Source organism: Sprattus sprattus, assembly GCF_963457725.1.
Source record: "Sprattus sprattus genome assembly, chromosome: 20".
Taxonomy (NCBI): domain Eukaryota; kingdom Metazoa; phylum Chordata; class Actinopteri; order Clupeiformes; family Clupeidae; genus Sprattus; species Sprattus sprattus.
In genome coordinates, this window is record NC_137918.1 from 2,218,403 (window position 1) to 2,362,581 (window position 144,179).

Sequence of the window (144,179 nt, forward strand, 5' to 3'; positions counted from 1 at the left end):
GTGCTTCCACAGGGGGCAGTGATATCCCCACGGAAACAATGCGGGGGGGGGGGGTGATTAACATGTGTGGCTTTACAGTGGGCGTCTGAAGGGATAGTCTTGTACAGGCGCAGTATTTATATCTGCATGGCGATGAAACACAACTTTGCCAAACCTGTCAATCATTCCAGACTCTCTTCTGAGGAAGAGCCAAGGCTGGTTGCTACCTGGCTTTAGCGCCAAACTCCTTCAGGTCAGAGGTCAGGGTGTTGGAAAGGAAGGGAAGACGACACCCCACTTCAGTGAAGTCTGGCAAATTGTGTTGCGTCCAACTTCTGAATATGTCCAGTTACCGTGTGTGTGTGTGTCTCTGAGTGTGTGTGTGTGTGTGTGTGTGTGTGTAAAGGAGTGTGTATGTGGTCCATTCCATTTGGTACCCCATCTATTTTTAGCTCATTCTGACCATTTTGTCTTTTCTCGTTTCCTCCTGTATCCCTCGTTCTTTCTTCCTCTCTCTCTCAGCATGAGGATGAGTTGCTTCAGACGACCAAGAAGCTGAAGGGGACTGAGGATGAGTTGGATAAGTACACAGAGGCACTCAAGGACGCTCAGGAGAAACTGGATATCTCAGAGAAGAAGGCTGCAGATGTGAGTCCACACAGACACACACCCTGTTTCAGGCCCCCTCCAATGCTCCCTGTATCCGTTCTTTCTGGACATGATGTCATCTGGACATCACACAATCCCTCTGTATCCATCTCTTTTTCTCATTGAACCCCCCCCCCCCCCCCCCACACACACACACCCCTCTCTCTCTTTCTCTCTTACACACACACACACACACACTCACATAGTATCCCCACTATCAGATGAAATCAGGCACCATCGTGATGTCCTCACTCCCAGAGGGGCCTGCAGCCTATTTTAGAGTGCGGGGCTTAAGGCCATCACAGAGACCCTTCTCACCACCAGGCCACCGTAGTTGTTAAATGCCGCAAATGATTAATGATTAGGGGTTCTTAGAGCCAACATATCGAACATTCTCAGAGCTTGGGCACAAAACCTCACATCAGCTCTCACAAGCAAGGTCGCAGTCGGCATAAATCACAAATCACGCTCTCCTGCTGCTGCTCCGGCTCACACCTCAGGTGAAAGGTCAAGGGGGACGGGAGATCTGCCCACTCAAAGTACCAAGCCACTGACCCAGGGTCAGATCCGGCCTTGATCTGGTTAAGATCTAGTTCAATACATTAAGATCTAGTTCAATACATTAAATATTCGAATGGGAAACAAAACTCTGAAAATCGCTTTAAAAGCATAAAGGTTTTCTGGCACACACTCATGTTACAGAGTGGTCCGCAATGTCTCCTAAAGGGAGAAAATGGCATCAGCGCCAGAGTGTTCTAGCCGCCGTATGACTTTACCATATGTTAGATACCATTTAGACAGCACAGCTTACATCTTTCTTTTGTTCTGTCCATCTCTTCGCCTCTCCTGTCTCATCCTGCTGTTGTTGCCTTGTTGTTGCGGCTGATTTACTGTGTAGTCAGGTACCTGGAAATAGCAAGAGGAACACCTGTCACCATCCTGTCTGTTGCACTAATGCCTGGCCTTCGAATGGACACGCTAAGCATGGACTGCATGCCAAAGGGCTTTAATAGTGAGAGAGAATGTGTGTGTGTGTGTGTGTGTGTGTGTGTGTGTGTGTGTGTGTGTGTGTGTGTGTGTGTGTGTGTGTGTGTGTGTGTGTGTGTGTGTGTGTGTGTGAGAGAGAGAGAAAAGGGAAGGGGGGAGAGAAAGAGAGAGAGAGAGGGACAGCATTTGTCTCATAGACAGAGAGGGAGGTTAAGTACATGAATCTTTGTGTGTCTATATATGGATGTGAGAATGAGAGAGAGGGTTGATGGTTCATGTGGGAGATGGAGAGATAGAATGAAAGTAAAGAAAGATATTTATATGGCTCTCTATGCAGCATCCTGCAATATCTACTGAAGCCCATGTCTTAAAAGGCCAGGTCTGGGTCATGGTCATCAGGCTATTTTCGCTGTCTGACAGAGACAGAGGTTTACCGAAGCTCACAGACACCGAGACATCCATCCTAGCCGTGCTTGGGAAGATCCAAAACATGGTCTTAATCACCAGGAGCATTTGTTCCAGTGAGCGTTCCCCTGTTGGGTTGGTCAAGTATGAAGTTAGCCATGGATGTTTTAGTGTCACCCCATCTGCCAGGGCTTCTGCACAGCAGCAGCCTCCACCCATCTAGTCCACGGACAGCCGCAGGCCAAAGCCTGTGTCCGCCTCTCCCTCGACTGTCTCAGAAAAGCAAACAGGCTAAATTTAAGTGTCGTCTGAGGTGGCCTGCGGACCTCAGTTATGTGGGGAAGTGGAGCAGCTGGTGTCCTTCGTTCTGATTTCATTTGCTGTGCATTTCCTGCTCAAGTGTGCTGTACCTTTGTAGCCACATGTCAAACACACACGCGCACACACACACACACACACACACACACACACACACACACACACACACACACACACACACACACACACATATGCACACATGCAGACAGACAGACACACACACACACACACACACACACACACACACACACACACACACACACACACACAGCTCTGTGTTGATCCGTCCAGCAGTAAATGCCTGAAACATATCCGACAGTCTTGAGTAATTGGCCCTGAAAGGACGCTGTATCAGTGCCCAATTATGAGAAGCATTGGGCGGGTGAAGGGCACACACGCCACATGCTGCATGCAACATATGGTACTGCCTTTTGTGTGTGTGTGTGTGTGGGTGTGTGTGTGTGTGTGTGTGTGTGTGTGTGTGTGTGTGTGTGTGTGTGTGTGTGTGTATTAGCTGAACATGCGCGCGCACACAGACACACACACAACCATACATACATACACACACACACACACACCCACACACAGGCGTAAAGAAGGGACTACCTTAACACATTAGAGAGTGAAATTAAAGACTTGTTGATTTTCTTCTCAGCCTTAGGTGTGAGAATGTAATAAGTCAGGACCTGTACAGAAGCCTCTCAGCACAAGATGAAACAAGGTGATATTTACAGGTAAATCCTACAGACAAACAGAAGGTCGTATGGTACAGAAATCATGGCAATTCATTTAAAGATTTGAAAATCTTTAAAATTGTATTTGCTGACAATTTCATCTTTCAGTTAATTCAAGTTATAAGTTTGTGTAAATGTGACAGTCATACATTCATGAACATTTTAAGTGACGTAGGCCTACTTACCCCTGCCGCTATTTTGTGTCAACGTCTATTCAACACCGCTACCTGCTGGTAACATTATAATAGTGCAAGTGAAGAGATCACATCACATGATCACACAACCAAACTGACACACAGTAAATGAAATATAACCAAGCCTGAGAATGTAGACAGATTTATTTTTGATGTTGACCCTCTGCATTTACATACTAAGTTCTAAATTAAAAAATGATTTATTCCATTGGTATACTGACTAGGCGATCTAGTTTAGCAATACTCATATGTTTCTGTGTGTAATTTTTCACACCACATTGATTACTCAGCTTTATATGTGTGTGTTGTCCAACCTTGTCCAATTTCCTTTTTACCTTCAATACCTCTAGATTAATCTAATCTGGCATTAACATAAACTAGACCTATCAACCAAAACCTAGTTGGACAACTAATCAACAATTATCAAGAATACAATTTGAGAAAGCAAGGCTGAATAATCCAATATTAATTTATTTGAAATACATTATAATTCCAAATTTTTGTAATGTACTTATGTTTTAATGACACTGCATCATCGGCAGAATAGATGATGGCGAGACCTGTATTATAAGATGCAGGGTTCACAGACAGGGAGCATAACACTTAGGCTTGAAGGGTTTTCATTGGGATGGTTTGAACAGCATGGCACATGGCCACTAGAGGAAGATACAACCACAGCCATGAAGCCACAGTGAGACAGATGACAGAGAGAGAGAGAAAGAGGAAGAGAGATAGAGAGCGTGAGAGAGAGAGAGAGGAAGAGAGAGAAAGAGAGAGAGAGGGAGAGAGAGAGATAGATACAGTGCCCTCCACAAATATTGGCACCCCTAGTGAATATGAGCTAAACAGTCTATAAAAAAATATGTCTGCTGTTTATCCTCTCAGTCTTTCACTCGAAATATACACAAAAATCTTACCTTTTCATTGAAGTAAAATTATTAAAAGAAAAAAAAAACATTGACATTAAATAAATATTTTTCCCCAAAACATGTGTGCCACAATTATTGGCACCCCTTAATGTAATGTTTTGTGCAACCTCCATTTACCAAGATAATAGCTCCGAGTCTCCTCCTATAATGCGTGATGAGGTTAGTGAACACATGGCACGGGATCTGAGACCATTCCTACATGCAGTATCTCTTCAGATCCTTCAGAATCTGAGGTCAACGTTTGTAGACTTGGCTACAGCTCATCCCACAGATTTTCTATGGGGTTTAGGTGAGGGGACTGTGATGGCCATGGCAAAACCTTTATTCTGTGGTCGGTGAACCATTTTTGTTTTGATTTTGAGGTTTGCCTAGAATCATTGACCTGCTGAAAGGTCCAACCACGGCCCGTTTTAAGGCTTACTGGAGGGGGCTGTTAGGTTTTCATTTAATATCTGCTGGTATTTGATGGAGTCCATGATACCATGTATCCTAACAAGATGTCAGGGCCTTTGGAAGAAAAACAGCCCCAAAACATCAAAGATCCGCCACCATACTTCACATTGGGTATGGGGTGCTTTTCTGTATGGCTATCTGTCTGTCTACGCCAAACCCACCTTTGATGTTTGTTGCCAAAAAGCTTTATTTTGGTCTCATCTGACCATATAACTCGGTCCCATTGAAAGTCTGACTTTCAACTAACCTCAACAATTCTCCAGCTGTGATCCTTGGAGATTATTTTGCCAGTAGAACCATCCCCCTCACGGTGCGTAGGGTCAATGTACATACACGTCCTCTTCCAGGCTGATTCTTAACATCTCCTGTCGCTTTAAACTTCTTAATTATTTCCATGATAGTGGAAATGGGTATTGTCAACTGTTTAGAGATTTTCTTGTGTCCATTGCTTGATTTGTGCAGCTCAACAACTTTTCGTCGCACATCATCACTGTGTTATTTGGGTCTTTCCCATAGTGATGAATGACTAATGGAATTTGGCCTGTGTCACCTCATATTTGTACGCCAGTGGAACTGGAAGTCATGGTTGACCTCATAAGAGTTCCTTATCAAAAAGGTGAACTTAAAAGTGTAAAATATGACTGGAAATATACTTCAGTTAGATTTTAATTCAAGATTTTTCTAGGGGTGCCAATAATTCTGGCACACATGTTTTGGGGGAAAATATGTATTTAATGCCAACAGTTTTTGTTTTTTTTCAATAATTTTACTTCAATGAAAAGGTAAGATTTTTGTGAATATTTTGAGTGAAAAACCAAGAGGATTAACAGCAAAGACATATTTTTTATAGCCTGTTTAGCTCATATTCACTAGGGGTGCCAATATTTGTGGAGGGCACTGTATATAGAGCGAGAGAGAGGGAGAGAGATAGAGAGAGAGAGAGAGAGAGAGAGAGAGAGAGAGAGAGAGGAAGAGAGAGAGGAAGAGAGAGAGGAAGAGAGAGAGGATGAGAGATAGAGAGAGAGGGAGAGAGAGAGAGAGAGAGCGAGAGAGAGGAAGAGAGAGGAAGAGAGCGAGAGAGAGCGAGATAGAGTGAGAGAGGCCATGACTATGCAGCTAGTATCAGCCTTCATCATGTTTCCTACATGGCGAAAAAACTCTGAAGGGTTCTGTGACTAAATGAGATGTGTGTGTGTGTGTGTGTGTATGTGTGTGTGAGTGTATTATGGATGCTAGAAAGTAGTGGACAGGCTACTTAACTGTGGTGACACTGAAGAATGATGCTGAAGTTAATGATGAGTGAGGGATATCAGCATTCTGGTCCCAAAGAGGATCCAAAGCAATGACAAACAGTTTTGCAATTTGTGTGCAGCAATGTTAGAATGTTGTTTACTGAAATGCTCAGTTTTAAATAAAAGCATAAAAACAAGCACAAACACTTGCTTACAAGTAACATCTCAGCACTTTTGAGTAATTCCACCTAAATGAATTACATTTTATATATGTAAAGGTGTGTCATCCTTGATAAATATATACTTTCTTTTAGACTAGGCACTGTCTGCTTTTAAAAGTCAGCACTCTGTTTAATATATGAAGTGGCTTAGAGTCATCAAATGTTTTCTACCAAATAGGCCTATATTTGAATAAATCAGAGGAAATATTAGTGTGCGGACATAACGCCTTGTCTGAATTACCCTAAGTTACCTGGGAGTGGCGTGAAGTGTCAAAATGATTGATCTTTTTTTTTTTGCTTACGCAAGTTACCTGGCCATGACACGTGTAATAAACCTGTGGGTGTCCCCTGGGACTCTAACACTGACGACAGGTCAGAGCCATTGTTTGCGCCGAGAATTCAAGAGGATGAAACAGCGTGTATTTGGGCTGTTCCTGGATCAGCATTCCATTCATTGTCTTTCCTGGCCGTCGGAGACAGGGTGGAGTGAGGCGGAAGTGGTTGAAAAAGGAAGACTTGAGGCAAAGAGCAAAGTGAGACGATAGAAGAGAAGGGAAGGGAAAGTATCGACCGCACTGCAGCTGCACGAACTAACTTTTTATCCGTTTAGTTTTAATGAAAAAACTGTTGCATCGTGGTCTCGATCAAAGTCGACAGGATTTTCACAACGGAAGCGAATGAATAAAAAGCGCTTGCCACGTCTGAGAAAAAACAACTAACTAGCGCTTCTTCAACTTTGGGTGCTTCCTGGCTAACACTAGCGACCAAACTATTTAATTCTTTAAACCCGAGTTTACATTTGAATCGGAGTGTTGTCAGTTTTTTGTCAGTCAGCCTGGCAGTCTTAAAACTTCATAGAATTAGTTGATCTGCGAGTGGGGACGGGTGTTCTGGACAAACGGCCATCCTATACTCCCATCACTGTCTGCGTTTGACTTGTTGGCGGGGCGTTGGTGCCGTAATTTTTCTCCCCCCATTCTCTTGGTCCACCCTTCTGCCCCATTCAGCTCGATAGGAAACCATTCTCGACCACTACAAAAGGCTACTAATAAGAGCATAGAAATGGCTGGAATGGGTAGCATCGATGCAGTTAAGCGAAAAATCAAAGTTTTACAGCAACAAGCGGATGAAGCAGAGGAGAAAGCTGAGCTTTTGCAGAGGCAGGTTGAGGAGGAGAAACGCTCAAGAGAACAGGTAAAGTAACTCATTTCGTAGACTCCAAGTCACCGAGATCTGGCTGTTATCTGATTTTCTTCGTCTGTAGCTACATTGTTACGTTTCGAAGGAGTTTTCTCTTATTGAAACACGTGTTTTTTAATGATGGTGGAAATGCTATGGTATCCCCGGAATCGGTGAACGATGTGTGGTAGCCTACCACTGGGATTTGTGGAAAGACCAGAGGAGGAAGAAATCACATTTTAATTCAATTCAGAGTTGATTTTACTATGGTTTTTGTCATCTGACTGCACATAAAACAACCGTTGCACATGACCTACCACTGAAGTTGTCGGTTGTGCTACTTTGTAGCCAAGCCACTGGAACTTTGAAAATTAGATAATTCTTGTGAAGAGGATGACTACTGTTCTGACCTGCTGGAATTAGTTGGCATGAGCCGATCTGACACATCAAAACTGGGCGCGTTCCGGATGGAAGGGCCAAACGCTGATAATGGGTGCCCAGTATGCCTCTTTTTCTGTTAAAATACAAACCTGCCCTTTTCTCGAAAGTGAATTGACTTTTCTCTGCCATGAATTCATCGCTCCCTGTGCACAGAATTCCAAGTCGCCCTATCATTTTACAGACAAAACAATACTCCACAAAGAACACACGGAAAGGTTATTTCTTATTTATGTACAGTGTCATATTAAGAGAGGTTAGAACACACTTAGTCAACATTTAACACATCTGGTGTTGCCTGCACTGGCACCTGTCCAGTGTCTTATAAGCTGTTGTACATACAAGGTCAGGTAGCCTATTTTCACTCTCGCCTCAGAGTTTTTATGTATGCAAGTTTTGTTGTTGTTGATTGCTTTTTCATTTCCAAATCGTCTCGTTTGATAAGCTTAATCTTCATTCAAACATACGAATCAACGTGTTGCGCCAGATAGACTCACCCTAGATTCCTCACCGCCTTATTAGGAGCGAAATTCTCCTTTGTCAGCGATGTCGTAATATCCGGGATTCTGGACAAGTAACTACAGCAACGGCACACGCTCTTGCAGCGCTGACGCGACGCAATGATTAACTGTGTTTCTGAAAGAGCAAGATTGTCTCACAATCAGTCAGTTTATTTGCAGAAATGTTCTTTTTGCGTTTGGGTCTCCAGTTTGTGAACGTAAAGGGGGGAAAGCTCAGAGAAGATATAGAGAATTCATCCATATGTATCTATGCAATTATTTGTCATCTTTCCTAGCCTGGATACCAGCCTGAACTCCGCCCACAAAATTTTTGGTCTGGAGATTCAGTCTGGAGTCGAGTTAGTTGGGAGGGTTTAAACGGCCCCGAAAAGTGATCTGACCATTCAAATTGTAAGGGCGGGCTTTATACGTTGATGGACAGATATTGATAGAATACCGGTATACATCGAACAAAGATGGCGCCGTCTCGGAAGCTTAGTGGGACATATTTTATATGATTTAAGCTATCTACACGACTTTTATATGTCTACATTGACTCGGTTAGTTGTGTATACGCAAAACGAGTGTTGCCCAGGATTATGGGTCTTAACTGAAGCACTCTAGAGCATTATTGATAGGTTATGCTAACGCGTAGAAAAAAAGAACATTCAAACGAATGGTAGCTTCTAGCCTTGAGTGCTAATTAAGTAAATCAACAGATATGACAGCGCATTCATTTTGAAAGAGGAACAGAGAAACGCGATCAAGGCATTTGTCGATTGAAAAGATGTTTTTGCCGTCCTTCCTACGGGATCAGGTAAAAGTTTAATCTATCAGATGGAAATACTACGTTGCTCTGATTGGTTCTAGGTATCCAATTCAGCGAAGAGGAATTTTCTTTCCTGGTTCGTTGAAACACGCCCCATAATCACAGCCCAATAGTCCGGTCTCAGACTCATATTCTGACTAGAATTATGAGTATGACATCGTCAGGCTACATCTTTCCCTCACTCCTTGTGGAATGTGACTCTTGGAATTGCCTTTTGTATGAGGCTTTATTACACATATATCTTTCCGACAGGATGCATTACATCATCTCAGCACGGCAAAGCTTGCCAGAATGAAATGATGTTGTGGTGACCATAGACACCTGCACACACACGAACGTCAGCTTAAGGTTCAAGTAAATCACGTTGTTGTGTGTCGAAAAACATCTACCAAGCACGTGCTTGGCTTTTTCTGGTAGATGAATGCAAGCCCATTCTTCCACTCCTCTGTTTATTAGATATATGTGTTTATGTCTTGTTCTCTTTCTCTCTCTCTCTCTCTTCTTTCCTCCTCTCAGGCTGAGGCAGAGGTGGCCTCTCTGAACAGGCGTATCCAGCTGGTTGAGGAGGAGCTGGATCGCGCTCAGGAGCGCCTGGCCACTGCCCTGCAGAAGCTCGAGGAGGCTGAGAAAGCCGCAGATGAGAGTGAGAGGTACGTGCACCCAACCGCCCAAAACATTGACAAATGCGACAATGCATATACACACAAGCTTACTTATCATCTTGCGTCTTGCAAGGGAGTCCTGGAGCCCCCCCCCCATCTGCCTATCCGTCTCTCGTTACCCCTTTCTCTAATCCCACCCTTCTCTCTTTTCCTTTGTGATAGAGGAATGAAGGTGATTGAGAACAGGGCCCTGAAGGATGAGGAGAAGATGGAGCTGCAGGAGATCCAGCTGAAGGAGGCCAAGCACATTGCGGAGGAGGCCGACCGCAAGTATGAGGAGGTGAGTGTCAACACATACAGTATACACATATACATACTAGGGATGTGCATCTCATCACTGAGGACGATGTGATACACATCTCGATGCACTGCCAACGATCCAATACATTAAAGATACATAAAAGCAGCTGCTAATGCGATACGATACGATTCACCCCTATTGCGATGCAGTGCGATTCGACACGATGCGATTCAACAAGATGTGATGCAAAGTAATACAATTCTATGCAATTTAATATGGTACATAATGATTCATTTATTTGTCAGACAACAAATCATTAACAAGGTTTCTGCCAAAAGAAAACATGTATGTGTACGTGTGTGTAAGTGTGTTCTAAATGTACAAATGTTTCTCTATACCTGCCAGTAACAACACAGTTTGCTTCATCCTAAACATGAGGATCAACTGCCTCACACACGAAATTGAACTCATTTGTCCTATTTTAAGGTTTTTCTTTAGGAATATGAGTTAATCCACATGATCAGGATGAAGCAAACTGCGCTGTACTGTAACTATGTCACATGGCTTTGGTTATTGCCTTTGAACGAGCTGAGTTGGTAGCCAGCGGGGCATGAAAAAAAGTGGAAATACTTTGCTCAGTCTGCTTGCTAGGTGTACTTGTTGAGCTAGCCACTGTAAATTAGTCGTGCTGCCTGTGTACTTTATTGCAGCACGACATATTTTGCATATTGTATGGGTCTTATAAAATTTCCCATCTTTCTTTGTAAAGCCAAAGTGTTGCCAAACCTTAGATTTATTGCGAGATTTAGGGACGTCTAACTCCTCATCAGCCATGGTAACTCTCTCCCGAACACGCCTTCAACTCGCGCTACACTAGTCCGCGAGACTTCACAAGAATCTGCCACTGACAGCAGTGGAGATGAGAGCGTGTTTAGGAAACAGTTTGGAGAGGGGGAATCTATCTAAATATAAAATTATACCGGATTATACCGATGCAACATTTTTAGAAACGATGCATCGCGGTTCATCCCAGATTGTATCCGGTGCACCCTTTTTTGATCCGGGCCATCGCATCGTGAGCTTTTATGCCGATGCATCGATGCGATCTTCCCATCCCTTATACATATACATACACATACACATAAACACACAAACACACAAACACACAAACATACACACATACATATACATACACACATACACATAGACATATTCATACACACATATACATATACATACACTACCGTTGAAAAGTTTGGGGTCACCCGGACAATTTCATGTTTTCCATGAAAACTCACACTTGTATTTATCAAATGAGTTGCAAAATGAATAGAAAATATAGTCAAGACATTGAGAAGGTTGGAAATAATGATTTTTATTTGAAATATTAATTTTGTTCTTCAAACTTTGCTTTGGCCAAAAAAGGGTCCATTTGCAGCAATTACAGAATTGGAGACCTTTGGCATTCTAGCTGTTAATTTGTTGAGGTAATCTGTAGAAATTTCACCCCACGCTTCCTGAAGCACCTCTCACAAGTTGGATTGGCTTGATGGGCACTTCTTGCGTATCATACGGCCAAGCTGCTCCCACAACAGCTCAATGGGGTTGAGATCTGGTGACTGCGCTGGCCACTCCATTACAGACAGCATACAAGCTGCCTGCTTCGTCCCTATAGAGTTCTTGCATAATTTGGAGGTGCGCTTTGGGTCATTGTCCTGTTGTAGGAGGAAATTGGCTCCAATCAAGCGCTGTCCACATGCATGGCGCTGCAAAATGGAGTGATGCCATTCCCTATTTAAAATCCCTTTTACCTTTTACAAATCTCCCACTTTACCAGCACCAAAGCAGCCCCAGACCATCACATTACCTCCACCATGCTTGACAGATGGCTTCAGGCACTCTTCCAGCATCTTTTTACCTGTTCTGCGTCTCACAATTGTTCTTCTGTATGATCCAAACACCTCAAACTTCAACACTTTTTTCCAATCTGTCGGTGTTCTTTTGCCCATATTAATCTTTTCTTTTTATTGGCCAGTCTCAGATATAGCTTTTTTTTTTGCCACTCTGCCTATAAGGCCAGCATCCCAGAGTGGCCTCTTCACTGTAGAAGGTGACACTGGTGTTTTTTTTTAAAAAGCTGCCAGTTAAGGACCTATGAGGTGTCTTTTTCTTAAACTAGACACTCTAATATATTTGTCTTCTTGCTGAGTTGTGCACCGGGGCCTCCCACTTCTCTTTCTACTCTGGTTATAGCCCGTTTCTGCTGTTCTCTGAAGAGAGTAGTATACACTGTTGTAGGAAAAGTTCAGTTTCTTCGCAATTTCTCACATGGAATAGCCTTCATCTCTAAGAACAAGAATAGACTGGTGAGTTTCACATGAAAGTTATCTTTTTCTAGCCATTTTGAGAGTATAACCAAACCCACAAATGTGATGCTCCAGATACTCAACTAGCTCAAATGAAGGCCAGTTTTATAGCTTCGCTCACCAGCAGAACAATTTTCAGCTGTGCTAACATAAATGCACAAGGTTTTTCAAGGGTTTTCTAGTCATCCATGAGTCTTCTAAGGCGATTAGCAAACACAATGTACCATTAGAACACCGGAGTGATAGTTGCTGGAAATGGGCCTCTATACACCTATGCAGATATTTCATTAAAAACCAGATATTTCCACCTAGAATCGTCATTTACCACATTAACAATGTATAGAGTGTATTTCTGAGTAATGTTATGTCATCTTCTTTGAAAAAACAGTGCTTTTCTTAGAAATGTCCTTATTTTTCAAAGTGACCCCAAACTTTTGAACGGTAGTGTATAAAAAAACACATGACTGTACAAGTCTCATTTTGTTGCTCTTTCTGTGTGTGTGTTTGTTTGTGTGTGTAGGTGGCCCGTAAATTGGTGATCGTTGAGGGAGAGCTGGAGCGCACAGAGGAGAGGGCAGAGCTGGCCGAGGCGTGAGTGAATTATCCACACACACACACACACACACACACACACAAACTCATTGTCTCAATACACAAGCCCCTTCATTAGACCGTGGATGGCTCCAAACCTCCATGGCCACACACAGCTGTGAACAGAGCACACATTCCAGCATGAGTGAAGTAATTCCGCACTGGAATCTCTTTCAAAAACATTCAGCCACCATCAGACTCATCTGACGGGCCATCCCATAATAAGCCTGGTCCCTACTGTTCTCCCTTCATGAGAAAAATGCCCTAATTTGCATGACAACAGCCATTCCCGTCATAACCAAATACCTGTGTGTTTGTGTGTGTGTGTGTGTGTGTGTGTGTGTGTGTGTGTGTGTGTGTGTGTGTGTGTGTGACCACGTGTGCTCCTGCATGTGTTTGGGTATGACCCGAATACCATCCGCTCCCTGGTTGGTGGGTTTGTTGGATGTCTGCATGCTGCCCCGCCCCTTTGATGCTGCGTTCCCAAACACTAATAGCAATTCCAAGGGTCTGGAGGAGGAGCTTAGGGGACTGGACCAAACACTGAAGAGCCTGCAGGCCCATGAGGACAAGGTAGTGTGAGTGTGTGTGTGAGAGAGAAAGAAAGGAAGGGTGTGTGTGAGAGAGAGAGAGAGTGTGTGTGTGAGCGCGTGTATGTGCGAGAGAGTGTGTGTATGTGAGCGAGAAAGTGAGTCTGTGTGTGTGTGTGTGTGTGAGAGAGTATGTGTGTGTGAGATAAAGTGTGTGTAGATGTCTTTGTTTAATAATGAAAAAGATGATGTACTTAAAAGGTTTGCACTTCATGCCAGCCAAGGGGTTCATGGATCCCCTCCAAATATGGAGAGATGAATGCAAAGGGAACAGTAATCTTATTGGGAGTGGAGGTATGCCTGTGTGAGTGTGTAGTGGTTGTGTGACGGTAGTGCGTGTGTGTGTGTGTGTGTGAGTGTGTAGTGGTTGTGTGACGGTAGTGCGTGTGTGTGTGTGTGTGTGTGTGTGTGTGTGTGTGTGTGTGTGTGTGTGTGTAGTGTTTGTGGTGGTGTCTGCTGAGGCGCTTGTGGAGATGTAGCCTGGGACGATACAGGACCTGCTCTCCCCGACTTCAGCCATCTTTCTTCACTTCATGTAATGGGTGTGATACTGCACCCTTTACCTCTGGCCTAAGTTTCTTTCTCTTCAACCCTTTACCCCAAAGGTCTTTTTTGGTCGTTTGTTTCTCTGACCTGTCTCCTTCCGAGACTATCCTTCTCTTTCTTTCTTTCTTTCTTTCTCTTTTCTCTTTCTCCTCTCTCTCTCTCTCTCTCTCTCTCTCTCTCTCTCGCATGCGTATTGCCCTCTTGCATGTGTCTTAGGTCTCAGATCCACACATACCCCTTATGAAGTCCTGGGGGTAAAAACCCTGTCCAGCCTGCTCTATCTGCGGGAGTCACTCCTGTTGTCCGCATGGATTGAGTTAACTTGCTTACCTCAACACGTCTGTATGCTCTACATCTGTTCTGCATTGTGTAAGCATGCTTTAAAGCACCTCTGACTTTGTCAGAGCGCCTGTTTAATTCTGCAGACTGCTCGAATCCCAAAGGAACTCACACAACCATTCAACACCATTGTTTCAAAGGAGCACAGTCTCTATAAGACACTGGAAGATCACATAGCTCATATCACTCAAAGCAGTAGACCAGTGTTGGGTTTCTCGAGGACCATAATGCTTTTCTATTGGAGCCCTATTCTGTGTACGCCATGGGCTCCCTCATTTGATCACCCTTGTAAGCCTATGGTAGCAATCTAGCCATTTTTAAGCTTAACTTTGCTTTGTGCTTTTCTTGCTCTTCTAGTGTTTGCTCTCTGTTCCTTAAAGTGTTCACTCTCTTTCCTTGTTCTCTCCTGCTTTTTCCATCACCTTTTCCACTATGCCTTCATCACCTCTTCCCCTATGGCCATTTTGCCCTCTGATCAAAATGGCCGCCCTCGGTGCAGTAAGTGTGCTGAGCTTGAGGAGGAGCTGAAAAATGTCACCAATAATCTTAAGAGCTTGGAGGCCCAAGCCGAAAAGGTACCGCTGGCGTTGGGTGCTTTTACTGCATGCTTGTGCGTGTGTGCATGGATCCAATTATGTGGGCGAGTAGTCGACTGTGTAGTGTGAAGATTTTATGGTCCATTGAGATGCTAGGGTTCCCAGTTTAATAGGGTCAATTCCGTTTTATTGATTTGTGTAGTGCCATTATAAACAATAGACATGGTCTCAGCACTTTACAGGGCCCAAGACCAATGCTAGAAGTGAGAAACCAATCGCTAAACTTGACTAAAGAGTATGGTCTGAGGTCAAGGTCTTAACCTTTAATAGGAGTCTAAAGAGAAAGGGGAAGAAAGAAGACATAATCAGAGAATGAAGTTAGGGATTCAAATAGATTAGATAGTAGTATTTAGCAGCAAGTTGGTCCAAAGTGAAATGTCTTGTCTTGTACGTGTAGATGTAAATGCAGGCTATTATGGTGGCTTTGCAAGCAAGAGAGAGAGAAAAGAGACAATTTAGTTCACAGATAAAAAATGACATGTAAATGTAGCAAGACATCAGAGAGGTGGCATAGAAAGGTTTAGTCCTGTATCAATCACAAGAGTATTTGTCCACGGTCAGTCAGCTGAGCTCTGTCCGTTACAGTTGGGGGCGGTTTCAGATCCATCAGTTCTGTGCAGTCATGCACATCTAACAAGAAAGGGTTTCCTGTACCGCTGGCCTTTACCCAGACTGCATCAGTGCTTTATCATACATACCAAAAGGGCAGAGATGTCATGGCACATGACATACACACTCTGCTGGAGCATTGTGATAGGATAATACCCATCCATACCCATCATTTCAGCGATTGTCTGTGTGGAGTGATGTGGAACATGACGCCTGAAATATTAATTTACACTCAATTAAATTACTTGGAATGGATTTTATTACTGTCAGTATGAGGGGGAAAAATATGAGGTCTATTATAAAGAAACATTTATTTACTAAGGGTCTTGGGAATCAATTGATCGCACAGGTCTGCTGGGAGGTGGGGGCGAGCTGTGTTGCACATTAGAATCCATGACTGACCCGCATGTTCTCTTATCACTTCCCAGAAAATGCTTCAAGGCACATAGTTGGCACACAGTCCAAACATTAGTAGATTTAGACAGATTGTAATAGGAGGATCGGAGGTGGGTTTAAGGTTCAGTGAGATGATACGGTAGCCTCCTGGCGGAAACTCCCTCAGAGATTATATTCTGTTATATTCATGCCTGTAAAAATATACCTGGAAAACCACGATGCTTAAGAAATTACAGGCTGTTTTGGGTAACAGAACATTAAGTTTCCAAGAGAAACAATGCAGTTTGAGGCCTTGACATACTCACTCACTTACACACACACACTGAGACTCATGCCTGTGACTGTTCCGGCCACATTCCAGTGGACAAGCCCTGATGTGCTTTTAGTCACTGGCATCCACACAACACCTAGCCCAGCCTTCTACAAACACACACAGGCATAAAAAAAACACAAAACAAAAAACTTCTACAAACACAGACCAGGCACGCAGAGCTGTGTCAGTCTCCAGCGCACTAAAGCACAGAATGTCCACACAGACCGAGCTCCCAGAAGCGTAACAGACACTCCCACACTCCCATATATACACAGGATTTGGGCATTGGTATCAGCAGGTCCCCTTTCCAAGAGCTTTAGGTTGTTGTTTGATTTCTGATTAGGTTGCTGATATAGTAGTGATGGATGGATGCAGGATATCTGTTAACAGGAAGCAAACCTGTGCTTTACAATACGAACCTGTGTGTGTGTGTGTGTGTGTGTGTGTGTCTCTGTGTGTGTGTGAGTGAAAGAAGGAGAGCTTGAAACTCACTGAGTGTTTATCTTTTCCTGCAGTACTCTCAGAAAGAGGACAAATATGAGGAAGAGATCAAGATCTTGACTGATAAACTGAAAGAGGCAAGGCATATCTCACCACGTCTTCCTCTATTTTTTACCTCCCCATATACACAATAGCTTTGTTGTCTGAAGTATATTAAAATAAATGTGTGTGTGTGTGTTTTTCAGGCTGAGACTCGTGCTGAGTTTGCAGAGAGGTCTGTGGCTAAACTGGAGAAGACCATTGATGACCTGGAAGGTAAAACGTTGTCTTTTTCTCTCTTGCATTCTTTCATCACGTGTCTTCTCTTTCCTTCCTCGTGGCTCCATCCTGCTTTGTGATGTTATACCTTTTCCTGCTTCACAACTGATTTCCTTCCTGTGTTTTCTCCTGTTTTCTGTTTCATTCTTCCTCTCACACTTGTCTCTCACACTTGTCTGTTTCTTTAAAAACACGGCCCTGGTCTCTCTCTCTCTACTCTCTCACACACACACATTCTCTCTCTCTCTCTACTCTCTCACACACATACTCTCTCTCTCTCTCTCTCACACACACACATACTCTCTCTCTCTCTCTCTCTCTCACACACACATACTCTCTCTCTCTCTCTCACACACACATACTCTCTCTCTCTCTCACACATACTCTTTATAACGCACACATACTCTCTCTCTTTCCTGCTCTCTTTGCGTCTCTTGTTTCTCTTTCTCCCCCTCTTTCCCGGATGGACAGATGAGCTTTATGCTCAGAAACTGAAGTATAAGGCCATTAGCGAGGAGCTGGACCATGCTCTCAACGACATGACTTCCATGTAATTACTCCATTTGTATGCCGTCTGTGATTAACACTATCTCTAATGGTGTGTGGGTGTGTGTGTGCGCGTGTGTGTGTGTAAAGGAGATGTAACATGGTGGTATAACAACGTGGTATGAGCTCAGATAAGCCTAATTCTGCAGTCTAACACTGGTGTCATGGCTGACCCTGCTGTGTTGCATGTTGAGAGATTGAGACTCTGTGGATGTTTTCAGAGTTGAGGCATGAAGCATACAGTTCTCTAATACAGTGGCCGTCCCCTTCTCTTTTGGTTACTAGTGATGGAATGGGAATTTGTTGTACTTATACTGGGGGCCTCAAGTAAACTCGTATAATGGTGTGTAGAGTATATAGAGAGTGCCCTCTGCTGGTAAACCGAAGAAGTTCCACTGAACTAAATGGCACACAGACCACTATCTTTTGGCCCAGCTGTAGGTGAACTCCGAATCAGCAACATCTGCTACACCCAATTAAAGACTCCTAATGATAACAATGCCCTTGATGAGTTGAATTCTCGTTTAATTTACTCAGGGTGCTATTGATGAGCTCTGTCAGGTGTGGTAGAGCAGTAATGCAAGAACTCCCTCAGGAGCAGTTATCACACAGTCAGAGTCAGTAGTCAACCACTTAAATAAATATCACCCACAGAGGAGAAGAGTTGATGAGTGAATATGTCAGCCTAGCGTGTGTGTTTGCTAAAGGGCTTTAGAGAGTTGTGGATAACAGGATAATAACCAATGCTGTTGTAACACTGGTAGCACTTACACTGTAGAGATGAAGCTGTGAACTGTGAGTACTCACCGACTAACCGCGATCATTATCTAGTCCTGTGTGTTATTCTCAGAGGTCATAATCTAGTGCTGTGTGTTATTCTCAGTGGTGTATTCCTGCTCTGTATTTGCAGATAAGAGGCACAGGATTCTTTCCTCTCTGGCTGTTTTTTGGCTCCAAACTCAGACACAGGCCTACGCCCCCTTCTCTTCATTTCGGCTGCCTGTTTTTTCCCGCGCTTTCTACCCCCCCACCCCAGGCAATCCCCAATCTTCTCTTCTGTTGTCTTATCTGTCATTATTTATGCTCCAAGTCTACGTTTTCATTTCTTCACCTGTACTGGTCTGTTATTTTCCCTTTCTGCTAGTTGTGTTTTTATTCTTTATCTCTCTCCTCTGCTACTTCCCTCTTTGTCCTTCCAGAAGGGTGGGCTGTTTTTTTTGCCTGGGCTTCCTGTGTTGTTTCTTGTACAGGTTCTGCCTTTTGAGATGCTTTGGCTCTGTTCTTTTTCCTGTTCCATATGTTCTTGAATGAAAGGAGGATAAAAAGAAAAAAATAGTTTTGTTTCCTGTATTCATTATTTGCTCTGTCTCTTCACTGTTTGTTTGGTAGAGAGAGACTGTGCGTGTGCGTGATCGTGTGCGTGTGCGAGAGAGCCTGTATGCTGTATGATCTCTGCGATCATATAGCCTGTCTTTACATGACTCAGCACTGTTAAATGAAATGTCTCATCGAGGCTGGTGGGTAAGGACATGTATGAGAGGAAAATAATCCAGAGACTACATGCACCTCTGTTTGACTAACCATTTAAAAACCCACACACACACACACAACACACACTTGGGGCCCTATCTTGCACCCAGCGCAATTGACATTGTCACCGACGCATGTATCATTCCTATCTTGCACCCGGCGCACAGCGGGATTTTCCCTCCAGAGGCGCTCGTCGAAATGAACTTGCGCCGGCATGGGCGGGCCGGAACAGAGAAGGCGTTTCTCGGGCGCAAGTCTTCCTTTGTGGTATCTTGCAGTTTCAAAATGACAGTAAATAAATCAAATGTCACGCAGCTTCAATTAACCTGAATCATTTGGGTCAATGTGTACGCTAGATGTATGCCTATTTTGAAAATATCTTGGATATGGATATCACAATGATTTCCTCATGTGGTAAATACTTTATTTTCCTTGTAATTATATATGGCTTGCCAAAAAATGTGTGTAAATCTCACGTCGGTCTCCTCAGCTGTGAACTTTTCCGGTCTTCCACCAGGTAATTCCGCCATTTAAAATAACAAGCCGCTTGCGCTCCTCGCTCTTAAAGGGAATGTGAGATGACGCTCGGATTGGTTTATTGCATATTACGCCCAAACCACACCTATGGCTGAGTAACCTCCTTTGGACCAACCCATTTGAGCGCAAGTGTGTTTTTTCCGCCGTTATAATAGCAACTGCGCCATAGAGCCGCCCACACAGCTACTTGCGTTTGCCGCTGTCCTACTTGCGTTTCTGATCGTCTAAATAGGGCCCTTGGTCTTAAATGTTTCCATGCCATTATTATGCAGTTTTACTTAATCTGCATTCATATTTATATCTCAACATAAGAGCTGGATAATAGTGTACTGTCAGTATAGTTGGGGAAAGCCAAGTATCTAATCAAGGAGGGTCATTTTTAGTGTTGATGTTGGCACAATGGCACCAGACAGAAGTAAGAGTTTTATGCTACACCTGTGACAAATTGCCATCAACCTCAGCTCAGTGAAGACATTAGACGTTTAAGAGGAGACAGTGAAGAAAGAGTAAAAGTAATTCATTTTATTTAGTGAAACCAGGGAAGAGTGATACTGGTGCTGTTCTAGCTCTAGAGAAGGTGATGGTGAGAATGAGGGGTAGTGAACAAGTAGGGAGGGAAGGAGCAGATCAACCAGGTGACAGTTTGCATTTGTGTACTTCAGAATAAGCGACAGCCGTAATTGATTTGCCGGTGTTTTCCGTCTTTTCATTTTAACAAGATTTATGATCACCTTGCAACACTCCTTAGTTAGTCTTGAGTCATTCTTATGATCGTGTTCTAAAGTCCGTCTAACACTTGACACCCTGTGTGCCGCAGAGCGAGTGGCCCAAGCGAAGGATGAGAACGTTCAGCTCCATGCCACCCTGGACCAGACCCTCCAGGACCTCAGCAGCGTCTGAGCCGACCGCAGCACAAACATCTCAACATCTCACCCCCTCCCTCTCTTCCTCTCGTGTGTCCTCCTCCCCTCCTTCTTGTAATTGGGTTATGTCTATGTCCAAAGACATCCCCATCAGAAACACTTAACAGTCGTCCTTCTCCTCACCTTGTAACCCCCCACCCCACTCCCCTCCTCCCTGTTCTTCTTCAGTCTTCAGTTTCTTTCAATATCTTAAAACACCCTCACCTGTGTTGGAACCAAAACGGTTTTGGGACCAAAACCATATCTGGTGGTCTACAACCACTTAGTTTTCCAGACCATGTGGAGACCACAGAAGTTGTGTGGGGATTTTTGTTTAGTATCCATGTATCTTATGTGTACGGGCATGATGTGTTTTCATTTTTCCAGTGTTCTTAACACACTGGCCAACTTTGCAAAGAGCCACTCTTATGAATGTGCACAGTTCTTTTTAAACTTTTTTGGGTTGTTTTAAAAAACATGACACCATTGTAGTGTACCTGTGGGAAAGGTGACGAGATGCTCGAGGTGCTCGAGCCAATCACAAGCAATGTTACTTACTGCCAAAACAAGAGGAGCCACTGAGACGTGGAGTAGAGCGATGACACTGGGAGAGATAGTCGTTTTGTGGGGAGTAATTTCAACTGGAACGGAATGTCCACTGCTACATATAATGACTTTATTACATCTTGTGTCTGTGCTCAATGATTAACTAAATCTCTTTGTTTTTTAAAAAATTTAATAAAAATAAAGTCCGTGATTTTTACAACCACTGAATTCTTGGTGTTTCACATTCACTCATAGGAGCACTATATCTCCCGTTCTACCACTTCCCAAAGGTGTTTTATTGGATTTAGATCTGGTGACTAGGAAGGTCACTGAAGAACATTGGACCTCATTCTCGAACATTTTCTTAAGTGTCTTCTTAAATATCTTCTTACGAACTTCGTAAGACCAACCCTAAGAAAGATCCCATGGAATTCATATCCGTCTGGAAAATGTGTTCTTAAACCGCCAAAGTAATCTGAGATGTGCACTGATTCTTAAATTGAACACCCCGCCAGCTCCTTAAAAGGGCATGCACACTCTAAAAAGTAATTCAGGGGACCTTTTACCACCACTTAATTAAATGCATGGTTGCAAGATAAAAATTCTGATTTATTGATTTAGATAAACCTTTTAAGTAGCAAACATTATTTTAATGAGTTGTGTTGACGTAATAAAGTTGGTAATTACATCAACGTAATATTGTTTGTAATTTAAACTCAAATTTCTGCATTCATTGAATTAAAACAAAATTCAAGGTGTACTAACTTAATGAAATTGGCTTGATAACTTAATTTTCAACTTTTAAGGAGTTCAAGTCTCCTCCCCTACCCACTTAACATACCTGGACAAATTCCAGGTGATATGACCAAAAGTGGACTATACGGAGGAACAGTACCTTGCATAAGTATTCACCCCCTTGGATGTTTTTGTTAAATCCATCATCAAGAAATGGATGGATTAATGCACATGTGTAAATCTGCCTAGATCAGGCCGTCCTCACAAACTGAGTGACCGTGCAAGAATGAGACTAGTAAGAGAGGCCACCAATAGACCTATGACTACTCTAAAGGAGTTTTCAAGCTTCAGCAGTTGAGATTGGAGAAACTATGCATACACCAACTGTTGCCTGGGTTCTTCACCAATCAAAGCTTTATGGAAGAGAGCCACTTTTGAAAAAAAGTGTCGACTACAGTTCGCCAAAAGGCATGTGGGAGTCTCAATGGTCAAGTGGAAGAAGGTTCTGTTGTTTGATGAGACCAAAGTGGAGCATTTTTCAACAGTGGCTCTCTTCCATGAAGCTTTGATTGGTGAAGAACCCAGGCAACAGTTGTTGTGCAGATTATCTCCCATACCAGCTGCTGAAGCTTGAAACTTCTTCAGAATAGTTATAGGTGTCTTGGTGGCCTCTCTTACTAGTCTCATTCTTGCACGGTCACTCAGTTTGTAAGGACGGCCTGATCTAGGCAGTTTTACACATGTGCCATATTCCTTCCATTTCTTGATGATGGATTGAACAGAATTTCAGGGGATGGTAAGTGCCTTGGACATTTTTTTGTATCCTTCCCCTGACCTATACTTTTCAATAACCTTTTCTCTGAGTTTCTTAGAGTGATCTTGGGTCTTCATGGTGTAACAGTAGCCAGGAATACTGATTACTGAATACTGACCAGTGAATGGACCTTCCAGACACAAGTGTCATTATACTACAATAACTTGAGACACATTCACTGCACACTGATCCCCATTTCACTTATTGTGAGCCTTCTAGCACCAATTGGCTGGACCTCTGTTGAATTAGGTCAGTCTATTTAAAGGGGGTGAATACTTATGCAATCACTTATTTTCATTACATATTTTTATTTAATTTACATAACTGTGTAGAAATCTGTTTTCACTTTGACATTAAAGAGGGCTATTTTGTGAATTTTTTTGTCCAAAAAGCCAACTTATATTGACCATGATATTTATAAAAGCAACTAGAATGCGTTTCGTGAACGAACTGCGAGAGTGTGCTTGCTCTGTTGCGGCCATGACCGAGAGAACAAGTGCCTTGGAATTGGGGCAGGTGTCAGCTCTCCAGCTCTCCCTGCTGGATGAGCATGCACAAATGAGTATGCATGAGTGAGTAAACATGAGTGAGTATGCATGAGTGAGTAAACATGAGTGAGTATGCATGAGTGAGTATGCATGAGTGAGTGTGCATGAGTGAGTGTGCACGAGTGAGTTAACATGAGTGAGTATGCATGAGTGAGTATGTATGAGTGAGTATGCACGAGTGAGTAAACATGAGTGAGTATGCATGAGTGAGTAAGCATGAGTGAGTATGCATGAGTGAGTAAACATGAGTGAGTATGCATGAGTGAGTAAACATGAGTGAGTATGCATGAGTGAGTATGCATGAGTGAGTATGCACGAGTGAGTATGCACGAGTGAGTAAACATGAGTGAGTATGCATGAGTGAGTAGAGCCCTGGTATGGAAGGTGTCTCTTAATATTCCTAGTTATACAGTTGAATGGAGAGGGACAGAGAGAGAAGAGGAGCCTTGGCCAGTGAGTGTCAGTGAGAGGTGTCAGTGAAGCACAGGTGCAAGCCAGTTTAATGACCCTATTATGATGTCATAATGGCACAGAGTTCTGCCATGCAAGTCTATGGAGGAAAAAGGTGATGGAAAAAGAGGAATAAAAAAGGAGTGGCAAGGAGTACCGCCACGAAAAGTCATAGCAGGTTGCACCGGATCGGGCCGGACGTTTCGGTGTTTGAACGGCGTCTCTATCTCAATCGGGCGAGGAGTAGTTAGCTGCAAGAAAAACGGGGAGAATAAAGAAAGAAAACTTATGAAGAACAATACTGTGCTTCCCTTCGGGCAAGCACACTGATAAAAGGGTAAAACATCCAAGGGGGGTGAATACTTATGCAAGGCACTGTATAGGCTACACCTGATACTACAGTTGATGGACTATGTTGCACTAAGCTAACGCTAACGCTAGTCATATTTGGCAGTGTAATTTGGCTATCCTACCCTTTAGTTTTAGTTTAGCATAGCAGTGGATAAGAATGATTAGGTTTCATTTGACAAATCTGCTCAGCTAGAGAGAGCTTTTCATGTGTGACTTGGGGAGAAAAAGCATGATTTCACTTTAGCTTATTCGTGTAACCGTCAATTACATTGTGTAATCTAACTCATTCACGGACACATTTAAACAAATATTTTGAGTCATTCCAAGTGTGCCAATGGCTCCCACTCGACCGTCTCAGATTTGGCTGAAAAAATTCAAAGTTGTTGATACACTTCTTGATAGGTATAGTCCGTCCAATATATTTATTAAAGAATAGAAAAAGTCAGTATAACTGTAGTGCAAGCGGGTGAACATGTGTCCAAACAAAAGATAAGAAAGCGACGCGTAGAGGAGAGGGAGCCCCTCTGCACCATGGTCTTCCTATAGCAGAGCTCATCAAGCCACCATACAGCACACCTGTGTGCACTTGCAAGGACTCTGCTACCTACATGTGGTAACAGAGAGAGCAATGACAGCAGGGGGTGGGGCAGGCGCATACCAGGCTGGGTCAATGACAGGCCTATCCACAGATGTCCTATGATGTTGGGATCAGGGGTCTGTAAGGGCCATAGCAAAACCTTCAGCTTGCACCTGTTGAGGAAGTCCATTGTAGATTTGTACCCACATGTGACAGAATTACCTGGTATTTAACTGAATGAATTCCTCCCTCACCACCGCTGGACTGGGCATAGGGCATGGCAGGCATTTACCCGGTGGCCTGAAGCCTTTTATAAAAAAATGTATTCATGCCAAACTCGCGTCTAACGTAGCAGGCCACGTTAATTTCAATGCAGGCCACATTAACGTCAATTCAAGTTAATGCAAGTTAAACAGGTGTATCTACCCGCGGGCCTGGCCTTCAAGTACTCTAGCTAAAGTTTTCAGCGCTAACCTCTTTAGTTAAAGAGTTTATAGTCTCGACAACTATTTATACTCCTATAATACCGTACATATCTTCGTCATGGTGGGTATTATTTTTGCAAAAAAATAGTAGCAATTTAGAACAACAGCACATGATTAACCTACATACACTGAAGAAACAATAAAGAAAAACGATTCAATGAAACGAATAAGTTATTTTCTTTGGTATTTTGTCATTCAGAATTTCAGATTTGCAATGGGGATTTCTGGGTAACATGTTTAACACTGTTAATGGACCAGATCATTTAAATATTCGTCTCGCGAGAAAGGTAACAGAGTGACATTAAGGCTGCTAACTGTCAATAGCAAAGGAGCAAGACTGCTATACCCTATTGTGAAGGCTACACGAGTCTGTTGAAAATGTCTTATAAACACAAAAGTGGCAGTAAGAAAAGGCAAGAGAGAAAAGAGCTGCAGGAGAAGGTGGCAAAGCTACCTAAATTAGATTATTTAAATTTTTAACGTTCGCCAGTCCGTGGAGTCTGCTAGTGCTACGACCCTCCTGCTAGCACACAAGGCTCGTCGAATGCCATTCAAATAGGTGAGTAGTACAACAAGGGTATTTGATGGGCTTCCATGCCCCCTTTTACTCATAGTCGCAGTGGAGCACCCGTTTCATTATGTGTTTTTCAGATGTGGGTAAAGCAGGTGTGTCGCTTGTCATCCGTGTTTTAAGAACGCTTTAGCACACTTTGACCCTGTGTTTACGTTACCGCGAGTCGGAGCGCGTCGCTATCCATGTTTCTAATACATTTGTCACTGTCCTGTCTAGTTTCAAAGAGCAAGAGGACTTTGAGTGTGAGAGGTGTCGGGCCATCCGTGACCGCACCATGGCCAGGAGGATGGAAAACAGAACGTGTGTGTCTGTGTTTAATAATTTAGTTAGTTTCATCGTGTCTGCGTTGCTTGTATACACAATTTAAATATCCTATTGAAACTTCTTCTTGTAAATATTGTTAATATATTATATATTATTATATATATATGTTTGCTGTTCCTCTTAATAAATTAGTTAATTACGTTATGTGGGACGTCTGTCATTTTTAAGATCAGGGTTATCGCAAACAGTGCTATCTAGGCTACTTTGTGACCATTTCTAACGAGTTAAACAAGATTTCGTTCTTTGTGTACACACCTGTCACAATCATATCGATTACAAACACCTTTGTTTAGCGTAATAGGGAACGCCAAAGTAACTATAGGGCCGTCAAAATACCGTGCACCGGGGCCCGTCGTAACCACGTTAAGCCACTGTACAGATGTCATCATTGACAGGGTAGCCGAGAAGAGCGATCTGATGAAAAGGCTGATTTTGTGATGAGGTAAAATAATACGCTAACTTGAAACAATCATAGTGGATCAGATTAAGTTAATTAATATTTTTTAATATAATTCCTTTACTTAAATTTAAGTAACAAGGTTGAAAGAAATTACATGTCTAAAAAGTAATGTGACCTACGGTCAAAAGATCATACTTTTGATAAGCCTACGATAACAGTATTTTGGGAGAACATTTCATAATGCTTCTCATAGTGTTAAAATGTTTGTGTCTCCTAATGCACATTGCTCGTTTAAGGCAGTGATTCCCAACAAGGGGTAAGTGGTACATACCACCTGAGGTGCGCAAGCAAACTGCAGGGGGTATGTGGATAAATTAACGAATGTGTGCAGCATAGTCACTGCATGAGTGAAGGGGTACTCATGGTGTGACAAAAAGGCTTAAGGGGTACGCATGTCAAAAGCAGTTGTGGAAAAAACCCACGCTGTCACACAGCGCGCTTACATTTTTCCCCGTCAATGGCCGGTGGTGGCCTGCTCTTGGCCTGCTCTTGGCCCGGCCTGAAAAATTTCCCCAGTCCAGCCCTGTCCCTCACCCAGTAATGTTTCCCATGACACTGGCTGTAACACAAGCCCAAAGCATGACCGATCCTCCCTGGTGTTTAACAGAGAGAGAGAGGTGCCATTTTCATGAAATGATGCACCCTTTTTTCTCCAAACATAGCTTTGATGACTGTGGCAAAAAAAGTTATATTTTAACTTCCTCAGTCCGCAGAATGCAATATGCATCAGGCTTGTTTAGATGTTTCGGTTTGAACTTCTGATGCTGAATTTAGAGGTGAGGACGCAGGAAAGGTTTTCTTCTGATGACTTCAAGGTCATATTTGCATAGTTGTCACTACACAGAAGAACAGTGTTCCACCACTCCCGAATCTGCTAAATCTTCGTGAAGGTCTTTTGCCGTCTACAGGGGTTTTGATGTGCCTCTCTAGCAAACCTTTCCCTCTGAAAGTTTTCATCTTCCAGACCTCAATTTGACCTCCACCACTCCTATTAAAGCAGCACAACGGATCAATAGCTATTCGCTAAAGGTATGCTAGCAGCTAAAACTAACAAAATCTCTTGAAATGTGCTGACTTTGACATTATGACAAACTAGTTACTCAACGACTGTCCTTACACAGTCAATCATCAAGCAAGTGCAACACAAGACCAAGCAAGACGGCAAATAAGCTACTTACTAGATCGGCAGATAGTAAACAAGTCAGAGCGTCGGGACGCCGCAGGCGAAACTACAGAACGGCGCAGTTATATACAGCCGCGAAAAAATTAAGAGACCACTTCAAAATTATCAGTTTCTCTGGTTTTACTATTTATTGGTATGTGTTAAAGTAAAATGTACATTTTTGTTTTATTCTATAACCTACTGGCAACATTCCTACCAAATTTCAAATAAAAATATTGTCATTTAGATCATTTATTTGCAGAAAAATGACAATTGGTCAAAATAGCAAAAAAGATGCAGTGTCTTCAGATCTCGAATAATGCAAAGAAAACAAGCTCATATTCATTTTTAAACTACACAATACTAATGCTTTAACTTAGGAAGAGTTCAGAAATCAATATTTGGTGGAATAACCTTGATTTAAAATCACAACTTTCATGTGTCTTGGCATGCTCTCCACCAGTCTTTCACATTGCAGTTGGGTGACTTTATGCTACTCCTGGCGCAAGAATTCAAGCAGCTCGGCTTCTTTTCATGGCTTGTGACCATCCATCTTCCTCTTGATCACATTTCAGAGGTTTTTTTATGGGATTCAGGTCTCGAAATTGGGCTGGCCATGACAGGGTCCTGATCTGGTGGTACTCCATCCACACCTTTACTGTGGCATGGAGCATTGCCCTGCTGGAAAAAACACTTCTCAGAGTTGGGGAACATTGGGCCTCATTTATAAAACGTACTTACGCACAGAATTGATCTTAGACTGTGCGTGCGATCAAATCCACGTCTAAGTACAGATTTATAAAAACCGTCTTAGACGTAGAAAAGGACGTATCTCTACGTCTGGTTTTAGGTCGTGTAAGTACATTTCCTTGTGGCAATACTGGAGTACTGCAGGAATTTAGAACTCAAAGCGCCGACACGCAGTTTCATTATCATCATCGTGCACCACCGTCACCATTAGGGCGAATGTTTCGCTCAATAAAATCAATTAAACTATTAGAACAATTCACACATGAATGAGATTCACGTCTAATAGGTATTCCGTTTTTATTTCACAAGTGTAAAACATTTCGCTCAATCTATAGCCTATAGAAAGTCTAATAGTGGCTTAGTTTTCATTAGGAGATATAGCTGCATTGGCGTTGTTAGAGGATATTGCCAACTGCGCAATAAGGAGAGAAAGGTTTTTTTCGTGATCGCGCACACTTTTTGACACAGGATGATGTATGGCTGATAAGCAGGTAGGCCTACAGCTTGTCGAGAGCGTTGTGCCCAAATAGCCTCTCGTCTACAGAGGCGCACCAGATGCAAACAGGCCATACACGTTCAGGTTTTGTCTGTTCTTGGATTCCTGGCTACAGGAACGTTCCGAAGAGAAATTGGAATTCATTTAGCAGAATTTTGCCCGATGTTCTTCGCAGTATTATCACTTTATATGCCCGTAATGTATTAGATTTCCATACAGTGCCCAGGAAAAGCAAAATGTGTAAGAGGATTTCCTGCGTAAAACAGGGTTGTATTTTCATCCAGATTGCGCACACTCAAACAGCCTAGGAAGACCACTTTAATACAGCACATGCCCGTGCGCGGTTGGTAGTGGAGCACAGCAAAGGCATGCCTAAGGGAAGGTGGCGATGGCCAGCGAGACTCCGATGCTGGAGCAGCAGTGCGACAGTTGCGGCCGCTGGTGCTTCGGAGACGTGCCTTCTACATGTCAAATACTTTGCTTTTGCCATTACGCCACCAGACAGGCTTTTCTAACGATGTTTTGGCCCGCATCTGCTGTTCCATCAGCAGAACGTCGATGTCAGCCTCACTTTAATTCTTCTGTTTACATGTTTCTTTCTTGTTTGCCACTGTCACAGAGAGTTTGTGCATTGAGGATGCGCTCTGTTTGTGCATTGATAATATGCTGATTAGATTAAATAGGGGCGTTTTGAGGGCGGAGATTCAGTTGCGCACAATTTCACGACCATTTGTGATTTATAACCGAAGGATTGGCGTACACGTGTTTTTTGTGTGTACGTCTGTTTACTGTGGATCTCACTTACGCTCATTTCAGGAAATGTCTTAGACAAAATGTAGGATGGTTTCTACGCAACGTTTTATAAATGAGGCCCATTGTCAGAGCAAAAGGAAGCAAGTTTTTCTTCCGGGACAACGTTGTACTTTGCCTGGCTGAGGTTTGTAAAAGACCATAAGGATTGAAGCAAAGCGGACTGGAGGTCCCAAGTTCGTCTTCTCTGATGAGTCCAATTTTCAGCTTTGCCCAACACATGGTCGTCTGATGGTTAGACTGAGACCTGGAGAGGCCTACAAGCCACAGAGTCTTGCACTGTGAATACAAAGTAGGCTATATAAAGTTTGAATACTAATTTTAGTTGTCGAATAATGTGTGTATCTTTTTTATATTTGTGAAAATGGTGAAAGCGTTATGCAAGACAAGATAATCTCCCTGCAACATCATTGGTTCGTTTCGAGTCATTTTTATTATCATGTTCCAAAGTCCATCTGGGGTACAAATCAAACCTTAACAGCTCATGATCTGGTACAGATGGTCTGATGTAGTGCTCTGACATAAAGAAAAAATGGGATTAACTATAATTGCGGTGTTTTTTGGGGTCATCTTTCCCTCTTTAAACGGTAAGTGCTGCTTTCTGAGGTTCTTGTTTGTGACCGGGCAATCACAGTTTTTACGTGACTCGTTACTGTTGGTACCTGAAGGGCCATCAACCTCAGCTTGGTGAAGACATCAGCCTTCCTCGGAGGGTTAGTAACAGAGATATGAAGGAAGAGTAATGAAGAATAGTTAGTTTTACTTAATGAAACCAGAGAAGAGTGATAATGGTGTTCTAGCTCTAGAGAGGGTAATGGTGAGAATGACACGTAGTGAACAAGGAGCAGATATCAAACAGGTGAGAGTTTGAATTGTCTACTTCAGAATAAGTATTTACAATTAAAGTGTATATTTTACAATTGTCAAAATGGCGACGACAGGTTTGGAGGTGCCGCTGTCTTCCGTCTTTTCATATTAACAAGTTTTATGATCACCCTGCAACATTCATTGGTTAGTTTTTATTATAATGTTCCAAAGTCCGTCTCGGGGTCCAAATCAAACTTTAGCAGCAGATGATCTGGAACGGATGGTTCAATGTAGGGCTCTGAAAAATGGGATTAACTACAATTGCGGTGTTTATTGGGGTCATCCTTCACTCTTTAAACGGTAAGTGCTGTTTTCTGAGGTTCTTGTTTCTGACCGTGAACAAAAGCAAGCTAGCGTCCTACTTTTAGATGTGGGCAGAAAATGAAACCATAGGTCAACCAAATGTGTCGCTTAACTTAAACTTTTCAACCCAAGATAGATAGGCCTTTTCAATGTAGAACTTCATGTAGGCCTAGCTAACTGATTTCTTAAGGGTGAGCGTCCATATAGAGGGTCTTTTCCATAGCTTTCTTTTTTCAGCAATGAGGTGTGAGCGCATGTGGCTGTCTAGAGAAAATGCTTCTTCAGAGCGACCGTTCCGAGCGCTTTTGTTTGTGCGGCCGCGCCGACCTCGTCTAGAGATATTCTATGGTCATTGCCATCAAAATGCAGCATGAAATGACACAGCAATGCTACACTGGCGCTAGACCCACAATTTAGCTAGTGTTATCATCGGACAGTCTACAAACATCAATCTTGATGTCGTTCCCAAGGTTATTAGATTCATGTCGCTCAGTGTGTGACTGAATTTATAAGATTGCTGAAATATCAGTCTGTAGACGCCTTAAAAGAGCATATATTTACAAACTGAAAAGCAACTCACAAAAACTCTTTAGATGGCTTGATTCGAGGGGCAATGCTATTTCTGTGTTCAGCCATTAGTAAATAATAAGCTTTTATTTTCAAGTTATCTCTGGCTGTGTTGTCTATTTTACAATCAGTTGTAAAGTGACATGTGATTCCAGTAACTAAGCAAGACTGAAACATGAGCCATACCTTACTTTGCAAAACATCATAAAATTCATGTGGAGTTGGACTTTGGCTGCTTTCGTGCTGCAGTGTAATGTTATCGGTTGTTACACCTGTCCAATAAATTCAGTCTCTGACTTTCAGTTTCTGTATTTCCCTAAAGGTCTACCAAGTAATCCAGAGAGACATTCCCTCTATTACATATACACAGCCCTATCAAAGCCCATAGCCGCACCCAACATCTATGATTTTACTGCAATGGGCCTTCTGGATGATCGCAAGATTGATTACTACAACAGTGTAGATAAGAAGAAGATCCCTCAGGAGAAATGGATGGGAGAGAAGCTTCCCGCGGACTACTGGACCAAGGGAACCCAGTCGCGCATGAGCAAGGAGCAGTGGTTCAAAGTCAACGTGAACATTCTGATGGAACGCAAGAAGCAGAATGACTCTGGTGAGCAGGTTGTTTTTGACACACTGAGTTAACTCAACTATTGACTGAATTTTTAAACCATGGCTTACATTTGCACAGTCAGCTTTACAGTCTGTTCTCCCTCGTTAAACTTGCCCTTCAGATCTTCACGTACTGAGCTGGAGACATGGCTGTGTGGTTGACAAATACTCTGATGGTCGCGCCCAATTTGTCAGTGGCGTTGATGAGTACAACTATGATGGAGAAAATTTCCTGTCCTTTGATGATGCCAACATGCAGTGGATAGCCGCAACAACTGAAGCAATACCCACTAAAAGGAAGTGGGACGGTGTGCCCGTCCTCAACCAGTACACCAAGGGCTACCTGGAGACAGAGTGTGTGGGGTGGTTGAAGAAATTCATGGCCTACGCTGAAGAAGAACTTAAACAAGCCTGTATGTACTGTCAATCGTGTTTTCTTATGTCAGAGAATAATCTGAAAAGAAGAAAGAAAAAATAGACTAATCTCACATCTGTCTTCTACAGCTCCACCAGAAGTTTATCTTTTTGCTAGGGTAAGCAAGTTCTCCAGTGATAAGCTGAGCATGACCTGCCTGGCTACAGGGTTCCATCCAAAAGACATTGACATGTCTATTCAGAGGGGCCAGTATGCTGTGATTACGGCTGAGTTGAAAGATGTCTTTCCAAATGGTGATGGCACCCACCAGGTGAGGTTGCAGGTTGAGGTGCCAAAGCCTGAGGCCAATGACTATAAGTGCATCATAAACCACAAAACCCTCAAAACACCAGTTGTCAAATTCTGGGAGAAAGGTAATAATCGCATTTTTCACCATATCTGTCCATCTGATTATCTTTGTGTGCGTTTATACTGTATATGTGATGTGTGGTCTTAAGGTGATTAGGCATGGTAAGACTCCAGATGATCTTATTGAGACTCATAGATTTAATTACAGAGCAGTGCTGACTTAGGACATGTTTTGAGGGACATTTCTCAAGTCAGGATTTAAATTGTAGTCAGTCCCCCTGAAGGGCTTCATGTGGATGGATGGATGTTTTTTCCAAGTCTGTGTCTACCTTTTTGAAACTGCACTTTCACTTTCAAACTACACCACACAGGAATAGATTCATTGAGGACTATTTAGATTGCCAAATGAATGTATTAAACTATTTTGACAAAAATGATTTCCTCTTTAGTGTATTTGAAGGCACTTCATAAAGCATGACATATCTTCAGCCTGTTACTAGCATTAATACATGCCCAGCACTGTCCTTTTTCTTTAACTATTCAGCACCAAGGGAAAACAAACTGAATTGAATTACACAGAAAGCGAAAGGTGTTCTGTGTTCCCTGCCAAACATATGAAAAAAGTACAAAACCAGTCACACAGCACAACATCTGTGTCTTCAAATGTGCATTCACCTTGAAGAGCCTTAAAAGTTGGTTTAAAGTTAAAATGTAAAAGTTTACTTAAAGGTTCTGTTTTGCCTTTCTGCCACATGGCCAGGGGAGCCCTCTCACAATGGGGTCCAGTCTTCTGCAGACCCATGAATCATGTAGATAAATAAGCATGCTATGTCTGTATGATTAATCCCAACACAAGCAAAGGTCATTAGCTGTTCTAACACACTATTTTCCTGTGTAAATCTTGTGGTTGAGTGGTGTTCATTTGGCTATGACAGAAACAGTGCTTTGATTAATGTTTTAATCCTTACTGTGTTCAGATGGAGTTAAGTGTGATGATTCTTCACCTATTGTTGCGATTGCTGCTGGAGTTGGAGTTGGAGTCCTCCTCCTTGTTGGTGGTGTAGCCATTCTTGTGGTTGTACTTGTCAAGGGAAAACAAGCTGGTAGGTTTTCCAACACAGGTTCTTAATGATGTGGGATTTGTTGTAAAAATAATGTGTGTGTCTACAGCAGTAATGGCCCTCCAAAACACATAATGAATTACTGACATGTTTTTTATTGATGCAGTTTACAGGACTAATGAGAACCAAGCAGCACCAGCTGAGATGGAGTGGCTTGACAGAGGTGAGCCCATTTATTGTTTCTTATGTTAAAGCAAGTTTTATAAGGTAAAATTAGGCCAGACAAAAGTATATTAAATAAATATATAATTAAAGAGAATATTAAGGTTTTAAGGTTAAGGTTAATGTTAAGGTTTTACCATTGTACACAAAATTGGAGAATGATTTGAAATACTTCAATCCGAGGTTGTTTTGAGTTGAGATGAAGTTGTGTGTCTACAGCAGTAATGGTCGTCCAAATCACATAATGAATTACTGACATGTTTTTTACTGATGCTATAGGGAACAGGACTATTGAGAACCAAGCAGCACCAGCTGAGACAGAGGCGCTAAACACAGGTAAGCCCATGTATTGTACCTTTTCAGTATACTTCAGTATGGATATAGTGTATATGTATCACTATATATAAGGTACATTTATTATGGCTTCCAATGAAGATTGTAAAGAAGAAGTCCATATTCCTTACTGTCTCCCAAATAGGATCTGACGAGTCTATTGACCATCCAGTTGTAATGTCCGAGAGGCTGAAGGGAGTTGAGATTGGTATGTATTTTTTTTAGTGCATGACGGTCCTGTGTTGATTTTGCTGCACTCATGCAGAGAGCAAACTCAGTTCAGGGCATTTTGTGCATCTTGATTCATCTGAGGATTTTGAATTTAAAAATTATTTACATTAATATTATTCTGTTATTTACATTAATTTATTCAGGTGGCAGCGACTCTGGTTTGAGCTCAGGTAAAATGTTTCTTATTTCATTTTGAAAATATGTTTAAAACTCTTAATTAACTGAGAGACTAATTAAATAATTATGGGGTGTAAATGTCCTTTATTCCTAAATTATGTGTGACAGACTATCATGGGCTATTGTCTGTTGTTGTTACAATCACAAATAAATGAAAAATAGTCAGAAGCTCATTTCAACAATTTACTCTGCTAGTTGTCATAAACATTATGGCTCTGTACTTTATAAGAGAATAAACAGTATGTTTTTGCCTGACAGTATTTATTTATTCACATGACTTTTGTTGCTACACAGGCCCTTTGTTTCCCTTGTGTCTGATATGAAAGCCGTAGAAACATTTATATTTATTGTATATATACCATCTTCCTCACAACAGTATCCACTGCCAGCTCAGATAACACCACCAGTGCCACTTCCAGCGTTGGGAGTGCTGATTCCATCTTGTCAAACACAGCGAAGTGATCATCATGTGCTGGATAATGTTGGTGAGTGTCATTCTTCAAACAGAAAAGAGGTCTCTTGTGGGTTCTTCAAAAATGTTCTATAGAGAAGCTTTCTTTGGATAACCTCATATAATGATAGCCAGCACGTACAGAACTGTAGAGTGAGTTAACCTCCTTACCCATCTATGGGTCTCCCATGCCTGAGGTTGTGAGTTTGAGTGTGCTGTCTTCACAACACAGGCTACACTAACTAATAATGATCTGTTGGTGAAAGGTGATTAATCATGGCTCTTCACAGATGAAAATGGCTGTCAAGCTGAATTCTGAAGGTTATAAGAATCAGGTTCTTTGTAGAAATAATGAAAACAGTCCGGTTGTGAGTCCTATTTGAAAATGACAATTCAGTTCAGTACTGAGTTAAAATGACTGTTGTGTTTACTGGGGAGTGCATCTTTACATCACATTTATTGATATTTGTTTCTCTTTTGATTTCAGGGCTAATTATCAGTACAACTGATCAGTGCCACAGTTTCTGGAGTACAACTGAACTGAGTAACTGGGTTAACTGCATGATTCTTGTATGGTTGCTGAACGTAAACATTCAGAGCACATAATGAAATTCATCAATGTAGAACGTGAGACGTTCACGTCAATCATTTTATGTCCATTTGTCGATTTTGATTATGTTTTTATTGTGAATGCTGTCATGTGTTATGAGCATACTGCAGCAGATACAACCTCACCAGTGTGTTTAGAATGTTGCAGAATGATTGTTTATTTGGGTCCAATATAGAGACAATAGTCTTGATGAACACATTTGTAGGTTAATTTGTGTGTTTTACACCGTAAGGTGTACACCTTGCAGTTGATGTTAGATTTCTTTTTGCTGTGTGTAAGTTTGCTATGACTCCTTTGAGTTGCACAGGTCTTATGACTGCAATATGCATTTTGATGTGTGGGTACGTCTGGAATCTGTCCATTTTGTGATTTGATCAGGAAACTTGTTTAAAACATCTGGTCAAAGCCTCTCCTCCAATCAATCTGTAACTGTAGCCTGCTGTCACTTTGCCTGGCGAAGTCGGCATAGACACGTCTTGTCAAATGTCTGTTAGAAAAATGGGGACTATATGTGTGACATGAGTGGAGTCTGTAATAAGTTGGGGCCTTGCCATTCTGATCATTAAATTTTGTGTTTTTTTGTAACTTTCCCAAAAAAATAAAGCTGTAGTCTCACACCTGTATTGCTTGAAGGTTTTTACCACATATTTTATTAGAATGTTCAAAACAAGTTTTGAAGGAGTTAATTGTGGGCACACATTTCAATTGTGTGGGCGTAGTTAAGATAAAGGGCATAAATCAATCTTTTCCAGAATTTTATTGGAGATCGCTCATGTTTTTTACAAGAAAATTCCAACTTTCCAAGTGCCGTTGATGTAACTAAAAGTTAAGTCTCATGAATAGATTCAATTGAATTAATGTTATTCTTAGAAATAAAGTATTTGAAGTAGTTTGAGCTAGCTACATACCTTAAAACACCAACAGCCTAGTTGGCACTGATAAAAGCCTGCTAACATGCCAACTAGGGCATTGTGGCAATATTGTTGGCTATGGTTCTGTGAAGGCTTTTAACATTTTCGCAGTGTTCTGACTCAGACCACATAACTACATAGTCTGGAATCTCTGGATGGCTGGTGGGAATCACAGGTGTGTGTGTCCTTCATACAACCGTATAAGATCCAAATTTGATCTAGATTCTGAGATACTAAAGCAAAGGCATTGGCAACGCCCAAGGACACCATGCAGAGAGATCTCCAGCTCATAAAATAATTATTTACAATTGAATAAAAATAAAATACTGTATGGAAATTCACTGCTAGAGACCAAAGATGTTCATGGCAAATGCGTATAGTACCAACCAGCTGTAATCTCATGGATCAATAAGGATTAAAATGTTAACATTAGTTCTGAAATGAAAACTAAAGTTTATTTCATTCAAATATTTAATTTAATATGCAAAACAAAACATCAAATCATAGTTATGCTACTGGTATATACACATGTACTGTACAGAAAGTGATGTTTTATTGTGATCGTTGATTAAAAACGGTTAAAAATACACACCACGTAAACAACCAAATATGTTAATTCTACCAAATTTACATTTTACAACAGTCTTGTACCACAAACAATTCATCTGACATGTACAACTGACACTGGTTGGTTTTGATGCTCCGCCTCAGTTCATCCATCATGCCCATCTGAGACCCACTCAGAGCTGTAGTTGGCCAAACAGTTTACGTTGGGCGCTCAGGTCCAGCTGCTTGCTGGAGACCTTGTTCGGAGGCGTCTCCTCTCTAGACGGCCCAAAATTTTCTTTCCCACTCTTTGCCACAAGGCCCCCGTAACAGTCACGGCACACGGCGTGGTACATGTCAGCTCCTCCGATCACCTCCACCTGGGACACAGGCAAAGGGACAGATGTTTATAAGAAGCAGTCTCATGTTGATTTCCTGAGTGAAGTGGAACTCACATCACCCCCAGACTATGTTAGTGTTTTCTGTAGTTTTCTGTAGTTTTAAAACCCATTGAGTTTTTTCTTCCATAGAGCGCTCTGCACTAGTTCACAAAGGCTTTGTTTCCAATCAGCTATTATCGTTTGTTTAATTTTAAAGTTTAGTTGTAGTTAATTTCACGCGTTTATTTTTATTTTGAGGAATTCACTAGTTTTAGCATCCGTTTTTCAGGTATTATGAAGTGAGCACATGAAATTTACATCCACTTAATCGCAAGGCTAGGATCAGGACTGGGAACGCAAGTAAACACAGCCTAAATAATTTCAGCAAATGTCGGCTTTGTGTGAATCACCCGGAACTGTAGATAAAATCCCACAGAATGAGCTCTTGTCAAGCTGACCTTACTCTTTGGTCCTCTTACCTCTTTCTCAGCACCAAGCCTCTTTGTGTAGGCTGCCTCTTTGAAGCACTGCATGCAGACAGCATTCAGCTTTACCACACTTTCTGCCAGAGGCACTAGGTTCAGGATGTTGCCAAATGCCTGAGGAGGAGGAGGAGGAGAGTTTAAGGGTCAGTGGGAGGAGGCAGACAAAGGCATAATCACATTTTTCTTTTATAAAAATCTACATTTGATGTAATTCCTTAAAAGGGAAACTTTGGGACTTTTCATCCTGGGATCTTTTTGGGTCCAACGACCGATATCTGTCCAGTATTGAGTTACAATGCTAAAACCGCAACTGCCAAACGGCTATACAATGAAATCCTATGAGGGCAAGCCAGCGCAAACCGCTTGTGTAGCCAACGTCAGGCTTGTACATGCTATGGGGCTCAGACAACTTGGTAACATGAGCTACACCTGTGTCTGTTTACCCCAATAACGGTAGAAAATGACTGTTTGTACGGTCAGTGTTTCACCCAACTCGATCTTCTGGTCTCTGACGTAGCACCCCATTCATTGCCTGTAGACAACTGCCCTACCCTGTGGTGCTGGAGTGGACACTCAAAGGAGAGCATCTCCCTTCAGTAGTCCACTACAGGCACGGAGTGGGGTGCTATTAATCCCCAAGCACGCCATATACACACAAGACCCAACTTCACGTGTATTTCTTAAACAAAACCTATAAAGTATATACTATTGCCAACCGCATAGCTTTACACACTTTTCACAAGTTTCACCCATTTATAATGTACTCCCTTTAAATGTGTTTAATCAGCCACTGTGGGTTTTCATACATGGAAATGTGTAAGTTATTTTTCTATACTACAGGGAAAAAAACAGTTGAAAGCATTTTCATCAGCATTTAATGGCTTGCTACTGCTTAACAATCTCCATCTCTACATGCTCCAAACAGTGCATACCTTCCTCTGAAAGGTTCCATCCAGTGCTGCAACAATGATGATCTTGCCCTTGTTGGCCATTTCCTCACAGAACGCCACGGTGTCTGGAAACTGAAGCATAAAAAAAGTGGAAGGCGTTAGTCAGCCAGTAAAACTCTGTCTGTTAGGTCAATGTATATCATAATAGTTTATTCCCATGGTGACGGTCTTTGTGAGAGACATTCCTAATTCAGTGACTACTCACAAACTGTCCTTCATCTATGCCAATGACACAAGCCTGCAGTGCCAAAGGACGCACATCCTCAAGGCAGTTGGCTGGTACTGCCTCCATTGTATACCTGGGGAGAGACACGGTTTAATGACTTCAAAAATAACCAATCCTGACATCCAAAAGAACATGAAGGCATGGGGGGAAAAAACACGTACTTGTCGTGTGTGGCAACCCCTTGGTCAGAATAGCGAGTGTCCTTGGAATATTTTATCACTAGGCACTTGTACTGTGCAACCTGGAACCTACGCACTCTCCGCATCAATTCAGTGCTGTAAAATATAAACAGATAGGGTTAAAGATGCAGTCTGTGATTGTGGTGCTTGTTGATATTTGAGCTCAACAGCCAATCAAATAACACCCCTCCCTCCATGTTCCAGAGGCCATGTTTGGATTGACTGGAATAAAAATAATGATAATAATAATAGTTGTACTAGATCACATTTATATAGCGCTTTTCAAAGTTCTCAAAGACGCTTCTGTATAGTGTAGTGTTTGGTTCAAGTCGCTATGTTTGTTTCCCATTTACAGAGCCAAGACTGTACAGTGCGAACACACTGCAATGGACAGGCCCTTACAGGAGACTGAAGAGCAATTCGTATTTGACAAAAAGGATTTGGATTTCAAAAGCGGCCTGCACCTTGAAGTGTCAATTCAGAAATGGAAAAAATTTAGGAAACTTTAATCAGTGATCTTCCTCTCAACCTCACCCCACCCTTTCCAAGTGTTAATGAGAGTTACTTTAAATAGGTATTTAGACATTGTATTTACTCTGTAAAACTATAGGTCAGAGCTTCTGGACTACAAATTATGAATATCCCTTTCATTTTTTTTATTATTATTTTCTTTTCTTTATTTATGTGTTGCCCAAACCTGCACTGTCTAAATAGATATCTGTAGGTGGCGGTATGCGTCTGTAGGTTTAACCCGCCATTAACCTAAAGAAGAAGTTTTCCAAACGTTGGCGCGAAAGGCACTAAAATAAAAGTTTGAGGACAATGACAACATTTTGGCTAGACTTTAAGTCTCAGTCGTGAAACACTTCACAGTTTGCAATGCCAACGAATATGAATCTAAAAAAAAAATGCATTCAATTTCAATGCACATTTCTCTTCGCCGCTAACAAGCAGCTTAGATGTAACATTAGTCTTCAAAACCACGCTTTGGTGCAACGTCGGGTAGTAACATTCATGTTATCCTAGCTCAGATGTTAAACAATACTATTTAATTTACGTTACCAAAATCGTTGTCTAACTTACCCAATTACATAGAGAATGTTATATTATGAATTTACCTTCAGTAAACGTTAACATAGCTCAACTTGACGTACACAACTTTGTTGGTTAACATCAGCCAGAGATAGGATAACTTACCTCTTTCCAGAGAACATTGGTCCAAATATAACCTAGTAACACAATAGCTAACATTAGTACGCTTGTAACATCGACGTAGCATTAACGTTTATATGAAATTAAATAAACAAAACAATTCGCTCGAGCTCACGGTACCTGGATTTGTCCTCGCTTTTTCCTTGGTGAGTTTGGCAATATACTAGAAACATTCAGGCAATCCATTTGGGAGGGGTGGTACGAATGTTGCAGTGGTTTGAAATAGCCTACAACTCACCTGTCGTTATAACTTTTCCCTGAAACCGGTTCGAAACATTCACTGTGCTAACCTCTAAGTATGACTTGAACAAAAAAGTCCCGCCACTGTTATCCTCCGTGCAAACAGCCAATAGAGAGAGAGTGCGTGAAGGCTCAAAAAAATGACAGACACATGAACAGATGGTAAGAAGAGGGGGAAAGGGTGTGGAGAGGAAACAAAGCCAAAGTATAAAGAGAGAATGAAAGAGTGAAATGGTGAGGAGAGCTCACATTGAGGAGATTGATTTTAGTCCACAATCTAAAGTGGGAACTAGAGAGTACAGATCAGAAGGAGAGATGAAAAGTAATGATAGTAATGATGAATATTTCATGTGAGCAAGCAAACTAACAAACAAGGATACAGATACACAAAGACAAATATGCTTACATACTCACACTCAAGCTGGCATGCACAGGCCTATATACACAAACCCCAACCCAACTACATAAGGTGCATTTTAAACATTTTGAAATATAATTCATACATTTTAGAAATAGTCTACCTGAATTCCTGGTTTTGTATTTACTCAGCCTGCTATACTGATTGACTGGTGCTAGACACTACAAATCCAGGGTTGCTAATAAAATGTGCAAATTCATTGAACTGTTGATTCTGTGGATGGGTCCCAATACGGAGCACAAAACTCAATTACGAATAACCTGGGTAGCTAGTGTGAACAAGGTGTTTATGCCTCCTTCGTGTGACCACACACCATAAAAATGAATAGGAAGACATTATACAAACTATTTACCTACAAATACCTACATAATGTTGCTTTTAATAATAGGCTATGCTGTCATACAAATACAGCATGTGACTAATTAATCCTTGGAGGGATGACATTGATGTACAGATGGGGTTCTGGCATTGTACAGTCGTGGCCAAAAGTTTTGAGAATGACACAAACATGCATTTTCACAAAGTTTGTTGCTTCAGTGTCTTTAGGTATTTTTGTCAGATGTTACTATGGAAGACTGAAGTATAATTACATTGAGATCCACTTCTCCCATCCATCCAGGAACAGTTTGGTGATGAACAATGCCTTTTCCAGCATGATGGAGCACTTTGCCATAAGGCAAAAGTGATAACTAAGTGGCTCTGGGAGGAACAAAACATTGATATTTTGGGTCCATTGGTCAGGAAACTCCCCAGACCTTAATCCCATTGAGAACTTGTGGTCAAACCTCAAGAGGCGGGTGGACAAACAAAAAAAAAACTATTTAAGATGCAGTCTTTGTCTAAGCCTCATGCAGAGGTATTATATGATTTTCTTCCTTTTCTTTTTTAGATTTGTTTTTGGACTTTTTGCCTTTAATGAGATAGGACAGTGCAGGTTTGGACAGGAAATGAGATGGAGAGAAGAGTTGGGGAGTGGGATCTGGAAATAACAGCGGATCGGTTTTGAACCCATGCCCCCGTGGGCGTTCAATGCCGTATGTGGTCGGGGCTACTGCTTGCGCCACCCTTTTCCTTTTCAATTTAATCTGCTCATCAGATTATTTCATGGATCTTATTTGATCTGTTATAAACAATACGTAGCATATCTATGAATACATATAAAGAATATGAAACAAAAAGACTTACATTTCTTTATTGCAGATATTCAAAACACAGCTTTGTAAAGAGCGTGGCGGGTGTGACTAGCATTCAGACAAGAATAGAGAAAAGCAGAGGATCCGTCCAAACTAATCAAGGTGGGTCATATTATTCTTTAACAGCTAAAACATCTTCAGAGGGTTGTTTTGAATTCACCATAAAACAACCAGCAGGAAGACAGTTATTGTACTTCACACAAACAGCTAAATTGTTACTCTTAAGTCACAGGCCCACCTCATGAAACTGCTGTAGAGCAACAGGGAGGTCTTATTCATGACCAAATTGGACTAAAATGGATGAATCAGAAATAGTTTCAGCCTCAAATTACTAACAAGGTCATTTCCGTGGCATCATGTCATTAATTAACCTCATTAACGTCTTAGTGACCCCTACCTCATTATTCCCATTAATTTATCATCAACACCTCAATAACTTATTACAACAATGTACAACTTAACATTACAACTTAGGAAATTAACAAGCAAGCCTCAGAGTGAGCAGAGCGCTGTCTAAAGGGGAGGACTGCGCCGGTTGTGCTAGGTCAGGTCTCGTCCACAGCTGAGAGTGTGTCGCTAAGCAAGATGTTGTCCACAGAAGACTTTAGCTAGTAGTGATATGTAGTCCACAGGTGAAAGCATTACTATTGTAACTGATGTGTAACTATGTGTGGTTGATGGACCTGACTGACAGCAGTTAAGTGTATGAGGAGAACAGATTTTTCAAGCCATGACCAGTGAAACACATTCAGCACATCTGAAGAAGGGTGCTGAAGCATGGGGCTTTGGAAGATGAAGCCTTCACTGTCCAAGCTGAAGTTTTCCTCTTCCACCCTCTCCTGGACGTCTACCTGCTCGGAAGTTTATAGGTGTCTGGATGGAAAGATGAGACTGGCAGGTAAAGCGGCCAGTGGGATTAGGAGTCCTCAGAGAAAGCCCGGTGTGTGTTGGGGAAGCGCTGGGTGCTGTATTCTGGGTCATCACTAAGGCGCTTCTTGACATCACCCTTTACCTGAGCGACAGAAACACACACATCCACACACACAGATAAGTCACCTATGCATGATACCAGCTCTGATGGAGGAACATTCAGCAGGTGTAACTTGCACTTGCACTTCCTCTCCCTTCCTCTTCCCTACTACCTCTCCTTATCCTTCCTCTAATGCTATCTCCTCTAACTAGTACTTAACTCGCACTTACAGTAGTTACATTCCTGCACCTTAATGTAAAATCTAGGTGTTCTTTAAGTGATGCATCTTTACTACTTTACTTGCTTATTACCAGCTGCAGCCAATAGCTTGTTTACTAACATTGATTTGCGAACGCAGCTTAATCTGCGCCTTTGCCAGGCGCACATTAACGCACGGTGTTTCCCCGCATTTTCCGTGATATTTATCAAGCCAGATCAGCGCTGGGCAATCATTATTTTGCGCACCGTTAAAAGGGTTAAAGCAGAGGGGGGCACATCTGGGACGACAGGTGTTGCCGATTAGCCCTCTGGAGGTGTTGTGGGCCTGTCATCGAAACACCGGAGAAGGAGGGTGCCCACCTGATGACTCCAATGAGGCTTTTGACCCTTTTGTCCCACAGACAGCACCATGACTTTAACGCAGAAACATTTTGCATGTCTACGTCAACCCACTTCAAGTTTCAGGAGTGCAAATCTACCAGGGATTGTAAATCCTAGTCCTAAAACAGAACTGATCATCTGGATTCACCCAGTGACTGCTGTGAAAGAGCAGCTGGCAACTAGGGAAAGACCTAGCGACAGCTTGGAAAGACAGCTGACCGGAGGGAAAGACCCCAACGGGCCTGCCATAGGCTAGCTCCCTATGGTAGGAGGAACATGGCACCACTAGTGTACAGGTTCCACCCACTTACTGGCTACTAAAAATTCAAATAAGAGAACACCCCTAGAGTCTGCGAGAGCGGGGGCGGAAGATGACTCATCGGTAGACAACACGGTAATCGACCCAGGAACGAAACAGACAACGACAAAGATGATCGGCACAATACCTGAGACTGCAACATCTACTCCAGGAATCAAGCTTCAGAGGTGCAGCTGTGGCTGGGCCAAAGTAACCTCCAATGCAGGCCTTAGAATACATCAAGGTCGGAAAAAGTGCTTGAAGGAAGTCGGACAGGGACCTCGCATCGACCCATACTTCTTACGAAGCAAGTCGTGTCAGTCAAGTGAAGTTCAGCAGCAGGACGAAAACCAAAGTCTGCAGGACATCAATCCCCCGGGTCCTGAGGAAGAGGAGCCAAGCACAGCAGAGCCCCTTGAGCCCAGCCTACCACAGCTCACATCTGAAACAAAGATCCCAGGACGAAAGCCACTTATCAAGTGGCCCAAATCCTGTGAGAAAAAGGAGTGGGAAGCGATCAATACAGACATCAGCAAACTCTTTGAACAACTGAGGGGAACTGCGATAAAGAAGCTGGAGAAGATGGGAGAGCTGATCTACAACTATGGTGCTGAGCGCTTTGGAATCAGAGAGAAAAGAAAGAAAACATCAACCATCCCAATAAAGTCCAGAAGACAGCAGGAGATTGAGCGACTGGTCAAGGAGAGAAGACAACTGAAGAAGCAGTGGAGGAAAGCCCCAGAGGAGGAGGAGGGGGGAATAAACCTACTGCAGGCAGAAATCAAGAACAGGCTGTCAACTTTGAGGAGGGCTGAAAATCTTAGAAGGAGGCGTAAAAGGAAGGAGCACGCAAGATCGAGCTTCTTCAAAGACCCCTTCAAGTTTGTAAAAAGTCTTTTCACGAAAGAGAAAAGCGGCAAACTCATAACAACAAGGAAAGATCTTGAAGCTCATTTGAAAATTATCCACACTGACAGCCACCGGTGCGAACAGATCACCCTTCCACCGGATATGCCACCAATACCACCTCCAGAACACCAGCTAGACAAATGTCCTCCCAAGTGGAGTGAAGTGGAAAGAACTGTTCGTCGAGCAAGAGCTGCATCCTCTCCTGGGCCCAACGGAGTCCCTCACCGGCTTTATAAAAACGCACCAGATGTGTTACGCTTTCTCTGGAGGCTAATGAAGGTAGTGTGGCAGAAACAAACCATACCAACAGCTTGGCGAAGGGCCGGAGGCGTCCTTATCCCCAAGGAGAAGGACGCTGCTGACATCAGCCAGTTTCGCCACATCAGCCTCTTAAACGTTGAAGGCAAGATCTTCTTCAGCGTAGTAGCTCACAGGCTGGCTGTGTACCTAGAGAGGAACAAATACATCGACACAACAGTGCAGAAAGCAGGGATTCCAGGCTTTTCTGGTTGCTTGGAGCATGCAAACATGATATGGCATCAAATCCAAACAGCCAAAAAGGAGGGAAGAGATCTCCATGTGGTGTTCTTGGACCTCGCCAACGCCTTTGGTTCTGTTCCTCATAGTCTCTTGTGGACTGCGTTTGACCTATTCAGCATCCCACAGGCTATCACCACTCTTGTCAAATCCTACCTCCAGGACGTTCAGCTATGCCTCACCACTGAGGAGTACACCACAGCATGGCAGCGTTTGGAAATTGGTATTATGGCAGGATGCGCCATCTCCCCTCTGGCCTTCACCATGGCAATGGAGGTCATCATCCGCGCCTCCCGATGGGTCGTAGGAGGTCAGCAGCTCAAAGCTGGTCTTCGTCTACCCCCCATCAGAGCGTACATGGATGACATGACCACACTCACAACAACCATGCCATGCACCAGACGACTGCTGAAAAAGCTCCAGGAGAACATCGAGTGGGCCCGGATGAAGATTAAGCCAAGCAAATCCAGGAGCATATCAGTTGTCAAGGGCAAGCTGTCAGAGCAGCGCTTTTTCATCGGTGAGGAACCCATCCCAACAGTGTCAGAAAAGCCAGTGAAGAGCCTAGGGCGCTGGTACGATGCCAACCTCAAGGACAAAGATCAAGTGGACCAGCTTAGGCAGGACACAATCTGCGGCCTTGAGAGTATTGACAAGTCCCTGCTTCCTGGCAGGTTGAAGCTCTGGTGCCTTCAATTCGGTCCTACCCCGGCTGATGTGGCCTCTTACCATCTATGAGATCCCTATCTCAAAGGTTGAAAAACTGGAGAGGTTGATCAGCTCGTTTGCCAAAAAGTGGCTGGGTCTTCCCAGGTGCTTCAGCAACATAGGGCTGTATGGAAAAGGCATTCTGGAGCTGCCTGTGTCCAGTCTTACAGAGGAATTCAAGTGCTCCAAAGTAAGGCTGCAAATGACACTGACACGTGACCCATGTGTAGCCCAAACAGCTCCCACTCTGGCAACCGGAAGGAAATGGACTGCAAGCGCAGCAACACAGCAGGCAAAAGCAGACCTAAGGCACCGTGACATTGTTGGCCTTGTGCAACACGGTAGAGGAGGCTTTGGCCTTGGAGAGAGCAGACCATCTTGGCACAAGGCAGCTCCATCTCAGCGCAGAGGTCTGGTCGTTGAGGAGGTGCGCCGGCAAGAGCAGGCAACAAGGTGCGCAAAGGCTGTCTCCCAATCGAAACAAGGACAGTGGATGAGGTGGGAGGGAGTTGAGAGAAAGAAGTTCTCTTGGAAGGATCTGTGGAGTATGGAATCATTTAACACCAGTTTCATTTTAAGAGCAACTTATGATGTCCTGCCATCTCCCAGTAACCTTCAACAATGGTACGGAGAAGACCCAACGTGCCCACTCTGCCCGTCTCCAGCAAACCTCAAACACATCCTAGTTGGCTGCAAGACAGGCCTGACTCAAGGCCGTTACACCTGGCGGCACAACCAAGTGCTGAAGTGCCTTGCAGCTATGCTGGAGACCAGACGAACGACCATCAATGCCCTATCTCCATCAGCCCATCCTAAATCTGCAAGAGGTTTCGTCTGTGAAGGTGCAAAGCCAACCAAGACAAAGGCCAGTACGCCATCAGACCTGGGTCAGCTGGGAGGAGCACGAGACTGGAGGCTCGTGGTGGACCTGAGTGAAAGGCTCTGCTTTCCACCAGAGATCGCCGCTACGAACCTCAGACCAGACCTTGTGCTCTGGTCCTCCTCAACTAAGAAGGTTTACATCATAGAGCTGACTGTGCCCTGGGAGGACGCTGTAGAGGAGGCCTTTGAACGAAAAAGCCTGAAGTACGCTGAGCTGGCAGCTGATGCTGAGCAACGTGGCTGGAAAGCCAAAGTTTGCCCAGTTGAAGTCGGCTGCAGAGGCTTTGTGGGTAAGACAACTACCAGGCTGCTGAAGGATTTGGGAATTCGAGGCCAAGCCCAACGCCAAGCCATCAAAGCCCTCTCAAGCGCTGCTGAACGGGCAAGCCGGTGGCTGTGGCTAAAGAGGAGAGACGCCAGCTGGGCCCCAAAATAGCATCTGTGGCGCCGAAGGGTTAAAGCAGAGGGGGGCACATCTGGGACGCCAGGTGTTGCCGATGAGCCCTCTGGAGGTGTTGTGGGCCTGTCATCGAAACACCGGAGAAGGAGGGTGCCCACCTGATGACTCCAATGAGGCTTTTGACCCTTTTGTCCCACAGACAGCACCATGACTTTAACGCAGAAACATTTTGCATGTCTACGTCAACCCACTTCAAGTTTCAGGAGTGCAAATCTACCAGGGATTGTAAAACCTAGTCCTAAAACAGAACTGGAGAAATTGCCACCATGGAGATTCGAGGAAGAAAAAACTAAGGTTCAGTGAAGAGGATATAGATATATTGGTTCACGTTCGCTCAATCACTGAACCTGATTCAATGGGTTATATTGTTGTTTTGCCCGCCATCACCTTTAGCGAGATGTTTAAAAAAACACGATTATAAATAATATGCTATTTGTGGCATTAATGCATAAACTGTCTTTTATAACAATATAGATGTGTACATGGCGAGATTAATACGTTCTACAAGGGACATGGGTTCACTACAATATATCCCCACTGAAACAAATACATTTACCAAGTAGCCAGGCCTCTCCAAAATCACCGTTGCTCAATCATGGATAGATGGCCTTATTCCGGAAGATAAAACTGTCATGGACAGACCACTACAACGTAAGTAATGGTCATGTTGGCATCACATATGACCTGGACATTCATTGAATATGTGTGCTTTCTGTTTTGTTAAACGTGTTCGTGGATTGAAGATGGGACTGTTTGCATGTGGGTGCGATGAATGGCTCCAATTACGTTCGGAAAGTTTAATTTTCAGCTATCGTAGTGGGGAAATGTATATTGACCAGTGCGGCGTAGCAATGCGTTGAGTACCTGGGTGAATATTTGGCTGAGTGAAGGCTGAGATATACCAACTGCTGATGCTATAACTGTTTGAAATGATCCGATGCCAATATTTGCAATGTCGTCCAGAGTTTAACTGATTGAATGGAATGTGATCTCCGGTTGGAGGGTTGATGTCGTCTCTGATCTGGTTCAGTAATTGAAGTATTGCGTGGCTGGTTAACCTGTACCGTCTAATGATTTGTGGTTCGCTTAACTGAAAATGTGTTATACGAGTTGAAAAAATTATTTCTGTGCGCTGTCTCTGTCTTCTTTCTTCGCCTTGCTCTTATCACTGCTGCCATATCAACGTTTTCAGACTCAATGGAAATGCGCTTCCTGGTTAAGACGTGCTTTTATGAGGCGGAGAATTAGCGCGCAAATCAGAGACTTGCGCTTGCCAGGCAGTTTAGTAAATACCACGCAATACATCATTAGGCGCACTCCTCCCATTAAAGTGCGTTAATATGCGACTCTACTCAAATCTCTACTCTACTCGTATGCTTGTAAGACTGATTGTTAGAATGAATGTTGGTGGTCGGAGGGGGGGACTGCCAAGCCCAAAGTATGTGAGTGCGTGTGCGTGTGATAGAGAGAGTGAGTATGTCAGCGAGAGAATAAGTATGGGCTTGGTTGCCTCGCTCTCCGTCACTGGTATGACTGTGCGCTTTGAGTCATTGATAAAGCGCGATATAAATAAAAGGTATTATTATTATTATTATTAAATGCGCCCCCTTAGTAAATACCGTTTTATGTTTACGACCGCTATTTTACGCCAGAAATGGGCGCAATCCTGTTAGTAAATCAGGCCATTGGTGTTTTTTTGAGTCTCTGTTCAATGCCTGTTTAGCATTTCCTTTACAATACCTTCTCCAATAAGTTATAACTACACTTAAACTAAAATGTAAAATTACATTTGTGCACCCATTTATTCCTTTCGCGTAAGATGCATGACAAAAAAACATAACAAGGTGATCGCCTCCTTTCCTTTATTATAGCACAGCTAATGCAGTATACCGTTTCCTAACTGGTTGTATTAAGCTCAAACCGGCAACTTACTGAATTCAGCTTGTTATTTGTTTCTTCTTAAAAAGCAATAACTCTCTGCAACACTTAACAACTGTTCTTGTCTTTTGTTTTGGTTGGCTACTCAGTATAAGTGATTGGTGGAGGCTGGACTGGTAAGTTACCTGTTCACTGTAGGCTTGCTGCAACTCTGGAGACTCTAGCTCCCCCTGCAGGCTCTCTGGAGTGGTGACGGGCCTCACACCAGCAGCCCTGGCGGCGCGGCTCACCGCATCAGACAGGGAGAGGTGGGGGCCATCACCCTGGGCCGTCTGAGGACGAATACACCAAGTCATATTGATCAGTGTCGATTGATCAGTCATGATCATAACTCATCAATAAGATCAGTCAGGCAGAAGTAGGGCTTTGCGGAGAAACAAGTGGCAGGAGTGACAAACATGTAACAGATCAATCAATCAATCAACATGTTGATGGAACTGTATGCGTTTAGTGGTCTGTTTGCCGGTGTATGTATGTAGCCGAGTGTGTGTGAGCATGTGTATTAGCTGGTGTGTGTGTGTGTGTGTGTGTGTGTGTGTGTGTGTGTGTGTGTTTATTTATATATCTGTGACAAAGACAACGCACCTTCCTTCTCTTGGCTGGCATGCCATGAAGGTAGGCATCGGACAAAGGAGGCTGCGCCTTCATCTTCCTCTGGGACAGAAGGTCATGCCTGATGATGGGCACCCATTCCTGCAAAGATGGAGACAGATATAACCCTGTTAACTACTCACGCGCACTTGCACACGCCCACGCACACACACAAAAACAAACACACGTGCATATATGTAAACTGCAGTTATAAACAGGTGTACAGTATATTACACCCATATAGCTGGGCTTCAGTGAGATGTGATTGTCCTAGAGTTCTCTACAGACACCGATACTTCTCTCCCTCTTTAAATTGAGGGTTTCTCGCTTATGTCAGCAACGAGACCTGACGGCCGAGTAAGGCGATGTTCACGAGAGATTACGGGTCTTGATAGAGACCAAACTTAATCATATCGGTAATGTTTAGCTTATTTAGGGCTAATCTCCTTACACCACACGTATCACAGGTAAATCTCGAAAGGGCATTAATAGACAACCCTCCTGTATCAGCTCTTTTTGCGTGTTGGTCTACACAACGGAATAAAACGGAAAACACATTTCAATTTAATTCCAAACAAGTCACCAGTCGTAATCTAGACACCCACCGCTAGCTTAATATGTAAAATTGATTGATAAAAGATTTTTCTATCTATAAAGGTTTATAACCGTTTGTCCCTTTTTTGAGCTTTTGGGCTACGATAGAGGAGTCATTTAGTAATCAGAAGGTTGCTAGTTCAATTCCCCACTCCTTATTAAGTGTGTAAGTGTCCTTTAGCAAGACACTGAACCCCTAAAACTGCTTCTGATGAATAAATGCAATTTCCTTGTAAGTCGTTTGGATAAAGGCGTGGCGTCTGCTAAATTACTAAATGTAAATGTAATAATAATGTTGGATCAGTAACCAGAGATCAGCTCTTACCGGCGGGACAGATGCAACCCAGGGTTCAACGTCTGCCCCCGTCTCCTCTCTCCCGGCTGCTGCCATGGGAATGGAGCCTCTGGTCTCCCTGGTCTCCCCTGACGATGCCCGGCGTGACCCCGTGCCCTCAGCTGCATCTGCAGAGGTCAACATGGCCTCCTCTGCAGTGGTGGCAGGAGCTGGGGACATGGTCTCCTCCATCTGCGGAATATCAGACGCCACCAGGCAGGTTATATCAATAGAACTAGACGTACCGCATACCATTGCAGCAATATGACCACCACATACTGTGAGAGAATGAGCAAGACTATGCAACTAGGATATAAGAACTGAAAAATATATATATAAAAAAAGAGAGAATAATATATTTTTATATGTCATTTAACCCTGCAAAGACTGACACATCCAAATGTTAGCCAGAAATTGTAGTACAAAAATTTAAAATAAATATATATATTTTTGTATCATATTTGATATATCGTAAACAACAATCGCCGGTGGGGAGAGGCCATTTTTCCATTGACTGGAATCCTGTTTTATTTATTGGTGGCACCAATAAATAAAGATTTTGGGAAAAATGGCGGCGATTGTTGTTGTTTACGATTTCCTATCAGTTCTCACCACACAACGACGTCTCATCTTTGCTCCTTGAATGTCGATATGTTATGGTATGGAGTTATTGAAACTTACTACGTGTAAAAAAGCCTCGGAAAAGCCTTTTTAAGCCTCGAAAGTTGCACTGGGTGCCTTTAAGGTGACCCTACTCCACAAATTAGTTGTAATGAGCTACAGTCATGCACCTCCTAGGCCAACTTAACATAAAACATTTGTAATTTTTGGTGAAACTGATTTCGAGCTATTGCCCAAAATGTGCTTTGAGCCACACCCACTTCAGGGGGCTCTATCACAAAGGGACAGGCCCTCCTAGGGACACACAAACCCTATAGTGCGTACCAGCCATGTGGGGCCACAATAACACCAAGCTTCATGTGGATCAGTGAAGTCTAAGTATATGGCATCGTCTACCAAAAAAAGAAAACCTGACAAACACTTTGACTCTTTAGTGGTGGTTCCTATTATATGTTGATACAAACCATACATTGGTGTAAGACCACACATAGAAACAAGACACATGAAACAGTAATATCACAGACACTTTAAATGACATGCAGAAAGGTTTGAAGACAGCGCACACACACACACACACACACACACAAACACACACCTCTACATTCTGACTGTCAGCCTGCTGTTCGGCCTGGACATCTGATTCCACCCTCTGGGTTGCTTCAGTCTGACAAACAAACACAAACACAGAGATGTTACCATGGACACGAGGTACAATCCTTCCACCCCCACTATGCATTCAAAACACTACTGACTTTGAATGTGTTTAACCCTTCTCAGCCTTCCTTGACAGAATTGACCTATCGCTAAGCCCCGCCCCCCATTGTGACAGCTGCTAAATCGGACACTTTATCAGAGCTGACTAGAGTTTACATTGGCAGCTATCAGTGACAAAACTATATCCCAAGAGGCTCTAGACAACTTTTGGAGACAAACGGACCTGATTTCGCCTAGAAGCCTTCAAAAGGGACTTAATTATGCAATGGAGGGATATGTATACAATTTAAAACTCGATATGGTGGATAACAAGCTTAAATTTGAGGGGAGAATTTACAGAGCTCAATGCAAGAGGGAGAAGCCTAACTCACGGTCATCGCAATTGCAGATAAATACATCCAATACCAGCATTGTTCATGCACCGCATGGGAAAGATACAATGAATTCACAGTCAGTTAATTTAACTAATCTGGAAGGCACCGAGATGTACACCTACGTTTACTAACTAGCAGGAACCTGCCCCTGACAGGACAGTGTCCAAACCATAGGCTATGGTCCTAACTGTTTAGCTTGTTAATGTAACCTTTTTAATTACCGGCATGCGTGTGTTTCGTTCACGTTGCCATGTTAATCCATTATTAAACCTATCGTTTGTTTAATAAACTGTCCCATAACTGACAAAGTTACGCTAGCGCAGCTATTGAATCATTAACGTTAGCTAATTTGAACCAGAGATAACTTGCCTAAGCCTAGCATAACATCAGTGGTGAAAGTAAGCAGGTACTGTGAATAATGAGTAGGCCTATGCCTTTTATCATGTAGGCTTAGTTGATTGCTTTAGCAATGGGAAATTCTAACAAGAGTATGGCAGAAAGCTAATGAACGTAGCGTTCACTGTGCGGTCTGTCACACAGCTTAATCCACCGGAGATATTTTGGACCGGTCTTGTTTTCGTTTAGGAAATGAGATACAATATACCCCATTGCCTATCTTCTCACGGTAACTCGTATCAGTGTTGTATCTATCCCATGCACATCGTTTGGCCATTTATGTTGAAACTACATTACCACAATTACACACTTGTTTTTGTCCCGTTGTGGCTTGGGGAAAGGGATGAAATATACCCCATTCTGCAGCCTATCGGGATACCTACTGTCGGTGTTACATGTACCCCAAGCACATCGTTTGACCATGTTTTTTTTTTTTTTCATAAGCAACATCAATCGATCATTAAATTATTGTAACATGTCTCCTCCCTGTTGTTTTCAATGGAGTTATCGGAGCCAATGTCCGAGTCCAGTTCAGGCTGGTATGTCATTGGTTCATCTGCGTTCTAAGGGCGGCGCTTAGCGACAGGTCAATTGTATGCGAGTACCTGTGTGTATGACGTAATGATGCGAGTACCTGTGTGTAGGGATGGGTATCGTTTGGGTTTTATCCGATACCGGTGCTAAACCGATACTTTTAAAACGATACCGGTGCCTAAACGGTGCCTGAACCAATACTTTTTTTTTAAAGCAAAAAACAACGATTGATGACATTTAAGAAAGGCTTTTTTATTGCCAAGGCAATTTTTTTCTTCAAATTAAACAATATATTAACTGTTTAAAAGTACACTATAAATATAAATAAATACAAAACACACACACACACACACACTGTACACATTACAGTTTCAAACTTCTTTTGCAAAAATATGAGCATAATTGCCCTTTGAGCAAAAATGTATTATTTTGTTTGCATTTACTTAATGAAATTTCACCATTTTCTGGTTTGTTTATACCTATGTTTTGTACCTTGTTTATAGTTAAACTTGTTACCTGAACACACTGAGTAGGGGAAAATGTGTACTGCCCCTTTAAGAGAGTAGGATTCGTTTTGCGGATCTCCGTTTATTTGTCAGTCTGCAGTTGATCTGCCGTTGACTCTTGCATTCTCTCCCCTCGTTACACACACAATTGGTTGGTTGCATTTGCTGCACATCGTGATGTTTGAATCTTTTTGTGCTAAATATAGTTACACTTTTGCCCGTTTACCTTTCGATTTTTCTCTGGTAAAAGGTTGATGGCTAGTTCTGTTTGTGCTGGCTCTGTGAAATGCTGCCTGCTCTTCTCTGGTTCCTATACAACCGGTACCTACCCGGACCGAAATGTCAGATTTCGGTGCCTGAGCCGACTGTCATAAGAATGTTGCTATGGAAACACCAATGAGCGTGAGCGACACAGGACAGCGTTTACATTGGGAGCTCGGGCAGTTGTAAATGTGCCTAGCAACAAAATACTTACGCCACTACCGGTACTACTAGTTTACTGTCGCTAGTTTTCTACTGTTTTGGAACCAGCCTCCGTGTTTCATGTTTGCAGCCTAAAATAAACCCTGTTTATAAGACAACATTTTACGTTAATTTTGTTGATTTAACTGTTGTATAGAACCGGTGCCATATTTGTACCGGTTCTCGGTACCCAACCCTACCTGTGTGTGTATGATGTAATGGAGTACCTGTGTGTGTATGACGTAATGGAGTACCTGTGTGTGTATGACGTAATGGAGTACCTGTGTGTGTATGACGTAATGATGCTAGTACCTGTGTGTGTATGACGTAATGGTTGATGTCAGCCTCCTGTACAGGGTTGTGCTCCAGGATCACGTGCAGCCTCATTGACATCATGCTGGTGAGCCAGTTAACCAAGCTGGGGTTCACCTCCGCAGACATCCTCCTCTGCGCGCACACACACACACACACACACAGTGGTCATGAGCAGTAGTGATAACCGCAATAATATGGCTTGAGTGTGGGTGTGGGTGCATACATGTGTTTGTGAGTGTGTGTGAGTACTTACAATGCGGTGGTTGATGACAGCGGTGAGGGCTCTCTGCTCTCCTCTCAGGCAGTACAGATTGAGAGCCAGACACTCAAACAGGCCCTGGGTGCACATGTACAGAAGCCGTGGGCCAAAGGTGTGGTCTGTGGGGAGAGACAAACACTCATGTATAATGCAATTCAAAGTCCAACACAAGCAGCAGTCATAAAATACTGCAAAATAAAATCATTGCTCAAATCTTATAATTTCTGATCCTGATTTCCGATCTCCTAGCTCCCTAGTTATCTTACCCTAGTCCATATTCTCTGGCTTTGCTATTTTTTACAGATGGTTGTAAAAATAATATGCACAATCAATGCCAACGCCAACACAGACACACAAAACTATAAAAAACAAACTATAATGTTCTCTAGGTGTTCCTCCACTAACTCCAGTGTACAGTGGAGAGGAGTGTGTGTGTGTTTACCTGTGCAGCGCAAGATGTGTGTAGCCATGCGAGTAAACTGCTGGCGTAAGAAGGACAAGTTGGTTTGTACAATATCCACCCCCTCACGCACGGTCACCGAGGCCTGCAGGACGGACGGACACACACACACACACACACACACACACACACACACACACACACACACACACACACACACACACACACACACACACACACACACACACACACACACACACACAGGAAATTAATTTAAAAGACTGTGTTATTGCTGACAGAGTTGAATGTAATCATGCCCCACTAAGAGAGACATTTTGTTTGCCCAAATCATATCCAAGTTCGTAATAATAATATCTATCCAATTAACATCCATGTCTATTTAAGGGCAGACTTAGACAGATAACAGAACATGTGATAAGGGTTTTGTGGCTATTTGCTGTTTAGAGGTCAGGTACTTTTCCTTTACATATCAAAGGTCAACATGAATGCACTCTTAAGTGATAAGATCAGAGTGTGTGTGTGTGTGTGTGTGTGTTTGTGTTTATGTGTATGAATGTGTGAGTGTCTCACAAAGCTCTCGGCGATGTATTCCTCAAGGCCATTGATGAGCTCCTCAGAGGCAGTCTGCAGAGGAACAAACATTTACACATACTGAAGCCTCTGCACATATTTAAGGGGGAAGGAGAGACAAGGGGACACAGAGGGTGGGAGGGAGAGAGAGAAACAAGGGGACGCAGAGGGAGAGACGGACAGGAAGGAGTGTAGAGGTCTAAGAGGCAGATGGGATGAAGAATGGAGATATAGTGGAGAAGAAGAAGAGTAGAGAAGAGCAGGGGAAGAAGAGGAGTAGAGAAGAGCAGAGGAGTGGAGGGAAAGAAGAATAGAGAAGAGCAGAGGAGTGGAGAAGAGGGGCAGAGAGTGGGGAAGAAGAGGGGTAGAGAAGAACAGAGCGCGGCTCACGTTGATGTTGGGGTCAGTCGGCTCGCGGCCCTGCAGGTAGTGCTCTCTGAAGAAGGCGCTGAGCTGCGGCTGGATGCGGCTGAGGGGCTGCGAGTTGCCGTGCAACAGGAGCACCATGTCAACCATGGAGAAGCTCTGACACACCAGGGACAGCAAGTCGCCAAAGAACCCTAAACCCAAGCACAACAACAGGCACACATTACCTACTGGGGGGCAAGAACTTAAAAATAGACATCAAATAAACATAAAAACTAGGATATAGTGCAAAAAAAAAAAATAAAAAAACAATGTGTGTGTGTGTTTGTGTGTGTGTCACAGGTCTGACTAAAAGGGTCATAGGTAACTAACCAACGGCGTCTCCGGAGCCAGGTGTGAAGAGGTTGCTGGTCTGGGAGAGGCGCTGGATGAACTGGGCAATGCTCTCGCTGCTGCCCCCTCCGGCCCCTAGGGAGCCCAGCAAGGTGGAGAGCACGCCCTGCACGATGCCCGTGAAGAGCTCCGGGCTCAGCGTCTCACCACCAGGGGGCGCTGCAGACGGCGGCGGGGCTGATGGCTGGGAGGAGGAGGGTGGGGGGGCGGTTGTGGGTGGGGGTGCGGAGGAGGCTGGAGGAGGCTGCTGCTGTCCCGGGGGAGGGAAGACCGGCTGGTTGGCCTGAAGGAGAGAAGGAGAGGAGGAGGGAAGAGCAGGAGCCAGATAGAAGGAGGAGAGGAGAGAAAAGAATAAAGGTGAGGTGAGTGACATAAACACAGAGACAGGGTTTTCTGTCAGATATTGGAAATGCTGGAGCAAACACAACACAAGGATAAAGAACATTGTGATACGTGTATTATGTGTATGATGTGCACGCGTGCCAGAGAATCTGACTGAACATAAGATGGTAATGTGCGTGTCTGCGTGTCTGCGTGCCTGCGTCTACTGACCTGCATGAACTCAGACATGCCCTGCAGGAAGGCAGGGACTCCAGGCACAGTGACTGTGATGGATGGGGAGGCTCCTGGCCCCGCCCCTCCCGCTGCAGCCACACCCCCCAGCAAAGAGCCCAGTAGCTGGGCCAGATTCCCATCCACGGCCCCGCCTTCCTGGGGGAGCCCCGCCCCCTCTGGAGGCTGGGGGTGGCCCTCTGAGGTCCCGCTGCTCTGGGTGTTTGGGGTGGTGGGAGGAGGAGGAGCAGCTGTATTGGAGAAAGAAGAAGAGGAGGAGGAGGAAGAGGAGGAGGAGGTGGAGAAGGAGAAGGAATGAGAGGAGGAGGAGGAGGAGCTGGACGTGGGTTCACCTGAAGCAGAGTACAAAACAGATATGAGCGACCTTCCAAGGGAAACATATGCACACTACACACTACACATTACACACACACACACACACACACACACACACAGACCAGACAGGCAAAATCAACTGTAGCTGACCTGTTTGGACCGGCAGGAGCAGCTGCCCCACCAGCCCTGAGACCATCTGACTGAGAGGAGAGGGGGCTCCAGGAACACCCTGCAGGGGCAACACACACAATCATTATTCACATAGGCGCACACACACACGCACAGATTCACATACACACACACACACACACGCGCACACACAGGCACACGCACACATATTCATTCACACACACACCTCAAATATCCACATACACAAGCACACAATCACAAGCACACATATACACAAACACACATGCACACATATTCACACTCTACTTTGCATGTCCACTGACGTAAACGTCTCTGTTCATCTGAGTCTGTTTAACCCGTCAATTTAGATCAGGGGTCTTCAACGTTTTTCAGGCCAGGGACCCCCAAACTGATGGCGAGATGAGCAGGGACCCCCTACTATATAAATTGCATAAAATATTGTTTATTATATACTGGGCCTAGTGCTAAAAAAACATAGCTACCCTGTTATTGTGTCGATGGCACACATCCTCCCACATTAGTGAGATGTATCTTCTTTTCAATTACTCCTGACTGACACGATCCAACGGATGACGGAGGAGGAGTCTGGCGCATGGAGTTGTGTTGACAACATAGATGTTATAGTGAGATTGACAGGTCAACAAACCAATCACACCGCTAGCAAGTTGTTAAGATTGTAGGTAGTAGCATGCTAACATTAGCTAGGAGGCTCACACACCTCGCAAATCCTCACTTATTTTTCAGTTACAATAAACGTTTTTTGACCTTTTACAGTGTCTATTTCTCTTTATTATTATGTTTTTAAATCTAAGCAAAAAAATGTCAAACTAACAATTAGGTACAAACAAGACCAGCTATGGAGTTTGGTCCGCCATCTTTTATTTTTGACCTTTGCGCTCTTTAGACTTGAGCAGAAACGCGATCTGATTGGCTAGTGCCTGTGCATGAAAGGTGCTGTGAGTGAACCGGTGCCCAGCTTGAAAGAGCTCCTGTGGGTAGCTGTGGGTGTCGATTGGACTGAAAGATAACGTCTTCTCGATCAATTTATACGTTCGCTACAATATGTTGGATTTATGTTAATGTAAATTTAAAGGGAATAAATACAATTCTGATTTGGAAGACATTTAAATTTGTGGAAAAAAAAATTCGTTGATTTTTTTATTTATTTTTTATTTTTTTAGAAATATTAAAAAAAATTATCTTATCAACCAAAGATTTCGCGACCCCCCTGCAGTACCTCCGCGGACCCCCTGGGGGTCACGGACCCCCTGTTGAAGACCCCTGATTTAGATGTCTGGATATGGTTACCCATGCCTATGTCTACCTATTGCTTTGACTTCACATAACAGACTATTTTCCCATGCTTTCACTGCTCCATATATCTGTTAACCTGTGTGTGTGTGTGTGTGTGTGTGTGTGTGTGTGTGTGTGTGTGTTCACCTGTCCAGGTTGCTGTCCTGGGGTGGGGTTGGGCACACTTGCCCTCAGGTTGATGGTGGCTGTCCTGGTGGTAGGCTGCGGGATGTGGGGGGCGAAGGATGGCCGTGTGATGACCACCCGGGCGTGGGGATGTGGGTGGGGTGGGGGCACGGGAGCCTCCCCAGTCGGGGGCACATGCTGCTGGCCTGGGTGGCCTGGGTGGCCTGGGTGGCCTGGGTGGCCTGCTGAGGCGGCGGCGGCCATGGCAGCGGCCTGCTGGGAGATCTGGTGCACGATAGCCTGCATGAACTCAGGGGGGAGGCCTGGGATGTGGAGGGGAAGGGAAGCACCTTTAAAAGAGACTAGCATAGCACAGCACACCACCCTTGACTACACCTACAGCACAGCCTTAACTACACCTTCAGCACAGCACAGCCTTAACTACACCTACATCACAGCACAGCCTTAACTACACCTTCAGCCCAGCACAGCCTTAACTACACCTACAGCACAGCACAGCACAGCCTTAACTACACCTTCAGCACAGCACCCTTTACAACTCCTCTCTTAACCCTCTCACCTCTTTAAACACGCTCTCCACAAGATTTACAGCACTATTCTGTACACATACTCCTCATCTATAACTACAAAACACACACACACCCTTAATCTCCATCCATACACAGACAGTAAGGATTGGGTTGGTGTTTGTGTTCCATGCACACTGTTTTGCTCACCTGCATGTCCGGCGGCGGAGGCGTTTGGTTGTCCCGCTGCCTGTGGCCCCACGCCTGAATCTACTCAACAAGAACACATCAACAGTGGATTATGGGCAAGGGTAAAGAGGTCAAACAATCCACTCTGTTATAACATTCAAGTGTTTTACAATGATTGATCAGATAGGCAACTACATATTCAAATCCATGACAATAGTTTAAACACAAATATGTAGGACTACTCTGGTGAAGGTGACTGAGAGAGAGTGTGTGTGTGTGTGTGTGTGTGTGTGTGTGTGTGTGTGTGTGTGTGTGTGTGTGTGTGTGTGTGTGTGTGTTACGACCCACTGCGCCGCTACATGGTGCAATGTGCATGCATGGCCTCTAGGACGACTGATGCCTAATAACCTACACCTGGCATGCTGTATGGAATATAAGGATGAATGGACACTTAACTCGCTCTCGCGGGACCTACGTCTAAAACCCCTAGACACGTTGCCGTTTGGATTATGGAGAATATGGACTGAAATAAACGAGTGCTTTTGCAGTTAACCTTTTTGTTGTCTGCCTCCATTGTTATGTTGCGGCCACGAGCTGGCTGTAACAGTGTGTGAGTGTGAGTGTGAGCGTGAGTGTGAGCGTGAGCGTGAGCGTGAGCGTGAGCGTGAGCGTGAGCGTGTGCGTGAGCGTGAGCGTGAGCGTGCGCGTGTGTGTGTGTGTGTGTAGTTGAACACACCATCCATGTTCATCTGCATCATGACGACTGGCTCCATGGTCTGGTGTGTTATTCTGATGACCCGTGGCCCAGCCTGAGGCTGCCCCTGCTGATTGGTGGCATTGGGCTGTTGGGGTGGGGCCTGACCCTGGTTCTGCTGATCTGATTGGCTGGTAGGTTGAGTGGATTGGGGTTGCCCATTGGACGTCATTGTAACTGAAGTCCCAAGGTTCATCTACAGTAGTAAAATCAAGAGATCTCATCATATCATCAACACTTTTACATTCAGCACTACCTACATAGCTGCTTTTGGTGGGTTTTTTTTTAAACAAATAACTGCTGTGTAAAATCTGAAAACTTCCGCAAACAAAAATACGCTGTTCTTGGAATTTCTCAGTGCAGTGCTCCTGATAACTCTGGGAGTTTGTTTTGTTCAACATCCTCATGTGAATCAGATTGGTGCATCACTATTTACTAGTCAAATGTTCCTGGAGTTTCAGAAGGGCCAGCAGGAGGCGCTGTGACTCACAGGAATGGGGATGTGGGGCACTCCACCCTGCAGCAGGACAGGGGAGGTGTAGTGGGAAATGGGCCGCACCACATGGAGATGGCGGGGGGGCTGAGCAGACAGGTTGCATCGCAGGTCACTCAGGTTGACCAGCGTGTTACCGAGGAGACGCAGGGACTCCCCCACAAGGTTAAGCGTGCGTTGGTCCTCCTCTCGCTCCTGTGTCTGTGGTGAGGGTGATAAAACAAAAGCATCAGCAGGGCGTTTTTCAAAACATACTCTGACGTGACAGAGAAAGACCATGTTCACAGATCCATAGCTATCTCATCTTCACTGTAAAAGCATTCACGGAATTCCATCAGTGTTTCAGCTGGCTGGCTGGATGCAGGAGCTGCATCTGAAGCTCTGTGAGGTAAAGGGTTTGGCCGGTCTGACAGGTGAGGGGCTGTGTCTCTTACATTGTTGTTGTAGTCGGCAGAGGTGGCTGCTCCCAGGATGGAGTGGGTTCTCTCCATGAATGGACGAAGGCGCTCCTCGAGCCTCCTCACCTCTGACAGCACCTCCACCAGCTCAGCAGGGCTGGGGTGACTGAAAGGAGAGAGAAAAGGGAGGGAGGGAAGGAGCGAGATAGAGAGACAGAGAGGGGGGAGAGGAAGAGAGAGAGAAGAGGAGGAGAGAAAAAGGGAAGGAGGGAAGGAGCGAGAGAGAGAGAGAGAGAGAGAGAGAGAGAGAGAGAGAGAGGGAGAGAGAGAGAGAGACAGAGAGAGGAGTTTAGCCTTTCAAATCAGGAGCAGTGTTGACAGGGACAGCAAGCTCTCATACTTTCTTCGGACATCTTCTTGCCAAGGAGAGGTGAAGCCATTTCTGGCCTGGCACTCAGATAGTGGGAAAAACCCTGTGCAAGCTGGAGCTGTGCCACAAGCTGGGGTGTGGTGTGGTGTGAGAAGTTAGGAATGTTTATACATTGTTTTCAGGAATTGTATTTTTAGTGATGTAGCTGTTAGCTGTGCCACAAAATAGGGTGTGGTGCGAGAAGTTAGGAATGTTTGCTATGAATTTGATTTCATAAATGGCATTTTCAAGGTGCTGCAGCGTCATGGAAAACCGCAATGGGAAAAGTGGGTGTGGCGTCTTACTTGGGTCCAGATGGGGCGGTGCCCTCTGTCTGAGTGGTGGTGGTGGAGGAGGAGGAGGAGGAGGAAGAGGAGGAGGAGGAGGAGGTTGAGGTGGAGGTGGAGGTGGAGGCGGAGGTGGCAGTGGTGGAGTCTGTAGCTGGTGGGGGGGCTGGAGGAGAGGTGTCCATTGGCTGAGCAGCAGGAGAGGAAGACGGAGGCGGTGCTGAGGGCTGACTGGCTGATGCTTCAGGTGCAGGGGCCTGATTGGCTGATGCTTCAGGTGCAGGGGCCTGACTGGCAGTTGCCTCAGGCTGCTGGCCCTGAAAGACAAAACAAAGGGAGCTATAACCATGGCAACACAAAAACAAACCACCCCACCCAAACAGACTATAGTTGAGAGCTTGAATATGTGATAGCCAGGCAGCTTGTGCTTTCTTCACCTGACAGGGGGAGATCTTGTAAGAGAGTTACAGAGTGAATCACCAGCCTATTACTGATTGGCTGACAAGATCCACAATGTGTGAAAACAAATGTAATAATAGTGATAGTGTGTGTACATCTGACTGGCTGCACATACCTCTAGTCTGTTGATCACTGATTGGATGTCTCTCAGCAAGTTCTCAGCCAGCTGCAGCCGGAGTCTGGGCTCGCTCTGCACCGATTGGTCCAAATTGATGTGCAAGTCCACTGAACCATTACTCTTATAGAAAGGAAGGAAGGAAGAAAGGAAGATGGATATGAGTGATCTTAAGCCTATTCAGTTCCATCAGCGACAATCTCGTCAGCAACCCCTTGCAAGTGAGCTGTTTCTATGGCAACATGACTAACCCCGGTGCTGGTGCTGACACGTGTCTGGCGGCCTGCCTCTCCAACTCCAGCCATCATCTGCTGCACAGACATCTGGGGGAAGACAGACAGAGGACACACACGCACACACATTAAGTGCATGTCCAAAAACACAGCCAAACCAAGCACATACATGTTTATGCACCATACATAGTATAAACAAGGCCAAGCGCGCACACACACCTGGATCTGCTGGGGGTCCATGATGTTGACGGGCAGGTTGAAAGTGCCCAGCATGACATAGCTGTTGCCATTGCGATCATGTGGGCCGCCCTGGGGGCCAGAGGTGGAGGAGGCTGAGGCAGAGCTGCCCTCTGCGCCCCCAGATGAACCCGGCACGCCGCCACCGCCCCCACCTGACTGAGTGGTCTGAGGAGGGGCACGCTCCACAAGATGGATGACTTTACCATCCACATCTAGGAGGGGAGGGAGGCAGGAGGGGATAGAAGCATATAGGAAAGAAGGAGAATATGAGAGAAGAGAGGAGGAAAGGAGAGGAAAGGATATGTAGTGTGAATAAGTCAGTTTCCACTGTTATATTGGTTTCTTGAGGGTGCAGCATGCTGCAGAGTTGAGGGGATAGCATAATGAATCCAGCCAAAGACTTGACCTGTGGTGATATGAGCTCTTAATCATCTACGCACAAAAGGACTCTAAACATGTTGCAAATGTAAAATTATTTTATGTGTGAGTCTCACTCTTTTCTGTCAGTGTAGGCATGTGAGAGTGAGACTCTTTCTGCCTAATCACTGCGTGCATGCGTGCATGCGTGCGTGCGTGCGTGTGTGTGTGTGAGAGAGTGTGTGAGAGAGTGTGTGTGTGTGTGTGTTTCTTGTGTGTGTGTTTCTTGAGAGAGTGTGTGTGTGTGTGTGTGTGTGTGTGTGTGTGTGTGTGTGTGTGTGTGTGTGTGAGTGACTCACTGTACTCAGTCAAGGTCCTATCATCCTGCAGCACACGGCCCTGGTAGATGAGTCTTTGCTTGTCCACTGGGATTTCCACAGACGCAGCGATGTGCTCCTTAAACTCCCTCACAGTCAGCTGCAGAAAGCACCAGGGTGAGGGGATACTACTTTTATACCATTTATAGAACACTAGTTCTAGAACTGTTCTAGTTCTTTACAACCAAGTGCTGGACGAAGAGATGGGCCTTACCTCTCCTCTCACTGTGTAACTCCTGCTCTGGGAGTCCAGAGTCTTCACTGTGACTTCTATAGTCGTCGGATCTTCCATAGCTCTCTAACAAAAAAAACAAGGTCAGTGAAAAGAATAAAGTTCTCCAAAATTCTTTCCCATATAAGTCAATTGGCTGATTAAAGCACAAAAAGCTGTCAAACTTTCATGATTAGTGAGATAAACTGTAATGTGGTTAAATCTGTCAATAAATCACAATCACAGCTTTTCCTGTGACTAAAGTGTTGACATACTCTGAAGGACAGGTAGAACAAGTAAAAATGTTTGACATGAGAATGTCATGAATGCTATGAGATGTTCTAACGTATCGATGCAGGAGAACGCGTCACAGTTTAAATGTCATCTGCTAGGAAATGACAATCATACTCCACAAAGAGTCCACAATAATTTCGTGGGATTTACAGCACAATTCACGAACTGCTGTTGCACTTTAGTGCAGGGACACGTATCTAACATATATTCCTCACTACACTGTAAACAGGAAACTGAAAGCAACCGATAAGCATTAGCTTAGTTTTGTGTTAAAAGATGATCCGACAATCAATCAATTGTATTCACAATGACGGCATCGACTTATATACCTCCATCCATATTTAGTTTGTACGATAAACTGCTGCTTAGCAGACAAGCTACATACCCGATGAAGCCAAGTTTAGCCAAATCAACTTACCTTCTGTTGTCACAGTCGATGTGTAGCTAGCAAACTAGCTAGCTAGCTAATCCCAATTACCTGCTTGAGAGATAACGTTAGCTAACGTTAATCCAGGTACACGTTCAGTCTGTCAGAAGTTTACGACAGTCACGACAGAAGTGTCAGAGCTAAACTCAAGCTAATTTCAAACGCTTAGAATACCGAATAATTATATTTTCTCACATATGCTTTGTTCATATTCCGGTGAAATAGTTAGCTCTGTGGTTAGCCACTTCAGATAATGCGACAGCAACAGTAAAAAGCCCCCGTGACGTATTTCCTTGAAAGTTGTCTACTGAAAGTGCCTGAAGCAAAATTATGAGTGCTAAAGAACAGGCCCATTAATGACTGGATTTGTAACGGTTTCCTCCTATTTTAGGCAATTCCACGTCCATTGTGTATCATAGCCATGGTAACATCTTCTGTATGTAGGCCTACATGAATATAAAGGATTAAGTGTATGAGGGTTATATATTTTGTAATGTTTTTCAACACTGTAATAGACAGAAAGAAGGAAAGATAGATAGGTAGGTAGATAGATAGATAGATTACCTAATTGATGCCCAAAGTTTTTGCAGTGTTGCAGCAGCAATTCATATGAACCACAAAATACACATTAGCCTACCTACATACAATCACAAAACACAAATAACTGACACACAACACAAAACAGTAAAACAGTACTAACAAATTGATATGTTGTAATTCTGTAATGCTGTTAAAGTCAGTAGAAAGTATCAGAACAATTTACACAAGAACGACGACCGGGCTGCTCTTCATGGCCCCTGCTGTTCAATGTCAGTATTGAGTCACTGGCACAGCTAATCAGAGACAACAGTAATGAAAATAATGTACTTTTATTTCTAGCAGAACCTGCAACAACCACCCCATACTTAAAGGACTTTATTTCCATACATAGGTAGCCTACTTCTCAGGTTATGAAGAAAATGTTATGCAAATAACAAAAGCTTAATCCACACTTCTCCTGTCTCTATAAGGACATATCTTTTTAACAAAACATAAAGAATGGAATAAAGTCCTGGAGTTGACCCCAACTGAAGGGTTCCCGATGAACTTACTAATAGGTAATGGGAATAAGAAAGTATGTCATCTTAACCAAATATTTTGAATCTGAATTAGGCTATACATTAAAGATAAAAGGGAGATGAGAAATCGACATGAAGAGGTGTTTGAGGCCCTTAAAGAAGGAAGTGAATGGAGTCACAGTAATACCGTCAGGCATTGATGAAAGACCTAAGATTTTTATATTGCTTTCAGCATCAATTAAATGTATCACAATTAAGTGCTTAAAACCTGACCATGTACAATGTATGGATTGAAGAAGTATGGGAAACCTATCAGAAGTCTTATAGAAATACTATATATTAATGTCTTATTATTCTAGTAATATTCTATTCATCTGTGTGTCCCTTAGTGTGCAATTTCTGTCTGTGTGTCTCAGTGTTCCTCAGTGATAAGGATTGGGGTGTTTTGGTTGTCTGGTAAGGATTGGGGTGTTTTGGTTGTTTCGAAGGCCATAAGGCCGTTCTAACTCCTCAGTGAACCTGGACCCAGGGTGATCCACATGATCCGAGCTGTGTGTGGAACATTCCTCTATTATTCAGGTTTGTCCCGTCTAGTTAGAAAAGTGAGACACTAAAAATACATGAGCATCTTTCTGTGAATCTCACTCTCTGGCTGTGCAGCTGAATAAAGCCTGTGTCCTGATTGAACGCCATTGGCCAAATTAATAGGAATTTTCTACAATTCAGTAAGTGAGTTTTTGTTTTCTTGGTTGCTTTCTGATGTACATGGTCCCACTTTCATCCTAGATTACTAGGCCTATTAATTATATTTTAAAATCTGTTATTTATTTATTTTATTTTTTAAACAGGCATACTTGTAAAATAGGAGTTATCTTTGTTATGATGTTCTCTTGTTTAATATGCTGCTATAATATAAACCAGAATATATATATATATATATATATATATATATATATATATATATATATATATATATATATAATATAATAATAATGAACCAGAAGAATACTGGGGCATAGGCGCACATTTTTGATCAGCGCGGCCTATTAGGATTATTGTTGTTATGATGGCTAAATTGTGTGCACAAATTGCAAAATCAAATTGCAAATCTACAGCATGGTCTAACAGAGATTTTGCTCAAAGGTATTCCTGTTTCAGATATCGTACAATTAAAAAAAAAAACACGGAAAATGACCAAAGGGTCATTCACGAAATATTTTGTAATAACATGTCAATCAGAACTCTTATTTAAATGTATTGCATACGTTAAAAACTATAACCCTGGTGAATGCTCAATAAAAGCTTGAACACAATCCATATAGAGTTGTAAGGCTCAGTTAGATGGTTCAGTTGGGAAACTAGTGTTATTGTGGCTCCGTTTACCTAGCCTAATTTCCCTCCTTGCCATGTTATGATCTCAGGTGACAGCTGAGGGTTTCTTTCAGTACAATTGTTCCACACCCAGTGTTATAATGATATCATTTTAGATGTCAAGCCTGTTTCTATGGCTATAGGTGACATGTTTCTTCAGGCTACTCTATATAACCTATGGCCTTCTTCAAGCGAAGGTAAATAGGCTAGACCTTTGAATAAATGTAGTGAATAAAGTGCGTAACTTAATTTCTGCGAAACCTTTGGGAATCCTCTAATCTGTCTTGGTTTTTAGGGGAAAAAAGCAACGCCCATGATTGATGTGAACTTTTGAGCTGGCCGCACCAAGCTGAACACAATTCATCTTTTAGGACCAAAGGAAGGACGAGGATGACTACGAAGATTGCCAGGGGAAGTTGGTAATTATGCCGCTGTGATTTTTTCGGGGACGCACCTACGATTACCCGAGTTATGTCTTTCCGCCCACCAGAGAGAAGAGTTGGGCAAGCCGAGACGGCGCTCTGGGTGTGGCGAGGAGTGAGAGGCGTTGCTTTTCTCAATTCGAGTGTAAAATGTTTGACGGAAGAAAACTCTTGCTGACACCCATAACTTCTACCGTTTCGAATGTCTGTGAGTATAGGCCTATTTTTAGCGTCTCAGGAACGTGTTCAAGAAGAAAACGACAACAAGACCACTCGGAACTCAAGTGTCGTTACGGGGAAGTGTCGTACAGACACGCACTGCCTCATATTAACCTGTGTAATAGGCTTTAGATTAATTTGTGTATCGAACAGCCACGAAGGAGAAGAGATCATGTCGGAACAGGTGGAGAAGTCGCAATAAGGTATGGACCTATTTGTGCAGGAACCTTCTAAAACATGTCCTACTCCTGAAACAACTAAATCATAGGGTATACTTTGTCTTTATTTTCGTTTTACCTTCAATAATCATGTTTATAAGTCGAAGGCGAAGAGGGCATGTTTACACTTGAAGGAGAACATATCTCGGGACATCAAACTAAGACAGCTGACAGTTTGGGCAAGCAATTTAGCTAGCCTAAATGTCAAGTATTTTCTTTCTTAAAGGAATGTGTGCAGTTCAGTGCTATTCCTCTAATTTTTCTGACTGCAGAGTCAAAGGACTTAATTCACAAACGTGTGGGTTGGCACTCGAGTCTACTCGGGAGGCTATTTCATGTAGGCTATAGATTAAACACACTGTACGCATCAGCTGTAACTCTTCTACTGCGCAATTGACCTATGCCCCGTTGTAATGCAGCCAGAATAAACTCTGTGTACAGAGAAACAGTGGCAGTACAGATACCTTATAAAGTGGTGCTTCTGATATTTAATTGCCATTTTCCTGTCATCTGTTCTGTCATTCTTATTTTCCATCAGCTCTGCCATTCTTTCACCCCTTCTTTGCATCTCTCTTGGCATTTTCCCTTCCCCTTTTTGTTCTTCCCTCCTCTCTCTCTCTTTCTCTACCGCCCCGCTCATGTCTTCTTCCATGGCTTCAGTCATGCGGCGCTTCAGCTCCGAGGGGTCACTCCTGGACCTGGATGTGTTGCCATGGCGACGGGTGGAGCTTAAGACAGCAGAAGAGGCACAGGAGGACCTTAATGTAGGCATCTACACGCCAGACCAAAGCCCTCCGAGGTCACCTGTAGTCCCAGTCATGACTGCTCCAAGGGGAGGTCGTGGGGGCGCTGGCCGAGAGCTTGTGAAAGAGCACAGCATGAGCGTGGAGAACATCCATGTGCTGGACAAGGCCCCCAATGATCTGCAGGTGCTGTCACTGAACGAGAGCTACCGTGCCTACAGCGACGGCCAGCTGGCCCCGGCCCCCGCGGGAAGCAGAGAGAGTATGGGCAGCGACGCCCCACCATCCCCAAGTGGCTCCAAATGCAACCCTCTGTCCACCGCGAGCCTGCACCGCAGCCAGGCCAGGGCACGACTCTCTGCCGCTAAGCTCCACATCAAGAGCCTCTTCTCCACGGTAACGCTATACTTGGGCACACTGAACGGTGTTCCAGAGTTTTTGTCTTTGTTTATGATTGTTTGTGAATGCTGAGAGGATTTACCCTCTCCATTACAACCAGCTTGTCCTGTCCATTGGTCATGCCTGGGTCATCAGATTACAAGTACTAGAAGATCTTGCCCAAAGCCCTCTTAGAATACAACTTTTTTTTCACACAAACAACCAAAACAATGGAACTTGTAAGACGATTCCATTTATTAGGCCATGGCCGTACTTTGTTTATCTTTCACCAGAAAAATCAGCATTCCATTGCATGTCAGACAGTTTTCTACCCGTGGTACAGGATTTGCTGTAAATATTATCAGAAATATCCGACTCCTCTTGCTTACCAAACATTTACTCTGTTGTTTCCGGAGTAACCATTTATAGATGGGTAAATGTACACATTTCTTAGTGTGAGTTAGTGTGCAGGTGAATGTTAGTTGGTGTGAGTCAGGTTTCAATATATGAGTGTATAGTTCGGCATTTAAGTGTGTGTTTATGTGTTTGTATGTGAGGTTCTGGTGTGATTGTGATTATCTTAACATTGGACTTAACCTCGTGTCAGTCCATATGAGGTGATGTGAATGTCATCAAGATGTTACATCAGTCTGTCACCAAGACTTTGTCACAATGCACACCCTGTGGTAGTACTGTGCATTCTTCTGAAATATAGCCTAACAACATAGTGACATGAATGTTCAGTAGACCGTAGAGAACATAGGGTCTACTGCATCACATCTGTATGACTGAAGATAGTCCACGTGTGTGTGTGTGTGTGTGTGTGTGTGTTACAGATGGTGGAAAAGATGTGTGTATGTTTTCTTTCACAACTGTGTTCCTAATGTAATCTTTTCTAGACACAGAGTCCCCACTCCTCCCACTCAAACCTAGCTGCCACTGAGCAGAAGAACAGCGCTACCAGGTAACCATCCTAACTCTTAGAACCTACCAGGTAACTACCCCTAACCCTTAGAACCGTCACAGATGAGCAGCACCAGTAGGTGCTCCTAGGTATCATATAAATCAGCCATGGTCCTAACAAGGCAATTTAGCTTTTCATTGCAGCAGATTGGATTTTCTCCCCTCCAGATTCCTGAGTTTCATTATACCACCTACTCTGATTCTGTGAACGAAAAGAAAACAGAATGACAGTGTTGCAGTACCACACTGTGGAAATGCAGTGGTGTCCCAATTGTAAAAAGTACAAATTTTCACGCATTGAACCACCGGCTTTTCCTGTTAATAGTTCTCTTTTTTTTCCTCCGCTCTTCGCTGTGTATGACCTCTTCCTCACCTTTAGCTGTCTTTGCCTCACTTTCATTCCAACTCAGCCCCAAGTGAAAGCACATTTCTGTTCTTATGGTAATCAGCCTTATCATAAACCAGCAAGTCCACAGCTGACTTGTAAAACCGGTGCTCTCCTCTCCTCTCCACTTCTTTTTCCATCACTCTCTCGCTAAATGTGAAAGGTCCGTAAAGACTTTTGAGAACATGCTATTTTACAATACTCATAACACAAACAGGTTGTATATAACTGGCATGTATGTGTTACTAAAATTGAAAAGGTTCCTTATAATTGTATGGATCTATCTCCTTCTGTATTATGCCATCCTTGCATTGTTACATCACTCTTCATCTGTCTGTCTCTCACTCTCTCTCTCTCTCTCTCTCTCCCTCTCTCTCTCTCTCTCTCTCCCTCTCTCTCTCAGTACCACGGAGAGGCGATCGCGTTTGCCCTTCCTGAGACAGTGGAGTCAGGTGGGCCACTCCAGAGCTCGACTCAACCGGGAGGAAATGGAGTCTTGGGCGCTGTCGCTTAGCAACCTGCTGTCCAGCCGCAGTAAGTAACCGCTTATGGCCGTTTTTGTCAGAGAGAACAAGTGTGGGAGAGAGAATGATTGTGCTGTGGTGGTTATGGCTGATGAATAGGCTGCTGGGGCCGGTCAGGGTTGAGGTTGGGTCACTGTATGGTGTTCCAGCTTTTGCCGAGAAATCTCGTCTGTTGTCACCCGCTCACTGTGGTCCTTACATCACCTCCTCAATGAATCAACTTTGCAAGAAAGCAGATGGGGAACATTTCATCTGAAAACTGATCCCTTCAGCTTAAGAAGAGGAGATCATATTATATAGTTGTATAATATATAGTAATAAAGCATAGTCTGCTGTCACTAAATACTGCATGTTGGTGAGTTGTCTTTAAAAGTCCCAAGAGTATCATATTCTCTGCCAAGCTTGTGAGGTCACTGCTGGTGTGTGTGTGTGTGCACCTGTGTGTGTGTGCGCGCCTGTGTGTGTGGGAATGGTCCAGCTGTGCTCCCACACCCCTATCAGTTCTTTTGAGGGTTTCTCCTCATGCACACTGGGGGTGTTTTAATCCTTTTGGCTTTTTGTTCGCAGCGGGTCTGTCTGTGTTCGGGGCCTTCCTGCGCTCCGAGTTCAGCGAGGAGAACCTGCAGTTCTACCTGTCGTGTGAGCAGTACCGCCACAGCTCCAACAACTTCAGCCTGCAGCGCCGAGCCCGAGACATCTGTGCCACCTTCATCCAGCCAGGGGCGCCTAGAGAGGTAACACCAACACACCCTTCAAAGCGGCGCCTACACAGTTAACAGAACCCCCCCCCCCCCCCCCCCCTAACACACAACACCTCGACATTTAATACCCAGCTCACCAGGGTTTTCTGCCTGTTCTGTTCTGGTCTGTCTCCTCCAGGTCAATCTGGACAGCAAGACTCGTGAGCTAACTCTTCAGCTGCTGCAGGCCCCCTCCCACACCTCTCTCTCTCAAGCACAAAAGCGCATCTACTCACTGCTGGACACAGACTGCTACCCACGTTTCCTACAGTCACAGATCTACACGTCACTGCTGCAGGATGCTGACTAATTCTCGCTGTGTGTTTGTGTGTTTGTGTGTGTGCATGTGTACGTGTGTGAGAGACAAGCACTGCTTCATAAAATGGCACATCTACCTCTCCCTACTGCAGACTGCCTAGCAGATGGAGGTAAGGGTGGGGGTGTGGACAGAGACTACTGAGTGATCTGGCATTAGTTGAACTTTGGGAGGTCACTGGAACGTTGTAGCTCTCTGTGTGTGTGTGTGTGTGTGTGTGTGTGTGTGTGTGTGTGTGTGTGAAGTGAGTGTTGAAGGTAAGAAGGGTGTGGAGCCCATCTTCACCCAAACCCTCCAAGCACCCCACCAAGTAGAGAGTGCATGAGGGTGTAAGGAAAGGAGGAGAACGGGAACGACACTGGAGAGACTCTGCACACCCAGCACTAATCATTAAACAGAATCGCCATGGCACCACTGTTGCTACGGTCTAGCAAGCAGAAGCGGAGGAGCGTGCTGACGGGATGGAAAAACACGGCAGGCAAGACTCAGCTGTGCAGGCATAGTCAGGCACTGAAAGTATTTAAAATTTCCCCCTGAAATTCCCCACCGTTTTAAATTCAAGTTGAACTTCTGGCGACCTGATATGACCAAACACCCCAGGAGCTGGACAGTGGCCTTCACACTGTTCTTTTCTAATCTCGGTTAAAGTATTTCTTTTTTCTGTGTTAAACCATGTGAAAGATAAACATTTAGAAATAAATCATTTTTGTAAAGCTTGTTTGTATTTGTCTTTTCTAAAGCTGTTTGTTTTTGACATCTCAATGAATCACTTTGCTCTCAGGAAGCTGCAGTAGCTTTTCTTGGGTCCTTCTCAGAGCTCCAGAAGACCTCAGAATTAATGGAGTATGGTAAAGGTCATGGAGCAGCAGTGTGCTCTCTGCTTCTTTGTTGCTGGGATACATGATCAGCGGCTGGGGAAAGAGTGTATTGTCTATCTGTGTCTGGAGCATGGTGCACTGTGGGTAAATCCTCTGCACTTAAGGCTAATGGAAGAGACTGCATCCTTGCTGTGTGAGTCAGCTGTGAGTTAGAGCTAGAGTTAGAGTACTGTACACTCTAGTACACTTCCGGGCTATGTGATCAGCAACCTATATTTTCACGTCACTCCCTATGTATAAAACTCCAAACTTTCCAAAGAGTAGTGTTTCATGTTAGCCAATTACTTGACAGAATGGGTTAAATACCTAATGGCTATGCTTTGTGAACATGAGCAACAAATGCTAATATTGCTAACAGTATCTTACCATTGCTCACCCCCTTTAAGATTCTTGCCATTTGTGTGTCTCGTTGACTACCAGCTGTACTCCAATAAGCTGATCGGTACAAGACCATGAAGCAGGATAAGGCCCTTTAAGGAGTAGGCCACCTCCTCTTATGTCACATCACCCATCAGTACTGACCTGTGCCCCTAGAGGGCATTTAATGAAGTGCTGGCCACGGGCCACTGAAGATTATCTGAGTTGTGGATTCAGCAAAACATTGCAAAATGTCACTTAGTTAGTTAGTGTAAGTCTTAAGACAGTACAACTGCACAGTCCTCTGATGATGTCAGCCTTTAAACAAATAAAGTATGTAACAAACCACCTGAACATGTTGGTCTGAAAGACCACTTTAGTAATACAAGTATGTAACAAACCACCTGAGTATGTTAGTCTGAAAGATCACCAGTCATTTTGCTAAGTAATAAGTTACAGTAAATATAAACGGTCATAAAAAGAATCTAGTTGACACTATTGCTATGTTAGTCCGTGCATAGCTTGTGCATATATGTCTTTGTGACTGCTGTGGAGGGTCTGTCTCCTGTCCATTCTTCACCCATATCCAGTGGGCAGAGAAGAGGAGAAAGGAGTGGGGTTGGCTGGTGTGGTGTGGTTGGCACCGCTGCACCTTTTGGAGCCACCTTCATCTCATGCCCTGCGTAAACCCCTCTCTCTCTACAGGCGCGTGAAGGTTGGCCAGGAACGCAGGGGTCAGCCAGAGTCACCAGGGTCGGGTGCTCCGCTGCTCCTGTTTCTGCCGCACCATCTGGGCTGTGCAGCGCCCCTCACCCCCCACCACCCACGACCAGCTCCCACCCGCGGGCGCCTCCTGCCTCAGCTCAGGCAGGTCCCTGCTTTTCCTCTTCTCCGCACCTCCATCTCTCCAGCCTCCCACTCCCCCCATCTCTTCTGAGTCGAGTTGCATCTCTCTCCAGTTGCTTTGGTCGTTCTGCTGACCGCCGCTCACGGCTTCAGGCCGTGCTTCTTCTGCAGCACCCACCGGAGGCGCTATGGAGGTCGGAGTGGGTGACGAGACCTTCTGTGAGACAACCAGCGGAGGCAGAGGGAGAGGTGGTAGCTCTGGCCTACAGACAGAGAGACAGGGAAAGGATACTGTAAGAGGCAACAGAAAGAGAGGGGAAGTAGAGAGAGTGAGAGAGAGCGCAAGAGAGAGAGAGAGCATAGACTAGAAGGAGTACACAGCTGCAAAATGATGGTAAGTCCAAGTGTCATGTCCTCTGTAACCTCCCCTGCTGGCTACTGTCTTCTTTGACACCCACACAGGCTGGAGGCGCTTGAGAAGTGTGGGAACATCTGCTATGAATAAAATTACTCATGAATGCACATACAGTTATCTAACAGGAGTCGTAATGATGGAGTCTGTACCGAATTCTGTTCTAATGTAGTTTGCATACTGATTATATGTGTACGAGAGTTGTTGGTCTGTGCATGTGTGGAGGAGGGTTTCTGAGTGTGTGTGTGTGTGTGTGTGTGTGTGTGTGTGTGTGTGTGTAGTGCGCATTGCTCTAACCTGAGTGAGTGTATGTGTCCCATATATGTCTGTCGACCTGTTAGACCCTGTCTGTCTCTGTCTGGCTGCAAACCTGAGAAAGCACACACACACACACACACACACACACACACACACACACACACACACACACACACACACAGACACACACACAATCACACACACCATTAGGCCAGCTCACACTGATGTGACAGCTGATGAAACTGTGAGTTTTAGAAGCTATTTTTGGGTTTTGGGTTCACTGTGTATCACATGGAAAAAATGTGTGCATACTTAATGATGCTTTGATACGTCCAGCACAAAATGGCTGTACATTACGCCACTATGCATAAATACATCCGTCTTCTCAGCATTCTCCACTTTTATGCAGATTCTCACTGTGTATGTATTGTCCTACTGCAAATACCTACATTTGTTTAACATTCATAAAGGCATCACAGGACAGCGAGGCGTGCAGAGTTCTGTCCAAGATAAACTAAATGTACTTTTGACAGCAGGTGCGATTCATTGCATGTTTATAAGTCATCTTTATCTTCTCAATAACTCAGACAAAAGTTCATATAAATGTCAAAATCAGCATCTGATGAATATTAATGAAATGAGCAATGGCATGCTAATTCATATTGACAATCTAACTGTAGAAATATGGAAATATAGACACTTTGTAGATGCTGGTAGACATAGAACAATCTAGCATGAGCTCTAACGTGTGCGTGCACGTGTATTGTGTGACTAACGTGTGTGTGTAACGTGTGTCTAACGTGTGCTCAATCTTGAGATTTAGAGAAGTTGCAGCTGGTTGACATGTTGTTGCCCCACTACGGTCTTTCAACATCCTGCCTGAATGATTCTGGACATGATCATTTACAACCTAAAGGCACGGCTAATGGAGTAACCACTCATGTAGATAATTGCACACCAATCCACCATCCACTCCAGGTCAAAGTTCCCAAGGCTTGTGGGAATAACATTGACAAGCCTCAGCATCTCTTCCTCCCTCCCCCTGATGCACCCAGTCCATTAGCTGTGTTCTTCAATTGAACGGACATCCCACAGGTCAAATCCCTGATGTAGGCTATCATCCAATATGATAATAAACTGTGATTTTCTCCAAATTAGCAAATGGTGGATGAGGAACATCTGCTGGTGCATATATGGTATAAGGTGTTTAGTGCTTGCGGTGATTAGCTAACCACAGCTGCAATTACTGTCAACATTACGCATCTGGGATGTGAAATCATTAGGCTGGCCACTGCCAGACAGGCTGGACAAACTACCTTTAAGGTAATATATGAACTCTTCTCATCAGATCAACATAACTTAACTCTTTTCTCAATCCCATTCCTTTTGCTTTATTTTGACAAGTAGTTTAAAAACATCTTGACTATCTGAGTGTTTTTTTTTACACAGAAGTGGAATTGGTGCTAGAGAATGTTGTTTAGTTGGGTGATGATGTTATGTAGGTGTTGCTCTGTGTGTAGTGTGGTCATACAGCGTGTTTTTGCACTGTTAGTTATGTAGTCAGTGTGGTTTGCTGTGTACCTGAAAGTTTGAGGGTGCCTAGCTGGTCCTCCAACAACAGCCCCATGCCTCGAGTGTTGATATGGCGACTGTACATGTTGCTCCTGGCAACCAAACCCCAGTGGCTTCCATGCGGATGATGTGATTTGAGGGGAATGTAGCATCAATACATCCAGACAAGGGAGAGGAAGAATGAAAGACACAGAGAGAATGGGGCAGAGAAGGGGGAATACAAGTAGAACAAAGGCAGAACAGAACAGAAATAATGAATTTTATCAAATCAAGTCACAAATGAACAGGAAACCAAACCAATGAACATAATGTTCAATGTAAAACCATAAGTAAATGAGAAATATGGAATCATTAAAGTCATGTGATGTAAAGGGGAACTGTAAGAATGTGAAAGGCTTCAGCACATCCCTGACTGACCACAGAGGTCTCTGAACCCCGACAGGAGAGAATTGTATGGGTGTTTGTCATCATCACTCACTCGAATGCAGCGACGGTGTCTTACAACTGAACAAGGCTGAACTGGTCATGGGAATTAAAATAAGCCATTGATGGAACTGGAAATATTGCTATTCTGTTGTTGTAAAGTATTAACTCCTATTTTTGTATCTGCAAATCATTTTGGATGTGTACTCTATCGGTCTCGCTGAGACCTGAACAAATGGCATGTGAACCCCTCCCCCCCAGATAGCCTCTCTCCTGCTAAAGCCCTTTGTACCCTGGGTACTGTTCGGCGACGCTCGCTAAACGGTTTAGCGAGCTAGATTCCAGGCTAAAAAAAGAGAACGCCCCTTTATCGGGTTCGGCGAAGCAACTTCTGATAAATTACCATAGTAACATATCACTTAGCACTAACCTGCTCCAGGGCAGGCTAACCAAAGTTTAGCTGGCTAAACTTGACACACCCACGCCAAAAGGAGGGATCCCATTGACAAGGAGTCATATTATAGTTCGATTAGCGTAGGAAGAGTTCTTTGCTATTGCCAAGATCCATTTTTCCATCATGATGAGTTCTTGTATGAGCGCTACCGATCTTCCCGACAAGGAATAATTCATTTAAAAGACCTTCTCGAGTAATGTATTGCAAAGCCAGTCGAACATTGAATGTCTTCACCTTTTTGCGAGTGGTAGCCTTTATTTTTGTCAGCGATGCGGAGAACAAAGCACTCATAATTATATGACAGTGGTATTAGTATAGTTACCTCCAGCAAGGAGGTTATGCGATCGGGTCCGTTAATTTATTTATTTATTTGTCCGTCTGTCTGTGGACAAGATTTCTCAGAAACTACTGGGCGGATCTTTCTGAAATTTTCACAAAAGGTGGATCTTGTTCCTGGGACATCCCCATTACAATTTCTGGATCCGGATCTTTGTTTTCACACCTAAAGTGACATTTCTCGAAAACCAATGACCGGATTTTAATGAAATTTGTGTACCTCCTTGCTGGAGGTCAGAAATCTCGGATTGCTCTTGTTGAGACATGGGTACAGTTGATACATCCGAAATAACTTGCATGCGCAGCAATCCTGAGACGTAGTTTTTAGTTTGCACATGAATACTAACGTCTTCTTTGATCCCAGGAAATTTGAGCACATAACCCATCTCCCTTACGGAGATATTGGCGAAAGTTGTTTAACCTACTTCATTGCAAACGTGTAGTTTTGCAAACGTGTCTAGTTTTTGTGCAGTAGTGAATAAAGTCTTAATCTACTACACCATACATAGCATATCATTTTTGTAGAATCTCCCTTTTGTCTCCCCCTTCCTCTCACCTAAAGGGTGTGGTCATCCCCTCCCCTATTGTATTGTACCTGACTGAATTGTAAAAATGCCTACACATTCTGCTATCAGGTAGGCCTTTCTCTGAGCAGCAGCAGAGAGGGGGCCCCATGCCAAAATAAACTCCAGAAACCTGACTTTGTCCTCCGGTCCCTCCTTCAACTTTGGTGTGCTCATTTGAGATTCTGTCACCATGTCAACCGAACACAAAGCTCTGACTCAGAAATCACTGGGACGTGACAGAGGTGTGACGTCATCTCTTTTTATTTGCTTTTTCATCATCGCTCTCACGTCGTCTCAGAGTCTCAAGTTCAAACCAAACACTAAAACCATCAGCAGTAGAAACTCTCTAAGTAGAAACTCAGCATGGCTCATGGCTACAGAGGAGCTGGATCTATTGTAAAAGGGCACATGGTATACACACTGCCCTGGACAGAATACTTACAGCTCTTTAAAAAAAGAAACCTTTTCTCTTCATTTCATGCCTCATACTGTTCAGGCATGAAAGGCATTTCAGGCATATCCTCATCAATTCATTTTTTAATCGGTAAATGTAATCAGTGTTCAGTGGAAAAACCTTCATTTAAACAACTTCGGTAAGACTAAATAACGAACTAAAGGTCGTTAAAACCCACAGCCAGCAGAGAGGCGGGCTGGAGAGAGGAGTCATTGGAAGCTGAGCCGCGATCGATTAAGAGAACTAAAGAAGGAGCGTGGGAGAGAGAAGCAGAGTGTGTGTGTGTGTGTGTGTGTGTGTGTGTGTGAGTGTGTTGTGTAATGAGTGAAACAAATGCATTAAGGGATAATGGGGTGGCGTCACAGGACAGAAAAACAAAACATAAAAAACATGAAGGGGTTATTGACAGAGGGGACAGCAGTGATGGAGGGATGGGAGGGGGTCATGTTTAGAGGAGTGCAGAGACATGAGAAAAAGGTCATCGCAGAGAAGGAGGGGGAGTGGCAGTCAGAGAAAGAGATACACACAGAAACTGAGGCCCATTTATCCTCAGCACAAAGCCGGGTATATAAACAAACAAACACAGATAAAAGCCCCATCCCCACCACCCCACCGCACATTCCTTCTGTCCAACAGTGCGTGCCGTACACACACTATCAGCTGAGCCTTGCCAACCAGGCTCTTGACTGGCTACATTTGTCTTGGAAGGCTGCATTGAGACACTAGATTGGCTCACGTCCAACAGTGATTTAGGATACAGATTCAATCCATCAAGAGGCTCCCTGAGCATACAACTGTACACATTGACACACACACACACACACACACACACACACACACACACACACACACACACACACACAGTCTCACTAATTTTCTCCAGAACACACAGCTGGTGCAGACATATATAGTGAACACACATGTTTTGTTGTGTGAATGCACAGACTCATACCTGGTGCGTCTTGCCCTGCAGTTGTCGCTGAGATGGGTGTGTGCGTGCAGTGCGGTGGGGGGAGTCCTGCTGGGGGAGGATCCCACGCTGAGGGAGCGGGACGTGGGTGGGGAGGGGAGGGGACCCCCGGGGCGAACAAACGGCCAGGGGGGGACTCTCTGCTCCTCTCGGACCACTGAGGGGGGGCCACACAGAGAACCAGTCACAACCACAGCATTGACCATCCTCTGGTCCTCTAGCGACCTAATGTTCCACTATACCAGCTGCTGTACCAGTAAAGATATTTTAACTTGTTTATCTGTTAAACAGGTTTATCAAGCTCTGCACTGGGGACTGCTCTAGCTGTGGAGAGAAGGATGTTGCACAACCTGCTCAACATAATGGGCAACACTACGCTCCCCTTACACAACCTTCTTTAGACAACAGTGTTTTCAGTCTAAGGCTCATGCAGCTTCTTGTAATAATTACAGGAAGCCATTCCTACCAATAGCCATCTACAATAACTCCCCTCTGTACCAAGAGAGGAGACGACTCCTTGGAGTGTCAGTGCAAAATGCACATTTAAAATTTGATTTGCATATTAACAGCAATATCTTGCCTTTTAGTTATATCCTATTATTATTATATTTCTTTTTATCTTGTATAGTATTTTTTTTGTGTGTGTATATATATATATATATATATATATATATATATACACAGTGGGGAAAATAAGTATTTGAACCCCTACCGATTTCGCAAGTTTGGCCACTTGCAAAGAAATGTGTGATCTAGAATTGTATTTGTAGGTGTATTTTAACAGTGAGAAACAGAATATCAACAAATAAATTCAGAAAACTGCATTTTATAACATTTATGACTTTATTTGCATTTGTTGCAAAAAATAAGTATTTGAACCCCCAAGCAAACAGCAAGAATTCTGGCCCAAGAAGCACACAGATTAGTCCTCATTAGGTCTAACAAGGTACACCTGATCTCAACTGGTGACGTTTATAAAAGAAACCTGTCCAAAGAATCATACTTCACACCTTCAACCTCACCACCATGGGCACAACCAAAGAGTTGTCCAAGGACGTCAGAGATAAGATTGTAGACCTGCACAAGGCTGGAATGGGCTACAAAACCATTGGCAAGCAGCTTGGTGAGAAGCAGACAACTATTGGTGCGATTATTCGCAAATGGAAGCAACACCAAACAAATGTTAATAGCTCTAGGTCTGGGGCTCCATGCAAGATATCCCCTTGTGCGGTTTCAGTGATCATTCGAAAGGTGCAGAATAACCCCAGAACTACACAGGGGGAGCTTGTGAATGATCTCAAGGCAGCTGGGACCACAGTCACCAAGAAAACCATTGGCAACACACCACGCCGTAATTTTTTGAAGTACTGCAGAACTCACAAGGTCCCCCTGCTCAAGGAAGCGCATGTACAGGGCCATCTGAAGTTTGCCATTGCACACTTGAATGATTCTAAGGAGGATTGGGAGACAGAATGTGGTCAGATGATACCAAAATCAAGCAATTTGGCATCAACTCGACTTGCCGTGTTTGACAGGGGGAATGCTGAATATGACCCCAAGAGTACATCATACCCACCATAAAGCATGGAGGTGGAAACATTATGCTTTGGGGCTCTTTCTCTGCCAAGGGTACAGGACGACTCCACCGCATCAAGGGGACTATGGATGGGGCCATGTAACGTGGAATATTGGGCTTGAACCTCATTCCCTCATTCCCTCCCATTGAAAACGCAACCTTAAAGATTTGGAGAGGATCTGCAAAGAGGAGTGGACCAAAATCCCTCCCGAGATGTGTGTAAACCTGGTGACCAACTACAAGAAACGTCTGACGTCTGTGTTTGCCAACAAGGGTTATTCCACCAAGTACTAAGTCATTTTTGTCAGTCAGTTTTATTAGGGGTTCAAATACTTATTTTTTGCATCAAATGCAAATAAAGTCATAAATGTTATAAAATGCATTTTTCTGGATTTTTTTGTTGAAATTCTGTTTTTCACTACACACCTACCATTACAATTATACAATTATAGATCACACATTTCTTTGCAAGTGGCCAAACTTGTGAAATCGCCAGGGGTTCAAATACTTATTTTCCCCACTGTATATATATATGTATATATATATTTTTTTGTCTGTCTGTATGTCTGTCTGTCTGTCTGTCTGTATCAATATGTATGTTTCAAGGTTTATGAAGAAACAACAGTGAAAGTTTTCCTGAACCGTAAACACAAATGCATTGACACAATGACAAATGTTGCTGTATATTTACATCACAGTATAAACAAGTGCCTAATATGGCAGCTATTGTGGAGGGAGTCAACTTGACTAAATGGCTGGGATTAAAAGCAGCAAAATTGTGACAGTGCTGACTTGGCTTTTCGTTTTAGAACAGTCCCTGAGGTAAAAAGCAGATTATGGAGATTTATTCTTCTGTCTTTCTGATCTCAACTGCAGCTCAACGGTGAAACTAATTATCTAGGGTTTGAATTGAAATGCTGACAGTAGAAGATCTGCAAACTAGTGAGATAACTTGAGAGTAATTCCTGCAATGGGCTTGTACTGTTAACTTATCCCACTCTGCTACTTTCTTCCTCTTTTGGTCTGAAAGTTTCAAAACGTTCTGCTAGAAAATGGAAACTGTTTTCCGCCGGTCACATTACGCCGACTCTGAAATGCTACACAGTATACAGATTTCAGATATCTTAGTATATACTAAGAACCCACCAATGGACATTCCACACATATGCGCCCGGCATCATAAACACAATCATCAAACTGCATATAAACACACTCACACAACACACTCCCACTCCAACATTCCACACCTAAAAATATCCTCCATGAACACATGACAAACAAACACACCACACAAGCACATCTCAGCCCAGCACTGCACCACTCACCATCTCTCTCCACTAGAGAGTACGGCTTGATCTCTCCCTCTGGCCTTCTGGGGGGAACCTTTCTCAATGGGACCGCTGCAAAAGTAATAAAAACTATGATTACAAATAATCCTAAATAAAACTTCAATGACCTCTAGCTACAGTGGTTGGGATTGACGGGAGGGCTATGTGGAACAACATTGGAAAACAAGACAACATAACACACAAGGCTACATTTATGAACCAGCAGTGCCATGCTGACGCTACGCTTGCATCAGGTTCATTAACTTGTGTACACATTATATATATATATTTATTATGTATATATTAAATAGGATATATATATACACACAGACACACACACTCAATGCAAGTTGTGCAGGGAGTGGAGAGGTAGCAGGTGGTGTGTGTTTGGGGCATGTGGGTTATGGGACTTCAGGAGTTTAGCACAGCTGAAGGAGAGAGGGACTTATGCTGGAGTGGAGATGCATCAGAACAACAGGAACCCTGTGAAGAGTTGGGATGAAGACGCTACAGGAGAGAGGGATGACCAAGCTATGTGATCAGAGAGAAAGAGAGACAGATGGAGGGAGAGAGAGAGAGAGGGAGAGAAAGAGAGACATAGGGAGGGAGAGAGAGAGGGAGAGAAAGAGAAACAGGGGGAGAGAGAACAGGTGTTGGAAGAGAGGCATAGAGAGAAAGAGATAGAACATCCTTACAAGAAGCAGTATATCCTCTGATCCGTTAGAGGTGAGGGTGGAGAGCCTAAAGTGAAACATAAGCTGTGATGTCATCAAACCTTGACAGTTCCCTTCAACCCTTCAGCTCCAACCATTCAGGCACACCCCAACACATACCTAAAGACTCCCCTAAATGTATACAAGCACAGACAAAACTTACAGAAAGACTCCCCTCAACGTATACAAGCAATGACTAAATGTGCAGAAAGACCCCCCTAAACGTATACAAGCACTGACAAAACTTACAGAAAGACTCCCCATTACGTATACAAGCAACTACAAAACGTACGGAAAGACTCCCCTAAACATATACAAGCACTGTCTGCTGTACTGGCCTCAGAATCACACTCTCCCTCGCCTCACATCCCAAAAGCAGCTTTTCAATGAAATGCAGATAGACTACCACATCTGTGCCTACACACCAAAGCATAAAGCTGTATATCCGCATATATGGGAACCCCACTATTCCACACTACTTTACAACAGTTACAACAGTCCAGGTACTCTTTTGTGTATTTTGTCTAGGGCACACATCCCTAACAAAATCAAAAACACATTCAACCCATGTAGACGAGAACCCATTTTAGCTCCTACCATGCCCTGCCACAGTGCATTGTGGGAACTCAAACTCTGCAATCTGTACGTGCTGCTGTAAATGCTCAAGTGCTCCATTAGCGTCATAAGAAATCAAGCTCATCGAGAGTGGACCTTTCAATGTCACGTGGCCTGGTGGAGATCAGATGCTGCTGACAGCTACACAGGACTTCACTGGAAGACGCTGAGACTTGGAGTGTTATTATCCAGACTGAAGGTCACTGCACTCCAGGCTGTAACCTGTGCTTGCTTGTGGGGGTTGAGACAGGTACACCCTCAAAGGAGCAAAACATCCACACTCACGCACGCACACCCTTTCTTAGCCACTTGTGTTTGGATGAAAAGAAACCTGTTCTGCAGGTCTGTCACCTACCAGATGTGTTCCTGAAGAAGCCGTTGAAGACCACAAAGTTATTCACCTGGAAATGGAAAAAAAGAGAGGATAGGGTCATGGTTGTCCATTTGACAGATATCTGGTTATTAAACTCTGGAAAGCTGCCTGTGGTGTCATAACAACTTTAGGTTACGATCGATAACCCCGGTTCTCTGATAGCATGAGTAAGGTATCTCACTACACAAACGCTGCATATTCCTCAGAAGCCCTCTACCACGGCTGTCGGGGAGGGGGCCACCCCCCCTTTATAATGTGGCAGAACATCATTGAAGGTTAGGAACATCTTCACCTGTAGAACTTCATGGATATTGTTGGGGGCGACCGGAAGGCGTCAGCACACACCTCTTATATTGATACCCCTTAAATACCTCCCCCAATGGCTCGAATGGTGGTCCCAATAAAGCCTCAGACACCAGGGGCCAATCACATCCAGGAGACAGTGGTTCAGGGCGTAAGCGCCATGCTTCGGGCATGAAATGGTAGGTCAGGGGGTGCAGTCTCACTGTCTTCCCATTAAATCCCTCAACACGCAGATATAGCAGTCAAATAAACTTTGACAGTGGAGAGGGATTTCCCTTCATCAAGGAGAGTTTTAGGAATGATAACATGATCCCCACAGAACACTGAAAGGGCACTTCCTCAATGGCAGTGCGCCAGTGCTCAAACAATCGCCACTTACCGTCATGGAAAAGTAGAAGTACACGGTGATGAATGGTCATCACAACATTCTGGAGTGGGCCTCAAGATGTTAAATTGAACCCCTTCCTGGCCAAGCCAAGAGTGGCGTGTTCTGAGTTGGGGGGTCTGCCTGAGACAGCAGGGGTGTTCTGTGTGGGGGGGGGGGGTCTGCCTGAGACAGCAGGTCCCTGTGCAATGGCAGGGGCCGTGGCTGTGTGTAAAGCATTTTTTGTTTCATCCGCTAAAGGCATTTTTACACTTCTACGATTCTCTCCGATTTGGTCGTAGAGGGACACTTTGGCACGCCTTGACACGCCTTGGTAACACCTTCACCCAGGTGTTGCCGCCCATCCGACCCGTCGGAGAGCTGGTCGGAGACAAACGCTTTTTTCTAACTTTTCTTAAAGAGACGGAGAGAGTCGGAGACCCCCTTGGCTGTGATTGGCCAGTTTACGACATCATTTCCAAACAACGTCATTTCCGGAATCACACATGTCAGGAGCTCACATTTCCTGTTTTCTGTCAAAATGTTTTAGTACGACTTTGGTAAACTACAAAGCTGCACAGCATGCAGCATTAGGCTACCGTATTTTATATAAACCCTCGAAAAGTAAATTTCTCCCGACCACTGTTGGTCTCTTGGCTGGTGGCTCGGTGTTGAAAGTGCCTTCTCCAACCAGCTTCAACTGACATCTAACGTAATTTGCTACGGAGTAATGCTGGCAGCATAATTACTTTGCATCTATTAAATAGGAAATGTATTTCATGTATGTGTAGAACCTATTTAGAATGACTGACTTTACATAAAACGGCAGTGAAAGACATTTGAGTCAAACATTACTTTTGCCTCAATGAGGGTGGCGTGTGAGAGCATAATCGGCACGACAACGTTGTACTTATTAGCAGCACACTTTTGAGAGTTATTGTGAATACGCTAACGCTTGATTTAGCGGAAAATCTAGTAAACGTACGTACCACCTGTCTCCTGTTCTGTTGTTGTTGTAGTTGTCGCTCAAATCGCTACAAGCACGTCCTCTGCTTATAACTCAAACTAGTCCAGCAGCTCCACCATCAACCATTGTCTGTTAGTTGCCATCATTCGCTGTTGTGAGGATTCCCGGGAGGAGGAATTTATACAATAAACGACTACCACACACACAACGATTTCTCTAAGATCGTCTTCTTGAAAATTGGGCATTAAAGGTGTCCAGGCAGAGGATAATAAGTGAGTGTGCTCCTGTATGTGTTTTTCATTATATTCATGGTTGAAAAGGCAGTCTCACAACTGTATGTTGAGGTATCAGAATCAGAATAATGTTTATTGGCATGTGTATGCATTCTCTTGTTGTGTTTCTGATATAACTATAACACTGCATGTGGATTGGTATGAAGACTGCAGTGGGTTTAATTTTCTGCCCCTTACTTCATAGTTCTACGGGTATTTCTGTTCGAAGTGTGCATGCTTTGTTTTATAGTGACGTTTCACGCTAACACTTTTGACAAGGGCAACCGTCTCGTTGCAGATTAAACACATCGGTTTTGTCCTGCCCACAAGCAGCACAAACGCATAGCCTACTTGTCAGTCCACTCTGTCTTAAATTCGAGAGTTTTGGAATCAACTTTTCGTGTGTGAGAGCCTGGCAGATGATCATTAGTAAGTGTGCTAATGTATGTGTTTTTCAACATATTCATGGTTGAAATCGCAGTCCCACAACTGTATGTTGAGGTATGCATGTTCTTGCTGTGTGTCTGATATAACTACAACACTGCATGATGTATGATGTATGATGTATGATGAATACCGTGGGTTTATTTTTCTGGCCCTGTCCTCAGAGTTTGGGGGGTAATTTTGTTCGAAGTGTGCATGCTTTGTTTCATAGTGACACATTCACGTTACCACTTTTTGACAAGGGCAACCGTCTCGTGGCCAATGAGTGCATTGTCATAGCGTTGTAGTTATTCAAAGGTTACCCAGCGATCATTGCAGTATGAATGTGACAAAAATACCAAAGAAAATAAGAACGTATTCATTTTATTGGATCGTTTTATAATAGTTTCTGTATTGTATGTAAGATAAGCATATCGTTTTGTTATAAATCGCAATGTTTTTCACACAAAAATGACCACCACGATGGAGATACATTTGCCTACTCAAGTGAATATATAGCATTAGACATGTTAGTATTGACTGTGCTACATGTCTCCAAGGCCCATGTGACTGCACCTGCCCGACAGGTCCTGAAGCAGCATCCGTGTCATGTCAGTGACAGTTGGGAGGAAAAACAATCAATGACTTCCAATAAAGAGGTTATGTGGTAGCTACGGGCTCGACAAACAGTAGTTACCCCACCCAGCGGTCTGGCGTTGAATAGGTTGAATAGGCTTTAGGACGCATAGCCGTCGGAGTAGTATGTAAGCCCGAGTGACCAGTACGTTCAATTTTTTCTGAATCAACCGCCTGCCCCCGCCCGCCCATTTTTTTTCGAGGACGGAGAGGGATGCAGAAGTATAAATTAGGCTTAAGTGTTTCTGAGGCCAATTTGGCGCAATGAAAATAACCGATAGGCTTGCTTCCCTCACTGGCCAGAGTGTGGGACATCAGAGCCAGTGGGAGGGTGTGTGTAAAGGAAGCCACCACCAGGAGATTATCTGTGTCGTTCAGTTAAAAGAACTGGCCATTGTGTCTTCCCAGAGGCATACAGGTCTACTGATGGGTGACCGCAACGCGATCAGATCTGTTTCGCCAAGTGTGAAGGAAGTTTCACAAGGGTAGCCCTGGAAGAGGTGATCCACTCCCTGGTTATACACCACCGGCACATATTGTGTGTTCCATATTGTGCCGAGTGGCGTGTCCTGCGTCAGGAAGCGCCTGTACAAGCGCTGAAAACCCCTCATATCCAGCTTGCCTAGGGGGACAGTGACAAGTACTGAAGTCATCAGACCAAGACATGCAGCTTCCGCTGTGACACAGAGCAAGACAGGCATGTAATGTAATGGGGATGGGCGTACGCTCTACATGACCGAGTAATAGACAAAGAAAGTTGAAAGTTATTGACTGGGTGACCTTCAGTAAATGTTTAGTTAAGTTGACCTGAAACCCCAGTGACGGACTGGTGCGTCATTAGGTATTTGGTGTGTTTGATAGCTTCCTGCTTTGACTTTGCAGCCACAAGCTAGTCATCTATTTGAGTTGCCAGAAAAATTCCATATGCATTTCACACAACAGGGCTTAGAAAGAGGCCTGTGTACTCGTAGATCACCATCTGAATGGTGAATCTGAGACACTTTCTGTGAGGGGGATAAATGGGAATGCAATAATAGGCATCCTTCATATCGTTCTTAGTGAACCACTCACCTCGGCACACAAACCCCGAGTGGGCTGTTACTCAGAACCTGTATTGACTGAGATGCTTGTTTAACCGCTCTCAAATCCAACATAGGGCTGATGCCCCCCTCCCTCCTTGGGAACCACAAAATACCTAGAGTAGAAGCCGCTTTGGCTCTGAGATGGAGGTGAATCGCTCCTTTCTCTCGCAGAGAGGTAATCTCTGCCTCAAGAAATTGAGCTGCATCCCCTGTCGCTCTCGAGTATATTATATTTGAAAATGCCAAGCAGTTCCTGAGGATGTCACAACAATGAAAAATCTGCAGTCGCAGTCACAAAGCAGCAGAGTTGTTTTTCCCATCTGCTAAGCCTAAGCACTGGTACTTGGCAGGGTTTCCTGGGACTGACCATCAGCCATGGTAAGTGCCGCAATCATGGTGTCCTGTTCGGTCAAGCTAGCATGGGGAGCTAGCTGACATAGGTGTTTGCTATGGCTAATGTTTGGTCACAAGCTAGCCAATAGTGCAGAAGTTATTGTTCAGCTTAACAAGTTCTTGTTCAACTTTATTGTAACCATTGTTTGGAGACAGACTGGTTAAAGATATTTGCACCCAGCAAGTAAGTGGGTAGCTACGCTCTGTGGACAATTAACATTAAATTATGGCTGGCGTAGTGGAAGAGTTCCTCTGAGGAATACAGCAGGGAGGCGTACACCATGATGAGATACCGAACAAAAGCTTGAAAGAGACCTCAGGCACTGAAACTTTTTTAATCTCAGCCTTCTACGTGACGGTATATCTGATTAGAAACTATGCATGTTTGCATATGTGCGTGGGTGTGTGCGTGCGTATATGTGTATGTGTGTATGTGTGTGTGCATATGTCTTTGTGCGTGCCTATGTGTGAGTGTTTGTGTGTGTGTGTGTGTGTGTGTGTGTATGTGTGTGTCATTACAGAATTATTTGCTGAGAGCTATAGACAAGACTGCTGCCTGGCCACTAGAGGTCACTAATCACACCACTTTACACCACTGCTGTTTGATTGATTGATTGATTGATTGATTGATTCACTTAATGATTGGTTGATTGATTCCATTCTCCTTTAACCCTCTGGCTTTTTGGTAGAATTCTTCCTCATGCTACAATTGCTATTTCTTCCTCTACAACATGTACGCTTGTGTGAAAGTCTAAATTTGAATTTCGATTGTACTGACCTTGCAGTGAGCTGAAGGAGTGATAACTAATGATTGACATAACACAAAGGCTGTACAACAATTTTGCATATACAAATACCAGCAGCCACCGTGTGAGACATGATTACAGGTAAATTATTACGGAACTACCATGGCCACAGTTCTGTCTATAGAGAAACAAACAGGAATGTTAGAACCTTTCAGGTTGAAGCTGCATACCTGAGGAACGCCCTCTTTTAGATTAAAGTGTTTTCCGAGAAAAGCCAGGAACTTAGGGGAAGGCCTATCATAGGCCAACAGCTCCGGCTCCACCTTCTTATGCTGTTCAGGTGGCAACAAAACATACAGATTCACAGTCAGATATAACACAGCGCCAGAAAAAGACACAAACACACACAAAGAAAAAGGCCTTTGACTGAACAGAAATATCACAAGTGTGTGTATGTGTGTTTGTGTGTAAGAGAGAGAGTGAAAGAGAGAGAGAGAGAGAGCGAGAGAGAGAAAGATAGTGTGTGTGTGTGTGTGTGTGTGTGTGTGTACATTTGTCACCTGCAGCATGAAGTTGAACAGGTCCAGCCCACAGCCATGTCTCTGTAGGTTCTCTGTGATGTAAAAATCCAACACACACAATGGCTCTGTCTCTATGTGCGCCCCCCGCTGGTCCTAGAGCCACATTACAACAAACATCAGAGTATCAGAACAACAGGACTGATGTGGTGAAATAAGAATAAGGTGATGGTACCGTAATGGATGACGAATGACGTGCAGCTGACTTACCAGGAGAAAGAGCTTCTTGTATCCAACCTTAAGGAATCCAACAGCCCCACCTCTTCCTCTAAGACACAAAAAGAAAGAGAGAGGGAGAGAGAGAGAGAGAGTGACAGAGAACGAGAAAGAGAGAGAGCGAGACAGACAGACAGAGAGAGAGAGAGATGATGTAAAGAAGGATTAAGAAGAGGGAGGATGTGCGGATCGCAAAGGAAGGGAACATATTAGAGCTCACCTTATGTACTCTGTTACACGGGTTACTGTTTTTAGATTTCATTACAGATCTAAGTGTGTGTGTGAGAGCAGCATGCTGCAACCCTGCACATCTAAAGCAGGCCTCTCAGCAAGGAGGCTAAAAGCCATGGTGGCAAGCTTTGTTTTCAACCACACCACTCTCTAATCCATTGGCATAGTGCATGTGTGGGTGTGTGTGTGTGTGTGTGTGTGTGTGTGTGTGTGTTTGTGTGTGTGCATTACCACCAAAGCCAGTATGTTTGCCCTACATGCGAACAACCAACCCCCCTCAGCCATCATATGTTTGGGAGGGAAATAAAACTTAACATCGCCATGTGGACTGGAACCTGTGTCTGAGTGGACGTGTGTAATAGGTGTTTGCAGGTAGAGTTGGTGTGTTTAGGCCTTTACCCATTCAAATCTCCATCCTTAAGCAGGTACAGCAGATGTGTGTTACTCTGGAGTTTGGCTGCACTAGTAATGGGTGCAGGGAGCTGCTGAGCCTGGCAGAGAAAGGGAACACAACTAAATCCTCAGCTACATCACACACGTGTGTCAGACACACAAACAAGTACAGAAATGGTTTATTTTATGGTTTGTATCTCCACATAAAAGAAAACAGGTAGGTCATCCCATGTGGGTGTGTCCTTAATGTGTGTCTATCCAACCTTGGACTTCAGTATCACTGACATCTATCTCAAACTAATGCTGATTTGTTTAGCTTCTTGGTTAAATCAGTATGCCGTCTGAGCCTGTACACACACACAAGTTTAAACTTTCTCTGTCCACACATACAGACACACACAGCCTACAGGGTTAATCCGATCACACACACACACACAAGCTTCAACCTTTTCATCCAACACAAAGACTCTATATAGGGTAGGTTCTAATTTCTCACCTTGGCAGAGGCTTTCCCCAGCTCATCGATTACACTGGCGATAAGTGCTTGAGGATCTCCTCTAAGAGACAAACAGGAGGAGGGGACAAAAGATAAAAGAACACAGTCAAGCAAGGGATGTCAACTAACTAATAGTGAGGACACCAGCAGAGTGAAACAAATGACCACACACTTAAACGCGCACCGCTGTTTCTCTTCAAAACGGCTTTATCAATATAACTAAGGATAAGCCGATTAAGTCCCATCACGTCATGCAAACACACATATTGCATTAAACTAGACGAGTCGCTTGCAAGCAGTCAATATAATCGTGATGTTCCTAACTGAGCCTGACGTCCTAAGATTTCGCTGGTTAAAGCAGTCATAACAACACTGGCTACACAATAGTAGCGTATCTGACTAGCTTTGTTCTTCCAGGACCATCAAGACCTCTCTGATGTAGTATAGCGAATAAGAGATGCAGGACTTCCCTACATCATACAAATCATATTATTGCAACCATCTAATGAGGTCAGATTAGTCGTTTTACCTTCCAGCGGATTTTAGACCCGCTGCCAGATTCTGATCCAACACTGCAATCTGCTCCGGGAAGAGAGCATTGATATCAAAAGGAAATTCCATGATAGCAAGAATCCGTGCAGTCCCGACTCTCTGCAGTGTCGATAAACCCGAAGAATCCGGTAAGCTATTCTCAGGCTGCTGAAGCAGGATGAGTGTTCTTACATCTAAGGTCCAACAAAAGGCACCACAACAATGTCACTATACGCAAATGTCTATTTTCTACCACATGTCAAACTCTTTCAACAACAAAAAACGCTACCGCCTGCAGCTAACTCCTCGCAGGCAACATTGTGGCAGGTTCGCGCTGCTCATTGTCTGACCGCTCCGTCACTCCCTCCAGCTCGATCAGTGGCGCTCCCAACCACAGCCGTAGTAACGGTAATAAACACAGCCGCGAAATTTGTGGATTTGGTCCTGGATAACTGGATTGGACTATTCAGTGCTTATAGAATATAGAAATCCTATTGAATAAGGCACAAAGACTAAACAAAGCAAAATCAAAACATGGAGGTTGGTAATTATGTCGGATAACATGAAGTAAATATAGAGATGGCATAATAATTGAAATACTTCCGCTTCCTCTTGACAACGACAGCAACAGCGATGTTGATATAGCAACCTCCTGTCTATTTGAACTTTGAACCTACAGGATAAAGTCGGATTGTGTTGAATAGCTGCTTGAACAATTAAATGGCATTATTGCTGATAGTAACTTATTATTGAACATATAGGCTAACATTTTAGGCCATCATAATCCTTTTATTTAGGGATTAGCCTATTTTTAACGTCACCTGTTCAGCCTACCTTTTAAAAACTGACCCAAGGACAACATGAGCACTGTAATTAATGTGGTAAGTTGAAATCTACGTATATCTGTGCAATATAAACACAATGGTGCTACTAAGAATCTAACAAATTATATAAATTTCAGTGGACAAGTCTTGGTCCCCTCAGCTACACAAAACGTACAAAGAACTTTTTAATCACAGGGGTTTGAGTAAAAAAACCTCTAGAACTTCTTGTTGTGGATTAAATAAAAAAAAGCAACTGCTTTTTGCATTCACACGCCACTACATTGTGATCATGATGGAGGGTTAAAATGTAATACATTTCACAGAATTTCACCCCTTAACCAGTCTGCAGTGTGTAAAAAGCAAAATTAGACATGACCATAAACTGGGAAGTAGATTTCTGGAAAATGTTTTAATGGTTCGAGATCAATTACTCCATAAAACAGAATGCTATCAGATTAAAGTCTCCTTACATGAAGTGAATACTGCTCTGAAATAAAATGAAAGACACATTTCCATTGGTCAACAGGTAACATGATCAGTTAGATAGAGGACAACTTTATCAATCAGGCCTTCATGAGCGCAGCCCAGGAGCATGCTTGCTTAAATGTAAAGGGAATTTGGAATGAAGTATATGTGCATGATTCAATAGTCAAACATCAGGCAATTCACACTCTTAACACGGTACAGTACACTGCGCCATGACGACATTCACCATGGTTGCCAGTATCAACAGTAATGTGGTCACATTGCTACTTAACTTTATATACTCCAAGTGCTCGTTTTACTAACAATTTGATTAAATATACAGTAAAGTACATAATTACAGAGATTAGTTCAAATGAACGATTTACAGTTCAGAGTTGTTTTAATTGGACTGAAAGAGCGGTTTCAGATGACCTATTTAATCAAAGCTTTTGACGTAACAGTTCATCAAAAACACCCATCCACACCAGGAGATATTAAATCATAAGTGCTCAGGTGCTGTGTGCATGTTAAATCTGCTGAAGCTGGATATCGTTTCAAAGAACAGTAACACTTTGAAATTAAGTGTCACAACCAACCGAGGTCATGTTACACTCCCCCCCCCCAATGCCCCCCCCGATCCAGCTTGGGTATTTTGGATGAGGACTGCTCGAGAGGCATCACTGAAGGGTTATCTACAGTACATTCTGATTTTGTGTCCCAACACCCCTAAAACACACCGTTGTGCTGTTATGATGACGTGGTTTTCACTTCTCTCCTGCTGGAAGTGCAGCTACAGGCCACTCTGCAAAGTTTCTTCCAAACCCTCAGTGCACTAGTCCAAATAAAGTGGTCACAGAAATCCGGTCAAACTTTCCCTCAAATCTGATCAAGACTTGCCATTACAAAGTATAGCATGTTTAGTGCTCAAACCATTAATATCCACTGGAACCAATACCTAATGTGTGATGTAGTGTAGTGTTTAACAAGACCTAATGCCCTAGTTCAGGACAAGAGCTGTAAGCTCTTATTGCCACGCAATTCCCCAGAATTTCACATTATTAAAACATCAGGGTTAAAGACATTTGTAGTGTATACTTCAGTAAGGCTAATGACATTCAATAGTAAGGACCAGACAAGAAACACAATCTATTTCATACATCACACCTATCCTCACACTGATGACCACGGGAGACAGTGCAAATCCGACCCATGAGAATGGAATGCCCTCAATATTGCCCCAGCAGCAGTAGCAGCACCCACAGAGAGGGGCGACAACAGTATATGGAAAGAGAGTCTGGAGTCTTCTGCATCTCACACGCTATGTTTGATCCCTCAAGAGAAAGAATTAACCCTAACTTTAGATGGACTCCACACCATCTGTCTTGAACCATGCAATGATGAAGCCATTCCTATGAGTTGAAGACTGTTGAACCTCACGGGGGGGTGCACACCTGAAGTTGTGTGTGCATAGGAAATGAAGGCTGCAGAGAAAATGTGAGGTGTCTTCACAGAGGGTAGGAGAGGTATAGTGTCCACACAGAGAGTTAGGAAAAGACAAAAGAAAACACACACATCGGGAAGTATTGCATCCACTCAAAGAGGCAGCAGGTCCAGTAGAGAAGAGGTACAAACTGCAGAGTCAGATGGTTTAACACACCCACACACACACACACACACACACACACAGTCTCAGTCCATCTTCTCCTTCTGGACCAGCTTGGGGGCATTCACAAAGTCTTTCCCGTTGAAGACGATCACAGCGGAGGTGACAGCACTGGCCATGCCCCAGAACAACACATAGGCCAGCGTCTCAGTCCACGTGTCACCTAGGAAACAGCGAAGAGTTTCAGAATCCCCTCAACCCCCTTAAACAGCATACAGATAAAAAAAATCAAACATCATCGTCAGTATGAGTGAATAAAACTAAACACCACCATTGATCAATGTCAGCCAATTACCTACAACTACCTGTAATATAAACAAGGTTATATGGAGGCAACAGCTCACTTTGATGTGTGACTTTTAAACTGAATATAAGCATGGCTGTAATTGCCTTTGGGACATGGCATACAGCCTTGTACCTACAATTGAAAATCACAGCTATTAAGTGTAAAGGCACAATTTTCAGAGTGGAGCAAATTTGGAAGAAATTAGCCATTTAAAAATAATTTGTCAATTAACACCCTGTCCCTTCAGTGCACCCTCTTACTCCTTCCTCAACAGTCCCGTGACTAAAGAATATGTCTTAGTGTGTTTAAGCTAGTTTGGGACCTGTCCTTGTCCTGTTGGGTTGCAAGTGGATCAGAATGATCAGATCAATTAATACAATAATAGCTGATGGGATTTTGGGAGCAAGGAGATCCAAATTAAAATAAAAAAATAGATGATTCTATCCTAATCCTAAAATAAATGAATGTCCTCTTCAAAAAATGTAATCTGCAGGACTGCAATTTAGCTAAATCCATTCTTCAATAATGCGATCTACGGAAGTGCAATACTCTCACCGGCCATTAGGAGGCAGAGGATACACATGGAAAAGGCCGCCAACAGGACGAGAGGCAGCTGTAAGAGGCAACAAAAAACCCACACTTTAACATTAACACACACACACACACACACACACACACACACACACACACACACACACACACACACACACACACACACACACACACACACACACACACACACACACACACACACACACACACACACACACACACACACACACACACACACACACACACACACACCATACCATCATGTCCAGACAAAGATGCATGTACACACTTATGCACACATTCAAACACAGACACACACACCGTGAACATATGCGTCGCACCCACACCTTGACACAAAGAAAACATATTAGAGCGTACACACACACACACACAACTCACCATCATGAACTTCCAGTCCTTCTGCACTTGCAGGGGCGTTGGTCCGTCTGTGTCATCCACAGTGTAGTTGCCAAGGAACAGGTCAATGGAATCCTGGAAACCGGCTAACACATTACGTACGCAAACATCCACCCACATAACTCGTCCACCCACATAACTCATTCCACATCAATACCATGCACACTCACATCAGCCCCTAGGAACCATTGCCCAACATAATCCCACTACAACAAACCAAACCGGTGTGAAACACCGCAAAACATTAAGTCATACCAGCATTACACCCCCTTGGACCAGCCCACACACTAACAACAGACAAATATGACATTACAAACCCCAGCTACAGTTAACGTAAAGCATTGCACCATCTAACAATCATTGCACCATCCAAGGACAGGAACAAACCTTAGAAGGAAACCACCAACCGTTTCTGACTTCTTATCACCTCAAAGGGCAGAAAGCCCACAGACCTTCAGATCCACAGTGAGTCAGCTAGCCTGACAGGACCTGCGTCCAGCGGAAGCCGACTAATCTCACCCAACTTCTAGCTTCACACGCACGCACACACACACACGCACCTGTCTATAGCCATCTGAGAAGTTGTTCTTGTAGTAGCGGATCATGGAGTTCCAACCATCCATCACTAAGCCCCACTGAGTTCTCTTCCCTGTCCTGCGGAGAAAGACACACACACACCATATAAAATCAACCCTGCATTTATACACACATATTTGCAAAAAGTGAAGTTTCAACAGCTTGTTAGTTTGGGGCATATTATAATTATCTGTAAAACAAATACAAACATCTTCCTTTGACAAAAATGTCCACAGCGAGTGAATGAACACTTCAACGTCAGTACTTCCGCATATCTTCCCATTGTGTGTTTGTGACGGTGTGGCTCGGTTATATAGCGTAACCTCTCCAGGAAGATGGGCACAATGCAATTTTAGGTGACTGACAATGCAGCAAGTCTAGGAATACGAGTTCCATGGTCACAGTTTGGCTACGAACAGATTTCCTCTCAAAGCTGAACCAGATATGACATATGATTAAATGACTTAAGGGAAAACTAAACTGTTTTTGACTTAAGTAAAGAAATTAGCACCTGGAAAGTGTGCTATTCACAATATGACAACACAGCCTCCTCTCAAGTTCACACACTACCACCCACACATCTTCCTAGACACATATCATAGAATATTCCACCCTTGGATGAAAGTGCTACCTGGTGAAGTCAGTCTTGAGAGCACCGGTGCCTGCATACTGTACAGCACACGCGTCTGCGTTATCGGCCCAGGCTGTAAAGGAGGATGAACACATGCAGGCATGCATGCACACACGTGCATGAACACATAAACACATGTTAGTTGGTCGCACACCGCCAATCACACCGCAAAACAATTAGCCTAGTGTCTCTGCCTTGTTTCGGGGACATCTGAGCAATTTAGAGTAAAGCTGAGGCTGAGGTTTTACTGTGAGTACCGTGGGATGACTTTAGCCGATGAGAGTTAGCAGAGTGGGGAGCAATGAGCTCACCGTTTTTATAGATCTTCTCAAAGGTCGCCTGCTCCTCAACCTTCTGGCCAACGTTGAGGACACCCATCCTCTGCATTCAACAAACAACAAGAGAGAGTGTGTGTTATCAAGGCAAAAAAACAGTGCGTGTGTATGTGTTCAAATGTGCGTACGTGTGTGTTTGTCCCACCTGCAGCTGGCTCTGCAGCGAACGGCGGGCCAGAAGGCTCTGGATGACGTTGGTCCGGTCCAGACAGTCCATGCAGTTACTGCGGAAGGTGCCACTCTGCTGGGACACCACCTTTCCAGCCGAGTCCCCCCAGAAGTACCTGAGGGGAGAGGGGGCACATTGAGACACCAATGCCATTATGATGGCTCTATTTATGACATGTGTGTGTGTGTGCGCGTGTGTGTGTGTTTGTGTGTGTTAGTGCGTGTCTGTGTGTGGTGGGGTAGGGTGTATATAGGGAAGACTCACCCATACTCGTCCTGATTCTCAGCTACATTGTCCACCAGAATCTGTAGCCGGTGCCAACGCATTTTACTGCACTCCTTATGGAAGTCAAAGGCAACATACCTACAACAAACACAAACACCCAGGCCAGAGGTCAGATAGCTGCCAGAGGAAATGGAGAATGAGAATGGAGTCAGACAGACAAAAGCCCAGGCATGAAGACAATCATTTCCATCATCCAGCTCATACTGTTCTGACTGAAATAAACACATCAACATGCATCCACTGCTCAAGAAAAAGACAAAGTCCTAGGTAGGGATGAGAACCTTTACGATTTTAACGATTCCGGTTCCTTATCGATTCCTGCTTATCGATTCGATTCCTTATCGATTCTCTTATCGATTCTTATTGGGTAAGGGGTGAAAAAAGAGCACAAACGGGTTTTTTACATTAATGTTCTTTTATATAAATTTCTAGAATGCTGCACACACCATAAACAGAATGTTTACATAAATAACCAAAAACTTTTATTAAAAAACAGACATTCTTGCCACTAAATATAAAACAACAATATTTAAATGCATATGTGGTGAGAGTGTCAACTCTAAAGCTATACATTGACATTGCAGAGCACTGTTGATTGCTATTTCACTCATCTATAGCCTACTGTAGCCTATGAGTGTATGAGTGAATGAGTGAAATAGCAAACGACCCCTATACAACCCTTCCTCTGCTACCTACTGATCTTTCTTTTCCAGAGCAGATATACCTCAGGACATGTCTCATAATTGTTGGAACATTACAATGCATCCAGGTTTAGTTTAAGTTAACTAGGCACTCTGCCACTGAATTGAAAAAGAAACGTATCCATATCTAGGGAGCTGCACGCGTTGCTAGGCAACGCGATTATTAACGGAGTCTTTTGCGTTTCATCCCTGACTTACCAAGCCAAGGTAAAGTCCTCAAAATGTTTTATCATAACGGTGTTACTCGTGTGTTATCAGCAAACTTTCTAGAACCAACAGAGGGGAGGCAAGCACTGCCTCTGCCTCAAGCCAACGGCTGAAAATAGAAGATTCTACAGCTAAGCTAGCCTACGTTATAGCCTATGACAATGTCCAACATCGCACATTCTGTTAAGCAATTAAATGCTAAGTTTAGTTATGGTTAACACGACAACGCAAACGTTTGCTGATAACACACGAGTAACACCGTTATGATAAAACATTTTGAGGAGTTTACCTTGGTAAGTTAGGGATGAAGCGCCGTCGTTAGTTGGTCAAAAACATGACAGAATCTTGTAATTTAATACCATGTTGTGTGCTCAAGTGCTTATTCATAGTAGATGTACCTCCTCCCTTTGACGAAATACATGTTTTACAGACGTTACAAGTGACCATGTTTGCATTTGTTCGAGTGAAATAAAGCCACACTTTAGATCGCTTCTGTCTAGTTGACATTTCTGCTGCGGTCTGATTTTTTTAAAGGAAGAGTAAGCGCATGCGCAAACGGCACAGAGGTCCGTTTACAGACCCGGTTTTGAATTTGGCTAACGATTCCAAAGATTCGGCTCATTAGGAACCGGTTCTAAACAAGAACCGGGTTTCGGTTCCCATCCCTAGTCCTAGGGCCTCACGTACAAAATGTTGCATAGAATTCATACTAAAACGTAGTGTATACGCAGATCTGGACAAAAAAAAAAAACCCCATCCAAGATTCTTTTTTTTTGTACATCCCGATCAATGAGAAATTGTGCGAACATGCACAAACACCACCCTCCACCTCCTCTCCTCCTTCCATTACGATCATTCTAATACCCTAACTAATAGAAATAGGCCTAGGGCCCCCTCTGTACCGAAGCAAGCAGCAAATCAATCAAAAAGGGAATTTGGAAAGTGCTCTAATCCCATCTAAAGGCAATTAAACAAATTTGTCAACTGGCATTAATACCAAATAAACACAGTGGGGGTGGCAGGGGATATAAATGAGGTGGGGTCAGAGGGCCGCACTATATAATCCTCACTCAGCCCAGGAGTTGGCAAGGGTGTTTCAGAAGCCTCTTAACCGGGTAACCACTGTGTTTTGATGGGCAGTTGAACAATATATACAGTGCCACTTGAAAGTATGTGAACCCCTTGAGCACTTAAGCGTTTTCTGTTGTTTTACCATGATTTTTCATTTTTTTCATCACCAATTTTCCATAGATGAAATGTCAGGTTTATGTTTATCATTTGCATGTACTTGTTTAGAGGAAATTGTTTGAGAAGCTGAAAAACTACATGAAACATGGAATTAGTCCATTTCAAAAGTAAGTGAACCCCCAGCTGAATTGATAAAGTCAAGCAGGTAACAGATTCAGTGAAACTTATTTGGGTGAATAATTAGTCAATTGAGCAAACCGATCATCTGAGACATCCTTAGGGAAAGGTTTGGGCAACACAGATTAAAAGAGAGAGGAAACCAACCAAACTACTGTAGTGCCAAGGTGTACCCACACAGATCAACAATGCCGAGAGGAAACGAGATATCCGAGAACATCAGGAAGAAGGTACTGACAGCCCATCAGTCTTGGGAAAGCTATAAGACCATCTCCAAAAGTTTCCAGCTCCATCCATCCATCCAAGACAAATAATTTTGAAATGGAGGGCATTCAACATGACCGCATCTCTGCCTAGAAGTGGACGCCCATCAAGACCATCACCAAGAAGCACCAGAAGAAGAATAAATCAGGTAAAAGTCAACCCACACATCACCTCTAAAGAGTTTCGGACCTCTCTGGCAGCATCTGGGGTAAATGTACATGGGTCTACAATCAGACGAAAATTGTTGGTTTTGATCGTGACAAAATAATTCTATCTCGGACTCATCTGTTTAAAGAAGGGACTTCCAGAAGGCCTTTGGTTTATCCAAGTGCTCTCGGGCAAAGTTGAAACGGGCAGTTTTGTTCTTTCTTGAGAGCAGAGGCTTCCTTCTAGCAACCCGATCATGAATGTCATGTCTATTCAATTTTCGTCTGATTGTAGACCCATGTACATTTACCCCAGATGCTGCCAGAGAGGTCTGAAACTCTTTAGAGGTGATGTGTGGGTTGACTTTTACCTGATTTATTCTTCTTCTGGTGCTTCTTGGTGATGGTCTTGATGGGCGTCCACTTCTAGGCAGAGATGCGGTCATGTTGAATGCCCTCCATTTCTAAATTATTTGTCTTGGATGGATGGATGGAGCTGGAATCTTTTGGAGATGGTCTTATAGCTTTCCGAAGACTGATGGGCTGTCAGAACCTTCTTCCTGATGTTCTCGGATATCTCGTTTCCTTTCGGCATTGTTGATCTGTGTGGGTACACCTTGGCACTACAGTAGTTTGGTTGGTTTCCTCCCTCTTTTAATCTGTGTTGCCCAAACCTTTCCCTAAGGATGTCTCAGATGATCGGTTTGCTTAATTGACTAATTAAGCACCCAAATAAGTTTCACTGAATCTGTTACCTGCTTGACTTAACCAATTCAGCTGGGGGTTCACTTACTTTTGAAATGGACTAATTCCATGTTTCATGTAGTCTTTTGGCTACTCAAACAATTCCCTCTAAAAAAAGTACATGCAAATGATAAACATAAACCTGACATTCCTTCTATGGAAAATTGGTGATGAAAAAAATGAAAAATCATGGTAAAACAACAGAAAACTCCTAAGTGGTCAAGGGGTTCACATACTTTAAAGTGGCACTGTATACGGTATATAAATATATATATATAAATAATGCACACATAAATTGAAAAATCAAATCAAATTAATTGTGTCTCAAGAGGCAACCGATCTCGCCAGCGGTCACCTTACGAAAAATGATTCATGAGTTGATATGGGCCGCCCTAGCAGTCGGGCACATTTCTGCATCACGGATCATTTCCACATTGATGGAATGGGAATGCTTTGTCGCAAATACGTCAAATTCTACCTCTGCCAACCCCTTTGTGTGTGAGTGTGTGTGCAGTCGATCACTCCACTTATATTGGGGAAAATGGTGTTAAGACTGGTGCTCTAATATTAGCCTGGCCAACCACATCATATCTGATCTGATCTTTATACACCTCGCTGACATGGATCATCCTGTCCTGTCCTGACAAGTCTGTCTCAGTCTAAGAACCCACACTGATGAGACCTCTATGTAGAACAGCTTCTCTACAGTATTATACTAGGGTTTGTAAGGGTTTGTATCAGAGGCTTCTCTCTAGTATTATACTAGGGTTTGTAGGATTTATACCAGAGGCCTCTCTATGGGAGCTGGATCAGTGTCTCAAGTAGCAGGGACTTTTATGAGTACCAAGAGTTCAAGATGGTTGACACTAGAGCAGATCAGGCCAGAGATAAGAGCAGAGACAGAGAGGCTAGGTGAAAGGCCAGAGATGAGAGTAGAGACAGAGACACAGACAGAGAAGCTAGGTGAAAGGCCAGCTAAAAAGGGTTGGGATAAGTCAAGAGAGGTGGCATCTTACCTTATCAAGACGTTGTCCATACTGTCCACCATCTTAGCAAAGGCCTCCTCCAGAGGCTTCTCTGAGCCCTTCTGATTAACCTGGGATACACACACACACAGACACACAGACACACAGACACACAGACAGACACACACACACACACACTTAGCAATCTTAGCAAGAGGTTAAAATGGATGAAAGGCTTTGAGAATTGTATCATCTGAAACTACAAATTAAATAAGGGTACACCTATTGTGACAGTTGAACGTTACAAAAAAACAAACAAATAAATACATTAATTAACCAAACTTTGAGTGTTTTGGTAGAAGGTTAATGAAAGTGTGATTATCTCAAGCGCATCACTTGCTCAAATTAAATTTTTTACACTAGTCACTGAACCACAACGGTGTCCTTTAGCACTGAAACCAGCTGAGTCATCCCCTGCTTTTCAAATCTGAGCGCAGACAAGAAATGTCAGAAAACGGAGAGTCCGTAAGGGTAACAGACAACGCAGTTAGTCATAGTGAAAGGAATGGTGGTTTGTGGTTTTTCTGTAAGGTGACGGTTCACCGAAACTCTGGTTTATCAGCGGACATTAAACACATAAAAAGCACAAAACACTATTACACATACAAACACATGAACTTTGTTTGGTGGAGGGAGGTCAAATATTTGCTGACGTTACCTGGACCAAATGCCATTTGCACCGGTGGTCGAGGTGACTGAACATCTTTGTATTTTAGTGTGTGTGTGAGTTTGTGTGTCTGTGTGTTTTTTTTTCTTCTTCCAAGAGATGTACTTGAGTATACGTGCACCCCTAAGGGTTTTTAAAGTTACTCTGTGTGGATGTTTACCAGAGGAGCCAGTGTCTGCGAGTGTGCATGTTAGATGTGACACAAACGGGCGTGTGTTTACCAGATTGAGTAAGACCTGCTTCCCATAGATAAGCACTTGAGACTCAAAATGTCTCTTGAAGCCATCCATCTGTAAGGATACAGGAAGCAAAATTCAGTAACCGATACTATACAGGTGACTAAAAGGGTGACTAAACAGGTACAGTGGGGCAAAAAAGTATTTAGTCAGCCACCAATTGTGCAAGTTCTCCCACTTAAAAAGATGAGAAAGGCCTGCAATTTTCATCATAGGTAAACCTCAACTATGAGAGACAAAATGAGAAAAAAAATCCAGAAAATCACATTGGCTGATTTTTAAAGAATGTATTTGCAAATGATGGTGGAAATTAAGTATTTGGTCAATAACAAAAGTTCATCTCAATACTTTGTTATGTACCCTTTGTTGGCAATGACAGAGGTCAAACGTTTTCTGTAAGTCTTCACAAGCTTTTCAGACACTGTTGCTGGTATTTTGGCCCATTCCTCCATGCAGATCTTCTCTAGAGCAGTGATGTTTTGGGGCGGTCCCTGGGCAACACAGACTTTCAACTCCCTCCACAGATTTTCTATGTGGTTGAGATCTGGAGACTGGCTAGGCCACTCCAGGACCTTGAAATGCTTCTTACGAAGCCACTCCTTTCGTTGCCGGGGCGGTTTGTTTGGGATCATTGTCATGCAGAAAGAACAAGCCACATTTCATCTTCAATGCCCTTGCTGATGGAAGGATGTTTTCACTCAAAATCTCACGATACATGGCCCCATTCATTCTTTCCTTTACACGGACCAGTCGTCCTGGCTCCCTTGCAGAAAAACAGCCCTAAAGCATGATGTTTCCACCCCCATGCTTCACAGTAGGTATGGTGTTCTGTGGATGCAACTCGGCAATCTTTCTCCTCCAAACAGGACGAGTTGAGTTTTTACCAAAAAGTTCTATTTTGGTTTCATCTGACCATATGACTTTCTCCCAATCCTCTTCTGGATCATCCAAATGCTCTCTAGCAAACTTCAGACGGGCCTGGACATGTACTGGCTTAAGCAGGGGGACACGTCTGGCACTGCAGGATTTGAGTCCCTGGCTGCGTAGTGTGTTACTGATGGTAACCTTTGTTACTTTGGTCCCAGCTCTCTGCAGGTTATTTACTAAGTCCCCCTGTGTGGTTCTGGGATTTTTGTTCACTGTTCTTGTAATCATTTTGGCCCCACGGGGTGAGATCTTGCGTAGAGTCCCAGATCGAGGGAGATTATCAGTGGTCTTGTATGTCTCCCATTTTCTAATAATTGCTCCCACAGTTGATTTCTTTACACCACGCTGCTTACCTATTGCAGATTCAGTCATCCCAGCCTAGTGTAGGTCTAAAATGTTGTTTCTGGTGTCCTTTGATAGCTCTTTGGTCTTGGGCAAAGTGGAGTTTGGAGTGTGACTGTTTGAGGTTGTGGACAGGTGTCTTTTATACTGATAACAAGTTCAAACACGTGCCATTAATACAGGTAACGAGTGGAGGACAGAGGAGCCTCTTAAAGAACAAGTAAAAGGTCTGTGAGAGTCTTGCTTGTTTGTAGGTGACCAAATACTTATTTTTCCACCATAATTTGCAAATAAATTCTTTAAAAATCAGACAATGTGATTTTCTGGATTTTTTTTCTTCTTATTTTGTCTCTCATGGTTGAGGTATGCCTGTGATGCAAATCAAATCACAGGCATCTCTCATCTTTTTAAGTGGGAGAACTTGCACAATTGGTGGTTGACTAAATACTTTTTTTGCCCCACTGTAACTTAACAGGTGACGTACTGAAACACTGTTGTGATTTATATCCACGGACAAGTGCATTCTAACCCCACACCCCGTAATGTGATTGACTACGATCCCCAATGAGGCCTTACGTGATTAGTACTGCTGCTGATCAGGGGTTTGGGCTTGTACTTCAGGTTGGGCCTCTGGGACCAGAAGAAAGGCATCGAGCCTCGAGTCTGTCAGTGAGAGCAGTGAGTGATTTTACAAACACAAAATAGATCTTGACTTTGTGATTGACAGAAGGGATTACACAAAAAAACACACACACACAAAATCACCCACACACAAAAACACACCCACAAACACACCCACACCCACTAAAGGGGTCACCAGTCTGTGAACAACAAAGGCGATCTCAAACAACATCAGCCACAGTGTGTCATTGCGAGTTCCTTCATGTCTCTAGAGATTTGAGAGAGACTTGAAAATGAGGTCCCACATCCTGTTTGAAAACTTCCCTAGCAGACGTGCACCATCATGATGTGCAACTATGACAACAGAGTACCGCAAGGTTTCCATATATGGCCAGTGCACATCTGCACATATCCTGTATGCTGTACACGTCCACAAACTCACCTGGACAAAGGAGGACCGCCCTCCCTGGTACTGTACAATCTGTTCTGTCTCCACAAAATTAGCAGCATGCCCCTCAGAGTCAATGCCTGGGATGCACACAAGCAGAAACACAGCTTGCTTAGGAGTACATGGGTATATGAGGACAAGGAGTGCATATGCATCTGTAAATGCATCTGTATATGTACACGCATATGTCAAAGGATGTGTATGTGCATGTGTGCATGCATATGTAAATGCATGTGTTTATGCATATGTAAATGCTTATTTATAGCATATAGTTGTGAGACCTGTATCTGGAGGTGTGTTTGTGTAAATGCAAGTGCATGTGTATGTGTCCATGCAGATGTAAATGCGAGTCTATGTGTACATGCATATATAAATGCGTATGTATGCATGCATTCACCTCTGACATAGTAGCGGACTCCAGCTCTGAAGCAGCTGCGTCTGGAGATGAGGATCCACTCAAAGATCTTCCCATTGATGCTGCAGGGCTTCATCACCACAACTGATACGCATTAAGGCAACTCAACTCAGCTGTTACTACTCCACACACATCTTCATCAGTCAGCTGTTAATACTCCACGTACACATCCACTCATATCTCATCAGTCAGCTGTTACTACTCCACGTACACATCCGTTCTCTCTCCCTTATAGCATGTTCCAATCGCTGATGGAAGTGGAAATATTGCTTCTCACCCCCACCACTCCTCATCGCACATGGACAGCTGAACTCTACCCACTCATTTTCTTCCTTTTCTTTCCCTACTAATCAAGACTATCTCCACCATGGGACGCTGCTGTAGTCTCTCCACCTGGTCTACCTGGAGAAACCCTCGGCCAACTGCATTGCCGTACACTTACTCTACCCCATATCATATGCTAGCATTTATATACAATATACATTATTGCCACCACTGAAATGTTTCTCTGTCCCTACATCCCTTACCCCTGTAACAGTAACCCTATTAGTACAGTAAACTGGTCTTGCCTGTATCATGTATTCACCACCGGATGTCTGTATACATACTATGTCCAGTGACCAAATGCTGGCTGTGTACAACCCCTGGTGCTTCCTTTCCCCTTCTGCCACACAACCCTCCCCCTTCCCACCTTCCTATCTCCACCTGGCCGACCTCAAGCAGATGGGTCCCCCCTTATGCGCCGTGGTTCTGCTTAAGGTTTCTTCCTGCCTAACAGAGTTTTTTCTTGCCCCTGTTGCCATTGTGCATGCACTAAAAGGGTTTAGGCTATGGGCTCTGTTAAGCGCCTAGAGGCAATTGTATTGTTATGGCGCTATACAAATAAAATTAAATTGAATTGAATACTCACATCTTCATCAGTCAGCTGTTACTACTCCATACTCATATCTAATTATTCATCTGTTACTACTCCACGTACACATCCATACTAGCATCTCCACAGTCACATAGAGACAAACACATGCATCCACTGCAGCCTCCATTAGAGGCTTTGAAAGGATACAGCCATGGATGACAGGGAAGGCAAACTTGTGCAGCTGTATAGCAGAACAAGATGATACAACGCTTTACTGGGAGACAATAACCATAGCAACCCAAATAAACACTCCCTCCGGGATTTGGGGATCTTAGGTTTTTAAAAATTCACGTTAATTCAGAGAATTTCAAACAGATAGCACTTTGGACTCGGGACTCACCTCAGGCTGGCCAATGATGTCTCTGAGCAGGTTGCCGTTCCAGACAAACCTCTGATCTGCCTGAGATTGACACACATCACACACACACACAAAGTTACAAATTACTGCTGTTTACAATTAGAGGAATTAAAATACAGAGAACATGTTAGAGTTGCTACTAAATTGGCATATAACAAGTGGATTTTAACCTCAAGACTGTTTAATATGGGCCTAGAAGTTTGTGTATGTCTGATTAGCGTAGTGTTAATATTGGAAGTATGGATGTTTGTGAGTATTTTTATGTCTGGTGCTGTGATGTGTTAACTGTGGTTTCTGTGTGTGTGTGTGTGTCATCTCCAAAAAGTGAAGAAACCACAGGTCTAGTGCCCCCTATGGTGGGCTGCAGTATAATGTGTAAATTCACCCATCCCTATGTGTGTCAAGGACAAAGCAGCCTATTTTCCATGTCACCTTTCTCATGGATGCACTTGATAATAACATGATTGACAGCCTTCGCTGGAGACCAGCTGCGGTACCCGAATTGCGTCCATTCCCATTAATTACGTGGATTAGTGGAGTTTGCCAGTTAACTTAGTTTAACGTAGCACTGTGTTATCATTTCTTGTAAATGTTGAACCTAAAGGTTTTGACAGTCATGTCTGTAATGCTGTTGGCTGTACTAACAGACCCTTTGTGGAAATCTCATCCTAGTTTGTTCAATTAGTCTAATGTTTTAATAATGAGTTATTATCTCACACTGCACTTTAGGAGCATTTTGCACGAGTACCTGCGATGAACGGGTAACGTTAGCCAAAGACCTGGCGAAGAATGCGCTTTTGTAAATATTTTAGCCTTTATGTAAAAGAATATGAGAACAGATGATGGGAATAGGAAAAGATCTCCATAACGTGGCATTACATTAACATGACTCATGGTGTCTATGTTGAGGTAATATTAACAATTAAAAAATCGAGTGTCAGGGGTGTTGACGTGAAAGGTGGCATGCAGGGCGTTAGCATGCAGGCTAATCTCACCTATAGATTGCTAGCATAAGTTACATTATACTCACTGGATAAATAGGATACGAACACAGTGTCTTTGCGGTACCTGCGTTGTTGAAGTCATTAATGTAAGGTCAATGAAGACAGTCTGCCACACACTGCCCCTTGATATAGGGACAAGGGGACCTGATTTTGACTCATCACTACTGCGCAAACTCTGGCAAATGATGGCTCTAAATTTGACAACATGGCAGAGGGATTTTGGCGTCATTTTCATGTAATGGAAGAAAATGGAGCCATGTGGTCCACCCCTATATACAGTCAAGTGTGTGTACATTCGTGTTCTTACTCGCTCAAGAAGGCTCATCTCCTGGAAGTCTGGGCTGGTGTTGGCAAGTCTCTGCTGGGTGTGTGTGAGGTCGTAGTCCGTGCAGAAGTAAAAGCCATCGGTGTTCAGCACACTGTTGATCATACTGAGGAACATCCGGTTATCCTGTGTCTGAAACAAACAGGACAGTGTGTGTTCAGCACTCTCTTGATCATACAAAAGAGTGTTTGTTTCGTTATCCTAACATGAAATGTACACTGGGAAACGTGTGTGTGTGTGTGTGTGTGTGTATGTATGCGTGTATGTACGTGTGTATGTGTAGGCTGATGTAGGAAACGTGTGTGTGTGTGTGTGTGTGTGTAGACTGACATATCTATTGAACATTTGTACTTGACACTGTTTACTTTTAACCTGTGTAATACATCATTAACCTGTATGGATTAAAAGCCAACTGGAGTCATCATAATTCATGACAGATCATCATTCATTCAAACAATCAGGTCATTACTAAAGCTCACATGATGCCAACCAATACACTTTCTAACCGCACAAGTTGCCTCTTAACTCAGTTACCCAAACCTGTGGCATTCCTCACATAGTATACACAATCCCTTTCTCTCCCATTCTCAGAGACACACACACACACACACACACACTCTCTTGGGCACACTTACACTCTCACGAGCCTTACAGGTTAATAGGATCTCCTCTTAATCTTGGTAAGCTGTTGGACTGGGAGGCCTGGTCTGCACATGCAACCACGAACACACAAACACACAATCACACACTCTCTCTCTCACACACACACACACACACACACACACACACACACACACACTTATGCATGTTTATTAACATTCACACCCCAATCTTCTTCACATGTTCATCCCCATACAGGCACAAGCATAAATACCACACACTGGCACAGTTACCAGCTCCAAAGAAAATCTCCACTTCCAACCCCCCTCACACACACACACACACACACACACACACACACACACACAAGCACAAAGGACAAGGAAACCACTAGGGTCTTATGCAACACAGCCTTGCATGGGCACATGTAACAGAAACCCTTTTGAGAGTGAGCTCAATGGGGGTCTTGTGCTCCACAGTACATTATGGGCCCCAGTGATATTTCTGAATGTGGAAGGGATTTAGATAACAAGAGACCATAATTAACACGGGACAGTAATCAGTACAAAACTGAGATTTAACTTGAAAGTTTTTATTCAACCACAGTTGCAACTCCTCCCAACCTTAAAAACTGACTTGTTCGGTGGGGATGAAGACCTTTTACGCAGGTCAAGCGTTTTGGGGTGACTGCCTCATGATTGGATAGCATTTTGTCATAATACAAGTTGGGTGTAAATGCACTGTGATCAGACTCATGCCACATTCAGAGGGGATCAGAAACTGATCTGGACTGGAAACTGTGTATGCAATTATCTGCTTTTTATGTGAGGAAATGCAATACAAGTTTGTAACTATAATCCAGCTAAAGTATATCCAGTTCCTACCTAGATCCAAAATGCATGTTTATGCAAGGTTCATATATAAATATTTAATTGTGAGGCACAAGCAACTGAGTACAGTGTACAAGTATTGTTGCACACTTTTTACATAGGCATGCCACTACATATGATCACCTGAGTCTCTGTGAGGTGCAGGATGGTCTTCTTGTAAGGGATCACGTCAAACTCCATGGCCCTCCACACAGTGTGGCCAGCAAGCTCACCCATCTTTCTCTTCCGCGTGATGACAATCAGGTACATGCCTGAAAGGAAGGGCAAAAGCAACTCATAAGCTCAGGTATCAAGGCAGTAGTTTGTGTGTGTGTGTGTGTGTGTGTGTGTGTGTGTGTGTGTGTGTGTGTGTGTGTGTGTGTGTGTGTGTGTGTTCGAGACTCTGTGCTGTCTATGCGATCTTCAATGACACAAACGCAAACAATCACGCACACTGCGGTTTACGAACAAGAGCTGCTGGTCCTTGATGTGAGGATGGAATACCACAGTTAATTCATCACAGGCATGCTTTTCTCGTGTGATGGCACAGGTAATTTGTCTTCCGTACATGACTTTTATAGCAAGACCGTAAACTAGATTTCCTCCCTTTCAGCTTAGTGATCGCATTGCAAACTAATCAGTATGTTACTCATTGGAAAAAAAAGTTAATGTGAGAAAGAAAGGCAAATTATTACTATTATTATTACAAAATATTTGCTTTGTGCGGTTTTAAGGATAGACTTTCAATGTGGAAAACAAACTAACAGTATTAGTGTCATTCTTCTTCTTCTGTGTGTGTGTGCGTGTGTCTCTGCATGGGTGCTGTCATACATACCAGCGACCAACCGAATGGTTCCCATGATGCCACAGATGGGGCGAGTAATGCCAGATGGAGGGATGTCGTGTGTTCCTGCAAGAACGCACACAGAAGTACACACACATGTGCTGTCAGTCAAACACACAAGTACACACACACACACACATGTGCTGTCAAGAACGCACACAGAAGTACACACACGTGCTGTCAAAAGCGCACACACAAGTACACACATGTGCTGTCAAAAACACACACACGTGCTGTTAAAAACACACACACAAGCACACACATGTGCTGTCAAAAACACACATACAAGCACACACACATGTGCTGTCAAAAACACACACACAAGTACACACACACATGTGCTGTCAAAAACACACACACACAAGTACACCACATACATGTGCTGTCAAACACACAAGTACACACACACGTGCTGTCAAATACACACACAAGTACACACACACACGTGCTGTCAAATACACACACAACACAAGCACACACATGTGCTGTCAAACACACACACAAGTACACACACATGTGCTGTCAAAAACACACAAAAGTACACATGCCCTGTCAAATACCGCTACAGTCTGAACTGAACACACAGGTTACAACCTGCTACTGTCACTGCTTAACAACGCCAGTTTTGGGGTGAAGTGCCTGTACTATCTTTTCAGACACCATCTAACTCCAGTTTTCACTGATATTATAGTCTGGAAAGGCACAAGAGAGAAGACCCTGTTTAGTTTGATATCTGTAAATGCAGGCCAATCTGCAAGATGTGGCGAGTGGTTTAGGAGGTGACAACAAGGTAGCCTTTTCATTTGAATTTCAGTATAACCATCTGGCTGCTGTCAAGGGGGTTAGGAAAGATGCTGCATTTGTGGACAACGGTGTGGAAAACTTAGTCGAAATGACAGTATGCAAAGCATGCTGTGCGTTATTGTTCTTTTACACACGTGGGTAAGTTCAGGTCTGTGACCAGTATACACTGGAATCTAATGAGGTGTGAGTGCGTGTTTGAGAGAGAGAAAGTGGGCTGGCAGTTGATGACTAGATTTGCTTTCTATTTGTGACAGGGGCAGATGTCAAATTAGTAAACTATTCCATTTGAACTCTAATAATACAATGTCACCCACACCCACTAACGCACGCACGCACGCACGCACGAACGCAGCATCAGTACAACTGACCTGTGAGGGTCATCTCCATGGAAATCCGATCGATGACAAGGACATCAGTGGCGCCATCATCACAGGCTTCAATGTAGAACTTGTCCACAGTTGAATGCCTATAAATGAAATCATCAGTATTTTAAACAGAATCACCCCCAATATAAGTCAACCAAGTAAGGGATAATGTATTGTCCGGAGGTCATTCTCCAAAAATAATTCCCGACGGGGCGAACAACACCCCGACGCGCATTATCCCTTACTTGGTTGACTTATTATACGGTTACTTGCCAAAAACGATAGAAGACATTCCTCCAACATACCTCTTTTGAATGATTTAGTTGCCATTTCATGAGTCCCGTTTAGAAATAAATAGTTCTTCAAGCAAATAGAACTTTTAAGTTTCAGGTGTTGCATAGCAACCCATTACTTGCTGACTTCAAATTACTGTCTACTGTTGCGTTAAAATGACTGGACTTCTGGCGGAATGATATGAAAGATGTGAATTAGAAGTACAAAACCCGTTGCCAATGACAGCGGCCATTATCTTTTCGCAGCGGTATGTTAGCAGGAATTAATGTGACCTAAGACGTAGGGATGGCCCATTCAAATCAACGGTACTTTTTGGAACATTCTGAAGAGCCGTATAATAAATCACCATAATGTTCATCAACATTATCAGATCACCTTCAGGACAAGACCCATCATCATGTGTCACAATCAGTACAATCACTGTGAAATTACTCATAGTTCACTGGTTCCATATAGTCTGACATTAACATGATACTTCAGAGTGAGTATTATTATTCCAGGTGAGAACAGCTGATGTTCTGGGACCAGATTATAAAAACAGATGTTCCAGATTGTAGTTAAAACAGAAGTTCTTCTTGGGCTTGGGTCAGAAGCGATATTATGGAGAGTGGACACCATACAATAAGTTACGCACAAACAACAAGTTTAAAAGTGATATCCGGCAGGGCTGTGCCATTCTACCATATTTGATTTGAGTATTTGTTGAGTTTATAAACCATTTTGATGTTTTGCTGTATAGTTTAAAACTTTGCACTATATGAACAATATTTCCACTTTGACACGTTTACAGAGGGAAAGTATTTTTTACATTTCCATTTGTTTTTCCTGGGATTAGATTATGAATTCTGGGAGTATTGGTGTTTGAATTTGTTTTTTAAGTTTTTGGACCAATATTTGTATTTGCACGGCTATAACTGTATGCGTCTTGTGGCCAGAAAGATTGTGTTGAATTTTACTATTGTCATATCGTTACTGCAAAAATACCATGAAATATGCCGATATAGTTTTAGTCTATATCGCCCAGTATAGTATCGCTAAAACTTCTATCGAATTATGATGGGCAAATGCCTGCCATACTTCATCTTCCCTTAGCCAACAAACCTTTGTAACGCAGGACAGACGCAAGACAGTTTCAGACAGATAGCCATCATACTGATAGCGCTGTCATACCGTGTTAGCATTTGTATTGTTCCTCAGGGCTTGTGCGCATAAAGGCATGCAGTTGTGATGTAACTCGTGTGTTTCTCCACTATCTGCTCCGCCTCTGGGCCTTTCAGAGAACATAGAACAGCGACAGGTGCAGTGCGTCAACCTAACCGTGCCAGCTAAGAAACCACTGCTAGCACACACCATGTTCAGCAAGTTCAGGGAAGCTAGTTGACGAGAAGGCCTTTGCTGCGGCTGACTGGTTTGTCTAGTCGTTTGCGTACTACAAGTTACAGACTAATAGGCTCTAGTAAAGGCAAAGCAGCCGAGCTCCGGTAAAACAACCACCACAGTTCGTCGACCTCACATCAATGTAAACACCCACAACGTAAGCTAGCTAGCGAACTAGCTAGAACAAACCGTGGGTGGCTAAGGTGTGTTAGAAAGGTATTAACGTCGCACTCACTTTCCTGTACAACACCACTATATGATTATGAGCGAAAGCAAACGTTACACTGTCTAAAGTAAAACGCAGTTACTTGTGAAAACGTGGCTGAGACGAATGTAATCTGTATGTTGCATAGAGAGATGCTGACTCCAACTGAGGCAGCAACGGAGTAATGTTACTATCTACGAACTTTTGAATGAATTAGCAAGATGAGAGCCGAAGCAGCTCAAGCTCTACGACAGCATACACAACTCGTCGAGTTTTACCTTCTAAACAAGGATGACAACTTATGTAGTCTATACATTATTTAAATTCGTAAAAATGCAATTACAAAGCAATATATAATTGTATCGAATAACAGCAAGATAAGAATAAAAAGTTAAAAAAGAATTACTCACAAATTGAACCTCTCGTAGGCGGTCGCCATCCTTACTTCCTGTGTTGACTTCGTCACGTGACTGTAAAAGAGGTAAAAGAAGGTGCGGTTTGCGTTTTGGCGTCATCTGCAATAGTGGGAGGGGAAATGAAAACGTACACCCCTAGTGGTGGCGTTCCTACCAAAGAGTACAACCCCATAGACCAGAACATCAGAAACATCTACCAAACATGTATACATTTCAGAAAAAAAACTACATAGCATTGAACAAAGTTTGAACAAAGTGAAGTGGCTCGAGCTGCATTAATTGCAGTAAAAGGCATAAAAGAGTAATGAGAAGAGGTCTATGCATCAATGATTTTGCATTCACTGTAATAATATCAGCACTATAGGGCATGCTACACATCATTAGTGTAACAGCTGAAATATGGACATATGATTACAGGTGACATCAAATAATGTAGTTCATGTACTCATCAATCTGATGGCTCATTTACGAAAGAAATCACTAAAATGCCCTTTTGACATTCTGAAGTGTTTCTTTAAATAGACTATATAACGTATTACCAATGAGATTTTGTTAAAACATATCACATTAAAACAGGAGTGAGCTATATAATAAAGAATTTTAGGCAAGATTGTGTTGAAATATATTATCATTCTGAGAACTTTTTTTTCACAAAACTTAACTAAATGTACTTTTGACATTCTCTGGGATAGTGTCCAATACCTCGGTTGATAAGTGGCACTGTGATAGTGTCCAATGCATGTAGCTTCACAAACATACATGTATTACAATGATAAACCTTGCAAACTTGAGCAACTAAATGCTGACATGCAAAGATATTCTTACCTGATCTAATAAAGTATTCCACATATACACTTTGTTTAGCTTACTTTCTAACGGTATGAGCCGCAAAGACTTTCATTTAGCTGTATGAACTGTTTGAGCAACATTTAATTCACCAGTTTGACCACTAAAACTAACAGTAGCTCAGATTGACCCTCTCCTCTGAGCCACAATGATAACACTTTTCTACTGTCGAATTATATGATTGAGAAACAGAAAATGGGTTTACATGTGGAGATCTAGGAAAAGGTTCCGGGATGTGAAGAGCTATAAAACAACCTAGTATCTGCCCGCTGAAACCCCTGCAGGCACACACAGAGCCTATCTGCCACTAGCAAAACACACTGAGCAAACAACGGTGCTGTGACATCAAAACGATAACAGCATGTGAATGTTTGACAATTGGCCCAATCAGCAGCTAAACAGATCTTAAGCCTTGATATAATGCCTACTTAGCTGACATGTGACTGTCTGGTAGAGGCTTCCCTGTTTAACTTTAGCCCTAAAAGCCCCCTGCATGTCATTCACGGCTGGACCGAAGAGGCCTGTTGGGGAGATGGGCTGATCTTAGAAAATGCATTCTGTCCTTATCACTCATATCTGACAGGATGAGCCACAGGTGCCTTTTGGCTGCCACTGATTGGAGCGGATGGACTGATAAGAGCAGTGAGCGGCGCACATAATGTGGTCAGACACAGTGCGGATTTCAACCCATTTCAACCCTCCTTAACAGGCTGTCCAACATTCCTCTCAAGGACACTGTGCTTTGAGCTCTTGCTGTCTGGGCGGCTGACCAATAGATTTGATCCAGTGTGGCAGCCAAAAAGTGCTTCTGCTTGTAGGGTGAGATGGGTTTAATGCCAGTATTGATGGACAGCGCCAGAAAGTAAGATAGGGACTGCTCTGCGTAGGGGCCTTTTATTGTGCTGGAACAGATGCAAACCTAGAACTGGGACCCTAGCTAAGTCGGGTCTTTATCTTTAGTGCAGTCAGGAAATGGTGGAATTCCATGCCACGATGAAGGTTGGGTGATAAGGCAGGAGTTTGCCATCCATCCGTACCCTTTTTGGCCAATGGAGACTTTCTCATGTAAACATATACATTAGCTACAGGAAAACTGTTTATTATATTAAACTATTCCGACTTTTTATATGCCACACCAATTTCGATGCTGCACTTCACCTTGGAATGACAGCCAACAATGCTGTTTTTGTGAAGTAATTTGCATTTGTTTGCAATTGGCTGTTGTCAACTGTCGTTGCTGCTGATTGGCAGCTTGCTGGCATGTCCCTCCTCCGCCAGTGGTGGCATGTAGTATCTCTTGTTACTGGGTGCCACATAGGCATAGGAGACCTGCCCTCTGTTCCGTTTTCCCTACCTACCGTACCTACCATCCTTAGTGTGAGTATGTAGGGTGTTCCGTTTTCCGATTTCCCATTTCCGCGTCGAAAAGAAGTATACCCAAAGGACCCGTATCTGTACTCATAACGGTCAAAACGCTGAGTGTGGAAGCAGGGTACACTGTCCATTCTCAACGGCCTTCATCTTGTCAACGTAGCGGAAGAGGCGGACCCAGGCAGAGACGCTCAGCTCGAAAAAGACGAACGCGGGGCTTGTCGCGATCGTAATTTCCGGTAAGTGCACCACGGAGTATTAGATTTGGAACAACACTCACCTGCTGAGAATCTGCGTACCTAGTGAGTGTGTACTGTGTACTGCGTATAAGTATAGGTACGGTAGGTACGGTAGGTAGGGAAAACGGAACACAGCGCTGGACTGGAGGTCTCCATTCACTGCTGCCTTCCATTTACCTTGGAAGTCGGTAGCTAGGAATGATGTCACAGGCTTTGCTGGTCCAGGTCTTATTATGTCTATGGGTGGGACAAGGAAGTGTTTTGCCCCATGCAAGTGAAGACCTGTTTCTTCTGTCATATCAGAGACTGAGACTTGCAGAAGCTGACATTCCAACTGTCATTTTCTACAGTTTCTTTACATTATTGAGGTAAACAGACACATGTCTACCTCTGTGGGGATCTTTTTCATTTTGTCAGACACTTTAAATTATATTATGAGCCTGTCAGTGGCAACAAAAAGTGGTTTACTTTGCCTCATGGGATAACATTGTATAGTTGTTTTGTGGTTGCTGGATCAATTTCGAAAGAGTTTCGCTTTAAACATGCGTCATATTTCCTTCTAGCTCTAAATCGCTGCGTCAACCATTCAGGGCCTCGTTTCCTGATAACGATGTATCTTAACGGCCTACGTGGATTTTCGCGACATCGTAGACTAAGTAACACTTTCTATTTACGTGCGTTTCCCAACCATCAACTTAAAGTCAGGTGCACGAGCGCAACGTGCACGAGTTCTTAAGTATCTCTTAGGAGCTGTTTACGTGACGTTAACCTGTTTACGTTAATTGCTGTGAAATTAGCTAGCCTATGCGTGCATCGAACGTGCACTGTGCACTGAAATCGGGGCGGGGATAGTAAAGCCATCTCCAGCAGAGTATTTAAACTGTGTTCCCATTGTAAGGACATTTATTACGATCTGTCTGAGAGTGGGCTGTCAAAGCTAGCATCATCGAAGTCATACAGTAGGCTACAGTAGGCTACATACATTCAATAAAATTAACCTACATTTGAGTCCAACTGCATGACCATTCTTACCCTACACATACCCTTACAATAAAGAAGTGATCCTATTTCAACCATAACTTCATTTTAAATAATTTCTTTCTTTATGACATTTAGTTTATAGTTTAGACAGCAACGTTGACATCTATATTCAACTGCATCCACTACATAATCTCAAACTTTATTTGTTGCTAACTCTCCAAGAAGGCTACCATTAACACATTTCTTAATGAAAAGGAAACATGCATCACAATAATACTTCAGTGTAACCTGTACCTATGTGGAGTGCAAATATGTCTTGCCATTACACTACCCAACAGCTCTACGTCTGCTAACACTACAGAATGCATAATTCCTACGGGCACTGCACTAGTTTTGTATAGCCTAATCTTTATTTTCAAATACTCAATATTCTTTATTTCTATTTTGATGGGAATAGGCAGGTGAAACAATGACATTCTCATGATGTGCTATACACAGAAACATCCTTTGGATTCCTTCTATAATAGGGCGAACTATGGAAGTTTATTAGACTCTTTATTCAATTGGTAATGCATTTGTCAAATGGCAATTCAATGTGCAAAGTGACAATGCAATCCGCAATTCAAATGGCAAACCAGTTGTCAAATGGCAATTCAATGTGCAAATGACAATGCAATCCGCAATTCAGTTTGTATTATTTTGAATAAAAATTTGAATGAACGCATATTGCATTGCATTTCATATTGACACGGTTTTTTCGTCTCTTTATTCAAATGAAAATGCATTTGTCAAATGGCAATTCAATGCGCAAAGTGACAATGCAATCCGCAATTCAAATGGAAAAGCAGTTGTCAAATGGCAATTCAATGTGCAAATGACAATTCAATCCGCAATCCAGTTTGTATTATTTTGAATAACAATTTGAATGAGCGCTTATTGCATTACATTTCATATTGACACGGTCTTTTCGACTCTTTATTCAAATGGAAATTCAATGTAGTAGCTGAACAGCGCCCCCAGTATATTGCATTAGCATTTACTTGTCATCAAGCTCTTTTTGTTGCAAAATTCAAATGAAAATGCAATCTGTCAGTCGCCCCATCAAGGCGTATAGGGGGATTATTTGTTTATCAACAATGGGGATGCGCGCGCAACGAGGCTGCAGAAAGAGCTGTCCCTTTAAACGGTTTTTGACAGGTTGTCATGGTTTTTCTCTCTGTGGTTATCTTGTTGAGATGTAAACTATATCAAATAATCCCTCTATAGCCATGTTGTCAGCGTACTACAACAGTTTATCACTGAGTGATAAAATAAGTTATTACGCTAAATTAACATTAGTGAATGCGACACGTCTTAATGACCCATAGGCCTACTCGTTAGGTGCAGGTGAGTGGATAAATGACGAGAAAAAATGGCCCAGACTTCAGTGGCCGGACATCCATTCATACCTGATCGAGACACCAAGTCTCTATTCTCGGGAGAGTCTGAAATCATACACGACACTCGATGCCTACAGTTATGTTAGGCCTACAGATAATCATGTTCAGGACATAGCCTACTGTTACATGATTACAACACGCAAAACTTCGTGGCTCTGAAGACTCAGGTGCTGCGACAAGCAGGGCCGGATTAAGACATTTTGAGGCCTGGGGCTAATTACCAGGATGAGGCCCCGACGCACATCGTGACACGCACACAAACCCACGCCAGGTGCACTGTCACATCAGTGTTTTAAAGTCCACAGAACCACTCTATAAATATGATCAGTTTAAAGCCAAGGATAAAATGTATGTATGTAGTAGACTACACTGTAAACAATAATAAACCAATAATGCAAATGTATACATATTTCCATTCATTCAAAAGCAAAAACAAGGCTAAATAGCCAGGGAATGAAATAACGAATTGATTAAGCATATGCCTATTAGTGAAGCAACAGCTTGGCTCCGCGCCCACGTTTCTATGCGAGAGCACCGACGTGCGGTCAGGGGAGGCAGAGCTTCACCTGTCATCATTAAAGTAAAAAAAACAAATAACGATCAAAGGAAATAAATATTTCCTACTGGTCTGTGATATAAAAGTATTTTCTGCATGATTCCAATCATTTCGAGCAGTTTTATAATCAAAATCGCTGAATTTGCGCATGTCCTGTTCAAACAGACAGGAGACAGCAAGACGATGAGGCAACGACGAGCTGTGCTTCATCTCAGATTGCGCAATACCTCACAAACTGGACTGAGTGTAGAACCTATTTAGTCCTGCTGATCTGACAAAAAACCTCAGTGAAAACCTCTACACTAATATTTGACCATGACTGCGAAAATGGAAGATTCTATAGCTAAGCTAAAACATTTCACTTAGCTATGTCTAACTGGCTTGCACATAATTTGTCTATAATTTTCAATGAATTAGCCTAATCTGCAGCGATATGCGTGAGGATAAGAACTCATTCATCTTCAATTGCTGAAAGAATTTACGTTTTATTAGGCCTATTTAGATGGAACCGGGAAGCCTGGCTTGTTACCTGCATCATCGTATTTGAAAGCGCGTTATTAAAAGCGTTTATCCCTGTCTTAATGTGGTGCGAACCAAAGCAAAGTTTAGAAATGTGAATTAATCTTCTTCAGTCTTACTTTGCACTTGAGGGCTTTTGCGATTAGAAGGTCACGGTCCACGGACCAGTCTTTTGGCCCCACTCTCGTGCTTTCTTTGACCGGACATTTAAGACAATACAACTTCTGGAACCCAAGTCAGCTGTGCTCAGTAGTCTGGACTGCAGTGACACAGACACTGCATCAGACTCTGAGAAAGAGAATGAAGACCTTCTGGAGCCACTGGCAGCTCTGTTTGATGAGAGTCTGAGAGGCCTCTCCTCTGCCGAATTACAGGAGAAGAGTGAGGAGACATTCTCCAGACTGAGGAAGAAATTGTCAAAAGAGAAGTGTGTGAACCTCGAATTAGTAACTAAAAATCAGGCCCAATCTCAAGCTTGGCAAGCCCACAGAGTAGGACATATAACTAGCACTACCCTACATCGCGTATGCTCTGTTAGAGCTGAGACAGCAAAACAAAATTTAGTCAAACTGATAATGCACTACAACAACAGACAGTTGTCTGGTATACCTGCAATACAGTGGGGTAGAGAACATGAGCACACTGCCAGAATATGTTAGACTGCGGCAATGGAAGAACAACATCAACACTTCAATGTGGCACTCTGTGGTCTTTGCTGTAATGCTGAACACAGTTCTCCCTATTGCTAAACAGTTCTTCAGAGAAAGTATTCTGCCAGAGCTCTTTACACGCAGCATGGACCCGAAACAGCAAGCACCTGCGGTCTGCTCGCACTGTGGAAGGCCAGAGTTTGGAAAGATCACCACCTGTGCAAAGTGCAATAAGCATTTCCACTACGAATGTGCAAAAAGAAAAAGAAAAGTTAAAGAATGGCATTGTGAGCAGTGTAACAAATAAACTAAAAATGATACACTTTGAAACACATAATTTATTGAAACTGTTCCCGTTTAATAAAAAGATTTTAATGTATCCTTGACTCTTGGAAGTATTTACATTCTAGGGACTATACATTTATTAAAAAATGACCATACACTATACATTTCAGTGTTTCCCCTAGGTTTACAGCTTAGGGGGGATGGCCCAATTAAAAAGGGCACTGGTCAGACCTGTGAAAAACAGAAGCTGTGCTGCTTTACATTTCAGAGGAACAAAGGAGAACTGTGTACTACTGATCGTTGCTTTTAATTGTTCATTCTCTGTTTTCAGTCTGTTGATGTCCATACGCAGGTTGTCACACACAGTATGAAGTTGGCTGTACCTCTGTTTCAGGTCATCGTGGACAGCCTTCGGTACTGTAGCTTCTGAAAAAGAAATTAAACAAATAGGAATTTCACCATCCTATTTTTCTGGTAGTGACTGTGCTAGAGGGTGAGAGGGAGACAGAAGAGGGGGAGAGAGAGACAGGTACAAAGATCAGCACCTTACTCCATTCCATCATTTGGAGTGAGGGAAGTGGGTGTGGACAGACCTCCATTGTCTGGACATCTGCGGGGGGGTTCATCCCTTTGTCTTTTTCTCTTAAATCTAAAACACACAGAAGAGAGCAATCATTTAGTACAAAAGCAGTGACTTCACTTGGTTAACCACAGGTTTATATCCTCAATCACACACCATGTCTCAATGAGTTTCATGAGATAATGTAGACATAACAGAAACTATATGGTCTGACAGATAACTCCGAGTAAAATAAAGCTCTATTTAACAACGCAACATTTCTGCTTTGCACTTCCAGTTATACTATGTCGAGTCATGGTGGTTGATCATTCAACAACAAATGAAATGGAAGTGATCATATTTACCGCTCCAATTTCGCTTCGCCGTCCTTACCGGACCGGGTTGAGTAGGGGAAGATAGACGGAACAAAGTCGGGACTGTCTTAGTTGTCAGATGCCTCTCCTGTACAAATAACATGCGAAAGATGCTTACAATTGTTCATAATAAACATTGTTATAGATGTGTAGGACTCAATGATTATGTTGTTTATTATAAAACCAGCGACACTGTTGAGCTTGTTATGATAGCTATCGTAGCCCGACCTATTATCCCGCACGACCTATTATCCCGCAAGCGCTGGTACACGTTACTTAATATTGATTTTGGTGTCATCCAGGATCGCGGATTTCGGAAAACTTAAGTCCCTGCCCAAAAAGGGTATTTAAATTAGCTTTGTAGCAAAAATGGCACATATACAGCGTATTGAAGTGTATAAGATAGTGTTGTAATACTGCATGTACAAACCAGCCTGATACAAATAGTAGAATTTTGATTTCGCGACGTTCGGTGTAAATTCTTTTTCTTGTTGAGCTTGATTCCCAACGGCATTTTACATCAATGCGGGATAATAGGTCGTCGCCAACTTTGTTGCCATTTCGCGACTGTACAAAACAAATCGGAAAATACGTTAAGAAATGTTCCTGCTGAGAGTCAAACAAGACTTCGTGCATGTTCTACACACCTGTCACTTCTGAAATATGTAAGGTTGATTCATTAAACAATATTTATATTGATAAAAACATATTTGTTAAGCGGATTTTTTGGTGGCCCGCGGGATAATAGGTCGCGTTACTAGATATCTAGCTGAGACTTAAAACCAACGTCGATAAGCTGAACCAATGTACATAAACTTGTAAGCTAGTTCTACTCCAACTTGAAGATAACGCAATATTTTGCTTACAATTGTTCATAATGAACATCATGATATGTGTAGGACTCAATGATTCTGTTTATTATCTATAAAACCAGCGACGCTGGTTTGTTAGCTATCTAGCTAACGATGCTAGCTATCTAGCTGAGCCTGGTACCTGTCACTAAGTGACAGTTAAAACCAATAATGACTGGATGCAGCCTGCGGGACGGGGCGGGGACATCCACATCCATATCCATGTGCTACGTTCCATGTGTTCTGCGCATGTGCCGAACTTCTCGCAGGGCTTGTTTTGAGTGTATTTCAGTCAGAGAGCAGCGGTTCCCATGCTAGATCGGTTATGGCAAGCTTGTTTCTGGGAAATATGTGTATGTGAATAAAGGTTATCCATACGACTTTTTATATATCCAATCCACTTGGTTTGTTGTTTATTGTTCAGGTCAACCAGAATATTGTAGGCCTTATTTTAGGCTCTCGACCGGTTAGCTAACATAAAATCCAGTGGAGGACGTAGATAGTAACTAGCATAGCTATCAATGATAAATAATTGATTATTGTTAACTTTGCACATGAGCAATTCTAGCGATCTCAGTCACTACGCGGAGTTTGAGTATTCAACGATGACTTTCTTGATGACTGTATTGGCAGCACATCTGGGCGATTATAACACTGGCAGAACAGCGAGCGCAAAGCTGGACTTGGTAGTCTCTGATATGTGGTGTCCTGATGTAACTGGCCGATCGATATGAATTAGATGAAATAACTAAAATAAACGATTCAGAGCATTGTTGAGTGAATGTCTTTCCTGTTATGTAAAGCACATTGAGTGCCTTACTTTGCAAACTGCACATTTTATCTTATTATACGGTATTCATTCACTTATTCTTTATACAACTACCATTCAGAACTACATTTCAATAAGACAATCATTGACAGCCAACAAAATAAGTCTTACTCTTAAGGTTGAGATAGGGTGTGTAAATCACAACAGGGAGGATTTTATGAAAAGTTAAATATTTGACACCACAATCAGATCTTTGCCTCAGTGCTTACCGTCTTTTCTGTGATTTTCTCCAGATTGTGGTTTAGCCTATTGTTACTGGATTGTGTGTGTGTGTGTGTGTGTGTGTGTAAAAGGGCCTGCTGGGGGGCCTGTGGGGCTTGCTGGGGGGCCTGTTGGTGGGCCTGATGGTGGGCCTGATGGTGGGCCTGCTGGGGGGCCTGCTGGGGGGCCTGTGGGGCTCGCTGGGGGGCCTGATGGTGGGCCTGATGGTGGGCCTGCTGGGGGGCCTGCTGGGGGGCCTGTGGGGCTTGCTGGGGGGCCTGATGGTGGGCCTGATGGTGGGCCAGTGGGGCTTGCTGGAGGACCTGATTGTGGGCCTGGGGGGCTTGCTGGGGGGCCTGGGGGGCCTGTGGGGCTTGCTGGGGGGCCTGATGGTGGGCCTGCTGGGGGGCCTGTGGGGCTTGCTGGGGGCACTGTAAAATATGCTGCTTGCACTGGTCTTTGCGTAAGACCGTTGTTTTGCAATACATGCAATGAAAGTGTGCAACAGGTCTGCACTCTTTGTTGCATTTGCATATGTAGTTACCTGATGGATAAAATGTACATCAGTGAAACATGTTTAAGTTGAACAAAATGTCATGCAGGTCAGGACACTATCTGAAAATGCTCAAGACAGCACTATATACTATTTACACAGCCATTTGAAAACTACAGTAAACTTGCACATGTTTCCACCCCATGTCTTAATGCGCATTATCTCTATTCGAATATTTAATCCTGGTTGGAAACGCGTGCGATGAAAATAGAAATTCGATTCGCCAGAGGGAGGTGGATTAACTAGTTATTTGAATTCAGTTAATGCGCTTAACATAGATGGAAACAGTTTATTCGAGCGATTTGCGTCTTTTGTGTATTTGTTTATGTTCAGAGTTTTGTGTATTTTTTTATGTTCGTCCTGTTGCAGTGAGAGACAACCGTGCTGCTGTCTGCCCCGAATGTGATGTTCCTCTACTGCTTCTCAAACTGCCAGCTAATACACCACAACTCACAGCATATGCACTTGCTGTTGTACTATAATATATCTATGGTTGCTGTTTGTTGTTTCCCCTGAACATCATCATCATTACCTAGTTTATTGTAGGCTAACTCATTAACTTGATTTACGTGCAAACTACGTGGACATGTTATCTCCCCAGACGTACTTTTTTGTTGTTGTTGTAAATTATTGTTTTTTTTTGTTTTGTGATCATTGATTGTATTCTATCTAACACCTGCGGACCTGGTGTGCGCGGTTGTTTCGGTCCGCAATCTCTTGCTCCTCGCCCAGGTAGGGTAACTTAATATATTTCTTTGCTTGTACTCGGATGGCAAAGCATACTGCATATAAACATCTATGTTCAGTGGTACGTTTCGCCCACAACACGGTATTCCGCACATTTTGCAAGTTTGTAAAGCGCAATTACGATGCGCTCGTCGGTGGGGACAGGCTTTCGGCAGCAAATACTTTCAGGCAACACAGCAGGGCCTATCCGTTGGCACAATTATTGAAATCCTGACCTGGTCAGCCTGAAGTTTTCGACCCACAGCTGGTCAGTGAAGTGGGCCTTCACCAAATTAAAAAAATCCCTAGACCGTGCTCGTTCCCAGATGTACGGACGTCTGCGGGGTACGGAATTCGCTGCTATGTGAGTTTGTTAAACATGTTAAAACCTTCTAAGCCTTCTCCTTCTAGCAACTATTAAGGCAAACAACTCAAATGCTACATCATTAAAAGTCCCGACGGCAGAGAGGAGGGCGTCCATTCTAGCGTGCACAACTCTTCCTTCAAATAAGACTAAAGACTCGGGTAAATGGAAACGGTTGCTGATGCGCATTTGCGCAACGAGCGGAATGGAAACGCACCTAGTGAAGCACAGGTGCAAGCCAGTTTAATGACCCTATTATGATGTCATAATGGCCCAATGTAAGTCAATGGGAGAAATTTATATTCGTTTTTCTTTAATATCTTAAAAAGTATAAAGTTTAGAAAAGTGAGAAATACATAGCATAAGTGTCCTTTACAAGACCTACGAGATAAAGTTTGAACGAAGTTTCTAAGTTAAGCGGTTGGAGCTGAATTAATCGCAGAAAAAGGTAACAAGAATAAGAAGAAGAAGCCTTGGAATAACAATACAGGGCATTTCATGCAATGTAATAGTACTGATAAACGTACTTTACTTACAAGTACAACGGTTAAGATTAAGAACAACTGCACTGTAAAAAATTGATGTAATTTTACAGTAAAATATTACTGGAAATGACTGTATATTGAACTTTACAGTTAAACAATGTAATTTGCAATGCATTGTGGGATATCATAAAGATAACGGTCCACAATTGCAAATTTACAATAAGACCATGAAAATTCCACAACATTTTCCCGTAATTTCCTGATTTGTCAGGCTTTGTAGGCTTTTACGAATTGTAGGCCTAACCAGGGCCTCGTTTCCCGATAACGATGTATCTTAACGGCCTACGTGGATTTTCGCGACATCGTACACTAAGTAGCACTTTGTATTTACGTGCGTTTCCCAACCATCAACTTAAAGTCAGGTGCACGAGCGCAACGTGCACGAGTTCTTAAGTAGCTCTTAGGAGCTGTTTACGTCAGGTTAACCTGTTTACGTTAATTGCTGTGAAATTAGCTAGCCTATGCGTGCATCGAACGTGCAATGTGCACTAAATTCGGGGCGGGGATAGTAACGCCATCTCCAGCAGAGAAGCCTATTTAAACTGTGTTCCCATTGTAAGGACATTTATTACGATCTGTCTGAGAGTGGGCTGTCAAAGCTAGCATCATCAAAGTCATACAGTACAGTAGGCTACATACATTCAATAAAATTAACCTACATTTGAGTCCAACTGCATGACCATTCTTGCCCTACACTTACCCTTACAATAAAGAAGTGATCCTATTTCAACCATAACTTCATTTTAAATAATGTCTTTCTTTATGACATTTAGTTTATAGTTTAGACAGCAACGTTGACATCTACAGTATATTCAACTGCATCCACTACATAATCTCAAACTTTATTTGTTGGTAACTCTCCAAAAAGGCTACCATTAACACATTTCTTAATGAAAAGGAAACATGCATCACAATAATACTTCAGTGTAACCTGTACCTATGTGGAGTGCAAATATGTCTTGCCATTACACTACCCAACAGCCCTACGTCAGCTAACACTACAGAATGCATAATTCCTACGGGCAATGCACTAGTTTTGTATAGCCTAATCTTTATTTTCAAATACTCAATATTCTTTATTTCTATTTTGATGGGAATAGGCAGGTGAAACAATGACATTCTCATGATGTGCTATACACAGAAACATCGTTTGGATTTCTTCTACATAATATACAACCATCTAGCTAGAAGCTACCATATAAGCCAATGGAGTGGTGGCATAAGCGCTAAATGTGCCATCAAACTACTGTTTGAAAGCTTCAGTCAAGACCTAAATACTCTGCATTGGTCGCGTAGCACATTTCCGATCAAACCGAGTCATTATAAACATATAAAAAGTTGTGTAGATAGCTTTATTCATGTAAAATATTCCTCGCTTCAAGTAGCCATGTTTTTTTTTTTTAATTCCCGCTTCTTCCGAACGACGGTCGAACGACGCCCCTGGTGGATTACATCGCTAAGTGTGAAGTTACTACTGGTCCTGACCACACGTAGAATTCCTCTCAATGAAAGATACACTTAAGCTAAGTGTGGCGTTGGGAAACCCGTCTGCAACGTAGGAATCCTCTTACGAGCGATTTCAAGTGCTTTTTAGGCTAAGTGCGCGTTCGGGAAACGAGGCCCAGAATGTGTAAGCTTTTTATTTATTGCTTTATTTGTAATATCCAAACCACTATTTTGCCTGTTAATTTACCCCATGCATTTTTAGTTTAAGTTTGTTTCTATGTTTGTAGTGGTGTTTGGGGTAAGTGTGTCGCTTAAAAGTTGACGTGATATCAGGACGAGCTGGATGTAGAAATGGGTAGATCAGCCTGAAAAATAATGCACACTGCACACAGGATCTCCAAAAGATACTATGACGTTGTCTTATTTTAGTTTTGAATTGCAAGAAAAATTATTTGTAATGCAATTTCGCACTAAGCTTGATAATGAGTGAAAGATCTGCAATGCACCTGCACAGTGCACAGCACGGGGTTGTCTGCACAACCTCATACATTGTTGCAAACTTGCAATCACAACCATTTTCCCACGACCAAAGCGGCAAAGAGAACAAAAGATACCAGGACAGTTGAGATACGAGTCATACCACGACGTTGAAAGGTGAATGGTAAGTACATTTTCTTGACCACAGCCATAAAAAACCTTTCAAACGTCTGCTTTGCATGCAGTAGTATGCTTTTTCAAACACAAAATATCGTAACAAAACACACACTAGGCGCACTAGGCTTCAAATCAAGAATTCATCAGGTTATTATGCACAGGGGCGCCTGCAGATTATTTTTTTTGAGGTAGGCCTAGGCTACGCACAGAGCCACCAACGCACATTAACACTTACGCGCAGATAATGGGTTACAGCCAAAACGTATTGCCCTTATAATTTAAGTTAATTCTTCTTCTGCATATTGTTTGAGTACTTTTTCACTGTCGATTTCCAAATCTGTGTGAATATTCATGAGAGCAAGTCCGGTCAGTCATCGTACTTCTATATGTCTTAAGATTGTACTGAATGACCGCTCAGCAGACGTTGTTTAAACGGGCATTGTCATCAAGACGCAATGAATGTTTGGGTAGAAATTTGCCGAACTTTCCAGGGCTTGACAAAGCTCACTGCGATTTGGCTGTAACTCATTTAGCTGTTTCCACAGCTCCAGCTCTGCATACTTAACGGCCATTAGTTGTCCGTACTCAGATTTTATTTCCTGACATACATTGTCGGATAAGGAGGGGCGTAAAATACTGTAGCAAACCCTGAATATGCGGATTATAAAGTCAAATGACTACCGCAATTTTTGCGCGCCCCTCTGTCTGCAGTTTCCCTATTGTAATATGCGTTCATAATATTGAATTACAGTGGCAATGCATGCGTCGTGCTGGGAACAGCGTGTTGTCAGATAACTTTTGTAAGCGTTTGTTTGTGCTTTAATCACTATTCGTTTGTTTGTGTCTTGTGCACTGGCCAGGCTCAGCGCATGATTTCAGACTCTCTCATTTTCTTCTTCTGGCGTAGCAGAAGGTATGCACAGTGCGTACGGCTGCAGGCGCCACTGATTATGCGTATTAAGTTTCCTAAAGATAAAGGAAATTCTAAATAATAATAATAATACATGGATGTTGTTAACGCGAGATAACGGCCTTCGAGCTGTGTAAAGTTCTACAAAGATAATGGTAAGTCCACTGCGTCCTGGAGTTCTCGTCCATTATCTTTGTAGAACTGTACAGCTCGTCGGCCTTTATAAATTGTAATTATATAATTATTCATGGCAAGCCCAGTCGTCTGTTATTAATGACAAATCAAGCACATTCTAAATGTTATCTAGTGCCTTTTTAACACAACCATTTATCTCTTGTTATTTTGCAGGTTAAACAGTTTGTCCTGAAAAAAGGTATGTTTATTTGTAAACTTTGTCAGTCAAACTTTGTCACCATATTGGATTTTTGTCGACATACAAAGCAACATAAAAATACCCCAAACCAATTCTTCACTTGTGGAGTGCCTGATTGTACACGCTCTTTCAGGAAATTTAGTGCTTGCAAATCGCATATATACAGAGACCACAAGGACTGTCACAGGACTTCCAGACTTTCACATTTTTTACCACACTCTATCACTTGCAGCATCGAAAGTTGTCAGTCAGAGTTCCAGGACCTGAAAGGTCTCATTTGTCATCTCAAGGGGCATATACAAGAGGGTAGAACAATTGGTTGTCCTTTTAGAGAATGTAAGAAAACATTCCATGTGAAATCCACATTTGCTTCTCATATATCTAGAACACATAAGAACACTTCAGCCAATCAACTTGTAGGGCCAGCCTTAGCTAGTGATCACACAGGTGAGACTAGTAGTCAGCCATTTGACATTCACAATGATGGTGAAGAAAGTGAGTCAGGTGAAATGCAGCAGCAGGAGAGATTGGACGTTGATGAAACACTCTACCTTAAAAATTTGGCACTGTTTTATTTGAAGCTTCAGGCTAAGCTGATATTACCAGCTTCTGTAATTCAAACCATTTTTGAAGAATTCCAGGATGTTCATGATGTTGAACAATGCCACATGTTTGGAAAATTAACTGACAAGTTGACCTCGCTAGGAATGTCAGACAGCACAACCAAAACTGTAATTGATGAACTTAAAACAGAAAGTCTGTTTACACGCTTTAACTGCCTTTTCAAAACCGATCAACGGCGAAAGACCATCTTTAAAAACAATTTCCGATATGTTGAGCCATTACGAGTATATCTAGGTTTAACTGATTCAGGAAAAGTAGCCTATGCCCAATATATTCCAATACAAGAAACACTTCTTGCCCTCTTTGAAAGTCAGTCTGTGAAGCAACAGTATGATGAAGTGTGTAGTCGTGTGACTAACAGTGGTGTTTTGCAGGACATTTGGGATGGAGAGGTTGTGTCCAAGCACATTTTATTCCAGTCTGACAAGTCATCTTTAGCCTTGATACTCTATCAAGATTCATTTGAGGTGGTGAATCCACTGGGATCAGGGAAAAAAAAGCACAAGGTGCTAGCTGTGTACCTAACTCTGGGTAATATTTCACCATGGTACAGATCAAATATTGATCATATGCAGCTTGTTCTTTTGTGTAGAGAACAGGACTACAAGACATTTGGACAGGAGTTAGTCTTCGGTCCTTTGATAAAGGATCTGAAAAACCTGGAAGATAATGGCATTGCGAAAGATGGCACAGTTTTTAGAGGTGGTCTGTGTGCCATAGCTGGAGACAATCTGGGCTCTCATAATATCGGAGGCTTTGTGGAAAATTTCAGTCGAAGTGAATATTTTTGTCGGTTCTGTGATATTAGCAGAAATGAATTTGAATCAAACCATCTGTCAACTGCTACCTCCAGAACTGTTGAGAATTATCGAGAAACTCTGCGAAACTTACAAAACAGAGAAAGAACTGAAAAGAACAATGAAAAGGGTATCAAATATGATTCCGTTTTTAATCAGCTTCAGTACTTTCATGTGTGTCTACCTGGATTGCCACCTTGCTTGGGTCATGATCTCTTTGAGGGTGTTGTTTCCTTTGATTTGGCATTGTTGATTAATCAGTTAGTGTTTCAGGAAAAACATTTTACCCATTTAGAGTTAAACAGGGCAATTAATCACTTGCAGTTTCTTGGTAATGACGCTAATGACAAGCCACCAGAAATAAATTCAGGCAATGAAAAATTATCTGGACACGCTGTCCAGAACTGGTGCCTTTTAAGAATGCTACCTCTGCTAATGGGGAACAAAATACAGAGCCTGGCACAGAGTAAGATATGGCATCTGGTTCTTCTCCTTCGAAAAATTGTTGCATACATATGTGCTCCTGCTATAACTACAGATCAGGTGGCATACTTGCAAATTCTAATTGAAGAGTACATTTCTGACAGAGCTGAATCCTTTCCTCAGAAGCCCTTGAGACCAAAACACCACTACCTGTGCCATTATCCCGAGCTCATCTTGAAGTTTGGGCCACTAATACGTCTTTGGACCTTAAGGTTCGAAAGTAAACACACTTACTTTAAACAGTGTGCTCGAAAATTACATAATTTCAAGAATTTGTGTTCCACTCTAGCAGAAAGGCATCAGCTTCTGCAAGCCTACTTGAGTGCAGGCAACATCTTTCCTCCTTTGATTAACAGTGACAAAGGGGATGAATTTCATTGCAATGATTACAACTCAGAAATTCTAAATGCAGTATCTCACTTCAATTTTTCTCCAAATAACACTTTTGCTACCAATGATGTAACTATCAAAGGCACAAAGTACAGAAAGGGACTCTATGTTGTCATTGGAAAGGAAGATGATGTATTGCTTGTTGGGGAAATCAAACTTGTACTGATTCACACTCAGTCTGACGTTTATTTAGTTGTTAAGAGATGTCAGGCAATTCTGGAAGTTCATTTTGATGTCTATTCAGTGCATGACGTAGAACAGGGCTCCCGCTTTGTTTGTCTTAGGCATGAAGAACTACTTGATTATTATCCCCTGCCAGTGTATAAAGTTAATGATTTGTCAGTGCTCATCCTTCACCACTCATTCCCTTCTTTATAAAGCCATGACTGAAGAAATAAAGGAGGCGATCCTGCAGGTATTACCTTCTTTATCAGAGGACACCCTATCTTTGCTCCTGACCAGACTAAACAGCATTGGCGTGGACGGCAAGTCAGATTTGCAATATGTGAAGGAGGAAGATCTGTCGGAACATCTCCGACCTATAGAATCGCGAAAACTGCTAAACAAATGGAGTGCTGATGGTATTGAACTTTGCTTTGTTCTTACATTAGAAAATCACTCATATCTTATTGTAAAAAGTTTTTCAGCTTGGCCATAAGAAATAGAGTTAAAATATTCAATGAATGTGGCAAACAAAAAGTTGATTCAATTTGGACACCATGTCCTCTTGTTGTGTCCATGTCCTGTACTCCAGCTTTGCCCAGAGCTCTGTGGAATTGCCACAGCACTGCATAGGGAGAAAAGTGATGACAGCCATAGGGGCAGTCCCAGATCATTTTAGTTGTACATTGAGGTTGTATAGGTTCCATATTGTACATATGAATGTGAAAGTTCGTTTATGTTTTTAAAATGCATATCTGACTTTTCCAGGGCAGCTGAGGTGTGCTGAAAATATACAAAGTGACAATTCACAATCAGACTCCACACTGGATATATCCTCATCCTTCTCATCCAGCCCAGCCAACACAAATAGCAGCTCCAGCACAGTCGACTTAGACTCTTGGCCAGACTGTTTTAAAGTTCCCTGGGGCAAAATGCCTCATGCCATATCAATGGCTGTGCATTCCCAAAAGCGTCCAGCTCCAAGAGACCGAAGAGAAATGGTCCGGATCATAGTTGATGAAATGAGGGTGATTGAAGCCAATCCTTCAAGATCCGATTGCATCTCTATTTCTAAGAAAATAGTTAGACAGTACCCCAAGAGCTTTGCAGATATTTTGAAAGATGGCACCAAAATTGGAAGTGGATATGCTTCCCTTGTCAATCAGCTTAAATCCAGGATTGAACACCTGAATAGGGCCACCGTTACAGCACGTCGCCGGAGAGGAAAAACATTGCCAAGCTCATCTCCCACCAGACGCACCAAAGGACCATCTGATCAGTATGGGTGTATCAGTTGGCAGCCTGAGTGTCCTGCTGGGGAAACTGAGGACAGCCTAAAGGGGAAAAAAGAACAAATGCAGGAGATATTTTCAAGAGAAGGTCCAGTGGCAGGGGAGAAAGCATGTGTTAACCAGCTATTGCACATTACATACTACCTGCAACGAAAGTCCATTAACACAAGTCCACCTCCCACAATTGCTGAGCTTAGAAAAGATTGGCCATATCTCTTCACTCAGAAAGCCCTCTACAGTCACTTCCAGCAGCTTACAGACACATCAATCCTGGAAAAAATGGAGGGAGCAATTGATGAAAAGGGGAAGATGATCCTCCAGTTTTTCCGCCAAAACCCAACAAACTCCGAGGTGAAGCAGGTCTTGTCCATGTTTGAAGCCAGTGGGTCTACCATACTTGGACCTTGTGTTATCCTGTGCTTAATGGCACACTTCAAGGAGAACCCAGATGGACTACTGCTACAAGTTGATGTAAGTGTTACAATATTTATCTATATCTGTCTATGTCTATGTGTCTAATTGGTCTGACAGTAAATGTTTTGTTTTGCTATTCTTCAGGAAACAGCCACTCCTGCAGATGTGGAGAGATTGCCTTTACCAGATGCTCCGAGATTAGTGATTCAAGGTAAGTGCTCCAATTTAGTCCCAACTTTTTGGTAGTTGTGAAAAATTGAAGAGGGCAACATAAGACCATGGTGAAACGTAAGAGTATATGTATTATGTATGTGTAGCGCCCCCTAGCAGTCCTAGCTATTAAAGTGGAATGCGCTGCCCGAATTCTTAAACTGTTCCTTTACTATATAATTAATACTAGGTTAAAGTTTTAAGCACCCTGCTAACACTGTTATTGTAAAACTGACTAAACTGATAGTAAAGGACTGTATAGGTTGTAGGGTAGATGTGGTGGTGTCGCCCCGGTGTGTCGGTAAGAACACAGTCAGAATGCAGTTTGTGGTCTATCAAAAGAAATAAAGTACAAATTATACATTAGTATGCATAAATCTAATGAAATACATTTAACAATTTACTTGAAATATGAATTAGAAAAGATTATAACTTTACAAATACACAGGATACAACCCACTTATTTTCGTTTGACTGCGTCCAGTCACTTACCTCAGATGGCATCTAACATAAGCAAACACATTTACAACGATTTGCATAGCATGCTACTAGCCCATCCACCAGTATAACCTATTGTAGCATGCTATTAGCTTCTCCCCAAACACAGCCTCCGGTTAGCATACACACACACTCAATGACACGGTAAAACCTATAATATCTAAGCCGGCATTTAACTAACTAAAATATACAATAATGAGGGTACCCAACCAACTTTTAGATGTCAGGTGCAGTACTGATTTGAAGCTGGGGAGCGATGGAGCCTTAAACAAAATGGCTACTTCGCGCCAAAGCGCTAAACAAAATAATATCTCACTCGTTGTCGTCCTCACGGTGTTGGCGAGGGGGAGTGAAGAATTCCTTAGGCCAGTCCACAGCCTAGTCGGGCACTGACGATACAGGAACCGTTGTGTGAATGACTGCCCGGGTTGGCCAGTCTCTCCAACAGTCTTCCAAACTTTGTGCTACTCTTTAGCTGAGCTAGCTGTAGGTTCCTTTGCAGCTTTCAGAAATCTGTCCGAGTTCCGTCATATACAAACGCAGCACAACACTTGAAGATATCTATATATTTATAATAATGTTACATTAACTTTATCCAGTCAGTATCGTAATTATCCTCTCACTCTTTTAGCTCCGTTCACAACTCTCCCGTTCACTCTCCCAACTGTCTTTATCCCCTCGCCCTTGACTTCTCACCCTTAAAGCTCATCGGTTTCTTAAACATTTTAACAAAATATAATTTTAAACATGAACACATTAAATGCACAATTTTAACATTATAATCAACAACCATAAAAATATAATAACTTCAGAATCCAACTTAATTTCCCATAGGGCTACATATGATTTTTGTCTTTTGTTGGGTGTTTAATGTGGCAGATGTCAATTTTGTTTGTAGTCTGCTGTCAGAAAATGACTATAAATACATCTGTGTAACCAAACCTTTGACTGGTTGTGTGTGTGTGTGTGTGTGTGTGTGTGTGTGTTTGTGTGTGTGTGTGTGTGTTTGTGTGTGTGTGTGTGTGTGTGTGTGTGTGTGTGTGTTTGTGTGTGTGTGTGTGTGTGTGTGTGTGTGTGTGTGTGTGTGTTCTTATGTTTCTTATATTCTTGGTTTCATTTCAGGGAACAAATTTGTTGCCAACACCTGGATGCTGACGTTGGAGAAACAAGTGGTGATGACTCCACATTCCGACTTCACTGCAGGCCTGGCCGCTTTGTTTGCGACCTTCTACGCCTTTAATTTGGAGTACCAAGAGGAGGCTTCATGTTGCCTTGAATTCATCCAAAGGTAATTATAATGTGCAAAATATGACGACACAGCTTCTTGAGTGGTTGCCTAGTGTCTGTACTAAAACATTTTCTTAGAATTATCATTAGGCCACGAGCTACGGGGCCTTACTGTGTGTTCAGACCAAGAGCGAATAAAGCTGTAAAATCGCTTTTGTCGCTCATAAAGCACAGCTGCTTAAATAGTTCTGTTTGCTTTTGTCGCTCATGACGTGAAAGATTCGAACGTTCAATTATGCTTACCCATCAGTTGGCAATGTTTTACAGCCGAAACGTGTCATAGCTAATTTGCATAAAGTTCAGCAGTCTTCAACTTTGTTTAGTAGAAGGTGAATGACTTCCGGTGTGAACATACAGTTACAGTGCACCCCCCCACCTCCCAAAGGAACCAACTTTTTTTGAAGGTCTGACCATGCTGAACATGAATTTGAATGTTAACATTGAACATTTTGGGTTGCACTACCTGTTTCAGCCCCATGAATAGATTTACACTGAAAATCAATCTATTTCCATACATTGGAAATGCGTTATAGGAACATGGCTGTCCATGACATAGAGGAAGGTATAACATCTGTCTTTGACATAAGCTTTCAGACAATGAGTGGTTTGAGTGGTGTAATTAGCTTTCTCTAAATAATAGAGGCCAACATGCATAGGCTTCTCAACTGATTCACCAGGCAAATCAAGTAGAAAGACTACATTTTGGTCTCTGTTATTTAGGGAAAGCCAGTTAAACCACTTAAATCATACATTTTCTGAAAGTTTATGTCCTCTAGATGTGATTAAACATGTAAAGTCCCACCTTCCCCTACGTCATGGGCAGTCATGTTCCTATAATGCACTTCCAATGTATGGAAACACATTGATTTTCAATGTAAATCTCTTCATGGGGCTGAAATAGGGTATATGTGAGTATGTGTATATGTGAGTAAATACCACCATGGAGACTGGCTGGCCACTTCATTATTCATCTGTGAATTTTCATTACTTGTTCAACCCTGTCACCACCACTACCCCCCCCTCTTTTTTTTGAAGGTGCTTTGTGGGAATCAATCCAGACACCGGCTCTAAGGCCTCACGCGGGAACGGGAAAAAGAAGCACCATACCATCAATGTAAATGTCTGCAGTCTCTTACGGAAGCTAATGGACTTTGACTGGCTCGGTTTTTAGGCCTTTAGCGCGCGACTTGGTGCACCGAGCTGTCGAGTTACACAAACAACTTGTACTCTGACGGAACTGGATTGTTGAAGTTCGATGTGGTGTCATTCCAATTTACCCCAACCTCAGTAAAACCACATATCCTACACACCGGGGAATTGTTCCAATTACATAAGGTAACAAAATTGTCTTAAACTAAGAGTGATCTGTTTTTTTTTTCTTTTCAACTGCATGATGCACTCAGAGTTAAATGGATATGTAGTCAAAAAAGTTTTTTTTTTAGTGTTTAAGTAAAAATGATTGTGTATATAAACTCAGCACAAAAAGTAAGGAAATTTGTGTTGGTAGATTATTTCTTTCCTGTAACAATGCTTCTTGGCAATAAATCATATACGGGTGGAAAGCCTGTTTACTCCCCTTTCAAATGGTGCCTTATGTGTAAGGAACATGCATTCCTGGGATGAGCTGCAGAGCTGAGTTTGTGGGTTGCGCCCATGAAAAATGTGTCAAATAAACATACGTTCAAAAAGTAAGAACATTTGTATTTGGTAGATTATTTCTTTGTTGTAACAATGCTTCTTGGCAAAAAATCTTATACCGTTGGAAAGCCTGTTTACTCCCCTTTTAGATGGTACCACATGTGCAAGGAACATGCATTTGTGGGATGAGTTGCAGAGCTGAGTTTGTGGGTTGCGCCGATGAAACATTATGATTTGCCAAACAGCTTATTCTGTCAAACTTTTCATGGGCGCAACTCACAAACTCAGCTTTGCAGCTCATCCCACTAATGCATGTTCCTTGCACATGTGGTACCATCTAAAAGGGGAGTAAACAGACTTTCCAACAGTATAAGATTTATTGCCAAGAAGCATTGTTACAAAAAAGAAATGATCTACCAAACACAAATTTCCTTAGTTTCAGTTTATTCTGGCACATTTTTCATGGGCGCAACCCACATACTCAGCTCTGATGCTCATCCCATCAACGCATGTTCCTTACAAATGTGGCACCGTTTCTAAGGGAAGAAAACAGGCTTTCCAACGGTATACGATTTATTGCCAAGAAGCATTGATACAACAAAGAAATAATCTACCAAACACAAGTTTCCTTATTTTTTGTGCTGAGTTATATATAGAGTATGTCAGAACTTTAGGAGTTAATTTGTTCAGATATAGCGTGTGCAGAAGTGGGGTTGTTTGCCAGATGTGTCACACATCTCTGAAATATGAGCAGTGAGCACCACCATAGGCCAAAATTGGGATTATATTCCTAATTCTTACTTTTCAATGCAGTGTTTAAATTTTTTTCTGCAAATTTAGTTAGGTCATTTAGTGGTTCCTTTCTGCTACAGTAGCTATTCTGCCAGTTTGAATTCTACGGGATCTATTCGTAGTCTAATCACAAAATGTGACGAACATCAGATAAACAGTGTTTGTGTCAGACTTCTGATGGCTCTTTTGTGTGTGACGTGACAGTACTCCCTTCAATGGACTCAGCAGTCAGTTCTGTTTCGTCTTATGCCAATAGTTAAGCCAGAGAGTCTTATGTTATTCTGCACTGGTCGTACTTCATCACAGCAAGACACAACCATTTCTACCAATTTGAGTAACCTGAAACAAGAACCCTACAACCCTCATGGTATCTGTCTTTGTATATGTCAGTCTGGGCAAAATGTGTGTCCACTGTTAACCTCCATTTAATGGTTGACTTCAAATTAATGAAGGAACTGAAAGTCATTGTGGTCATCATGTCTATGTGATATGTTACCCTTAAATAATCCTACCGTGTCCATGTAGCCTTTCTCACTGTATGGCCACAGATCTGTGTGAACCAGCTAAATCCCTTTTGTAAAACCAGTGGCAGGTCTGCTGAGATCAAAGCTGTCTTCTCCCTCTCATGAAACAACAAAGTTGAGATGTTATTTTCTCCTCTACAGTACCCTCAGGCTCAGTGTGTGCGTTGCATTTGATTGTGGCCACCTTTTGTTTATCCTTATCAAACATGTCATTTTTTCATGACCACTCTCCTTAACTGTCTCTCTTTCTGTCATTGTCTTTTTTTTGCATCTCACTGCCCGTCATAACCACACTGTAAAAAAATTCTTGTGAAATTTAAAGTAAGTTACTGGCAATTAAGGTGCGTTCTTTTGCTACATTTTATATAATAAAAGTTGATGTTTAACTCTGAACCTTGTCTCAGTCATCATTATGGATTAGCCTGATTGGGGATAAGCTTAGTTGAAAAGCATTTAATGAGAAACAAGATAATTTTACAGTAATTGTAGTGTTAGCATTAATTTTACAGTCATTTTACAGTACTTTTAGCGTGCAGTTTTGTATAGTAACTTACAATAAAGTATTGTAAAGTCACAGGTTGTTGCTGCACATAATACACAGTTTTTTATAGTAACTTACAATAAAGTATTGTAAAGTCACAGGTTGTTGCTGTACATAATACACAGTTTTTTATAGTAACTTACAATAAAGTATTGTAAAGTCACAGGTTGTTGCTGTACATAATACACAGTTTTTTATAGTAACTTACAATAAAGTATTGTAAAGTCACAGGTTGTTGCTGTACATAATAAACAGTATTATACAGAATTTTTCAGTTAAAAGCTGTAAACTAACATCAATAAGTCGCAACACAACTACAACAAGATACTGTTTTCATTTTACAGTAATGTATTGTTATTCACTAATGCTGAACATTACTGTAATTCTACAGCTATTAGCTGGCAACTTAATTGCCAGTAACTTACTGTAAATTTCACAAGAAATTTTTTACAGTGTGACTGATGCATACCTTTATGCTCGACTGCATGCTTCTGATGATTATACAGGTGCTTTTCGAAGATATGTTTGACCACACTTTCAAATAAGCAACATGGACAAATAAAAACACCTCCCTGCAGGTATATTTTAGCCTCCGGAATAGAATTAGCAAAGTGTGATGGGTGCATGGTTGTAATGTGTAGTTCATTCATTGGCAAAATAACCGTTAACCGTTAGAAGTTCAGCACATGCGCAGAACACATGGAACGTAGCACATGGATATGGATGACCTGAACAATAAACAACAAACCAAGTGGATTGGATATATAAAAAGTCGTATGGATAACCTTTATTCACATACACATATTTCCCACAAACAAGCTTGCCGTAACCGATCTAGCATGGGAACCGCTGCTCTCTGACTCAAAAGCGCTGCGAGAAGTCCGGCACATGCGCAGAACTGCGAGAAGTTCAGCACATGCGCATAACACATGGAACGTAGCACATGAATATGGATGTGGATGTCCCCGCCCCGTCCCGCAGGCTGCATCCAGAGCCCCCTCGTTAAAACAGTTAGCGTAACTATTCCGTAACTATTCCGGATATCGGCCGCTTTGTTAAGAAATCGCTATACTATGTCTATTTATAGATTAACGTTAGGTGTAAACTTACCCAAACCAACGGTTTTCGAGAGAGATGTTTGTCCTTTTCAACTTGTACGACTCATTTAACACCGTAAGAAACCGTATTTCAAAATATTTCTGTTAATGTTTACGGTGACACGTTTTCGAGTAAGTTTTTAAATGAGTCGAATATCGTCACTCCCACTTTGTTCCACTTACCGCGTTGAATTCGTGATAATAAAATGCTTTTCCTCTTGCTTTGACATATCCTGGTTTAATTTCTGTACAAATGCCTTAGTCACAATATGTTTTGTCAAGAAAACGTTCATCTCAATAGTGTTATTTTAGTTTAATTAGGGTATTTTGTGGGCTTGCTTTGACCTGATTCAGTTGTAGGTGCAGTCTATTCACTTAAACCTGCACAAAACAAACATGGCGTGATTATGTATGTTATGTATTAAAAATTAAGACATCAATATAAGGGTATTGTAATTGTACTGTTGTTAGTGGAACTACAAACATTTTATCTAATTCAACTTTGTTTTAGGTAACTGTAAACGCAACTACGGAAGGCGAACTTCTTCCGTCCAATTTCTCAACTAGTGCCTTTCATATTGACATGGGTCTAAACCATAGACATGTATACATGTCTATGGTCTAAACGACCAGAGTAATCGGATTTGATCTCTGTGAGCATCCGTACTTACATAATGTCATGGTATCTGTTTTGGCATTTGATATGACAGTTTAAAATGACAGTTAAACTTCATCTTGGAGAGAACTAATCCGACGGTACAACTTAAAGACCAAACGAAATATTCGTCGCGCCACTGAGTGTTCCACACTATTAGGTACACGCAAAAGTGCACTATAAAAAAAACACTATTTCGCAAGCTTAAATTAGGTCTACAGAGTTAATTTTTTCCACAAGTAAAGCTTAAATGCCATATTTTTGTGGGAGATTACGTTTCTCTCCATTGGTGTCCGAAGTTGATCACGAGAGTGAATGTAAACATGACAACGAGGTATGGTGCCGATATTCGACATGTGCCGATATTCGACTCCGTTCCGCTACAGTTATCGATACAAAAGTGTAGCAAACCAACGTCGCTAAACTGAACCAAGGTACATGAGCTTGTAAAAAATAAACTTGTAAACTAGTTATACTCCAAATTGAGCGATAACTCCATCTATTACTTACAATTATTCACAATAAACATTGTTATATGTAGGACTCAAAGATTCTGTTTATTATAAAACCAGAGGCTTACCTGATATGAAGTGATAGCTACAGATTCTTGCATTTTTAATCATCTGCTCGTTCCAATCGCTTCTTTTATGGCTTGCAACCAAAGACGTCTCTTGTTTGCCTTGAAAGGGGTGCGAGTTGATGGTAGTCGGTCAAATTTGCGCGTTTTGTCATTTTTATCAAAACGATTTGCACAACCCACAGCACAACAAGACATGATTGCGGCTCTTTCTGCAGCCTGCATGCGCAGTAAAGTGGGAGTGACGTAGACTGATAATCCCCCCATTTAGTCACGTGACCAATATCCATGACAACAACCTTTGCCGGCCATGTTGGGGTCCATGTACGGCACTGTTTTGCAGTGTTTTATACCGCTATTCTCAAGAAGCTCTTATTTTCTCTTCACTTCTCTTCAAGTCTAACTCCACATTTCCATTGGGACGAATTATCGGCAGGCGGTATTTCGCCTAGGGGTCGTGGTCAGAAAAAAACCATGTTTGGCTGTCATGTAGCGAGTGTCAAGTAGCAAGCTCGGCTGCAGTGCAGCGCTTATAGCATTTTAGCAGCTATCTTCTACATTGATCTCCAATTAAAGTTTAGGCAGCAAGCTAACCATAACGGTCGAGAGCTTAATTTAAGACCTACAATATTCTGTTTGCCCTGACAGTGTTCGTATAGTATATTAACAACAAACCGAGTCGATGTAGACTTATAAAAGTTGTGTAAACACCTTAATTCACATACAAATATTTCCAGTTTTAACAGACTCCCGAGAGCCAGGATTAGCAGCTATCTTCTACATTCGGTCTTCGGCAGTTCCTCTACGATACATTTTTCTAAAGAACAACTTATTGTTTTGAACTGTTGTATTATATTGTTTTGCACTGTTGTATTGTTTTGTGTTATGCTGTATATTTTGAGGAATATGTGTAAGCACAGTGACACTTAACTTCCCCGCAACCTTGACCACAGCAGTCACAACTACAAACGAAATCCGGAGTAGCATGTAAGAATTCATTAACTGCATGTTTTTCATGTGTGCATCCATGTTCAGTGGCAGGTGAGGTGAAGTTGAAAAGCTTTGGGTTACACATATTTCTGATAAGGGACTGTGAAGGCTGGGCAGGTTTTGAAGAACTGTCCTGTTTAGCGATCGAAGCCCCAATTCTCCCGGCTCTGTGTTTGAAAAATGAACCACCCATTGCCTGCTCTTGTGTCCTCCTCAATTACTTCCATGTCAGTGACAGAAAATTGTATGTTCATTTTTGATTAAAGCTTTTTGAAAAAAGCTGATTCTGATTCTTCTGACATTTAATACATGGACCCCATGTTGAGGTTCACACTAACATATCACGTGACTGACATCACGTGGATATTGATATGTTGCGGATTGCATTGCCACTTTGCACATTGAATTTCCATTTGAATAAAGAGTCGAAAAGACCGTGTCAATATGAAATGCAATGCAATAAGCGCTCATTCAAATTGTTATTCAAAATAATACAAACTGGATTGCGGATTGTATTGTCATTTGCACATTGAATTGCCATTTGACAACTGCTTTTCCATTTGAATTGCGGATTGCATTGTCACTTTGCGCATTGAATTGCCAATTGACAAATGCATTTTCA

At 42.9% G+C, this 144,179-nt stretch overlaps 7 protein-coding genes across 15 annotated transcripts in view; 3 read left to right on the forward strand and 4 right to left on the reverse strand.

The window, feature by feature from the left end:
- tpm3 (tropomyosin 3) overlaps positions 1-21,296 on the forward strand; it is a 22,032-nt gene extending 736 nt beyond the window's left edge. The window contains exons 2-10 of one of the 8 annotated variants that reach the window (XM_080859383.1): positions 502-627; positions 9,563-9,696; positions 9,871-9,988; positions 12,836-12,906; positions 13,404-13,479; positions 16,811-16,873; positions 16,982-17,051; positions 17,526-17,604; positions 18,511-18,918. In XM_080859383.1, coding sequence (XP_080715509.1) covers positions 502-627; positions 9,563-9,696; positions 9,871-9,988; positions 12,836-12,906; positions 13,404-13,479; positions 16,811-16,873; positions 16,982-17,051; positions 17,526-17,604; positions 18,511-18,514 — 741 coding nt within the window. In that variant the 3' untranslated portion in view covers positions 18,515-18,918. Of the gene's footprint in view, positions 1-501; positions 628-6,572; positions 7,295-9,562; positions 9,697-9,870; positions 9,989-12,835; positions 12,907-13,403; positions 13,480-14,880; positions 14,957-16,810; positions 16,874-16,981; positions 17,052-17,525; positions 17,605-18,510; positions 18,919-20,484 lie in introns of those variants that run through there. The other 7 variants (XM_080859381.1, XM_080859387.1, XM_080859385.1 and 4 more) reach the window with 7 other exon arrangements.
- Positions 21,297-30,183: 8,887 nt separating this feature from the next.
- On the forward strand, positions 30,184-35,210 carry LOC308381192 (zinc-alpha-2-glycoprotein-like; the record flags this gene model as incomplete). The annotated part of the gene is made up of 7 exons (XM_080858711.1): positions 30,184-30,238; positions 31,711-32,001; positions 32,123-32,413; positions 32,505-32,789; positions 33,702-33,845; positions 34,287-34,343; positions 35,125-35,210. 7 exons carry the CDS (start codon positions 30,184-30,186, stop codon positions 35,208-35,210), a joined length of 1,209 nt encoding a protein of 402 aa, XP_080714837.1.
- Positions 35,211-37,460: 2,250 nt separating this feature from the next.
- tk1 (thymidine kinase 1, soluble) lies at positions 37,461-40,956 on the reverse strand (the record flags this gene model as incomplete). Its single annotated transcript, XM_080858845.1, has 7 exons — positions 40,819-40,956; positions 40,684-40,715; positions 39,469-39,582; positions 39,287-39,380; positions 39,064-39,153; positions 38,126-38,245; positions 37,461-37,646 (listed from the first exon to the last, which is right to left on the reverse strand). The coding sequence occupies exons 1-7, from the start codon at positions 40,882-40,884 to the stop codon at positions 37,461-37,463; spliced, it is 702 nt and encodes a 233-aa protein (XP_080714971.1). The 5' UTR covers positions 40,885-40,956.
- Positions 40,957-42,534: 1,578 nt separating this feature from the next.
- On the reverse strand, positions 42,535-65,774 carry bag6l (BCL2 associated athanogene 6, like). Of its 2 annotated transcripts, none has more exons than XM_080859545.1 (25): positions 65,520-65,774; positions 64,811-64,894; positions 64,579-64,696; positions 63,842-64,074; positions 63,641-63,712; positions 63,390-63,512; positions 62,834-63,132; positions 62,156-62,285; positions 61,719-61,922; positions 61,211-61,424; positions 60,496-60,555; positions 59,780-60,081; positions 58,340-58,418; positions 57,854-58,104; positions 57,281-57,584; positions 56,933-57,102; positions 56,543-56,596; positions 55,994-56,096; positions 55,546-55,670; positions 55,290-55,424; positions 52,587-52,655; positions 51,362-51,562; positions 50,437-50,544; positions 49,977-50,123; positions 42,535-43,561 (listed from the first exon to the last, which is right to left on the reverse strand). In XM_080859545.1, exons 2-25 carry the CDS (start codon positions 64,886-64,888, stop codon positions 43,466-43,468), a joined length of 3,675 nt encoding a protein of 1,224 aa, XP_080715671.1. In that variant the 5' UTR covers positions 64,889-64,894; positions 65,520-65,774; the 3' UTR covers positions 42,535-43,465. The 2 variants fall into 2 exon arrangements, with proteins under 2 accessions (XP_080715671.1, XP_080715670.1); XM_080859544.1 differs by having other exon boundaries at positions 57,854-58,206.
- A 2,656-nt stretch (positions 65,775-68,430) lies between these two features.
- Positions 68,431-73,533, forward strand: LOC308381903 (uncharacterized protein). The gene is made up of 6 exons (XM_080859550.1): positions 68,431-68,801; positions 69,477-69,955; positions 70,837-70,901; positions 71,689-71,819; positions 72,377-72,543; positions 72,689-73,533. The coding sequence occupies exons 2-6, from the start codon at positions 69,479-69,481 to the stop codon at positions 72,857-72,859; spliced, it is 1,011 nt and encodes a 336-aa protein (XP_080715676.1). The 5' UTR covers positions 68,431-68,801; positions 69,477-69,478; the 3' UTR covers positions 72,860-73,533.
- A 1,312-nt stretch (positions 73,534-74,845) lies between these two features.
- atat1 (alpha tubulin acetyltransferase 1) lies at positions 74,846-92,717 on the reverse strand (the record flags this gene model as incomplete). Its single annotated transcript, XM_080858712.1, has 12 exons — positions 74,846-75,209; positions 75,656-75,728; positions 77,198-77,301; positions 80,374-80,548; positions 83,293-83,367; positions 84,979-85,024; positions 90,413-90,514; positions 90,743-90,856; positions 90,971-91,028; positions 91,607-91,698; positions 92,097-92,157; positions 92,626-92,717. 12 exons carry the CDS (start codon positions 92,715-92,717, stop codon positions 74,846-74,848), a joined length of 1,356 nt encoding a protein of 451 aa, XP_080714838.1.
- Positions 92,718-94,678: 1,961 nt separating this feature from the next.
- On the reverse strand, positions 94,679-115,341 carry sacm1la (SAC1 like phosphatidylinositide phosphatase a). The gene is made up of 20 exons (XM_080859549.1): positions 115,310-115,341; positions 113,027-113,124; positions 111,846-111,920; positions 111,155-111,282; positions 109,524-109,673; positions 108,195-108,254; positions 108,002-108,035; positions 106,921-107,022; positions 106,518-106,603; positions 106,031-106,117; positions 104,171-104,239; positions 103,274-103,353; positions 98,810-98,908; positions 98,522-98,660; positions 98,353-98,422; positions 98,042-98,114; positions 97,395-97,488; positions 96,817-96,909; positions 96,421-96,478; positions 94,679-95,742 (listed from the first exon to the last, which is right to left on the reverse strand). Exons 1-20 carry the CDS (start codon positions 115,336-115,338, stop codon positions 95,606-95,608), a joined length of 1,761 nt encoding a protein of 586 aa, XP_080715675.1. The 5' UTR covers positions 115,339-115,341; the 3' UTR covers positions 94,679-95,605.
- Positions 115,342-144,179: the final 28,838 nt, after the last annotated feature.

Bases quoted from the DNA above. Each gene is read 5' to 3' on its own strand.
- LOC308381903 (XM_080859550.1), top strand. From the start codon at position 69,479: ATGCGGCGCTTCAGCTCCGAGGGGTCACTCCTGGACCTGGATGTGTTG. The intron at 69,956-70,836 runs GTAACGCTATAC...AATCTTTTCTAG, and splicing joins TCAAGAGCCTCTTCTCCACG to ACACAGAGTCCCCACTCCTC. The intron at 71,820-72,376 runs GTAAGTAACCGC...TTTTGTTCGCAG, and splicing joins CAACCTGCTGTCCAGCCGCA to CGGGTCTGTCTGTGTTCGGG.
- sacm1la (XM_080859549.1), bottom strand. From the start codon at position 115,338: ATGGCGACCGCCTACGAGAGGTTCAATTT. The intron at 113,125-115,309 runs GTGAGTAATTCT...TTTCATTTATAG, and splicing joins GCCTACGAGAGGTTCAATTT to GCATTCAACTGTGGACAAGT. The intron at 98,423-98,521 runs GTGGGACAAACA...TGTTGAATGCAG, and splicing joins CGCTGCAGAGCCAGCTGCAG to AGGATGGGTGTCCTCAACGT.
- bag6l (XM_080859544.1), bottom strand. From the start codon at position 64,888: ATGGAAGATCCGACGACTATAGAAGTCACAGTGAAGACTCTGGACTCC. The intron at 64,075-64,578 runs GTGAGTCACTCA...CTCCCCTCCTAG, and splicing joins TAGGACCTTGACTGAGTACA to ATGTGGATGGTAAAGTCATC. The intron at 56,597-56,932 runs GTGAGCCGCGCT...GTTCCTCTGCAG, and splicing joins CGACTGACCCCAACATCAAC to ACTGCCTCTGAGGAGCTCAT.